Consider the following 144,179-nt stretch of genomic DNA (forward strand, 5'->3'; position numbering starts at 1 on the left):
CAGTATAGTGTAGTGATACTGGTACAATATATATATATATATATATGTATTGTGTACATATATATATGTACTGGTAAAATATATATATATATATATATATATATATATATCCACCATTAGCAGCTATCTGACCTAAACTGGGTTCTAATTGGTTCATTGTATTCTAAACTTAATTGGCAATCAATTGTTGAAGCTATTAAGGTGTGCTGACCCAAAAATCTTTTACAAACCTGGGCCAAGTTTAAACTAGTAACCAGGGATCACAGCTGGCAAAAGGGCATTATTATATTGCCATTATTATGTAATCAAAATGAAAATTATTATTGCTGGTCTTCAATGATAATGTCAAGTTACTTTAATGTATTTGCACCAAAAAATTATAAGGATTTATACTGATATCATCCAAAACCACACTTTGCCAGGGGTGTTTCTGATGTTCATTCATCTTTATTTCATGCTGTAACTAGAAGTAAAGCGGAAGAAATGATAGATTCACGTGTCACTTGAACTGAGGTCATGGATAAGGATTTGTGAATGGCAGTGAAACGACACAACTGGTGCTGTAGGTGACATCATAATGAGAACATGGCGAATGTAGTACATTCGGATTACATTCATCCTACACACATTCATACTATTTAGAACATACTCTTTTAGTGGTTGCAAATTAAGTACTTATTCAAAATAAGTATTTACTCAAGAGAGTATGCGAAGTGATACGCACTCTTCAGAATCTTGCCGGAAGATGGTCATCTGAGTACTTTTCAGGCATACTACTCTTGTCACTAACTGTTTTCTAATACACTTAAGTATGTGATTTTGGACACAGCCACTGTCTTTATGAGTGATTGAGTCGTTGAATCCTTCACTCAAATGATTTGTTAAACAAATTCATTCAAGAACCAAACACTCTTTTTGAGTGATTCATTGAATCATTAATTCAAACAATTCATTCACCAACACAAATTCTTTCAGGAAGTAAACAACATGGTGTGTTGTTCGGAGATGCTTAATCCTGCTGTGGCTTTGTTAACTATTTTTGTTGGCCAAGCAAGCAATATACTGTAGGCGCTACCAAGTAACTGTTATGTAATGGTGAAAGTGCAACCAAAAGAAACAGAAAGCTAGACAAGGTGTGCATTACATGCTCTCATGCCATTTTGAGTTGTGCTGCAGTTCTTCAGAGTCTCGAACTTTTACTTAGAAACAGCAGCAGTGTTTTTTCAATCCATCTAGTGGTGTTTTTTATTTATTTTATTTTACCATTGTGTGGGTTTTAGTGAGGTAGGGATCAGGCCTGTTTCACTGTTTGTGTGAGAGGTGAGACTGTGTGGGAAGAGATTGGTAGAACTAACTGTACTTGAATTGTAATAGCTTATACAGCTCCCACATAATTACATTCTTCATCTATTTAGACCCAAAAGGCTTTATCGTCTTACTGGCTGTGCAGTCATGACCTTTCCATTTCAGTTAATTTAAGCTATTTGTATCTAAAATAGCAACTTGAAAGGTTAATTCAAAGGCAATTTTTAATAATGTATTATAAACAGCCTGCCGTACATCCCTTGATTCGAAAACTAATTAGCAAACACTGTCAATACTTTGAAAGAATAATTTTGCCGGTTCAGGTTCCCCTTTTGAGTGCTATATTATTAACTGAATGATGTACACACTATAATATATATATATATATATATATAATATATATATATATATATACACACTGTATATTTCAATAAATCATTAATTATATTTTCTTAGTATAGATGCTTTCTTAGTATAGAAGATATTTTTTAAATTATTTTTTAAAGACTTCACCTTGTGCTGTTTGTTTTTGTCCCGCAAATAGTGTGACAGCCTAGGGTTGGTTTAGCAGCAATACTGCAACTCTCTCTTCACAAAACTAGTGCATCACTCTGTTCTCAGATATCCACCTTTCTGACCTCCCACACTGGCACGGAGCTGTCGCAGTGTGCTAGAGCTTTACTTCCCTTCCATCTTTAATCTGATCTCCAGGGATTTCATATTTCACACCGTCACATGTGCCAAAAATTCCACGGCATCTCTCTTTTTTACTTATCTGTGTCTTAAACTGATATAGAGGCTAAATAGAAAGCAGAGATGATGGGGTGAAGCAATAAAAGAGACTCGCAGAAGCTGGAAACTTCTCTTGTGTTAATTCATGACCATTAATAATGTAACCTAACCCTGTATAGGAATCAAAGGCATTCCAGAAATAGAAACAGGATTATTGAACTTATTCTTTATTAGTTACAATTTATTTTTTATTTATTTTATTTTATTTTTTGTAAGGTTTTAGCCAGTTAATCTTGCAACCAACAATTGTTGATTCTAATTTATCTTCTGAAAAAAACACCCTCCACCCATATTATATGGCAAAAAAAAAGAAAAAAATTCCAGTTGTGCTGTCAAACGATTAATCGCGATTAACCACGATTAATCACATTCAAAATAAAAGTTTGTGTTTACATAATAGACGTGTGTATACTGTGTATTTTTATTATGTATTGTAACGGTGGCGGCCCATCCAAAATTAATCTTTTAAATTTTTTTGGTTTTAACCAAATAAAGTTCGGGCGCCAGGTATAAAATACCAGTTACATGAAAATAAAAAAAAACTTTACAAACAAGTATGCAGTTCAAGTGAATATATATATATATATATATATATATATATATATATATATATATATATATATATATATATATATATATATTTTTTTTTAGTCAAACAATAAAGAGATTGCAATGCAATTATACCACAGATATCACATTCAACCAAAATAATAACAGCAAGAAAAAAAACAATTCCATATATTCACGTCCTGGGTAGTAGTAACGGCAGTTTCACAGTTTCCGGTGTCCAGTTTTTCTCCACACTATAACTCCAAAATGAGCCACACAAAAAATAAAAAAAACTAAGAAAACTAAGCGAAGCAAATAATGGATTAAATAAACGACAGTTCCCAAGTTCAGAAAAAAAACAATATGCCAACAGGCGATAACGAAAGTAAAGATGTGAATGCGTGACTTTGTATATTATGTGTGTGTGCGTATTGTTGTGGTGAGTGTGTGTGTGCGGGTTGTTCTTTGTGGTGAGGCCTTCGAGAAAGTTTGGAGAGTTTTCAGAGGACGTGCATGGAGATGGAATACCTGGACTCGCTGGTATGGATTTTCCTGCCTTCTGCAGGACAACGGCACAGGTCTGCAGCTACTGTTAGGAGTAAGGCTTTGCTTTGTTTATTCGACTCGTTCGCCACTGCAGATGCGAGTCGCGTCGTCTCAGAAGAGCTGGTACGAATTATTCTGCACTCTTCTGCAGGGAAACGGCACGATCTTGCTCCGTAGCCAGTATTAGCAATAAACCTCTCGGTCTCACTCCAGTTTAGCCATGGCAGATGCTGCGATGCGTGTCACGGAAGAGCTGGAGCTGCTTCACCAGGTAAGTGGTAAGTCCATTCTGTTTCCTCTCTCGAATACTTCACCCCCTGTTTACAAATTGATGTCCTTTTTATAAGTTCTCACTTAATTTTTTTTTCCAAATATGGGCACGGATGCTGGAAGGCTCGTGGACTTCCGCACCGTCACAGTATGTATAAATACACACGTATTTATATATATATATATATATATATATAATAAATATACACATCACACACACATTTATTATGTAAACAAACTTTTATTTTGGATATGATTAATCATGATTAATCATTTGACAGCCCTAATTTCCAGATATACACTGTTCAAAGATTTGGGGTCAATATTTTTCGTGAAAAAAATTATAGAAATAAATAGTTTTATTCAGCAAGTGTACATTAAATTGATCAAAAGTGTTAATGAAGACTTTAAATTGGTACAAAAGGTTTCTGTTTCTAATAAATGCTGTTCTTTTGAACTTTCTATTTATTAAAATTCTATTGAAAATATTAGAATCATTTCTGTAGGATCATGTGACATTATCAAGACAGGATTAATGGTTGCTGAAAGTTTAGCTTTGCCATCACAGCGATAAATTACATTAAAATAGATTTCATTTTATTTAATCTTCAATTTTAGATTAATTTTATTTAATTGTCATAATAATTCACAATATTACTGTTTTTACTGTATTTTGATCAAATAATGCCTTGATTAACATAAGAGATTCCTTTCAAAAACATAAAAAAAAAATCGTGCTGATCCCAGACTTTTGAGCCGTAGTTGCATTAAATTGGCCAAAGAATTTATTTATATTTCATCATATATTTTTGGCAATTTTCTGTTTAGCCCCATATAAGAATAGTTTGTAATATATTTTGGCATTTTAGGGTTTAAATGAAATTAAACAGTATTTTTTTGCATGTATTTCAGGTCACACTTCTCCTGGATAAAGTGGCCCCAAACATTGGTAGGCCTACTGCTTTCTCAGTTCAATCTGAATAGTTCATAAATTCAGTGCACAGTGTTGTTGCAGCTGTGCCCTTTCAGTGCTTACATATGTGACGAATCTAATTGCTATGCAGGAGTCCAGCCTGATGGCCTTTAATTTCTTGGGCACAGTGATGTTTGTTCCAGGATCAGAGGTCTACTTTAAAACAAGAATTACAAGCGAGTCTCAAAATGATTGATCATATATACGTACATGCCGAAGGCTTTTCTACTGTGACTCCTGCCCACTTAGCAACAGGTGCATATTAATTAATAATAATCTCACTAAATACTTGTGACTTCAGGCATATTAATTCACTTAGTTCAGTGGGGCACGTATAATTATTTCCCTTGCTCAAATGCCAGAGCTAAGAACAAGTTAGCCGAAGAGTTTGGGAGAGTAAAGGTCTTTTATTTGTAGCACTGTGTGGAGGCATTGTGTAGGATTTCAACTGAGTATGGAAAACACAAAACAACAGGGTGGCAACAACACCATCCACTATAATCAAACATCTTCTTGAACAAATGCCAGGAGGTGATTCTTGGTGTCGAGTGAAAAAATGTTGAACATTACTCAGTGGCTTTCTGCAGTTCGGCCAGTGTTTATGCACTCAAAGGCACTCACTGCGTCTGTCTTCATTTTGAGCTGCTCCTTGTGTTCTGCGAGTACTCTTGTGGGATTTGCAGCTCAGGAAACTCACACCAACAAATGTCATAAAGCAAACTTCTAGCAGCTTTTAAAACGCGTCATCCTGATCACAGCCACAGATCAACACCGCCTTAAGGCAGTGTCGCTCCAGGAACAACTTTTTGTTGCTTTTGCCGCCTGTTTTGCTGAAGTCTAGCCCTTTTCTGCTGGAGGCCTGACACTACAAGTTGAATGGTAGAAGGGTGACAAATAAATAATTGCCTCAAACAATTGCTCAATAGTCACTGCCCCGGTCAAAATCATTTTAAAAAAATTGGCTAAAATAATGGTTATGTGGTATATCTACACTGCATTCCAAATTATTATGCAGGTGACATATCAGTAAGATTTCAGTACAATGAACATTCAGATTTTAGTTTTTCTAAGAAAATGTTTGTTTGTTTATTTATCCATGTCTTTTTAGATAACTGGTATCAATCTCAGACAAAACAATTTGCCAGGTCTATGGAAACCCTACTTAGAGGTTGTTCCACATTATTAAGCAAGTCACAGTTCTCATGCAATATAGGGAGGAAGAAAGATCTTTCTGAAGATGAAAAGCATGAAATGGTGCAATGATGTGCAAAAGGCATGAAAACAACTAATACTGTGTGAAAACTAAATGGAGATTATTAAATTATCGTAAGATTTGTGAATGATTTAGAGCACAGCAGAACTTAATGAAACTTACAGAGGGCTTATTAATGAAAGTTCCTGTCAAAAAATTAATTATATTAAAAGGGCAGCTATAAAAAAAAAGCCAGTGTTGAGCAGCAAACAGGTATTTGAAGCTGCTGGTGTCTCTGGAGTCTTGAGAAGCTCTCCATGCAGGCTGGCAGTTGTGCGCAAAGATGCATTTTAGACACCACTAACCAAACCTCAATAAGAGAAACATTTACAGTGGGTTTAGAAATACATTTTCAAACAGTTTTATTGCTGTGGTGCTTTTTTGCAGCATGGGATAGTGCATAGTGCATTGTATTTCAGTAGGCACTATCCTCCTTTTTATACCATAACTGAAAATGACCAATTATGAACTCCACATATCATGCAAAAGTCATTTTAATACCCTCAGAGACTCTAAAGGGACCTTCCATCTCACGTCCCAGCCCACGTTCACGTCTTCCATCTCACATTCCAGCCCAAATCATCACCCACCAGCTCCTTGCTGACGTCGCAGTCTTGTTGGAACGTGGTGGCCATTCACCAACCATCCAGAAATCCATCCATTTAGACCATCTATTGTAGTACAGCACTATTCAGTGAATAAAACTATTTAAAAATGAGTCTTCATGTATTTCTAAACCCTCTGTAAATGTTTCTCTTTGTGAGGTTTGGTTTGGAGTGGCTAAAATGCATCTTTAGGCACAACTGCCAGCCTGCATGGAGAGCTTATTGAGACTCCAGAGGCACCAGAAGCTTCAAATACCTGTTTGCTGCTCAACACTGGCTTTTTTATAGCTGCGCTTTTAATGCAATTCATTTTTTTGACAGGAACTTTCCTCAATAAGCCTTTATCTGAGCGAGTTCTGCTGTGCTCTAAATCACTCACAAATCTTACGATAATTTAATAATCTCCATTTAGTTTTCACACAGTATTAGTTGTTTTCATGCCTTTTGCAAACATTGCACCATTTCATGCTTTTCATCTTCAGAAAGATCTTTCTTCCTCCCTATTGGGGCTGGGCGATATATCGAATGCTTTACTGACGAAATGCGCGTGACAAAAGCAGTCTATATATCGCCCAGCCCTACTCCCTATATGGCATGAGAACTGTGACTTGCTTAATAAGAGGAACAACCTCTAAGTAGGGTTTCCATAGACCTGGCAAATTGTTTTGTCTGAGATTGATACCAGTTATCTAAAAAGACATGGATAAATAAACAAACATTTTATTAGAAAAACTGAAATCTGAATGTTTATTGTACTGAAATCTTACTGATATGTCACTTGCATAATAATTTGGAATGCAGTGTAAGTCCACTAAAGGAGGGAGAGCGTTTTTACATTTGGCTCGTAAACTCGATAAATAGCCTTCTCGATAATGTTTGGGATTCAGATAGCCTACACTCTCCCAGTTTAAAACTAGATTAAAGACACATCTCTTTAGCCAGAACCTTGTACTCCAGTTATATCTGATGAAATGCACATGATTATCTTTTTCTTGAAATGTTAGGAACAGTAGTAAATATTTTCCATTTGCTTTTCTATTTCTACAATCTAAAAAATGCTGTGTTAAAAACAACCGAATTTTGGTTATTTGGCATCCCAGCACTGGGTAAATATTGGACAACACACACCGGGTTTTATACATTAACTGGGTTGTTTTTAATCAGTGCTGGGTCATTCAATTAATACTGCAAATTTTTAAATAATAAAGATGCACTCTAAAATCTCTCTATACATATAGGACAGGAACAGTTCATGTTTTTATTCAATGGCAAGTCAGTCTTTCACAGTCATAAAACACTCAAAAACATTTATAGGCATGTTTTAGGCATGACAGGAGCAGCAACAGCAGCCAATGGGAATCTGTGGAAAGAAAAGTGGTATCAGTAGGCTGTTACAGTTCATTAAATGAAAGTCTTTATATAGTTCTATTTGTTTTTGAAAAGTTACATTAAAACAGAAGTACAATGAAAGTATTTAAAGTAATTTCAGGATGTTTCCTATAATTTTAAATGATCAGAATACATCTGTGACAAAGGGTTCTAAAAACAGAGGAGTCCACTGGAGGCGAATGTCGTTGGAACTATTTTGATAATCCAAAATCCAAAAAACAAACATGAACATGAACATGAACATGAACATGAACATGGACAAAGACAAAGACTTGATTTGACAAAAACACTCACCGACAGCAGGTAACATTTACAATACATGACAAAGGAACATGGCGAAGACAGTGGCTATAAATACAAGAACTGATAGAACACATGACTAGGACAACCAATGGGGAAGTGACACAAGGAACAAGAGAACCAATAAGAACATGACACGTTGGCTGCGTCTGAAAACCTAGGTAGCTGTCTTGTTGCCTCGCTATCTTATAAGAGAATGACTTGTACGGCAGCATTTGTGCATGAAAGTACCTCATGAAACTGATTTCGGACAGACTTCTGAGGCAGCGTAACAGTTTAATGATCTACAGCAATATAGCGCAAGCTTTGGTGAGAACTAAACAAATATTTAATTACTACAGTAGTAATTTCTCGATAGAAATGATATCAAAATTGAAACATGTTGATCAAAATCGTACATTTATACACAAACTGAGCAGCAAACGCAACTTTCGGACGCCATCTTTATTTTTCTAGCTCATCACAGAATGGAAAGCACAGGATTGTGGGATATCAAAGGCAGCTAAGGATACATCTATGCTTCCTTCAAAAATCGATCTGAGGAAGGTATCTCATGAGAGAGGAAGTGAAGCTAACATTGGATTCGGACGTGCCTTGATGCCTTACTACCTTGAAATGTGTCCTCGGAAGGCAGCATTTTCCAGTTTTCGGACGCAGCCATGGACTAAGGGAGAACATGAGGAGCAAGGGAAGCATGACAAAAACAAGCGACATGAAACAAGCTACAAAATAAAAGACATGGAACCCAAAACATGAACACAAAACCAAAACACCAGTGACATATGGCTTCTTATAAAAAAAGGTGTTCCTCTGACTCAATTTACCCCAGGTTAGGGGTAAGTTGATCCGCATCAGTAGGTGGGTGTAAACTGAATCTGAATCAAACCCATGTGAAATTTTAAAGATAATGTACCTATTTAAAAAATAATTTAATAATCAAATTTCCTTTTACAAATATTCATATTTCTTTTTTTAAAGCTAACTTAAACAACATAAAACCAACCAAATGAAGTTGAAATTTCAGTATGTTTAATTGTTTGCATTTCTAAAACAATATGTTGAACACCAAAGTTGTAACCTTCCCATAAACAGACTAAACAAAGGGTTTGTTGAGTAAAATTAAATAAAAACTAAATAAGAATGAATAAATGTCACTGAAACTAATAAACATTTTAGTCAAAAGGTTCTTGACATGGTAGTTTTTCTGCAATGTTGACCATATTCGGCCTTTAGAGACTACAGGTGGAAAGATATATATTATTAAACATCCTCTGGTTCGTATCAGAGAAGGATTTGGTGTACTTGTACACTGTTCCTATCAAAAAAACTCAATCAGTTGCTTAATATTACTTTGAAATAACACCAGTTTATACTTCAGATTTAACTTAAATTCAGTGCCTTATGGTGGGGTAATTTAAAATGCTGGCTCAATGCATTTGGCTCACTTTGCCACATAGCTGCCTTTTTAGGAAAAGCTAGCTAGCTAACCAATTTAGAATAATATTTAGCTAAATTGGATGGTTACTTCCCAGCTAACAAAAAGGAGTTGTCAGAACGTTTTGTTAGCATTCTCTTTAAGTTATGAAAACGTTATTTTGTAATATTTTCGGAACATTCAAATTAACTGTGTTTAAGAACATTTTTTCTTGGTTTATGTGAACATTAGAGGAACATTCCATTCTATCATTTTGGAAATGTTATGAAAACATTATTTTCTGAACGTTCCAAACACCCTGCCCCGCTAGAAATTTTACGTTCCCAGAACATTCTCAAAACATCCCCACTGGTGTTAAGGACGTTGTGTAGTTATGTTCCCACAACGTTCAGAGACGGTCACGATGTGGAGTTCTTTTAAGTTTTGGGGAACGTTATTTGGCGGACCTTCACAGAACATTCTGGATGTTCTCTGAACATTTAAAGAACCGTATTTTATTTTTATTTTTTTAGGGAACTCCCCTGCTGCCCTTGTCAAAAAAGTCGATTAATAAAAGTATCTGCTCAAACAAAAACTAATTTCTCATCATACAGTGACCTTATTATCTGATCTCTGAATATTGTGTTTTCTTTCATGTTGTTGTAATCATATGATAATGTTTAAAATACATAATGTATAAAATCCTGTCCTGTTTTGATATTCTGAAAGTTTTCATTACTGTGCAGAAATTATTCAACAGCATCATACAGATTCACACAGACATCAAGATTCTGCATATGATCCTCAACAATGGTGACACAATTTTCAGATAAACAGATTAACTGTGAACATCACAAAACAAGCTACTGAAGTCACAAAAAAGAGTTTTGTTTAGTGTCACCATCATTGAGGATCGTATGCTGAATCATGATGTCTGTGTTAAAGTTAGAAAGAAACTGTCCTCAAAACTTGTCTGTAGAATATAAGAATTAAATATAAAAACTTTACTAAAACTAACATTCAGTACATTCACAGTTTGAGACATCAGTGAATCAGAACATTACATGATGATTGACTCACCAGCACTTAATAACCCAAACAAACTAATCAGAATTTCCCTTGCATTTTTTGTCATAACTAGTGTGTCTTGATATCACAGTTAAAGCATCCAAAAAAAAACAAATGTTATATGTCAAGAATCAAGAGCCCATCTAAAGCAAACGCTCACCTCTATAACGGTGACTTCAAACTTTATTATTTTCTCTAAACACACACGTAGAAGGCGATGTTCTCATGACCTTGTGCAACTTTGCCTAAAAGTTCTCTAAAAGTGACAAAAATTCTGACATTTTACAGAACATTTGTGACATAAACGTCCTCTTTTGGTAATGAAAGTGCTGCAGTTCAAGGTTCCTTATATGACTTTAGGGGGACATTCCAGTTTGGGTCATTTTATGGTCACATAAGAACGTTCAAAACATTGAACTTCAAAAACATTTAGCAAATACTAATAACATCATAAAGACGTTATGGCTACGGCAATGTTGTTCTCACAGCGTTTTCTCTCAATGTTATAAGAATGTTCTTTTAGTAAAAATAACATTGTATGGACGTTCCTTGAACGTTGTTCTCACAATGTTTTCTCTATATAATGAGAACATTCGTTAAGCACAGATTACAATGTAAGGACGCTTTTTATAAACGTACTCAGAACGTATTATGATAACATTATGAAAACATTCAGCAAATAATAATAAAAGCATGTTCTCAGAATGTTATTCTAAGAACGTTTTCACTCAACATTATGCAGGGGTGGGAAGTCCCGGGGTCAGAGAGTAAAAGTCCTGCCATATTTTTATTCCACCCACTGAAGCATTAATGAGATAAATAAGTGTTTAATTGAGTGATGATTGATCATTATTGAAGACACCTGATGATAACAAGCAGAATCACCAAAGGAGAAAATCACTATTTTTAAGTTACCATCATCGAGGTCAGGGTTTGTTTTAGTTGAGCTCTTGACCCTTGACTTTTTAATATAAGTTAAAAGTTGATCAGGTGGTGTTGGTTATGTTTTCACACAATCATTATTTCATCTGAACTCATAGAGCCAATCTCAGTTAGATTTACATTATTGGTTACAGCAGCACTGTGATTCTACAGCAGAAGATCCACTTTATCAATACAATTTTTCTTTTTTTTTTGAAAGTTATCCTTATCACAAAAAAAAAAAAAACTTTTAGTCACACACAGACATCAAGAATCAGCGTATGAATCTCAATGATGGTGACAAGCAACATATTCTGATAAACAGATCAACTCTGAACATTAGAAAACAGCAAAATTTAAATAGTGAGAATAAAGAAAATTACTAAGACAATTCAGCTCATAATTTATTCATGCAGCAATGCATGATGGGAGGCATGGATTAATTTTGATTGGTGGCACCCAGAATGCATTGCAACATGCTTTATTATTCTCACCACTGTTGAGATTCACAGGCTGATTCTTGATGTCTGTGTGTTTAAATGAAAGAGTTTTTTTTTTTTTTTTTTTTTTAAATCCGAACTTTAAATATATTTTTGTATTGGTAAAGTTGATCATCTGCTGTATAATCACAGTGCTGCTGTAATCAACAATGTAAATCTAACTCTAAGATTGGGCTCTAAATGAGTTCAGTGATTCAGATCAAATAACGATTATATGAAAAGATAACCAACAGCACCCGATCATCTTTTAACTTTGTTTGTCTGGTTGGTTTTAATGCAGTTAAAACTGCCCAAACAAAATCTAATGTTAAAAAGTCAAGGGTCAAGAGCTCAACTAAAACAAACCCTGACCTCGATGATGGTAACTTAAAAATAGTGATTTTCTCCTTTGGTGATTCTGCTTGTTATCATCAGGTGTCTTCAATAATGGTCAATCATCACTCAATTAAACACTTATTTATCTCATTAATGCTTCAGTGGGTGGAATAAAAATATGGCAGGACTTTTACTCTCTGACCCCTGGACTTCCCACCTCTGACATTATGAGAACATCAGTCAAGTACAAATAACGTGATAAAGACGTTACAAGAACGTTGTTATGAGAACGTTCTCATTCAACATTATGAGAACATCAGTCAAGTACAAATAACATGGTAAAGACGTTACAAGAACGTTGTTATGAGAACGTTTTCATTCAACATTATGAGAACATCAGTCAAGTACAAATAACATGGTAAAGACGTTACAAGAACGTTCTTATGAGAACGTTTTCATTCAACATTATGAGAACATCAGTCAAGTACAAATAACATGATAAAGACGTTACAAGAACGTTGTTATGAGAACGTTCTCATTCAACATTATGAGAACATCAGTCAAGTACAAATAACATGGTAAGAACGTTCCAGCAATGTTGTTCTAAGAATGTTTCCTCTCAATGTTATGAGAATGTATTTTAACTATGAAAACATTATAAGAATGTTCCTGAAACATTATTTTAGAAATGTTTTTTTTCTCTAACACTTACAAAACTTTTACATAATGTTAGTGAAAGTTATGGAAACGTTCCCTGTTAGCTGGGTTGCATGGTTTTATACGTTGCTAATGCTAAATCACCAAAATGCATCATAAATATTTGTAGACCTGGACAAATTTGCTTTGATGAAACAGCCATTACATCTGTTATGTTAAAATTTTACTTTGACAAGCCAAAAACAGTTTTTAATATAAATAAGCGACTTCCACTCCTCCCATGTGCTTCTCCTTTTCACAGTCTGGCAGAAATGATGGGTGGTTCTAAAATATATGGTCACATGACAGTAAAATGGTACAGTTGCCAAGATACTGGGGGTGGGTCAACTTACCCACTGGCTCATCTTACCCCACTCTCCTATAGTCATTGGAGCACATGACAACTCTGTTACATATGACAGCGATGTCGCGTCATGTTTCAGCTCTGGTCGTGCATTCGTTTGACGGCCATGAAACTTCCATGCTGGCACCGTCACGTCGTTCGCTTCGTGTTTGCTGCGTTTGTAGAAGGCTAGCGTTCCAAGCAGACTTTAGTTGTGGCGTACATGTAAACAAAACAGATGTTTTCCTATTTGTACAGCAATAATTTGATAGGAATACAATGTAATACAAACCTTAATTTCATTCAGGAAATTTCCCCTCAGGACTTTTTCTCTCAGAACAGAAAACAAAATGACCTTTGACAAATGTATCCAGTTTTAACCGATTTGGCACCCAGTTTGGCACTGGTGTGTGAGGGGGTTCATAATTTATATCAACAGTAAAAATGACCCAGCTGAATTACAGAAAAACTAGGGTAAAAATAGTAAAAAATAACCAAATAAAATGACCCAGCAGGCTGAACGCAGCATTTGGGTTAAAAAAACATTTGAAAAAGCAACACGCATCAAACATCTTTCCAGACATGAGAAGCATTCATTAACTTCTTGTCCAACAAAAGACAACATTTAATAACATGTTTTTACTCCAAATTCACTTTATAACGACAGTTGAGCATCCTTTGGTGAGATGGCTTCTTACACAGAATAACAGTCGTGTGTTTATTAGTCGTTTAATCAAAGCGTTTCGATCTTATGTTTATTCAGCTACAGCATAATGCCCACAGGGATTTCAAAGCCACTGGAAGGCAAGCCTGCAACCTTTAGCCAAAAAAGTGTAGCGGCTAATGCTAACGCTTCACCTCTGGCGGTATGCAGGGAAGGAGACCAGAGGCCATTTTTTGAATGGATGTCAATGGATGAGAGGCTTCACTATGCTGAATAAACAGCTTTTGTGGGGAAATAGCCAGGGTGCGAGCTAGGGGTCTCAAAAAATATTCACAATGTGTTATTTTGGTGTGCAATTTCAGTTTTGTGTAATGTGATCATCGTGGATTATTATGTGTAAAATTGCAAAAATATCATTCATTCATGCATGACGGCGATTTAAAACTAATTCCCTTCAATAAAGATAACTATACATGCTATTCTTGTCATGAGCATCAAGGTTTGAGGGAGCTGCGGTGCAAATTTCACTCATGTTTAGTAGATAAGCGTTTGCTTTAGTTGAGCTCTTTACCCATGACTTGTTAATGCATCAGTTTTTTTTTTTCTGGTTACTTAAACTATTCATATATTTGTGGCAGAAACAAATATAGAGAAAAAAATTGTTGAGTGACGATTGTTATGTTGGTGGAGATCTAACCATCACATAATTTATGATTCACTGTATTCATATTGTGTTTTCTCCATTGTTGCATTATTAACATATTAATATTTTACATTATCACCACTGTAAAACTACAGCAAGAGATCCAACAACCAGCTAAAAAGAGTTTATTTTTAAATGCCATGCACTAAAAACAGCTGCAGCGTTATTTAGACACACACAGATATCAAAAATCAGCACATCAATCTCAACAATGGTGGCAGTAAAGCTGCATAATTTATTCATTCTGCAGTGCATGCTGGGTGTTTTGTACTATGCTGGCATCAGAGGTGGGAAGTCCAGGGGTCAGAGAGTAAAAGTCCTGCCATATTTTTATTCCACCCACTGAAGCATTAATGAGATAAATAAGTGTTTAATTGAGTGATGATTGATCGTTATTGAAGACACCTGATGATAACAAGCAGAATCGCCAAAGGAGAAAATCACTATTTTTAAATTACCATCATCGAGGTCAGGGTTTGTTTTAGTTTTAAAATCAACCAGACAAAGTTAAAAGATGATCATGTTGTGTTGGTTATGTTTTCACATAATCATTATTAGATCTGAATCACTGTACTTATTTAGAGCCCAATGTTAGTTAGATTATTGATTACAGCAGGACTGTGATTCTACAGCAGAAGATCAACTTTATCAATACAAAAAATATTTTTAAAGTTCTGATTTAAAAAAAAACAACAACTTTCATTTAAACACACAGACATCAAGAATCAGCCTGTGAATCTCAACAATGGTGAGAGTAATAAAGCATGTTGCAATGCATTCTGGGTGCCACCAATCAAAATTCATCCATGCCTCCCATCATGCATTGCTGCATGAATAAATTATGAGCTGAATTGTCTTAGTAATTTTCTTTATTCTCACTATTTAAATTTGTTGTTTTTTTGTGACTTTTTAGTAGCTTGTTTTCTAATGTTCAGAGTTGATCTGTTTATCAGAATATGTTGCTTGTCACCGTCATTGAGATTCATACGCTGATTCTTGATGTCTGTGTGTGCCTAAAACAAATCTGTTTTTTTTTTATGTGATAAGGACAACATTCAAAAAAAAAAAATAAAAAATAAAAAAAAGTCATAATTGTATTGATAAAGTTTATCTTCTGATGTAGTATCACAGTGCTGCTGTAATCAATCATGTAAATCTAACTAAGAGACTGGGCTCTAAATAAATTCAGATGAAATAATGATTGTGTGAAAACATAACCAACTCCACCTAATCATTTTTTTATTGCAGTTAAAACTGCCCAAACAAAATCTAATGTTAAAAAGTCAAGGGTCAAGAGCTCAACTAAAACAAACCCTGACCTCGATGATGGTAACTTAAAAATAGTGATTTTCTCCTTTGGTGATTCTGCTTGTTATCATCAGGTGTCTTCAATAATGGCCAATCATCACTATTTATTTATTTATTTATTTATTTTTTAATTTATTTATCAAGGACAATGCACAGAAAAAACATTAATCTCAAATAGAGAGAAGATGCTTTGCACCAGATTTAGCTATTAGCACTCAATTAAACAGGACTTTTACTCTCTGACTCCTGGACTTCCCACTTCTGGCTGGCATCCGGCATGCATTGCAACATTAAACTTTTGGATGTCACCATTGTTGAGATTCATATTCTGATTTTTGATGTCTCTGCTGTCCAAGTCATGCAGGAGCTCAAAATGTTTTATGCATTATAAGACTTATATATTCTCCCAAATAACTGATTACTGAAATGTTGCTGGTTCTTATGCTGTTGAATCACAGATATAGTATAATCAATAAAGATAAAATACCAATTAAATCAAAGACTAGACATAGAAAGAGATCAGTGAATTAGACAAGTCTAAAATGATTACAGAATCATCAAAACTTTGTTGGCCTTTTCCTGCCATAACAAAGGTGTTTTACAAACACTTAGTTACAGCATCAAGAGAAAGTTAATGTTAAAGAGTCAAGAGCCCAACTAAAGCAGACACTTGTCACCACGATGGTGACTGCAAACTTCAATACATTTTTATTTTCAATGAAACATCAACATCCATATCTGTTCATTCTCAACAAGAACTTCTGTACATGTATGAAAGAAATAATGTTAAACTGGTTTGACAATGAAGTCAGTTGTAGTTCTTGTGTTTCTGCTCATGTCATTTTTCTGGTCTTGTTTCTCTGTCCTTCAGTGATTCTGCTTATCAGGTGTTCACTCACTTCTTTTCATTCACTCTGTCAAGTGGACTATATTAGTGAACTAATGTAGGGAATAGTGAATGAGGGTATAGGGTGTGATTTAGAACACAGACTCTGAGTGTCGACTCTGAGCATTGTTAACTAACAGTATATTCCTGTAGGCTATTTTCTCGAAGATGACAAATATTACCCAGAATGCAGTGTTTTCTACAGTATATTACTGTTTTAATGGAAAATGGTTTGCTACTGTCAGAATTTGGCCGTTTTTCTACAGCAAGGTCTAACAGTGTAGGGTAAATCCTGTATTGTGATTTATCCTATAGTGCTTGCATTAAGCAAGTAGTATACACAGTCATAGCTGTTATGTATCTTTGTAACTCATTGTAAGTCCTCAAGCGCATGAACAACCCAGTTATATATAAAAAAACAAACAAGTGGGCTCCCCCAAAGTCCACGGTATAGTTCAAACACTGGAAATAGCTAATCATTTAATTAATCGACAGCCTGTTCGCTAATCTTCAGCATGTTTTACACTAAAAAATACTTTCGTTGGGAACTATATGTAGATTTTAGTTTGATAAAAGTGTATTTTTTTAAGAGATGGCAGACTAGGGAATGTTGCAACAGGTAGGACTCATTTACGGCATTACCAACAGCAAATGTACCACATTACTGTTTAACAGATAGAACAATAAGTTAAAAGCCACTGGAAAGCAAGCTTGCAACACTCCGGCACTGGCAGTAGCAGTAAAGGAATTTTGAACGGCGGGCACTGATGTACACGATAGGCTGAGAGGTGCCGCATGTGATAAAGTTAGCCGTTTTCTCCAATGGTAAGAGATACAGACCCTTTCATCTTCCTATAATATACAATAGCTGCGTCCCAAATGACGCACTATACACTATGCACTTATACACTATGTACTTATGCACTATGTACTCATCTGTGTAGTGTGTGAATTTAGGTTAACATGGGTTAACATTGGAGTCTGATCCCCACTCACCCTCTGCAATGTAATTAAAGCTGCAACAGTTGAGTGCACCAACATTCCACACTTCGTTTTTTCTGTTAATTTAGTGCATCATCCGGGTATTTAAAGTGTACTTTTTCTTTTTGGAATTTTCAGTGTGAACGCACTACTGCACTATTTATACTTAAAAACATAATAGAATAATGCATAAGTATTTGTATAAGTGCATATTAGCAGTTTTTGCGCAAGAGCGCCCTCTTGCTTTCAGATGGAGAAGCATTAACTACTAATCACAGAGTCGTACATCTCTGACAAGCTACGCATAAAATGATCGTAGCCTTTGCCAAATTGCATGCGGTTTAATTGGATAAATCGTGCAGCCTTACTTCAGATGACGCCAACTCTTATTCAACATACACAACTGCCACATTTTCTATATATTGTAATCATTAAGATCAGAACTTGTAATAACTGCTTTAATGAGATCATTGTTTCTGCCTAAAATAATACATGATGTTAGCTAACTGCATGATTTGTATTATGTAGTATAATATGTTATATAATGTAGCATTTTCTGTACAGCTGCTTTGATATGTATTGTGAAAAGCGCTATACAAATAAATGTGAATTGAATTGACCATTCGCAAAGATCCACCCCCTTTAGTTACTGTTGCTACGTCTGACAAGCCATGCCGATCTCTCGCCACACATCATGTTCTCACACAGTGAAAAATACATCACGGAGCAAAGAGGACACTGACAATGATCATTTGTTGTCCTTATAATGGGGACCACTTTTTTTTTTTAGAAAGTTTTGTTGGAACATCTGAAAAGAGAAAACAAAGTTTCTGATGTTTTATACTTTGTGCACTTGCTAGGCTGCTGAGTTTAGAAAAGCCTATTAGTTTACCAATAGAAGGGTTTGGCGACTGCTTTCCAAACAGTAAATGATCCACCTAAATAATCATTACTTTTTTGACAACAGTCTATTTTATACCTCAATTATCTTTTCTTATTTATTATTCATTCTAAGATTTTTTAAAAGAGTTTTATTAGGCCACAAGCTTTCGGAAAAAAATAACACAAACAAGTCTTTGATCCATTTCGTAAGCTCGGAGGAAAAACCTAAGAACTTGAAGTTTTGATACATGTGACATGATGTTTTTGCTCTGCTTTATTGGTGAAATCTAACAGAGTGAATACTGTTGATCTTGTGGGGGAACTCTGTCACTCTGTGCAGAAGTTCTTGTGTTGTGTTCTGATCAGAGCGGGCTGAAGTTGTTTTTACTGTGGAAGTGCTGCATTGTAGATTACTGTGGAAACTCGACACATGCCTAGAGAAAACTACCAACTTGTCAAAACTGTGTGAAGGTTGTATTTTATGAGTATGTAAGTGAGAAATGAGGAATGCTGATGGTAATGACAGTTATCTCCAGTGCAGTGCGAAGTGCTACGAGAAATCACAATTATGTGATAGGCTTTCCACAGTACTGTAAATTATTCTGGTGCACCAACAGCTCGCATGAACTGTCGGCTCTCTCACTGCTAGACGATACAGACTGAGCTGTGACTCACTAGACAAAGACTGTGGCTGCGTCCGAAAACTGGAAAATGCTGCCTTCCGAGGACACATTTCAAGGTAGTAAGGCATCAAGGCACGTCCGAATCCAATGTTAGCTTCACTTCCTCTCTCGTGAGATACCTTCCTCAGATCGATTTTTGAAGGAAGCATAGATGTATCCTTAGCTGCCTTTGATATCCCACAATCCTGTGCTTTCCATTCTGTGACAGTTGAGCTAGAAAAATAAAGATGGCGTCCGAAAGTTGCGTTTGCTGCTCAGTTTGTGTATAAATGTACGATTTTGATCAACATATTTCAATTTTGATATCATTTCTATCGAGAAATTACTACTGTAGTAATTAAATATTTGTTTAGTTCTCACCAAAGCTTGCGCTATATTGCTGTAGATCATTAAACTGTTACGCTGCCTCAGAAGTCTGTCCGAAATCAATTTCGTGAGGTACTTTCATGCACAAATGCTGCCGTACAAGTCATTCCCTTATGAGATAGCGAGGCAGCAAGACAGCTACCTAGGTTTTCGGACGCAGCCTGTTAGTCCTGAAACGTACGTTTTGACTATTGCCGTTTAATTTACATCTTAGCCAAGAGCAATCCATTCAGATATACAGGCTCAATCTGAATGATAGTAGTTATTGACCAATCTTCCTTCCTTCCTTCCTTCCTTCCTTCCATTCATCCATCCATCCATCCATCCATCCATCTTTCCTTCCTTCCTTCCATCCATCCATCCATCCATCCATCTTTCCTTCCTTCCTTCCTTCCTTCCTTCCTTCCTTCCATCCATCCATCCATCCAACCTTCCTTCCTTCCATCCAACCTTCCTTCCTTCCTTCCTTCCTTCCTTCCTTCCATCCATCCATCCATCCAACCTTTCTTCCATCCATCCATCCATCCATCCATCCATCCATCCATCCATCCATCCATCCATCCATCCATCCATCCATCGTTCCTTCCTTCCTTCCTTCCTTCCTACCATCCATCCTTCCTTCCTTCCTTCCTTCCTACCTACCTACCTACCTTCCATCCATCCATCTATCCATCCATCCATCCATCCATCCATCCATCCATCCATCCATCCTTCCAATTAGGGCATCAAATATGTACATGTATATCTTTTGATGATTCAAAAACATTCAAATAAAAAATATATATTTTAAAGATTTTGAAAGAAATGTCAAACTTCAGTCACGATCACAATAATTTAAATCCGATTAATCTCAAATTTGATTCATAGTGTCGCATAATTATTATTTCTACTTTCAAATCTAATGCATTCACTCATAATGCATAGTTTTTTTAAGAAAAGAAACTTAATGAATGTCAAATGTGTTAAGTATGTTAAAAATGTTCTTTCAAATGCAAAATTTAATATTTAATATAAAGTATTGTATGATAAAAAAAATTATGATAACATGATATGACATGGTAAGACGGTAAGAAAAAGCATGTCTTCATATTCCCAAACCCTCTTTTTCTTAAAGAGACAGTAATCATTTTATCATTTATATTTAAAATAAATTCTGTTCTTTTGGACCTTCTATTCATCAAAGAATCCCAATAAAAGTTTCCACAAAAATATTAAGCACAATTGTTTTCAGCTTTGGTAATAAGAAAGGTTTCTTGAGCAGCAAATAAGGATATTAGAATGATTTCTGAAGGATCATGTGACACTGAATACTGGAGTAATGATGCTGAAAATATACTAGATATACAGGTGCTGGTCATATAATTATAATATCATCAAAAATATGATTTATTTCACTAATTCCATTCAAAAAGTGAAACTTATATATTATATTCATTCATTACACACAGACTGATATATTTAAAATGTTTATTTCTTTTAATTTTGATGATTATAACTGACAACTAAGGAAAATCCCAAATTCAGTATCTCAGAAAATTATAATATTGTGAAAAAGTTCAATATTGAAGACACCTGGTGCCACACTTTAATCAGCTAATTAACTCAAAACACCTGCAAAGGCCTTTAAATGGTCTCTCAGTCTAGTTCTGTAGGCTACACTATCATGGGGAAGACTGCTGACTTGACAGTTGTCCAAAAGACGACCATTGACACCTTGCACAAGGAGGGCAAGACACAAAAGGTCATTGCAAAATAGGCTGGCTGTTCACAGAGCTCTGTGTCCAAGCACATTAATAGAGAGGCGAAGGGAAGGAAAAGATGTGGTAGAAAAAAGTGTACAAGCAATAGGGATAACCGCATCCTGGAGAGAATTGTGAAACAAAACCCATTCAAAAATGTGGGGGAGATTCACAAAGAGTGGACTGCAGCTGGAGTCAGTGCTTCAAGAACCACTACGCACAGACGTATGCAAGACATGGGTTTCAGCTGTCGCATTCCTTGTGTCAAGCCACTCTTGAACAACAGACAGCGTCAGAAGCGTTTCGCATGGGCTAAAGACAAAAAGGACTGGACTGCTGCTGAGTGGTCCAAAGTTATGTTCTCTGATGAAAGTAAATTTTGCATTTCCTTTGGGAATCAGGGTCCCAGAGTCTGGAGGAAGAGAGGAGAGGCACACAATCCACATTGCTTGAGGTCCAGTGTAAAGTTCCCACAGTCAGTGATGGTTTGGGGTGCCATGTCGTCTGCTGGTGTTGGTCCACTGTTTTTTCTGAGGTCCAAGGTCAACGCAGCCGTATACCAGGAAATTTTAGAGCACTTCATGCTTCCTGCTGCTGACCAACTTTATGGAGATGCAGATTTCATTTTCCAACAGGACTTGGCACCTGCACACAGTGCCAAAGTTACCAGTACCTGGTTTAAGGACCATGGTATCCCTGTTCTTAATTGGCCAGCAAACTCACCTTAATCCTTAATCCCATAGAAAATCTATGGGGTATTGTGAAGAGGAAGATGCGATATGCCAGACCCAACAATGCAGAAGAGCTGAAGGCCGCTATCAGAGCAACCTGGGCTCTCATAACACCTGAGCAGTGCCACAGACTGATCGACTCCATGCCACACCGCATTGCTGCAGTAATTCAGGCAAAAGGAAGTTTTGTGTGCTGTACATGCTCATACTTTTCATGTTCATACTTTTCAGTTGGCCAAGATTTCTAAAAATCCTTTCTTTGTATTGGTCTTATGTAATATTCTAATTTTCTGAGATACTGAATTTGGGATTTTTCTTAGTTGTCAGTTATAATCATCAAAATTAAAAGAAATAAACATTTGATGTATATCAGTCTGTGTGTAATGAATGAATATAATATACAAGTTTCACTTTTAAAATGGAATTAGTGAAATAAATCAACTTTTTAATGATATTCTAATTATATGACCAGCACCTGTATATACTAGAAAAGAGTTATAAATAGCAGTGATATTTCACAATATTACTGTTTGTAGTGTATTTGATTGAATAAATGCAGCCTTGGTGAGCAAGAGACTTTTAAAAACATACATATAACTGACCAATACATACCGATTTTCAGGAACACAGTAGTACTGCCACCTACATTGTTCCTCTTGGATCATGTTTTATCTCCCATGTGTGCTTGTGCCATTCTCATCTCCCAGCAGATCCTGAATCGCATATAACAGCACACGCATGCTGCCTCATCATCTGGATTTGCAATCTGCTTGACTTGATCTACTCGTTTCCATTTGTCTTCCACCCCTGGGATTTTGACAGTAGTGATATGGATTGGTTGCCTACTGCTCATTTGGGTGTCCTTGGTTCTCCTCCTGACACTCTGGATTAGAGGAACCCCCTCATGTCGACTCTGGAGGGAGAGACAGTCTTTGGACATCTTCAGGGACGCTTCATTCTAGGACAGACACACAGACCACCCTGCTCTTGACGCGAGCGTCTCTCCAGGCATGCATGAAGCTCACTAACAAAAGCAGAATTTGTTTTCACACACTGCTGCTCATGTCCTTTATTTCCCTGCATCTGGACGTTTCTTTATCATAAGCTGTCTGTCACCATATGGCATAATTCTAATTTCAGTTGGCCACTTAAAGGGATAGTTCACCCAAAAATGAAAATTCTGTCATTTACTTGCCCTCAAGTTGTTCCAAACCTGTATAAATTTCTTTGTTCTGCTGAGCACAAAGGAAGATATTTGACTACCATAGTATTTTTTTCCTACTATGGCAGTCAATGGAGGGCAAGATCTGCTTGGTTATATATTCTTCCAAATATCTTCCTAATTTTGCTCTGAATGCAAAATTAGAAAGCTAAGGTGAAAGGTTAGACTAATGTTGCACTATTGCCAATCCATACACAATATTTTGAATGCATTGGTACTTTTTTTGGAAACACTTTATTTTAAGGTTTAGTTTATGAATAGTACTCAGTACTTATTTGAGTATGTACAATGTAACTATTTCACCTTAAAATAAAGTGTAACCCTTTTATTTTTGCTATTTTGTATCATTAGGAATTGTTTGTGTTTCATACACAGAGATTTTGGTTATTGGTGCACTTACGGTAACACTTTAGAATACTGTTCCATCATTAAAGGGTTAGTTCTCCCAAAAATGAAAATTCTGTCATTAATTACTCCCTCATGTCGTTCCACACCCGTAACACCTTCGTTCATCTTCGGAACACAAATTAAGATATTTTTGATAAAACTGGATGACTCAGTGCGACCTCCATTGACAGTAAGATAATTAACTTTATTCAACAAAATCTAGTGATGGGTGATTTCAAAACAATGCTTCATGAAGCTTTGAAGCTTTACGAATCTTTTGTTTCGAATCAATGGTTCGGAGCGTGTATCAAACTGCCAAAGTCACGCCCCCCAGCGGTGAACCATTAAAATTTCGAAACACATAACAAAGCCTCATTTACTGAAATCACGTGACTTTGGCAGGTTGATATGCGCTCCAAACCACTGATTTGAAACAAAAAATTCATAAATCTTCACATGCTGTTCCAAATAATTAGTAATTATTTTGGAAGGATGTAACACTTGAGTCATTACTATCCAAAACCTTACAAAAACCTCAAAAGCTTAATGATTTCAGTCATTACTAGAGAGTTATCATGCTTTTCACTCTAGAATACTGATCCAAATAATTACTAATTCCTTCTGAAGGATTTGGTAATACTTGAGTCATTACTAGTGGATTACCATGACCTTCACTTTAGAAATAATTATCCATTATGCATTATTCACATTAAATATAAACCTGTATATAGCAGTTCCTAGTAGTCCTAGTAGTAAGTTTTCTTCTGTGAACATACATGTCACAATATTTAAATAAGCACTTAATATTTAAGTAAAAATTACAGGAGGACGTGTAAGCATAATGACTACTGTAGTTCTAGACGCTGTGTCATGCTTATCAGAGACATACAGAGTATGACAAAGTTTACTTTCAGTTCTCTCTGAGATTTATGTTTTAAGGGCCAACATAAACTTTGACATTGGCTGTTGTCAAGTGTGTATTGCTTTCTGTTGGATGTGCACAATACTAAAGCAACCAAACTATATTGTATAGTTAGTACATTGTATAAAATGTTGCTGTGATACACAGTAGTACATACCATGATGTCCAAAGCCATAAAATTAATAATATGACATCCAGCACACTAGCAAATGCAGTTATTCTCTTTTCTAGTTCCTCATTAAACATTGTATTGGATGTGTGAAAGAAAGACAACATACTGTATTTCAAGGCCAGACACACATGAGAGTTTCCTTCGCTGCTTTTTTGCACATCTTCAAATGAGCCAGTGTCATTAAGGAGTTACTCACTCTCTTTGTCAGCTGCACATTGCCTGGAGCGCAAAAGAAGAAGATCAAGAAAGACTCTTGCAAAAAGGCCTTTTATTTCATTATTTTTGGGAGGGAGTCCTTAGTTCTCGTACTTTCGGCTGGCCATAGGATTACATTAGACAGTTGTCTGGCCTCTAGTAGATCTTGGATAAGTTTTGTTATAAATGTAAGAGGAGGCAAAGACAAGTAGGAGAAACTTAATTATACCAGGACAGCTTATCTCATTAAAGGGAGGGTTCATCCAAAAAATAAGAATTCTGTCTTCATTTTATACTCACCTTCATGCTGTTCCAAACCTGTATGACTTACTTTATTCTGTGAAAAGAAGAGTTTATAAATCTGTTGTTAACAAAAGACTTTACGGTCTCCTTGTGGTTAAAGGGTTAGTTCACTCAAAAATGAAAATTCTGTCATTAATTACTCACCCTCATGTCGTTCCAAACCTGTAAGACCTTCATTCGTCTTCAGAACACAAATTGAGATATTTTTTGATGAAATCCGAAGGTTCCTGAACCACACATATGCAGCAATGTCATTGCACATTTGAGGTCCAGAAAGGGATTAAAGACATTGTTAAAATAGTTAATGTGTGGTTCAACATTCAGTTTTTGTGCACAAAAGCAAAATAATGACTTTTTTCACTACCCTGTTATTCTCCGACGCTGTTGACACAGTGAACGCAGTGCAGCGCTTCCATGTTTACGCCCGAATGCCGACTCAGGATTGGCCGACGCTGTTCATGTGAGCAGCAATACGCATGCATGTGATGCTGACTCAGCCAATAAAGAGTCAGCATTCTAATAATACAGTCATATTGAATGGGAAAACAACAGATTGTCCTTCTTTTTTGTCCTTAGTCGATCATGTGCATTGGAACAACATGAAGGTAAGAAATGATTACAAAATTTTTTGGGGGGTAAACTGTTTCTTTACTGTTTGGTGGTGAACTGTACATGCAAAGACAGATAAAGACAAAATATATTAGAAAAATTTGATATTTTAGTGTTTCAGTCCCAATAAAAGAGATATTCTTCAAAATGACTCATTGCTCTGGACTTTTAGCCTCTGTGTCAGGGTACTTCTTCAAACCTCCCGTTGGCCTGAGTAACAAATCACATCTTTATTCCTCAAGTGGGAAACGGATTTCAGCATTACAACCCACAGAGCGATTTCCTTTGAAAAATAATTACTATTCATTAAAGTGTCCTGTCAGATTCTCTTCTACCCTTCTTCTTTTCTTCTCCCTCACAGGATGTCCTTCAGGACTCCCGGTGGCTGTCATTCTGTCAACCCCCAACTATCTTATCGATTCACACATCTCTGCTGAAGCTGAGGAAGCTGGCGTGCCAATTCCTCCTGTTCCTCTACCAGTGTCGACCTTTTCATTTCTTTAAAACCCCCGTTTTAGAGAGAACAAATAAACTAGGCTGGTGTATCCACCCTCAATGCCCATGGAAACCTGTCTTGTTAACTTTCTTCCTGCTCTCTGTTGTGCTAAACCGGTTTGTGGTGTCTCTTTATCTGCCTTTGAATCCTCAAACGTACACTGGAGGAGAATCAGGAAGAATTTATTTGCTCTGCGGTGTGGTGTGTTGAAGTCAGATTATATTTTGAACTCCCTGACTTGCTTATCTTCCTGCTTCCTCACAGGATTTCTGTTCTAGCAGGGACATATGGAAGGAGTGACAGAAGTCAAAATGGCCTCTCTCATAAAAATACAGCCACAGCAGTTTTGTCCCCCTATATTTAATTTTCAGTTTGTAGTCCTAAAGCCTGTAAGAGAATTATCATAGTTGTTTTTTATTAGTAAAATAGTATTAAACAAATAATGCAATAGGTGATTCTCTACAGAAACATTTTTTTGTTATACTGGTTGAAAGTCTCCTCATATTCTGATAGCAATGCTAAACGGTCTAAATATATTTTAATAAATATATATCATCTGTGGAAGGTGTCGGACCATAAAATGTTCATCCAATTATTACATTCGGTCCGAATAAAATAATATGATGTCCTACCTGCCTGTCAGCTTATGTTTTTACATACCCTTGTGCACCCTGTTCGCACAGACATCATACGTCATCAGCGCATTTTATGCTATGCCGAGTTTATGTATGTTATGTCACGGAGCACCACAAACAAACAGCAGCCACCTTTTACAGTTCCTGCTGAATCAAAACAACGAGCTTATGCTGCATTCACGCCATAACTACCGTAATTAACCCTTAAATGCATGACTGTTTCGGCAATCATTCTTACATATTCGGGTCTTTATTGACCCGGATTTTTATCTTCCACGGAAGGATCTCTGCCTGTCACAATAAAATAAAACTCCTCTGATATTAGAGTAACAGTTGCAGAAGAATAAAATAAATCATATTTTGTTACCTTTTGGAGCTTGAAAGGGCTCAGTTTGAGCAGATGTTTTATGCCATCATCACTGTGCTCGTCAGAGCTCATTTCCCAGTAAATTCAGCAAATAATGGGCTAGTTTTATGTTAGAGGTCATGAATATGAGCCCATTTGCGATCTCAAACGTATTCTCAAAACTATATAATTTTCAACATCTTCAAAATCAATATTTCGATCGCTAACAGCTTCACCAGATCCATCCAGTGACAGTTACAGTCATATTTGATTGCGTTCAGTACTTGCTCTGCAGTAAATCGCTGAGCCATTTCATGTTTTTCTTATTATTCCGTTTTTTGTCTGAATTGTCACTTCATCATTGTATATCAGACATTGCTACCTTGTGGAATAAAGATGAATTGCACTTATTTTGTCATCTAAGATTCAATTATTGTTGTGCAGAAAAAATATACGTACACTCATACACACCTCGGGTCGTTTGCGACCCTATACAATTTTTACAAAGAATGAATACAAAAATAGGCATTCTTTTATAATTTTATGATTTTTTTTTTTTGTTGGTTATATTCTTTATAATAAATTGATTGAGGAATACCAAGAAGGTTGATGTCTAACTTTAAAAAATGAATGAGGAGGAGGGTACTGAATGATGTCCCGGGTCACTAAAGACCCGAGGTATGATTTAAGGGTTACTAGATGGCAACCTGTGACGTTCTAACCGGAGCTGTTTAGTCAGTATCAACAGTGAAATGAATCTGCAGCAGTCAAGTACAAGCTCTCTAAGTTGTTTACTTTTATTATTATTGTAATGTGCTTTGAGACATGATGTAGTTTGATCTCATGTGACGCTTTGCCAAGAGCAGCTGTGTGTGAATGCGTCGTGTGTTTTGGAGGAGGCATGGCTTTGGACTGCAATTTGCAGGAATGGGTGGGATTGTATGCTTTCAATGCTAGCAGGCTAATGTTAGCATTTCCCAGATCACCTACTGCACCTTTAACTGGCAGGGTTGTGCAAAATTCAGAACTGAAGAACTGGCTCCCTTTGAATACATGAGTTTGATGTGACAGAGTGTAATTTGGATTGAATTTGCCATACCACACAGGAAGTGAAGAACTGGGATGCATTTCCCGAACAACAATGTAACTCACTGCTGAACTACCATAGTACGATGCATCTTTGAACAAATCAACTAGCTAGTCACGACTGTTTCCTGAAACCGTATTGTCGCAAACCTGTCGTTCAACCACGTTGGTGAATGACGTCACGCAGGTGGTGGAGCAATAACTTCTTTAAATGAATCCGTTTGAGATCGAATTAATGCTAGAATTTCTGCTATAAATTACAGACATGGCATTAGAGGACTAATTCTCATTTTCCTCAGTTATTTTGCTTTATTTCCAGATTAAATCAAATGCTTGTACTGACGTACCAGAGCACGTACGCACATGCGCACTCTCCAAAAACGGTGCTTTAAATCTCTTGACAAACTAAAATATATAAATGACACTTGTATATATTCAAAATAAAAGATATACATTGTACTTGATGTCAGCTTGCTTATTTTGCTCAAGATAACGATTTATTAAGTCCACATATCATAAAAACAAGAAACTATGCTTCTAACCACAGCTCGAGAGCTGTCGTTCCAACCACACAAGTTTGTGATGCAGTTTGCGAATGTTCGTTTGAACGATGGTTTCGGGAAACACCACATCATTGAACTATGTAAGTAACGACGGAACTTGCGATGACCCTGTAAATTACATTGAATTTACTGAATTACAGTTAGAAGAAATTCAACAAATAATAGCATTCTCAAAAATTAAAATGTCAAAATTCAACCTTTAAGACAAAACTGTTTTCTTAAACATTTAAGAACATTCAAGGCTTATATTGAGAAACTTTATTTTTTCTTGTTAAATCATTCATTTTAGGGGGTTTATTGGAATTTGTGTTAATTACTTTCTTAAATTCAAATTTGAATGACAATTCTGCTTCCTGTTTGCTATTAATATCAACCCAAGTCTGTCGCATTTGAAAATAACTTAACCGTGCAATGCATACACTGATCCCCTCCCTAAACCTAATCGACAGCATTAACAAAAGCAAACATGAGATAAAAATGCATAAGGTACCACGCCATTTTAGTTTGCTTCTATAAGTCTTTGAGCTCTTTTGTGTTTCATGGGATGTAGTGCAATGTAGTACCAGATCAGCTAATGATCAAGTTTATTATGCCAGAAAGGATGTGATGTCGACGCCAACATGAATTAGACTACAAATCATGCGCTATGGTAAAAGTGTTTGAGGTCATGACATTGTAAAAGGAACTGCGAAAATAAATTTAGTAATTTTAGTTAGTCTGAAAAGGAATAAAAGTTGTTGGTGTTTTACTGCCACTAGTAGTCATTTTGGAAGGAATCTGCAGTGAATTGTATGTATGGGTATGTTTTGCAAATGTAATTAAAGGCATGTTTTTCCAGTGAGCCTATATGTTGCATAATAGAGCTACATTCCATTCAAATCCGAACTCAGGAATTGGAGTTTTCAAGACATTCTGGGACTGCTGTTCTAAAAACCTATTAAAAATTGGCCTACAAATTGACGAGGCAAACATATCTATAAAAGTAAATGATTAGTGCCATGGAAAACAATGCACAGTGCAGGCTAAATTTAATCTTTTAATGGTCGTCTGTTGGTGTATAACAGATCAAAGAGTAAGCTCTTCATGGTAGAAAGGAGATGGCACTTACCCAGTAAAGCATTTATTTAGAGACTCCATGTGGGGAAAGGATTGCTTTTTCCTTTTATTAATTCATATAAGAACATTTACATCTTGTTAAAACATTGAGAGAGAGAAAGAGAGAAATGATCTTAAGAGTATAAAGATAATATTATGGCCACACCTGTCCATATCTGACTCTGTACCCAATCATACACCACATACAGAATCCCCTCTGTAATATTTCATACTCGCAACTGAGCTATATTTGTCTCTCATAGAAATGGATGCAGTCAGACTATTTACATTCAGCACTTTGGTTCTGGACATTGATACCTCTCAAAAAGAAAAAAGTGTCCCATATGTCCCACTATGGCAATGCATGGAGGCTGAAGGCAGGACCCTGGGCTGACCCCTCTGAGATCAAATCTTATTTGAACATTATTCATAAAATTGCTGTATGTACAGGCATAATGAATTCGTCACCACTGTGACTGTGTCTGACTCTTGGCAGTGACACATATACAGATATGTGTCTGCAGCACAGAAGCGTATTTTAAGACAGGATGGGGAAAACTGATTGCGACCCAAATCAAGAACAGAGCTGAAATGTCCTGAAATAGCATTGAGATGTATTTAAGTTGACTCAGCGGATACCTCAAACTCCAGGAGCTGGATTCGCTTGACAACATGCCATTTTGTTTCAGAGCATGCTCAGTAAATAACTACAGGCTGAAATTAATTAATGCAATGAATTCACTACAAATAATTGTTTTTTGCCCCTTTCCTGCAGCATTACTGTGCACATTAGAGGAATTTTTTTTTTTTCTTTTTTCAAAGAATGCTAATGGGGACTGCTTTTCAAACGTTTTTCTGAAAAACCTCCCATTTTATTTTCAAGTCACTGAAAAGGCGTGCAGAGAAAGCCTGAAAGTAGGTCACATTTTTACATGTTTCTAGAAAAACATAATCTTGTGTATCTGAAAAGCAGAATCAGAATAACTCCCTTGGTGAATTCCCAAAGAAATCAAAAAACAAGGCTGCTTGTTGTAACTGTTACAGTAAAGATTCTGAGAGCTTGTCTGGCTTGTGTTAAACGTAAATGTACAATGCTTCAAAAGCAAAGTATTGGGTGCATGTTAACATCAAATGTGCTAAAGTTAAACTTAAAAGGATAGTTCACCCAAAAATGATCACCCTCAAGATGTTCCAAACCTGTATAAGTTTTTGTTCTGCTGAACACAAAGGAAGATATTTGGAAGAATGTTTGTAATCTCGCCCCCCATTGACTACCATATTATTTTTTTCCTACTATGGTAGTCAATGGGGGTCGAGATCTGCTTGGTTACAAACATTCTTCTAAATATCTCCCTTTGTTTTTAGCAGAACAAAGAAATGTATACAGGTTCAGAACAACTTGAGGATGAGTAAATTACATTTTTTTTCATTTTTGGGTGAACTATCCCTTTAAATAGTAAAATCTGAAATCACAAAAATGGCTGGATTAGACATTAAACAAGTATGTTCACTTTGAAATTAGAGTGTATTACAATACATACATTCAGTAGATGGTCAGAGCCTTGGTAAATAATTTTCATCTCATGCCTTTGCACAGAAAAATCTGCTTCACTTGATATTTAATATTCAGGTAACACTTTACAATAAGGTTCATTAGTTAATGTATTAACTAACATGAACTAACCATGAGCAGTACATTTGTTTCTGTAGTTAATCTTCGTTAACATTAGTTAATGAAAATACTGTTGTTTGTTCATGTTAGTTCACAGTGCATTAACTAATGTTAACAAGATGAACCTTATTGTAAAGTGTTACCAATATTCATAACTATACGCTACAGTTCAGAAGTTTGGGGTCAGTAACAGCAATTAATACTTTTATTTAGGCAAGGACGCATTCATTTAATAGTGACAGTAAATACATTTATAATGTTACAAAGGATATGCATTTCAAACAAATTATGTTGAATCCTAAGGGGGGAGGGGGGGGGGAATGTTACGGTTTCCACAAAACTATTAAGCAACACAATTTTTTCAAAACACTGACAATAATAAGTAAAGTTTCTTGAGCATCAAATCAGCATATTAGAATGATTTCTGAAGGATCATATGACATTGTAGACTGCTGAAAAATCAGCTTTGCCATCACAGGAATTGAATGACTTTTTTTGAAATACAGTCTTTCAAAAACATTAAAAAAATCTTACCAACCCCACACTTTTGAACAGCAGTGTACAGTATATATGTAAATATTTTGTTTAAGACTTTTGTTTATGAATTCATTTAGGTTATTAAAGTGTTTCTTTAAAAAACACTGTAAATTCAGGCATTTTAGTCATAATAAATCATGAAATACAGAAATATTCAGATAGATTATGCCTTCTTAAGAGGGAGGCTATGCCAGTTTACATAGTGCTGTTGTGATTGATTTCAACGCCCTTCACTGTCTTGACAATTTGTTGAAGGGTGAAAACCGATTCCTGTGTTAGACATTAAGATAAACAGCTCATATTTACAGACTGTGATTTCCATCTTCTGAATTTAGTGAGAATGTTTTTCCCCCTTTGCAGTTGAGTCACATATATATCGTGAAGGTCCTACAGCTCTCCATGACAACAGCATAAATTGCACTTTTTTATTCTGTTTTTTTTTTACCTCGCACTGTAAAAGTTGCTCTTCGTATATTGAGCGATCCATCTTATGCTGACAGAAAACTGATCGTTTTTTTATGTTGATGCATATACGCAATTTTCAAAGACATTTCCACACATTCCAGTTTTATATAAAAAGCAGTAATAAATGCTCTGTGTTGTCAAAGGCTGTAATTCTGTGGCTGTTTGTGTTGACAAATGCTACAACCCAAGCAACTTAATCAAGAACACTTAAGCAGTACATGTACAGTTATTAAATGCTGAGTGGAAATAATTGCCTCTAGATGTAGAGATACTAAAATGAATTCATGTATTACAGTTATGCCTCGTCACATCATCAAGTGTCTAATAGAAAATCAGGGAAATGCTGTGAAAAAAGCAAAGCTATTGAATCAGGTGATGTAAATGTAACTCTGTATTTGCACATAGATGACACAATGCACTCCTCATATAATACTTCAATTAAAAATGGACATTTACAGATTAGAGATCACTGTAACTGAAATCAGAATTAAGTATAGAGGATAAAAAGAAAGAGAAAAAAGTGTTTTCTGCTTTTTTCTTAAAGAGAGAGAGAGACATACAGCCAAGTGTGCTTTGATATCAGAACAGAGACTTCACTTCATAAGGCAGTTGTTTTGTGTTAAAGTGTGTGTTTTTTTTCTTTTCTTTTTGGTCTTTGCACTTTCAAAAAGTACAAATACATGTGTTTATCAGTATATATCCAAGAAGCAATGTGAAGCTTTTCACGTTTCGAATGAGATGAGCAGTATTTACAAAGTGACCAACAAACCTTCTCAAAACAATATAGTAAGCATGTACCGTAACCTTAAGGTTGCCTTCTTAAAAGAGATTTCAATAAACATTAATAAAAAATAAAAAAAACTGTAAAGAAATTTCGGCATTCAGTTTGCTCTCATGTTTACCTTTTGGTTTAGCCATATCTCTGTATACAAGGGAATTCATATCCAACATTCTGGCAATTCAATTCCACATTAAATACAGATATACAGATCTCACAATACAGGATTTGCAAATCCAGATAAAATAGAAAAGCTCGAATTTGAATCTTTGCTGATTGTTATAACTGTTGGACCGCTGACTTCTCATTGTCCATTCTCCATCTCGAACAATGACATCACCAAGGATAACTACAGCACCAGCACATATACGTGCTAAGAAACCGTAGGTATATATTCTGACCTAAAATGTTCTTTTCCGTGGATCGTGTAGGCAGTCCATTGTCTCAAAAGGAACCTTTACTCAAAGACATTAAGTAGATTTGACTGTAGGCTAGATCCAACAAGGTTTTCCCAGCAAGGGAATATTCTGGCAATGTACGGCTTCCACGTGATGTGCTCCAGTATCTGTTACAATCAAAAATTCTGCTTCTTACAATTGCCGCCCAAAGGAAGAGGGTTCAAAGACAATCTCATCCACAAACATTTACACGCACACCGACAATAAATTTCTTTTCCCTTTCTCTCTCATCACATTTACAAATACATTCTCAGAGGCAGGCAAAAATGAGCAACAGAGGCTCATTTGAGCTAGCTGCACAGCTGGCTGAGTTCTGGCTCTGTGGAGTTGGGGAGCTTGGCGTTAAAACTCTGGAGCGCTTCCCGTATGCGCACCACCTCGCTGGACGAAAGCTTGAGCCTGTGCCTCAGCAGGCAGGAGAAGAGGTCCAGCGGCTTGTCTCCCGGCGGAGAGAGCCGGTTGATGCGGTCCCTCATCTCCAGAAGCATCAGGAAGGCCGCATCCTGGGATCCCTGCGTGTACGGGTAGTCCAGCTGCAGGATCAGGTCCTTGATCCCCTCTGGATCAAAGTGCATGCTGTAGCCAAAGACCTTCAGACTGTTGATTTTCATGTAGCCCAGGTTGGCCGAGTGGTCATCCAGGTCCAGCGGCTCGTAAAAAAGCGTCTCGTTGACGGCAGGATCGTCAGTGATGATGCGACTGCGCAGGTAGATGTGCACCGTTTCGAAGAAGGACTTCCATTTGCTGCCAAGAGCGAGGGTCCAGTTGTAGCACTGGAGTGAGGCATCCAATTTAGTTCTTTCCCAGTCTGGGAAGTCCTGCTGGTTGACGGGCATAAACCAGCTCTCCGAGTGGCTGCCCCCGAAGGGGTTGACATAGATAGCAGGCACGGGTTCCAGCGTGCTGTTCTTGGTGGAACAGATCTGGAAAGAGATCCCCATCAGCATATGGATGAGGTTGGACTTGTTCTTGTTGCTCTTGAGGGTGAGCAGCATGCGCTTCCTCCACGCCGGGTTGAACCAGCTGCCTAGGCGCACGTCGTTGCTGATGTAGATGGCGTGGACCTCCATGCGGCTATCGAGCCTTTGGAGGAGGTAACGCATCTCTGCGTCCGGCATGTCAAAGTCAAAGTTGACGTAGTGGTCCAAAGAGTTGGCGATGTTAGGGCGGCAGAAGCCCATATGGAGGATGCTGCCTGGGAGACATGTGCCGCAGCGGGTGATGTTGTCCGGGGCGCAGGATGAGCAGAGGGTCCCCTCACCCACCCTACATGGCACGGTGCCCTGGCAGACAGCGCGTTGCTCTGCGGCGCAGATGCAGCCCTGCAGTTCCTCAGAGAAGGTGCCGTGCACACCATGCTCGCTACAGTACAACAGAGACTGGGCTTTGTTGAGCCAAAAACCCAGAGTCCTGCAAGAGAGAAGGTGATGATTACGGATGAGATTAGTTCCTGAAACAATGACAGGCCTGGCTTTACTAAATTAAGATAAAATCGAAAGATTTCTGTGGTTGTTGTTCAGTTAACATGTTAAAATGGTTTAGTCAAAACTTGACCATCATTGTTTTCTTTGGGGTAAATGAGGCGTTCATTTCCTCTTGCTGATTGATACGAATATTAATCGAGTGCTGATAGCCTGTTCTTTGACAAATGTAAATTGTTCCTAACCAGTAGAGGAAGTGAGTCTTAAAAGCCTTTGGGGATGCGTGTGAGGAGATGGTGCATCATTTTCATTCTCTTTTATCCAATTTAGCAAGAGACAAGTCACTTAAATAAATGCTCCAACTCCATGGGCTCTCCATTATCTTCCTACTCACTTCACAACTGTTGACGCATACTTAATTCCATGCATATATAAATAAAATGTCTTGCATCACATGCCCTTTCTGTTGGCTGCCTCCCTGTGGGATTTCATTTCATCTGGCTTTCCTCTTGTCCTGGACTTTTGCATTTATTAATAATATTATAAATCCACAAATGTAGCATGTTCTTCTTGTTCATGAGAGCATTTGATGTCAAGATGTAATTCAGGTGTTAAATAAACCACTAAGCAGTGCTCATACATGTTGACTTGTATGTGAATCTTCTATTTTGATGAGAAATCTCTCTGAAGTCAGTTGTATGGTAAAAGATTCTTGTTTTTTTTTTTTTCTTTTTCATTCAAATAAACTGAATATATAAATAAAACAAAGAGAAATTCATTTACACATGTCCATTTCAGTTCAGAAGAAATTCTTAAAATTTCTTTCAAAAGAAATTCTTAAACTTTCTTGGGAGAACATAAGACTTTGCCAGCTGTTATGAAATTAACCCTAGAATTCATGCTTTTATATATACAGTCAAACCAAAATTGATTCAGACACCTTGAACATTTCGTTCATTAATACAGTTTATTTACTATAGTTTAAAAAAATGGTAATAAAATATGACAAGATCTCAGAGTTAAACTGAGACAGAAAAAAATAACCCTAATTATGCCAGATAACACTTAATCAAAACATGGTCATGTCAAAGTGTCTGAATAATTTTTGGTTCCAAATTTTTATCAATTTTACTGGAAGTCAACTGTATGAAGAATTTTTGGGTATAATTATGTCACAGTTTACTTTATTTTGCTATCCTTATTTCCATAAATGAATGATAGTGTCCTGCAACCACTAGTAAAAATATATCAAAAATATCAGAAATGACTGAATAGTTGTTGGTATATATATATATATATATATATATATATATATATATATATATATATATATATATATATATATATATATATATATATACACACACACACACACACACACACACACACACACACACACACACACACACACACACACACACACACACACACACACACACACACACAGTATCTCACAAAAGTGAGTACACCCCTCACATTTCAGCAACCATTTTAGTATATCTTCTCAAGGGGCAGTACTATAGAAATGAAACTTGTATATATTTTAGAGTAGTCAATGTGCTGCTTGTATAGCAGTATAGATTTACTGTCCTCTGAAAATAACTTAACATACAGCCATTATTGTCAAAATAGCTTGCAACAAAAGTGGGTCCACCCTAAGTGATAACAGTTGTATGTCAATTAACCATGCAAAGCCACATGTCCTATTCATCATGTTCATGTTATTGTCTGCTTGTCAGGACCATACAAATGTGTGGATCTTGTATTAGAGCAGTTAAAATTTGGTGCTTTGAGTCCAATTCTCTTCTCTCATACTGATCACTGGATGTTCAACATGGCACAGGTGTATTATGGGTAGCGTGTAATGTGAATAAAGATACTGTAACCCAGGATACTGTAACCCATCCATTTACCTGGGGTTTAGAATGACCCATGGTTAACTGTTTCAAGTGTGAAAAGCCCTATGGCTCAGTTTGGGTGAGTTCTAGTGTGTTTTTCCTTGTGCAGGTGAAAGCCGTCTCAGTGGAGTGAAAGTCTTCAAGCTGAAGGATGCTAACTACAACCTGTCACTCGCGTGGAGCTCTTGATTATAGTGTGCACACGCTGACCACTCTTCAGACACACCATTCAGTCACTTTAATATCCTCCAGTCTCATCTCTCTTTGTTCTCCCCACAAATTCAGATATCTGGCAACCTTTTCTTTGCAGAATCAAAAACAAATAATTGTCTATAAGAACAACAGCTGAACCATGCAATAGTGCAGCTTCAATACCTCTAAGCCATAGTCTAAATAAACCACACAATGTTGTATATATTGAGAATGAAACAGCCAACAATCTTATACAGTACGTCTTATATAACAATCTCCCACGTGCATCAATGAGCCTTGGCCGCCCATGACCCTGTCGCCGGTTTACCACTCTTCCTTCCTTGGACCACTTTTGATGGATACTGACCACTGCAGACCGGGAACATCCCACAAGAGCTGCAGTTTTGGAGATGCTCTGACCCAGTCGTCTAGCCATCACAAATTGGCCCTCGTCAAACTCGCTCAAATCCTTACGCTTGCTCATTTTTCCTGCTTCTAACACATCAACTTTGAAGACAAAATGTTGACTTGCTGCCTAACAAATCACACCGACTAACTGGTGCCGTGATGGAGAGATAATCAGTGTTATTCACTTCACCTGTCAGTGTTAGTGTTATGCCTGATCGGTATATATATATATATATATATATAAATAAACAAACGCACATATATTATGTAAACACAAACTCTCATGTTAGATTAGATTAATTAGATTTGAAAGAGTTTTTGGATGAGCTATCCATTTAATTGATGTTTTCTAAATCCCACATTGTACATGCTACTTTACATGCTTTACAAAAACAACAACAAAAGATCATATGTCCTTGTACCTTTCTCTAGGCAGGCTGATCTTTGGCTGTGTAGGACAGCGCTTGCTGAGAGTGAAGAGTTTGCGCACTATCTTGATGGCTTTTCCCAGCACCACTTTAGTGCTCGCCTCCAGCAGACCAAAACGTCTCTGCAGGACCAGATCTGATGTCCAGAACTTTAAGACGGCAGAGGTGTTTAAAAAATGATCTGTTGGCAATTTCTTGAGAAAGGCCTTAAACTCATCTGAAAAACAGAAGGAGAGGGAGAAATGTTATTATGGTTATTATAACCTTGGAGAAGGTGAATATATTGAGCTGTTATGAGCTTTGAATCTAGTGAGATAAGAGAACATGAGATGGCTCATGATATGAATGCATGAGCTATTGAGCGACTCATTGTGGGTGTTGTAGAGACAAAAATGTTGATCATTTGACTCACTACATATCACCAAACTATGTAGCAGCAACATAAAGTGAGGTTTTATTAAAACATTTGACAATAACTGTGCACTGCTGATTGATCACTACTTGAAATAAGGACAAACTAATCTGTCTTCACCACAGAGAGTTTCGTTGAAAAACTCATACTTCTTAACAGAATTCCCCAACACCTTCCATTGCAAAATGTTATACAAGCTGTAAACAGTAAAACATTAGGGGAATTATCAAATTCGAGTTATCAGGCGTTTGGGCCACTTAAAAATACATTAGCATTCCTCAGAAAAGGAGAGAAATGAAGACATTTGTGCAGCTCTGAGGAGACGAACCCCGATCCCCCTGAGTTTTTTCATCATAAAGCCAAGCAGAAAGAGCTCCATTGGTGTCACAGTGCATTACAATGTGCAATGATCCCATGAGCACTGAGCCCAGAGGCTCCCACGCACAAGACTAAATCAGAGATAACATTAGCATTGGCTTAGACACTGTTAAGCTCAGTTTAAGCTCAGATTCCCCTTTTCTTCTTCTCTTCCCCTGTCATTTTGTCTAAGCATGTGTGTCTGTTTGACTCTGACAGCAGAAGAAAAGCCTAAAGTGACCAGTGTCACAACATAATTGTATTAAAATTATCAGGGTGGTCTGGCAGTGCATAATCATGTTGTTTGCTAATGTGACGTTGGTTTTATAAAACTAACAATGATACATGTGTGCCTATTAACCCTCTAGCATGAAAGCATTTTCCTCTGCACCCATTCTTCAAAAACAATATACATACATTTATTAAAACAATATTAATAATGATATTTATCGTTATTTAAAAATGTTTTATTCATTTTTAAAATTATTATTACAGTATTTTGCTTTTTTAGTTATTTACTTTTTTTAATAAGTTATTCAGTTTGGTTATTTGGTTAGAAAAAAGGCTTTGCATTCCTTGACTGAATGAGCTCCATGACATTTCATTTTACAGTTATTGTATTTAGATGATTCTTACATCTGAACAGTTTCTTTATCGCTCCATGAATCTGATCTGCAGCACACTTGCTTTCATTACGTGTTAACAAAAGCAAGCATTTAATATTCACATGTATATTCCAAACATAAGCCTACAGGGGCTGAGATCAGGATTGTGGTATGCTAATGCAACCCAATAAAACCATAGCGGTTCGTTCTGTACCTGATCATATAACTACTGTCCCTTTCCCACATAAAATGTAGCCATATGCAGCATTGCTTTTATGAGATTTTCTCACTCCCTCTCTCTCTTCCCTCTCTCACCACCTTCCTTCTTTTGCCTTCCATTGTTTAATAGTCAAATCTCTCTCTCTCTCTCTCTCTCTCTCTCTCTCTCTCTCTCTCTCTCTCTCTCTCTCTCTCTCTCTCTCTCTCTTTTCCCAATCTCTTTATCTCCTTGCCCATATTCTGCTGGAGATCTCATTATTCACAGCAGCACATTTACAATTCGAACTTTTTTTCCCTTTTCTGCCATATTCTGGCATTTATGGCTTTATGTTCAAATTTACTGACTATTTAGCCCTTCCTAAAAATGTCAGATGAAATGATGAGGTTATTTTCCTCAAAACACATTCTCATTTTGTACATTAGTACTTCAAATTTCTATGAACAAGGAAAAATGGGAACTTGCACTAGCTGTCTATGCACATGTAATGACATAACCGCATTCATGCTCATTATGTTCAAAAAAAGAAACACTGATTCCTCTTGATATAGCACAGGCCTGAATGCTGGTACAGGTGATGATTCTTAAATGTGTCTGTTCAGAATTAGGTCCCTTTAATGGGAAAGTAGCATAGGTGTAACTTGTGGGTGGGACATGTCCCCATCACTTTTTGAAACATCTCGTGGTACAGATGTAATACAAATTAAATGTCTCTAGTTGACTAGCAGAGTATTAGTTTAATTCCATTGTGTTAAGTAAGAGGCGTTCTGGCACACAAATGTGTTCCTGCTCTTGATATACAATCACTGATGAACATCTTTGGTTTTAATAATAATAATAATAATAATAATAATAATAAAACTATACACTCTTAGCCCGGATTTTATATTAACTTAAAAATATAACTACAATATACTTAAAATATTTAAGTTTGGTTGCTTTACTTATAAAATATGAGTATATTCTACTAATTTGTGGGTGTATTTGAATGTGTTAATAAATGTAAGTTAAATGCACTTAAATTATGAAGTTTTTCTCCTGGCCACGCCTCCTACACACTGGTTTGCGGCAGGTAATGACGGCATTTTGTCCTGGTGTGTGTGAATTCAAGGAGCTGTTGATGAACAGTTGGAACATTTGTTTTGGCTGTTCTACAGACATTTTTTCCAAACATTTACCTTTTTATACTGTAGTTTTTCACCAAATGAGAAACTCTCAATTTTTAAGTTACCACCATCGAGATCAGGGTTTGTTTTAGTTGAGCTCTTGACCCTTGACTTTTTAATATTAAATTTTGTTTGGGCAGTTTTAACTGCATTAAACCAGACAAGCAAAGTTATAAGATGATCAGGTGGTATTGGTTATGTTTTCACATAATCATTATTTGATCTGAATCACTAAACTCATTTAGAGCTCAATCTCTGATAAGCAACATATTCTGATAAACAGTTCATCTCTGAACATTAGAAAACAAGCTACTAAAAAGTCACAGAAAAACAGCAAAACTTAAATAGTGAGAATAAAGAAAATTACTAAAACAATTCAGCTCATAATTTATTCATGCAGCAATGCATGATGGGAGGCATGGATGCATTTTGATTGGTGGCAAGTTAACTTGCTTAGTACATTGAACTTAAATATACTATGTATAATAACTACAAAGTAATTAATATTACAAAACATTTTAAGTTAAATGAACTCAAATTATTAAGTTAACATTACTTAAAAAATTTAAGGCAACGAATTACCTCGGTTTTTTTAATTAGATTCTACTTATCCGGGTTTACAGTGTACAAGGGCGGATTAGATTAGAATCCAGAAACTCTGGCACGCTTAAAAAAAGTTCTACCATGTATTTATTTTCTAACATGAAGAATTTCGGGACTAACTATATATATTATAGTAGATATAAGGATGAAACTATCACAATAAACATGAGTTCTATGTCGATAAAATAAACTCAATGTACTATTGAAGATCCCACTTCTCACTCCTGTTTCACCCACTTTTTAAAACAAAGTTACGCCAATGAAAAGGTATTTGTGTGTATATGGTGAGTTCATGGTTACCATGAAACAACAACAGCCCCTTCTTATATAGGATCATGGAGGAGAACACTTTGACATTTACACTTTACCTTACAGTTATTTCTTATATTGCATCCTGTGTTACATCTCCACGTGGTATGGACTTTGAAAACTACAAAGACAGCTGAAGGAAAATGAATCAATACTGTCTGCTGATGTAACTATAGACTGTCAACTACGAAACTATCATAGTGTCAACACTCTGAAACTGGTCTAGATAAGAAAGACTTTGTAGCGTCTGGATCAGACACACAATTATTCATTATATTTAATCAATTATCCAGACACTCACTCTATCAAAGTTCTGTGAACCCATCCCCCTAAAACTGCAACTAGCATCCCAAATGTAGCTAACAGGACACAGGAAAACAGATAAGAACTTTTACGATCAGAAAGAATTTTTCTGATCGTAAAACATTCTTTCTGGGAAGGACAAATAAACCCTCTTAATCCTATATATTCTATATATAACCACTTGAGATATGTATAAACATGTATCCAATTTTCCCATCTCATGACTTTCCTTTTATAGCCTTTATTCTATGTATTAATATTCTCTTTTGAACTATTTTGGTATTAATGTTCCAGATTTGCAAATTTATAGTTAACTGAAATCACATGGGTAGCATGTTTGGGATCTATGTACTCCAACTTTCGTTTCCTATTTGGTAATTTATGTTACATGTTAACTCTGTGACACATTAGTATTATAAGAATATAGAAGGTTCTTGTCTTATTCATCCAATCCACTGTCTTGAGTGTGTTCCTGCCAAAAGCACAAAGACTTGTAAAGTTCCCTGCAAGAGAACAACTCCTTATTGGCTCAGACACCTCAAGAGGGTGTGACATCTTCACCCTTTAAAATTACTGATCACCTTTTTCCTCTTTTTTCCTGTACTGAAAATGCTGATGTGAAGATGATGATAATAAGCTAGAAGCTTCTAAGGAACCCCAAGTTTATTTCAGGCTTCGGCCTAGACCTTTCCCATAACCTGGAAATGAACATTTCTTAGAATTAATAAACAATTAACACTGAGTGTCAATTGGCCAAACAGGTTAATTGATTGTAATATTAATTTTATTACATTAAGTTAATTTTTATTATCTGATCCAAATATTTATAATTAATTATAATTAGTTATGATTAATTATCATATTTATTTTGAACTAATTTGCTACAACTTCCTTTATAAATATGCCAGAGTTGTTATAACAAACAATCAAATGATTAAATAAATGAAGGAATAATTTAATAAAAAAAATCACAAGTCCAATTATTTAATAAATCTCAATATTTGTTGGTCAAAACATTTTGATAGTTTTGCTCGGGCTTGGCGATTTTTTCTATTAATTCGAATTTAATGTTTTGCCTTGATTTTTATTATTTTAAAATCGAGAAATCATGTTTTTGAATAAAAATTAGACATGTTGACAATACAGCAATGATAACCGTTAAGAGAATTTTGACTCTTTAAGAACACATCACTAGAGGCTAGACTTTAGCGGCTGTTCACTCAGAAATGCGTTATTGCTTTAACAAAAAAAAAAAAAAAAAAACGGGACACGGGCAGTGGAATTGGAAAAAAACAGGATTAGTTTTTTTTCAGATTAGACCCAATTTTCACCTTACAAAGAAAGTGTAAAACTCTCGCAGTTCAAAGCGCTTACACGTCATACACCTTCCACATTCAACTTACGAAAAAAGTGACACGACGTCAGATACGCTTTCTTACTAAGTTGAATACGGAAGTTATTTACACACTTCAGGTGTGGAATAGACTTGGAACTTGGAATCACTTGGAATAGAACTTTTTTAACCAGATGGTTAGTAAAGAGAATGTTACTTGAATTATATTGTAGTTACATTTTTAAGTTGACTAGTTAAACATTTAAAAAAAAATCGAAATTGAAACCGTGAATCGTTCTGAAAAAAAAAAAAAAAATTAGATTTTATTTTTTTGCCATATTGCCCAGCCCTAAGTTTTGCATGTTACCTTTTACATTTCTGCTGTTCTTTGCATTGTTTTGTGTTTCATAATTTTTTTACCATTTAAATTGAGCTTTAATCAGCTGTTTAATGGAATATTTCATTGTGACAGTTAGCCCCATTTGGCAAAAGGTGGAATTAACTGTATTTTATAGCAAAAGGCGAAATCAACAGTGGAAATGTACATAATTTTTGTTTTGAAGCCAAGATTTTAAGGTATGTGCCTATATTAAAATTGACCCATCCAGAGAAATATTCACTGGAGTAAAAAACTGTGACAACTAGCCCTGGTCTCCCCTATAGTAATCTCACAGGGAAAATCTAACATGGAATGAAGACAATGGAACTATCAGATGATCCCCAACAAAGTTTTTCTTAGACAGCCGTGATTTATTTGAAATGAAATCTCAACAAAAACCCAGTACAATTATTTGTTCTCCTTTATTTCAGATATTCAGTTTCAAAGTGCCTCTTAGACTTGAGCTAAATGTGATCATTTTGTGCATAAAGCTGCAGTGATATGCCTTTTTTGTGCATTAGACAGCTGTCTAACCGAGCGTCCCTGCAGGTATGGCCTGATTTAGTTTTGTAATTATAAGCAAACCATCAGAGCGGTGCAAACTATTCTCAAGTAGATGCAATGAGGAACTTTCACTTTTGATATCAGGCTGAAAGCAGATGCAGGCAATATTGTTGAAATTACCTATTATAAAACGGCCTTTATATATATATATATATATATATATATATATATATATATATATATATATATATATATATATATATATATATATATATATATATATATATATATATATTTTTATCAGATGCAAATAGGGCTCGCAAATTCATTATAGCTGTAAATGAACTGTTTTGCATCTAAATAGAAAGAAACATAATTATCAGCCCCAAACTCCACAGAAGTTGCATTTAGTACAAAGAAGTTGTTTGGAATTTCTTCTACTAGTTTACAGTCTTTTGACATAACTGTTTAAAAATAAATTAAACTGTTATGTCAGGACAAAGACATATCAAGGATGTACCTTCTGCCCTTCAGCTTAGTATTGCTTGGATTTTTTTTTTTCTTTCTCAACGAGAAACCAGGACACCTGTATAATATATTCAAATGAACGCTTTTTGCTCTTCATGGGAGGAAGCGGTCTTGTTATCTTCATCGGACACCCTGCAGAACACACGGTGCCGCCTGGCCTCTATACGTCTTTTATATCTCCAAGTGGAATATGAATTTAAAGCCGGTGAAAATTTGGTGGCTCCCAGAGGACAGGGCATAATTCACAGATTGATCAAAGCACAAGTAACAGCAGGGTGGCTGAATTACGGCTCGTCTGGAGAAGCTGACTATAGTGACAGGGTCCTGATTAGACATTTCTCGCAGTGTTAGAACGAAATGAAGGATATTCGCTCTGTTAATCAGTCAACCGGGCACATTTTTTCCCCGAACATTAATGCAGAATTGAGTTTTCCTTGTAATTGCAGAAAAAGACATTTGTGACATGAACAAGACACCGTTTCAAGTCTGTGGAAGGAGCCGTGGTATAGTGAAATAACCTGGCAATGAGAGAATGACAGATTTTTATGGACTCACCATTTTAACACATTCCAATGACAACCACATACGTATGTGTTGTTACATTTCTAGGCATCAACTCATGCCTTTGAATCATACTGACAAACAAAAGTTGGCTTTGTGTACATACAAGGTAATATCGTCAGTGAAATTACTGCATTATTTTCCCCCAAACTAGACACATGCAAAAGGATGCGAAGTGAACAATGGAGCTAATTCTTCAACTAATGCTACATTTCATTTACCTCGGATTGGAAGAATGATGTAGGAGCTGGGAATGGCATCACACCCAAGTTGCCATGTTCCAGTACAGAAGTAAAAAAACTAAGCTTTGTAGTGCTTGCTCTTTCAGAATACAAACACAACATTTTTTTGCACAGGTAATGCCTAAGTATCATGTCCACAAACAGAGGTTGGATAGTACTGTGTGTACCACTGAGTTTATTGAGACACAGACAAACTGAAGTGCTAAAAAAACAGTATTTTACTACCATTTCACTGCACTGAGCAGCCATATTGGATTCTTAAGTCAGGGTTGTTGCACTTCTACTAATCATGGGCGGAGGGTGAACCAACTCTAGATGTGATTCCTCCTTAAAAACACATTTAAATAGAATGTCATGAAATAGTTACGTGTTGCCTATCAACAACATCCCAGCATAAACACTCTTGTTAATAAAGTGGTCATGTTCACAAACCACTATAATTTGAACAGGCAAGCATATGTGATTTGGCATGGCAGCCAGTTTGAACAATAATAGCCTATTGCCTTACCCTTACCTAATGCAACATTTTCTTTAAATTCTGAATGGATTATTGCCTAGAAAGCGTGCATAGAAGCTCCCTTTTATAATCACTAAGCTGTCGCTTATCTTAATTCGTCTCAATCTCACAAAATTCTGTTTATCTCTTATGCTGACTGTATGATAAATATCGTATTTAGCCTACATACAGTCTACACTTTTCTAGTTATAATTATAACAAAAGGATTTGAGTGTGTAGATCTTAGCACTGGACAAAAATCAAAAAAAAACATCAGATGTGTTTGTGATTTGCTACATTGCTCAGCACTACCTATTTATATTAGTTTAAACGCTCTCAAGAGCACAGTCACCAAATCTGTTTATGTTTATGATGAGAGTATTTGCGAGAGTGAATAATTCAGTGAGACTTCAGCTCGCACACTGAACAAAACTCTGGTGTGTCAGCGATTACTAATCTTAATGCCTCTGATTGGCCATTACATTCATAAGCTCAACAGATTCGTGAGTGATTGGTTATAGTGCACAACACTGTAAAATGCATGGAATGGTTACGTGTTGCCTATCAACAGCCTACACATCCCAGCATAAACGCTCTTGTTATTAAAGTGGTCATGTTCACAAACCACTATAATTTGAATAGGCAAGCATATGTGATTTGGCATGACAGCCAGTTTGAACAATAATAGCCTATTGCCTTACCCTTACCTAATGCAGCAACAGGAATTTTTGCTACCCTGATTTTAGTCCTCTGATTTGAATTGGCTAACATCTCTGCATATGAAATAGCTAAGTATTACTCTCTCAAAATCTTTTACCACGTTTTTACTATTACAGTTCTCAAGATTAACTAATCGTGAGAAGTGCTGAATTACTAACGAATGCTTTCATTGTTACTCACAGTGCAAACTCGATGTAACTAAGAGATTTGTTGAATAAAACGGGAGTTTTGATGTGTGTCCAGAACTCAGTCACTGATATCTTGTTTGATTGACAGTTCGAGCGATTGTGAAGGGAGCATTCTTTGATCGCTTTCTTTGTATAATTTAATCACCGTTTAATCACCGTTTAAATAACAGATTATTTCAGAAGCTCAGGGTTTCACAAGAGCAGTTCACATGTTGTTTTGGTTTAATTTTGCACTTTTTGTACCAAAATTAGATGTCATTTAGTCAGACTACAATTGACTAAAATGTATGAATATGACATTTACTTTTAAAGATTAAACTTATGACTAAAACTGTGAAAAAAACAACACTACATATGTATAAAGATTTGCCATTGTGGGTGTATTCAACATAAAAACCACAAGGAAAAAACGAGGAATGCAACATCCTTCTTTAAACGCTAAAAAAGAAATGCAAGGCCAGGAATGCTATTATAATGCATAGATGGTAACCTGTTGAAAGAGTCTATATAGCTTTCAGAATAAGAATGAACCGTTGCAGGAGCTTGTCTCTGATAAAATACTGTTTCCTCCACTCCTGCTGTCATCAGAGCTCCAAAGCAGTCACTGAAATATACTCCTTGCTCTCTCACTCTCTCTCTCTTTCTCTCTCACTGTTGCTGAAACACTAAGCCATAAATATAGAGCCTTTAGCCTCTTTGTCTTGGTGCTGTGCACTGCGATCGCTGCTTATGGTACTCTGGTGGGTGCTTTCAGCAAGGCCAAGCTGTGTTGTTGAGGTCTCAGCCTCCAAAATCTCATAAAGGAGATCAATCCTAACTAAAACAGTAATTTTTGCCTATCAAAGTCTGGAGAGGAGCATAAAACACTTGAAATGCTTGCTCATATGCTGTAAAATATTGGCAGCGGTCATAGTGGTGTGACATAACGTAAATTTATAATTATTTCCACAGTTGCAAGTACACTCACAAGAGAGAGAAAGAAGAAAAACATTGTTTACTGTGGGTTCCACAGCAGAGTACTCAATTCCATTAAATATATAAGCAAGTCTTTTTATAGTCAGTTTTAAAAGATTTATCTGCCATGCTATCAAAAGTGATAGATTTTTAAAAGCATACATAACCATACTGCAGCCTGGGTATTCTAGGTTTAAGTAAAATGATCATTTTAATCACCCCATGCTTCTAAGTTAGCAGAAATTATAGTGCTGCTTGTTTTTCTTAATAGGCCATTACCATGTAGCATATCAGGCCATCATGTCATTATGAGTTTGAGGTGCACTGAGGCCTGGTCTGAACTTAAATGGGGCAGGAGGATGAATGAAACCCTTAAAACCTAAAACAGGCATCGGTGGGTGGCTGCAGCATATGCATCAAACCCGAATGGACTGTGCTGTCATACAAGCCACTGCTCGCATCATTAAAGAGAGAGAGAAATTACAATGTGTGACTTCCTCGAGATATAAATGCTTGTGAGTTTGCAAACTAAGTTAAGTGGCATTTTTTTCCTAGGCTGGAGGATAAGTTTGCATGATTCGGTTTAGTTGCAAATTATTGAGGCTCAGCAGGGGTCTGGCTGTACTTGGCATCCTCTACCAATTTAGTATTAAGGAATAGCATTATTTGGATCTCTCCTACAGCACGGCTGGGAGTCAAGTAAATAATCTCATTCCATTTTCTCAATTTTTACACAAACTGTAGTGTTGTCTGCATTCATAAATCTCAACCACTGAATCCAGTTACCCCGCTTAATTGTAAGAAAAAAAATGATCCGACAATTTTCTTCTTTAATAATAAGTTTAAATATAAGTTTATTAAGAACTACGGGCCAACATTTGGCAGCAAACTAGCAAACCCCTACTGATTTAGGGTTTTATAGGTTATTCAGGTCACAAACACAAACAGTATACAAAACAGGATCCAAAATTGGGCCTAAGAAACATATATTTATTTATTTATTTATTTCAACTAATTGTCAGTGAAAGGAGGTGCTTAATAAAATAAAACTGATATCTGATATAAAATATCTGAATCTGTATATCTAATTATATATACAGTCAAACCAAAATTTATTCAGACACCTTGAACATTTCATTCATTAATACAGTTTATTCACTATAGTTTAAAAAATGGCAATAAAATATGACAAGATCTCAGAGTTAAACTGTGTCAGAAAAAAAATCATCTTAATTATGTCAGATAACGCTGAAACATGGTCAGGTCAAAGTGTCTAAATAACTTTTGGTTCCAAATTTATCAATTTTACTGGCAGTCCACTGTATGAAGAATTTTTGGGTATAATGTGTCACAGTTTACTTTATTTTGCTCTCCTCACTTACATAAATGAACACTAGTGTCCTGAACCCACTAGTAAAAATATAATTTTTGGTTTGACTGTGATATATATATATATATATATATATATATATATATATATATATATATAATTTTATGTTTATTTAAGACATTGATAGAACACAAACCATAGTTTTAAACAAGTTTTTAAATATTCATGTCCCAAAGATTGTCAAAATTTAGTTTAGACTATTGTGAAATTGACAATCAACATTTTTTAAAAGTTAAGAACCTCCTTTTACTGCCAATTTTAGGGCTGGGACAATACTAATGATGCATTGTGATTCGTGGATAATTTCTGATATTTTCCAAATGCGTCGCAAAACAATTCTGAGCTTAGTTTTGAACTAGGCTATTTTTAACCGCACGCTCAAATGCTCACGAAGAAGGCCGCCCGTGCATTTGTCTTACACCTCAGAATGCTTTTATGATGCAAGATAAATGTAAACAGCATGCTGCAAACACCCCATAATTCGCTTCAACCTTTTCAAATGATTATTTTATAGAAGGTTAAAGTGGTGTGTGTTTAAGGAATTGGAAGGAAGCAGAATAATGTTGTTTCTAAAGTACGCAGTGCCATCTACTGTTGAAAACAGATTTGAGAGAGAATCTTCATACATACGGAAAATATCAGGATCGATCCAGAATCATTTCTCGATTTGTGATGCATCGATGTATTATCCTATCCCTAGTCGATTTCATAAAAATAAATAAATATGTAAAAATAACAAATAAATTATGACAATTTTTATTCTGGCCCAATTTAGTTCATTATTTGTATGTTATTCCTGTTTGTGGTTTTGTTAAAGAAGAGATTATCAATTAATCAGGCTAAAAAATGAAAAGCAACAACAGCTACAGAAAGTGTCTCATCTCGTCTGCTATATGAGTAAAGCAGGTCTCATTCAGTATTCCATCACTCACAGAAAGTTATAAACTCCCTCTCCCCTCTCAATACGCCTCTGAGTTTCATTATAAAATATTATTCTCAGCTTCCATGCAAGGTCAGTAGGATTAAAAATAACAAAAGCATTAGGTGGTCTGCAACTTATTTGAAGTAACTGTTTGAAGTTTCATGCACGCAGAGAGATGAATTAAAGTGGGAAGAGCAGCTATTTTCAAATAACCTATCACCTGAGGAAAATAATTCAGAGTCAGTGCCATATATTGAACGGGATAACATCACACAAATATACAATTTAACTTTATGAAATATCACCAGTCGTCTCGCCTTCAGATGGGAGGCATATATGGTATGCTGCTACTGTATGTTATTTCTCTACTTTAAGGATGCCTTGAGATTAAGGCTTTAGCCGCTTACAGCTTTTTTTGTTACCTATAGCTATGGAAACATTTCAGTTCTATCATATATTTCTGTCAGACTGCCGCCTTTATCTTTAAAGACATTTTCTGAGGCTCAGGGCTGTATTGAAGTCTGCATGGCACTGGAGCTCAGTCTTCTGCCCACATTAGTGCTCTGACAGCAGGGGTGACATCACATGTTTGAGAGGAAGCAGTTCAGTGACCCCTGATGTTTTCCAGGAACAGAACTCTGATGGATCTACTCAGTCGGCTGGCATCTTTACACAAGAAAATCCTTGCTTTCACTATTTGTCTACAGTTATTCTGACAAATAATTGCAGAGAAGTGAAGTGGAGATCTGCCACACAGGATTTAGGACTGGAAAACAAAACTGTGTGCATGCTGCTTATGATCTAACTATGCAGATTATGTATTTACATACTGTAAGCATGTGTAATTTTTCATACATGATCCACAGTTTTGATTGTAGATGCACACTAATACAAACAAGTCCAGATGGCTCTATGAATTGAACAGGTGTGTGGTTAAATGGTGCTTCCTTTACATAAGCAAAACAATGAACTGAAGCACATAAACAACAGCATCCTAACAGGGTCATTAAATCGTGTTTATATCATTGAGAAATATTCTCCGAAAAGAAGAAAAGGAAAATATTTTATTGCATTCCTATTTTTAGGGCCCCTGAGGTTACGATGTGCTTGCAAGTCTTTGAGTCGAGCATTTGACGTCAAAGACATTACTTATTTGCTCTGCTTTGTTGCACTGCTATTGCAGCTGAATGAATGCTGTCAAACTGTTTTTTCCACTTACTGAAACAATTAAGATCAAAAGAGAAAAGAAGCCTGAAGAAAATTATATATATTATACATATATATAGCCATGTGGATGATCTGCAATTTTTTTGTTTTGTTTTTGTGATGGCTGTTAATGAGTCCCTTATTTGTCCTGAGGAGTTAAACTGCCAAACATTCTTCAGAAAAATCCACCAGGTCCTGGGATTCTTCAGTTTTCAAGGATTTTTTTGCATATTTGAACCCTTTCCAGCAGTGACTGTATGATTTTGAGATCCATCTTTTCACACTGAGGAAAACTGAGGCACTTAAACACAACTATTAGAAAAGGTTCAATCATTCAGTGATGCTCCAGAAGGAAACACGATGCATTAAGAGCCGGTGGGGTGAAAACTTTTTGAATTTGAAGATCAAGGAAAATTGTACTTAATTTGTCTTCCGGGAAACATGCAAGTTTCGTCTGTTGCTTCTGAAGGGCAGTACTAAATGAAAAAAAAAAAAAAGGTATTTCAACAAAATAAGAAAAAATTGGACAACTTCATCCTGTTCAAAAGTTTTTACCCCTGACTCTTAATGCATGTTTCCTTCTGGAGCATCAGTGAATGTTTGAAACTTTTTTTTAATAGTTTGAGTCCCTCAACTGTCCTCAGTGTGAAAAGATTATTAACATTTTGCAAGTGGTTCCCATACTTTTTCTCTTGCAATTAGAATTTTCTAAAACAATTCTAAATCCTAAAATCCCACTGTAGTCCCATTTTCACCAAAATTACATATTTAAAAAAAAAATTCCCTGTGAAAAATTCTTCATGCCTTAACATAGCTTGAATGTAACTCTACAACCTTGCTTCATTTAGTATACACGGATCAATGAATATGCTAATCAGCCCCGCCTCCACTCACTCGCACAAGCTCAGAGATCCACTCGGTCAACTTACTGAGGTAAACGCTGCACAATGGTATCGCTCTTTACAACGTCGGACACATAATGTAATTAATATGATTAGCCCTTTGGTTGACTACAGCTAATAATGTGTTGCTAATGTTACACAAACCATGTTCCCATTCGCCATCTTAAAGTCAGACAGCTTCCTTCTAAAAATCAGTATCCTTAGAAACGCTTTGAGCAACTCAGAACGTCAGTGGAGAAAGGCATATAGTTCATCATAACATCGTAATATACATCATAAACCCACTATATTGCTAAATCTACCCGATTTTCAACAGAAAAATATACCGGGATAACCTGACTTCTCTTGAGACTCCCCTGCTTCAGAGTGATCATAGTTAATGATATGCTAATGCTCATTGGCACACTGATGTGATTGGTTACAAGGTAGTTTGTGACGTCAGAAACACCAGCGATTTCAAACCGCGTTTTTGAAACTGTCTTTAGATCACTGCAGTTTTAAAGACAAAATACTCAGCAATGGTGTTGACTTATGAATTTGCACATGGTTTGTCTTAAAGCATATTAAAAACACCACATAGACATATAAACTACATTAAACACCACAGGGCGACTTTAAGAACTTAAACTAGGTATTTGAAACCAAACCATACAATACAAAACCATACAATGGACTTTTGAAGAGCTCTGTCTGCAAAATATTTAACTATTGCAGTTGCTCTGTCACATTGAATCACATCTCCCTCATTTATAACAGTCAATGATAGCAGTAAATGGACTGGAGTCCTAGAGAAAGTGATGTATGTCTACTTAAACTCATCATCACAGTGCAAATATGACTTCCACTTAGTCTGTCTTGCTTTTCTTCCTTTGTGAGATCTGAGGAAGCAAATGACCTTGATTTCCCAGCTCTGCTAGAGAGATTGCTACATGTGAGAATGCTTATATCAGTGTTTTTTATCAATCCAAGCAAATATTTATTTTAACAGAACTGTATAGGGCAGAGGAATACCTCCTGTGCTCTCTTCTATGCTGATGTACCAGCAATTATATGTAATATCTCAATGCCAGTAAAGAGTTTGTGGCAAACAATAAATCTTAGTTATCATAGCAGGGGGAAGTGAGGATACGATTCAGGCTTTCTTCCTGGAGGAAGCATTTGTAGCCTTCAGCAACTTAAATGGTGTTTGTTGGCCTGTCCTTCTCATTCTTTTCTTTCTTGCTTGCTTTTTTACTCTTTGTAAATCCACTCTTTTCCTTTTTCTTTAAACCCCTTTGTGTGAATCGCAGACTTGTTTAGTGGGCGTTTTGTAGACCGCTTTCTTTCTATGTTCTTTTGTCGCATTCTGCAAGTTTTAGGTCATGTATGGAGCTCTTAGCTTAGTTCAATCTGACATGCAGTAAGCAGTTAAATTCGACTCTAATCTCGCTGTTTCACATGTCATTGTGCCAAGGTGACACCAAACTGTCAAGCTGTGATGTTCACATATCCTATTCTCTACCTTTATTTTTCAGGGCTGACATTTATATTTTGAAACCTCCTCTAAAAAGATAGAAAAAACATCCTTTGTCTGGGAGGTTGTAAGTATTTTCTTTTCAATGAAAACCTGCTTGGCTGTCCACAGATTGCATGCTTTACACAAAGACTACGATCGCATCATAAGTGTGTTGGAAATAGCAGGCAACCACTATTTACTTTCCGCCTGACCAGATTTATTGTATTTCAGAGTAACTCATGATCCCCCTATATCCACTGTTTTGGCATCCATCACAATTGATGGATATTGGAAAGGCCAATACCTGACCCATACAATTACAATTTTATTGGGTTCACAGATATTGCCTAGAGGGCGACAAGCTCTGCTGCAAGATGCATATAGTGATTCACACTAATGGATGCATATAGTGATTCACAATGGCTGATAGTGATACACTTCCTATAACTAATATTATACTGATTTATGATATTATGCATCCCTAGCATACACTGCTTATTATAAATGGTTGTCAAATATGGAGGAAATTGAAAATCAGGCAGACTTTCTGATACTGATTTCTGTTACTCCCCCATTATGGAAAAAGTTAATTTTCTTACAATGGTACAAACATTAACATTACATTGACCAATGCCAGAGTAATGACTTAAATGGACTGTAAATATCTGCAAACATTGATTGTGAAGCTTCTCATCCAAAACAAGAAAGACAGAACAAAAGAAGTGCAGACATGATAAGTAGCCGTTGACTAAGTATCTCTGACATGCAAGAAAAGCTTATACCTCTCACCCACCATTAACCGCTCAATCTTTTCCCATTACTGCTGGAGTGCCTTTTGATTTTGATGAATTTATATAACATGCATCAAGGCCTATTCTCTAGTGATGAATGCAGATATCGATTGTGCCTCTTCGATGACTGCCTCAACCAACTTCATGGCAATTAGAGCAATTAATCTGGACATGGCTGATTCTTACAACACAGCTATACTGTTGTTCACAGTGCAACATTGAAATGCTTTCAAAACAGCTTCACATCCTGTTGAAACATGAAAATGGGACTGAGATTTAATATGTGGAGGTACAATAAGGAATAATTGATGATGGGTCGTTGAATTAATAGAAAATAATGCACACCCGAGGTGGTTACACCTCAGGTGTGCATTATTTTCTAATAATTCAATGGACTGGAGTAAATTATTCTGCTTATACTACGGTTACCACAACTCAAGATACAATTGTTCAGATATTGTATTTCAAATCATTTGTCAGGTTTTTGTTCTTGTATGTAGGACAAATTTTTTACGCATCTTATCCCACGCCTCCAATGCTAATTCCAAAACGTCATTTTACAGCAGGCTTGAGCCATTGTGAGCAGACTAATGCAGTTATTAGAGAAAGACAGATTAAGCGGTGTGAATTACCCGAGTCTGTGCGTCTCTCGACAATGTTCGGCAGCAGCGTCTCTACTAATAGCAAACCTGTAAGTTTATTTGCTTCAAGAACAGCAGCGTTATTACCTCGCTAGTGAGAAATGTCATGTAGCTTTTAAGGTGTTAAACTATTTTACTGATAAAATCCACATTTTCTTGTGAGTGTGTTTCCATACTGTATGTGTTGAGTGAGAGAGAGAGCGGGAGAAAGAGAGTATCTGCTTTCCGTAAAAACATGGAAATAATATCTTGTTTTTATCTTATTGTTTACTATATTTATTTGCTTGGTCAATGTTGTTGTGGGTTTTGGTTCTTTTGCAGTTGTAGGCTGTAAGGACCTTTGAAATAGCTGAAATTATTTTTGCGAAGTGATATGGACATGTAATGCGGTCAAGACCTGCCTACTTTAGATTCAGATTCAAGCACTTAACAGCCCTGTAGTATAAGTACTATTATGATAACATTTAGAGTTGCCACAATATCATAATTTTTACACCAGTGAGGTATCCTTGCTCAAACCGACTATAGTGGAAATACTGGTTGGATGTTAGATGGCGCTATGTTCTGGCATACAGTCTATTTTCGTTGCGCAGTAGCAAATGTTGTATATATACCAAGACAGTTCACTCATATTATTTTGAATGGGAGAAAGTACAAATGGTGGAATAAAAATAACAAAAAACTGCTTTCAAAATAACAAGCGAGCCAATCACAAATTGGAAATGCAAATTAAAAATCACTATATCGTAATGATCATAATCACAGCTCAAAAGCTCCACACCAGTGGTCCTCCTTCACAAAACTTAACATCAAGCACAGTTTTATCATTGGTAAAATATAACAGTTTAATACAAGCATTTCATTCAAATATAATTTGAATTTATAATTTATAATCTGCAGGAAAACCGTAGATTTGGCAACTGTGTGTTTTTGCATCCCAATGTGCTGCTTTCAGTTGTTCTGCTATGTAAACATGCACTAGACGAATGTGTTTTGCAGCTAAAGTTTTGCAGAATATTGAATTTCTTCAAAGATAAGATTAATTTCTGTTCTTCAATTATTTTAGGTTAATTCAATCTAAGAATTGCCCCACAGAACAGTAATGTCTTAGCTGTGTGTGTGTGTGTGTGTGTGTGTGTGTGTGTGTGTGTGTGTGTGTGTGTGTGTGTGTGTGTGTGTGTGTGTGTGTGTGTGTGTGTGTGGTCCCTCCAAATGACATTATTTAGAGGTGCTCAGTGGGTGATCTCAGCGAGAAATGTGACCTGAATTAAAACCCTTCTCACCCTACTCGAATTACCCCATGTGGATTTGATCCTTTTCCCTTTACAAGAGCACATAGATCGAGCCGCATACAAGATGAACTGCCATTGTCTCTCACATTTGTCAGAAGGAGAGCCGGGAAGTGCTTTGGCTACCTACAGGCCTAAGTGGCAGGCAGTCAGAAAGTGACACTTCTAATACCGTCGCTGATGACAATGACAGTATTTTTTTTCCAAGTCGAAAACTCATTTTGCACATGCCGCAGCGCACAAATCTATCCTCATTTTGCCTGGGCCACCTGCCAGATTTAATGACAGCTGCTTATCAAGGCAGAAAATATATGCAGTTGTGCAGAACAAGGTTTCCCAGCAGTCAGTGGGAGTGTCACTAAGTAATAAAGTTTCTTCATAGTAAGTGTAAAGCTACCAACATTTTTTTTTTTTTTTTTTTCATATATGCACAAAGGTCTAATATCTTGACTGTTTAATGTATATGTTAAATTGGATTGTTTCTCTCATTGATACATATTCTTTCTCACTCTATTGTAATCATAGATATGTATACGTAGATGCAACATTCGACCGCTCCAGACATGTTGACGCCATCTTGGAATGGCTTACAAGTAGCGGCTTATAGAAACAGATGCTAATGAGGCATCTATGTTTGTATATCTATGGTTGAAATACTTTGTGTTCATAAATGGCAAAACTAAGTAATATTCTAACAGTCTACATACATTATGATGCTAACATTACAAAGGCATTAAAATAATCATTAAAGCATGAAATCAAAAATTTTCTAAATGGATGCTACTGATCTTATTTAAAACAATTCCTCCAAGCATACGACAAAATGTCAAAATTCAGTATTCCGGCAAAATGACCAGCTTCTCTCTGGTAACATATGTCAGATGTCACATCTCCAATCATTTAGTCAACTTAAACCCTGAGCCTTTCTTACAAGCAACTGCAAACTTGCATTCAGATCTGCCTCGATCCAATCAATCAATCAATCACTCAATCAATCAATTCTGCACTCATCAAGTAATTTTATGGAGTCTTAGGGAAAATGGAGGGAAAGTGAAGACTTCATTGGTTCATTTATAGTATCAGGATATAGAGTAGATGAATTGTTTAAAAAATAAAGAGAGAAAACAGTTCTTTGTGCACATTCAAAAGGTTCTCCTATGGCATTAGGCTGTCAAATGTGTGTGTATGAGTGTGCTTATGCTGTGTAAGTAAGTGTGTGAGTGGGTGTTTAGATGTTGTCAATGTGTTATGGAGCTGTCCTACATGACCAGAAACTGACTGCACACCCACAAAGGCCTTTGGAAACATCTACAACGTCCAAAATTGGACCTTGCTGAAGCTGATGTCCCTAAGCCAGGACCTCTCTGTCAGTCTGGGCACAATGGGAACCACAGTGAGACACAAGGTCAGTAGAGCTCCTGACAGGAGCTTCAAACAATGCATTTCTCTAGAAATCATCTGCCTGCCTGTGCTCTGCTCTGTCCATCCTCTTCCCTTGCCCAACAACAACTTCCTGACAGCAACTTCCTGAAGTTTCTTGAAACCCTTTGCAAAAGTTTCTGGACTTTTCTGAAATGCACAAGAGTGACTTACTGTTCCCTAATGCCACTGGTTGAGTGTATGTTCTATAAGGGAGGACAAGGGAAAGTGTCTGTGTGTGTGACAAATGGTGATACGATACATTTTGTGCAGCCCTGAGCAGTGGAAAGAATCCACAGTGAATGTATAATCACGGGGATTGAAGAATTCCGAGAGGTAATAATGTTACAAGACAAGTAACATGTTATCATACATTCAAAAGATTATTTTTTAACCCAATGAAGAGGAGAAATCAAAACCGTTGCTTGGAAAAATGAGCATCAGAAAATGAGATGTGCATAGTAAACAGAAGATAAATAATAAATATTATTTTTCCAAAATGGCTAGTAGCTATATTTACATGCATTTTGCAAGTCAAATAAAAAAAAATTTAGGTAAAAATCCTGAAACATTGAAAAGACATTTGAATGATAAAAAATAATCAACCTGCTATTCTGCTTAAGAAAACAAATGGCATCTTAGACATCCCATTAGAATCTGAACTGTTAAACATACTTAGTTAATGGCAACAGCAAAACATAAGGGAAAGACATGCTATGCATAATTCATTCTCTAAATCCACAGCAATTATTCCCCCAAGCAACATGCAAATATTAAATAAGAAACTGGCATTATCGGCGTTTGCAAATATGCGATAGGTCGACCTATGCCGAGTTGTTTATTGGCTTCTTTAGTGAAAGTGAAGCACTTGTGGGATTTGTTGGGGAGAAGTATCATGTTTATGACAGTAGTACAGTTTTGTATAATCCCTTCTTAGACTAACCAGCGCTGTTGCTGGGCGAATCCATTCGTTCTGCTAGCTGATTTAACCCAAAGTGAATGGACTCGTTAAATCTTGCACATGCTGGAAAACTCAGGATACACCGTTCTTTAATCCTAAAAACAGCATCCACTACATGTGCCATGCTAATCGACCTCTGATTTACTCAGTTTATGAGGTAATGAGAAGCATGGTGAAGCCATTTACAACCTGCATTAAGTTAATCAAATGCCAAATAGGAAATGTGTTTATTAAGCGTGCTACTGTGTGCTATATTTGACACGTAATACATAATCAAACAGTTTGAATCAAATTTGAGCTCCTTCTTAAGTAAGGACTTCCATTTGCCAAAACTGTCCATTACGAAATGTAGAAAGCCGAAGGGAAATCTTTGTGAGACAGAAAGATATATCAGAATATGTGTGCTGAGTGTAATCCTCTTTATACAACCTCTGGTTGGTAAGTGGGTGCCATTTATTGAACCACAAAAATCAATTCACTGAAAAAAGACCTTCATTTGTTGTTTATTGCTATCTGTCACATTCAAACTGCAAAAGCGCCTTATCTAAGTACAGGCGCTGGGAGCTTTAGCAACTAATTGAGCCCATAAATGGACAAAACCCTAGTGAAAATTTCCATTGGCAGACTCTGATGAGGATAAACATGTTGCCAGGTTGATTGTTGGTGGTACCATGTATCAAATAACACCATGTAACTTTGAGCCAGTTTTTAATTAACATAATGGAACAGTTCAGCTAATCAAGCTGTGAACTAAAGGATGAGGAACACAGTAGTTTTACACTGCCAGACCCCTTGACTTTTAAATACTTAATTTACTGTTGTAAACATGATCAATCATGGAACTTTTAACCATTTTCTCAAACTAAATGCTTTTGTGAACGCTTTGTGAGTAGCTTACTATTGACATAATACTGGTCTTTTTTGAAAGTAGACACTTTAATTAAGAGTTAGAATCAATTTAATTCATTAAGAAAAATGATAAATTTCAGGTTCGAGAAGCCGTTTCACTCAGAAATATACATCACAACAAGAAAGATAACTATTTCATGCCGACTTTAAAGAGATAGTTCACACAAAAATGTAAAGTCTGTCATCATTTACTCACCCTCGAGTTGTTCCAAACCTGTATGAATTTCTTTTTTCTGCTGGACACAAAATATGGAATATGGAATATACAGAATATGGGTATGGATACTATGGAAGTCAATAGGGCCCATCAACTGTTTGGTTACTGACATTCTTCAAAATATCTTCTTTTGTGTTCAGCAGAAGAAAGAAATTCATACAGGTTTGGAACAACTTGAGGGTGAGTAAATGATGACAGACTTTCCATTTTTGGGTGAACTATCCCTTTAAGACCGGCCTCTAGCTGTGCACATGCATCATAAATGAGCATTCCCAGTCTAAATACTCATTTGGGTCAGCATAATTTAATGTAATATCGCAAGAATTATGATTATTACTCTAAAGTATGTGACGTAAACATGACAATCCATCAACATTTATCGAAATATGCATTTAAATATGTATTACAAGCCCTACTGGAATACTTGAGGTGACAGATTAACCGAAGCTCACTTGATTACATGGGTGTGTGCTTCCTTATTACATTTATTAAGTCCCTTTTAGCATGTTTTGATGTATACGCCTGACACAAATGAATATACTGCTGTTTTTATCATTAAACAGTGATGTAATATTGAAGCAAAAGTCTTATATATATATAGTTTTATTTATATTAATGATAGTAGGCCTACAGTTTGCAGATGTAAATAAATGTAAACCAACAGATCCTCTGCCCCAACAGGGCCGGTGCTATAATCATTTTATGGATCAGAAAGCCATCATGTAAGATATATCAGCCGAGAAAAGGTCAAAGCGTGGTACTTTCGAACAAAGTTGAACTAAAGTGCACTGAAGTGCAGATTGTGAGGGAAGATAATTTCACATCCCTGAAGTATCTCTGTTTGTATTTGTGTGTGGGTGGGATTGTGTTTATCTGTACTTTTTTTAAGATGCAGTGTAGGAAGCTATAAGGAGGTTGCTGTTTTTTGCTTTTGTTCTTCAATTAGTTTTTTAGATCCCACGTGGTTTGATGTTTGTTATTGAGTGTAATGCAATTTATACATTTTAAGTATTTAAATACTTTTTTTGAAGCCACTGTACATGCAAACTTGATATCATGATGCCTGACTTAAGTTAACCTGTCATATGCTTTTGTTTTGGTGCAGTTTCCCCCCCAATATTATTTAATATTGTTTATCAGAATCCTGCATGACAAATCAGTTTTCCATTCTAAATCTGAATGAATGTTCTCTCTCTCCTATCTGGCCTCCTGACAATAGGGACAGGTTTCTGTGAGGTTGGATAAATAAAACCCTTACGCTATAGCTATGCTATGGTCAAAGAGCCCTTTTCCCAAGCCTAGCACTTCACCTGCTGAAAGGAGATATGCGTTCTTATGAGTGCAGCTCCACAGTTAAAGGGATTTGAGCTGCTTTCATTAATGCTCCATCACTGAGCAGGAGAAGCTTTTAGAGCCAGCTAGGGTTTATCTCCCTGATTGAATCATTCTTTGAATGTGGAAACACTCAGCTAGGAGAAAAACCTGAGGTGCCATCTTTCCATGCTTCTTTCTTTTCGGCTGTCTTTACTTTGGGTTTGCTCTCCCTTTCTCTCTCACACACTCTATACCACCATTATCTAAAAAAAAAAAAAAAACGAAGATTTTATCAGTCCAGTCTTCTCGCAACCAGAGCAATAAACAGACAAATCCTCCCTCTTGTCGTTTTAGGTTTCTACTCCAAGGTGCAAATGTATCATAGTCAGTGAACTTTAAAGAACACCGAATTAATCCCAAACGTGGGCCCCATTTATCAAAGGAGTCCACTGTTCGTTATTGACTTGTAGGCCCTTGCAGGCCTTTTCAGGGTTTTCAGAAACAAATTGACCAATAACACCCACCAGACATGTGCTGATATAAGGTAATACGATATATCACGATAATGAACGTGCACGATTTTGTTATTGTGGGCACTTCAAAATACCGTCAATAATTATTTATTATGTATTATTCCGATTTTTAGATTGCATTTTAAGAATAGTTTACCCATCAACTGTTTAAAATGCACAAAACCGCTGTATGCTGCATCAAAGAGGCACACACTGATATAAACAAGCCCAACACGCATGAGTAGCGTACGGCCGAAGGAGTGAAGAAGACACACTGAATGAAAATGCATATTCACTCTCTGACAGCAGATGGCGCTGACGGAACAGCAGAAATGCAGCGGTTACCCCGGTAACACCCATAAACAAAGCAGCCGCGCTGCTAACTTTTAGTATTTAAATGTTTCAAACAGCCATTCAGATTGTTGTATTCACAATGGTGTTCATCACAGCACCAAATACATAAAGACTTAATGCTTTTTATTTTCAAATTTAAAAATTTTTATATTTTAATCTGGACTACAACATGTCCTTGGTTTTGTTTGCATGTTCTGATCTGTTCATTCACACTTTACAATAAGGCTTCATTAGTTAACATAAGTTAATTAATTAGTTAACAAAAACTGACACTGAAAAATACTTCTAAAGCATTTATTAATCTTAGTTAATGTTAATTTCAACATTTAATAACACATTATTAAAATCAAAAGTTGTAACTGTATTATTTAATGGAGCTGAGCTAACATGAACAAACAGTTACTAAACCTTTTAACACTTTTTTTTTTTTTTTGCAAATTATTTCAATACTGAGATAATACCATACCGTGATAGAAGTTTCAGCAATTATCACAACATGAAAATGTGATACCATCACATCTATATAAGGGCTTTCCGTGCAAGCTTTCCTTACAGGCTTACGTCACTTTCGTCAGAAATGCCACTGTTTAAAGACGTGCTCACACCTGATCCTCGAGCAATGCCAAGTGTGCCATTCTCACTAGTTCTCACAATAAACAAGGGTTATTCAGAGAAACCTTGCAGCTGAACATAATCACTGTATATGATGAATATTATTTATTGATTTTATTATTTAATTTTATATATGGATTATATAATACAATTAGGCAGCGGCTATTTGCACTAAGTGACAATAGCGATAGATTATATTTAGCCTACACCATGTAAAAGTATCAGTTCTTTGCAATAATTGTAAATAGTAATTGTATGCTATCTATACTTTATATTGGCAGATTCTATTTGCATCTTAGTAATTTTTGTACATTAGCAGGATACAATAAAATCATAGAGTGTAAATGATAATATTTATTAAAATTAGTAAATGTATGCTGCCTTATTGGGAGAATAAAAACCCTCTGCACACCTTCCCCTAACCCTACCCAGTAAACACTTTTAATATCATTAAACACTTGTTTGCAGTTTATTTCCACTCTAAGAACATTATTTTCATTTTATTGAAAATAAATGCAAGCTTGGCAAAAGGTAGATTCAAACCCACGTCAATCACATTTGTGAGCCTTACTCGCTACTGCTGCACCACTGAAGACGTTAAATTCTGTGCGTCTTTTTTAAAACTTGAGTGGCCCAACCAGACATTGGTGGGTGGAGCTGGTGTAAATAGCATTTGCCAACAAGGGATGCTATTTGCTCTTAGTGTAAATAGACACTCTGATACAATTAAAGGGATAGTTCACCCAAAAATGAAAATTTGATGTTTATCTGCTTACCCCCAGGGCATCCAAGATGTAGAGGACTTTTTTTCTTCATTCGAACGCAAATTATGATTTTTAACTGCAACCGCTGCCGTCTGTCAGTCAAATAATAGCAGTGATTGGGAACTTGAACAATAAGAGTCGAAAAAACTTCCATAGACAAATCCAAATTAAACCCTGCGGCTCGTGACGGCACATTGATGTCCTAAGACACGAAACGATTGGTTTGTGTGAGAAACCGAACAGTATTTATATAATTTTTTACCTCTAATACACCACTAGTGAGGTCTGATCGCGCTCTGACAACGGAAGTGATGTCTCGGGCTCATTGAAGTATATGGGAGAGACATCACTTCCGTCATCACAACGCGTTTTTTGACCTCACTAACAGGAAGCTGAACGAAGTTGGACATAGTGGTGTATTAGAGGTAAAAATTATTTCTCGCACAAACCGATCGTTTCGTGTCTTAGGACATTAATGTGTCGTCACGAGCCACAGGGTTTAATTTTGATTTGTCTAAGCAAGTTTTATTTACTGTTATAGTTGAAGTTCCCAATCACTGCTATTATTTGACTGACAGACGGCAGCGGTTGCAGTTAAAAATCATAATTTGCGTTCGACTGAAGAAAAAAAGTCACATACATCTTGGATGCACTGGGGGTAAGCAGATAAACATCAAATTTTCATTTTTGGGTGAACTATCCCTTTAATGTAACATACTTTAATATAATTATAGTCATGTTAGGTTAAAATTTCATATTTATATAACTTCTTAACATGATTATAGGCCTGTACAGAGTAAATGTTTTTTGCGTACGAGTGCTTTCAGCTGTTCCTGTATTTTGTCGGAAATTTAGAATGATTTTTTCTACAAATTTTTGGGTGAATTGTGATTCGTTCCTATGCACATTTCAATCTCAAATATTAAATTGAGTTATTTTAAAGAAATATAACTCAAGGACACCTTTAAAGCCAAAATTCCACACTTATAGAAATAATATGATTAATACTTATCTAATAATGACAATACTAATACTAATAATAGTTAGTGTGGAACACTAAAAAGTTTTGGGTCATTAAGATTTAAAAAAAAAATTTTGAAGGAAATCTTTTATGCTCAGTAAGTATTTTTCAAAAAACAGTTATATGGTGAAATATTATTACAATTTAAAATAACTTTTCTATTTGAATATATTTTTATGCAATTTAATCATGATGGCATGACAGATAGATAGATAGATAGATAGATAGATAGATAGATAGATAGATAGATAGATAGATAGATAGATAGATAGATAGATAGATAGATAGATAGATAGATAGATAGATAGATAGATAGATAGATAGATAGATAGATAGATAGATAGATAGATAGATAGATAGATAGATAGATAGATAGAGATAGAGAGAGAGAGTACTGACCCCAAGTAGTGTACATGTTTAAGTGTCCAAATACTTTTTGGAGCTGCAGTTCTTTATTTTTACATTGAATAACAATGACTTTTTTAATATATTTAGTCTGTAGGGGTTGTTGTTGTTTCTTGAACTTAACATTTAGCAGATGCTTTTCATCCAAAGCGGCATACAGTACACTAATTGCAGAGACAATCCCCTAGGTACACCTTGGGGTTAAGTGCTTTGCCTATGGACACAATGGTAACGGAGCAGGATTGTTTGCTCGTTAACTTTCCCATTTCCTTGGACACATGGGATTGTACCTCCAGCCCTTGTGTTTGAAGCACAGATCCTTAACCATTACGCCACTGCCCATTTCTACTGCATTACCCCATGCATTATCAATGTAAGTGTAATTAAAAGATGCTTTACTGGAGCTGTGGCGCAGCGGTAGACTTAAGTGACTTTTCAGTTCTGATGTCCTTTTTCATGTGCAAAGTGCATGTGTTTGCACTGCAGTGAACTCTGTGAGAAACAGCTGCTGAGGGAATATGACAGTATATCAATCATTTGTCAAGACTGAGATATACCAATGTGATTTACCTGTCATTTTAAACCTGAGAAGTTCCACTCTCCCATTTAATCAAGTGAAGACCTGAATTGTGTGTGGAAAGGTCTAACCCCAGAGATTATACAAGAGATTTTAACACTTCCATGGCCATCAGATTAACCTACCTGACTCCATGAAGTCATTGTTGAGGTTGACCCAGGACTCTTTGCTCTTACGCAGACTCTCCTCCATAGCTTTGATGTCTGCAAAGGGGCAGTTACAATCAGGAAACTTTGCGGAGCAGCGGCACCAGCAGTCATTGTTGCGGCACAGTAGCTCGCCCTCTGAATTACACGCCACGTAACTGAGCGCCGCCTCCACAAAACGATTCCGTAGAAACTCAGGAAGCACATCCTGCAGACCTGTGTGTGGAAAAAGAGAGAAATATCTGTTTACTGTCATTTTAGACTGTGACCTAAACTGAAATTTGATTCCAAGACTAGACAGAGATTTTTTAACACTTTTTCTGCTGCTAAGTTGGTAAACAAATTCAGAATGGTATTTGGATTTGTTATAGTCTTATATGTTTGGTCAACATCTCAAATTACCACTAGGTCTGGCATTCCCGTATAAACACCAAAAAAATAAAAAATAAAAAATCAATCCCTGAGTCATATGACACCACTATGAACCCACCCATCATCTGTCCTCTGGCTATCCTCTCCTCTCTCCTCACACCGTCTGTCTTTCAGAGTAATACGTTTTCTATTTTAAGTCTCCATTTAGAACAATACAATAATGCAGTGGCATGAGGTGGCACTATATATAGGGTAAAATGGGGCTAAAGGCACACCTTAGGAAAAATTTGCTTTTCACAACTCCCATAGTGTATGATTGCAGAAAAAAATATATATATGCTTTTATTGAACATTGATGGAGCAACAGATTTTGTATGAAAATAACTCATAAAAGTGGTTTGTTTGTCTAAAAAAACGTATAAATGTTTGAGGTGGCAAGGTGGGGTTGCCTCTCCAGCAATGGGCAAAAGGCACAATTGATACAAATACTTTAGCTAAAATAATGTTTTTAATAATGTCTAAGTTAATACTTGCTCAAAAAAAATCACTGTACTATTTTTGGTTTATTTTGATAAAATAACTAATTTTTGTTCGATAAATATGATACAAATACAGAAACAACATTATTTAAAAAAGTAAAGATTCTGAAAGCATTGAATGAGATCCCATAATAATTAAGTAGCAACAAATAAATATGATATTTTATTATATGATATGTTTCATATCATATTCTTTAAATATGATGGTTTCATTATAAATATGGTGATTATCTCAAAGGTGGAGGACAGACAACTGAATCTAACCATGTCATGTCAACAAATGGAAAAGTCAGCAAGCTATTTATTATCATGTTAATTATTGTGCCTTTAGCCTCAACAGCAGGGGTGCCTTTTACCCCAAACACCATACTTTTACATATTCTTCCGTTATTGAAAAACTGTTGCTTTAATTACCTTGAACAAAACTGAAAATCATTAACAAGACCTTTGTCTCAAAATATAGTCAATTTTATTGATTCACATTTGCTGGATAAATCTACAACATTTGAAAAAACATTAAATATTAGATCAAATTAGCACAGAATCGTTGGCGGCAAATGCCACGTGGGCACATATAGCGCATTTGCGCTTCAGGAGTCCCCAGTTCAAGTCCCGGCTCATGGGCATTTACCGATCCCGTCCCCCACTCTCTCTCCAACTTTGCTTCCTGTCAACGTACTGTCCTGTCATAATAATTGCAAAAAAAAAAAAAAAAAGAATTAAAAAAATAAAAATTAGCAGCTTCGCGTTGCTGTCTGTGATCTCGTCAGACAAATTTCCATGGGCATCATCAAAAGTGGTTGTGAAATAAAGTGCTAAGCTGATTTATTTTGCGCCTCCTTGTGGTTTAAAAGAGAATGTGCCTTTTACCCTGGTGCACCTTTAGCGTCGTTGTACCCAACTGTATATATAGTGACTTTTTTTTTTTTACTTAAAGCAAACAGCAAAGTACACTAAGTAGTCTCATATTTTTACATTGCTTCAAAAACAGTTTAACAAAGAAATTTTTTTTATGTGTGTGTTGCTTTTATTTGTTAAGGTAAACCATTGGTTTTTTTTTTTTTGGTTTTTTTAATAATAGTAACCTAATTTTTGGACCATTAGTTAACAGATCCACTGCACGTGTAATGAGGGTCACAGGTCCACAGAGGTGCATCTTTAATTTAAGCGATCTGAGTGGTTTCTAATCACAGACTCACTCACAGATCATCATTTCAAAGTTCAAGTTGCAGTGTAATTTCAAGTGCATTTTAATTAAAACTTGACTTTAAGTGGTGAACCAGATGTCTAGACTGTTGTGAACATGATAGGTGGGTATTATCACTTTCGCTTTTTTTTTTTTTTTTTTTTTTTAACAGTCTGATATTTTAAATAATATTTTCAAAACTTACAAATATCACTGCAATGAAGGTTTGTTTCTAATGTTTTACAGCCTTGAATTAGCTCAACAATACAGGACAGGCTGAGTTGGGAAACAGAGCGCATGTAAAGTGGGTCAGAGAGACAGACAGCCTGACTGCTCTAACAGCATCAGTGATGGGAGTCGTATTTGGGACGGAGAGGTCTGCTATGTCAGCGCAGTAATGGGGTAATGGGATGAATAAAGACCAACAATCTCTGTGGCAAGGTCATTCGGCCGTAAACCTCTGTCATGAACGGCAAGCACGCTGCAGACAGGGAATCAATGAGGCTATCACGAAATTCTCCTGCCCGATTAGATATTTTGATAGCAGGCAATGGAAGAATTGACATTTGCCCGGAAAACTAATTATTGATTTTTTGAGTGATTTGGGACAAGCGGTAACAAGATGGTACAATTGTAAACAGGGTCCGAAATTAATTGTTTGCCACACTTGCCAATAGCAGGTGAATTGTGGAAATTTTGCATTTTTCTTTACAAGTCATGAATCTGTGTTTAACATTTGGCTTTTTTCTTTTTCTTCTTTTTTAAAATAATTATATTTATCTTATATAATGTAGTACACTACCATTGAAAAGTTTGTGTGGTAAAAATTTCCAGTGCTTTTGAAAGAAGTCTCTTATGTGCACCACCGCTGCATTTCTTTAATACAAAAATACAGTAAAACAGTAATATTGTGAAATATTATTACAAATTAAAATAACTGTTTTCCATTTTAATATATTTTAATGTCCCCCTGTGGTGAAAATCAAGACAATTAAGACAAACCAAACGCTATTCCGTTATGTGTCCGACGCTGTAAAAAGCAATACCATTGTGCAGCTTTTACCACAGTAAGTTGACCGAGTGGATCTCGTCTGAGCTCGAGCGTGTGATTGGAGGGGGGCTAATTATCATATTCATAGATCCATGTATATTAAATGAGGTACATGAGTACATTCAAGCTATTTTAAGGCATTAAGAATTTTTTCACATTTAAACGTAATTTTGGTGATCAAAGAGGAGTTTTAAGGGTTAAAATTATTGACTACAGGGGGACTTTAAATGTAATTTATTCAAAGATGAATTTTCAGCACCATTACTCCAGTCTACAGTATCATATGATCCTTCAGAAATCATTCTAATATGCTAATTTATTACTCAAAAAAATTTCTTCTTATCATTAATTATGAAACCAATTGTGCCACTTAATATTTTTGTGGAAACCCTGATAGATTTTTTTTCAGGATTATTTTGATAAATAGAAAGTTCAAAAGAACATAATTTATTTGAAATAATAGATTTTTTTGAAGTCTTTACTGTCACTTTTGAACAATTTAATGCTTATTTGCTGAATAAAGGTATTCATTTCTTTCCAAAAAGAAAAAAAGAAAGAAAGAACCAAACCAGTTAGTTAATTTTGGGCCTTGATTGTTAATAACATGTAGAGAAATCAATGCAGAACCCCTCTGTTCATTTTTATAGATTTGATCTCCAAAGGTCTTCGCATCGATACTCACCTATGAATTACTTACGAAAGCATTCAGTGCTGAATACATTAATCCACCAGCTATTCCACCACGTAAGTGAAAGATTCAGATTTCACAGCCCAGCTGTGGGTGCTGAACACCTGCTAATTATATTATGTGAGAAAACGCTCTTCACAGCTTTACCAGGTCTGACAGCCTTCAAGAAAGAATCAATGCGTTTTGCCTTCATATTCAGCCTTTTTAAATTCCCTTCCCAGTGTGAATATTTATGATGTGTTCCTCAGTATTTATCCGTCAGATTGTGGAAAAACAAGAGTCATAATTAGATGCAGTCTTCGTCTTAAGCTTTGGCTTCTGCTGGGTAGAGAGCCAACAGTGTGGGGAGCCTCACAAAAGAGACTGACTTGGATGGCTTTCATACCGGAGACAGCTAAATAGCTGCTCTTGTGCCCCCTCCTCCAGAGTCCTCGGTCTTTTTAAAAAGAACTAGAGGAACGTGAATTTTTCCTGTGGATTATTTCAGTCATCTACGGAATTGACAGCTTGATGTCCTAATTTGAAGGGGTCTAAATTCTGCCCTCTGAAAGGACATGGTGCTTTGATTGCAAAGATGTTTTGGAAGTCCCAAAAAAAGTGAAACAGAAAGTGACACAAATAAAGACCAAACTCTTCTCTCTACAACCGCCCACCCCCCCCCCCCCCCCCCACATTTCCTTTCCCAAGTGCTCAGCAAAAGATAAGCTTTGGTGCCGAACCCTATGGCTAGCTCATTAAAGTAGTTACACGAATCTGGGCAGCAGGGAACTTGCTTCAGGAGATGGCAGTATTAAGTGGGTTGACAATTTAAATGTCAATGTCAAGAAGGCAGTGGAAATTGGCGCAGGCCACGTGTATAATTAGCAACGGCTAGCAGCTTAAAACCTTCCTTTTTGCTCCTTTCAGTCTTGTTACTTTCTCTGTTTCTTTATTTCTGCTCCAACCACCTCTGACTTGTGGTGACACTGCTGTCGTGAGAGTGTGAGTTGAATTAATGCAAGTCTAAATGCCTGTCTTATGATTACCCTTCACTTGCTTTTTGAAAGCATGGAAACTGTATTGTAATACTGTAATGTGTTCCTCGAACACTTTTGACGTGGTCCTCATTATAATGTATTCTGGTCAGGAACGGAACCGGTACATTTAGATGCCAGTCAAACTTCCCATGGGCAGAGTTTGCTTTTTGTGTCATCTAAGGGCGTGGTTATGTGAAACAGATTGTGCGACAGTACTGAACTAGCGTGGAAAAATGAATTCAAAATGTGACAGCTGTTTATGCATGTTGTTAAGATGACAATTTCACCAAATATCTATTAAAAAAAGCTAAATCTTCTGGATTTTCTTGTAGATATGTAGTTTTCACATAAACACATCTTCCTCAAAAGCTCTTACAGATAAAAGAAAGAAAAAGAAAAATATACTATACCGGTCAAAGGTTTGGAAACATTACATTACTATTTTTAATGTTTTTGAAAGAAGTCTCTTATGTTGCCTGTATTTATTTTATCAAAAATACAGAAAATATTATTACAATTTAAAATAATGGTTTGGTATTTTAATATTCTTTAAAATATAATTTATATCTGTGATGAAAAGCTGAATTTTCATAGGCCATTACTCATGATCCTTCAGAAAATATTGTAATATGCTGATTTATTATCAATGTTAATTTTTTTTATAAACTGATACTTTTTCATGATTCTTTAATGAATAAAGTAAAAAAAAATAATGGCATTTATTTAAAATATAAATATTGTGTAACAATATACACTACAGTTCAAAAGTTAGGGGTCAGTAATTTTATTTTTTGAAAGAAATTAATACTTTTATTCAGCAAGAATGTGTTAAATTGAAAAAAAAAAAAGTGATAGTAAAGACTTATTTAAAAGATTTCTATTTTGAATAAATAATGTTCTTTTTAACTTTTTAAAAAGATATCATGGGTTCCAAAAAATATTAGTACAACTGTTTCCAACATTGATAATAGCGGTATAAAACCATCATATTAGAATGATTTCTGAAGGATCATGTGACACTGAAGACTGGAGTAATGACTGATGAAAATTCAGCTTTGCCATCACAGAAATAAATTATATTTTAAAGTGTATTAAAATAAAAAATAAAAAAAAACATTATTTTAAATTGTAATAATATTTCACATATTACAATTTTACATTTTTCAAAATAAATAAACAAATAAATGCAGGCTTTTTGTCTTCCTTCAAAAAAAAAAAAAAAATATATATATATACAGAGTAATGTTTCTAAACTTTTGACCGGTACTGTATATTTACCATTTTTTTAAATTCAGTTAATTCTGAATTAGGCTCCAGGATGAATGAATTTGTATGTTTCTGCAGTAAATATACCCCCCCCCCCTCCCCCACCACCCCAATATAAAAAAAGAACTTCTGGTTGTACATCACCAGTGCAACTGATACAAGTAAGACCAGACATAGATTCAGTGTTGTTCTTCTGAGGTCCAGACTGCTGTCATACCTTTCAGATGGATTTTATTTTCTGGGCTGTGCACTAAGACAGAGCTGACGGAATCCAGGCTGTCGTAGTTACTGCATCCAAGAGGCCCTGTTCTGGTCTCTGTTACCTAGGAAACAAGAAGATATTTTAATGCCTTATTATCGTTGAAATCATGCACCTGTTTGTTCCTCTTCAGAAGCGATAGAGTGCTGAGCATATGCAGTTGTCTAAAACAAACCAACACGCCTGTGCAATAAGCCAAAGTCAATATCTAAATGTCACCAAAGCCCATTTCAGCATGTCACAGCTCTCCAAAAATGCTCACTTTGCAGAGCATCATAGAAATAGTAAATTGACTCTAGTGTTAGGTGCCAATGCATTATTAATTTCAAATCTAGAGAGCAGTGAGCCATGTGCAGTGGCATAATTCTTTTAACGGACCCTAGTGTTATTTATAAGGGACTTTTTTTTATTCTAAAATAAGGTGTCTGACCTGCCATTTCAACTGGGACTTTTTATACTGTGGCATTGCTGTATTTTTCTAATTTTTTTTAAATGGATGTACCTAATGGGAATCCTATGGAAGCTTGTTTCTGCCACTGAATAAAAAATAAAAAAGGTAATTACGACTTTTTATCTCACAAAAAGACTGACTTTTTTATCTCACAAAAAGACTGACTTTTTTCTTAGAATTGCAAGTTTATATCTCGCTATTCTGACTTTATAACTCGCAATTGTGAGTTTATATCTCACAATTCCTACTTTATAACTCGCAACTGCAACTTTTTATCTCACAATTCTGACTTTTTTTCTCGTAATTGCATTAAATAAACTCAATTGTGAGTTATAACATCAGGATTGAGTGATATAAAGTCAGAATTTTGTGTTATAAAGTAAGGAAAAATATTTTTTTTCCCTCAGAATTTGACTTCATAACTTACAATTGCGAGTTTATAAAAAGTCGCAATTATCTTTTATTTCTTTTATTCTGTGGCAGAAACAAACTTCCATAGGATCCTTTCCCAATTAGTGTGTCTTGACAAATCAATAATCTATTAGTTAATGAGATAAAGCGCTTATAAATTATTGGATAAATACATTAAGCACTAGGTAGCTTCAAAAATTAATAAATCAATGACTATCAAAAAAAAAAAAAAAAAGATTAATTCAAAAAACTGTGTGTATGTATATACTGTATGTATACATATTGACTGTTTTGTTTTTTCCCCCACACTGGTGGCACACGACTGCCTGTGATAATTGTTTTAGTAAATGACTCTGAATAGGATAATTTCAACTCCATAATCACTTCAACACCGTCTACAATGCTTTTGTTTCAATTAGTTGAAAAGAGACTGTTCAGAACCTGACAGCTCACAAAAGCAGTAAATGTTGAATATTGTCTCAACATATTTATGGTTTCAAATGATGTGAAAAAAACTGGTTGCTGTTACCTTGTTAAATTACAATTTGATCCTCTTCACAAATTTTAGCAAAGCTAACTAAATTGTGTCCAAAATGAAGTGTGAAACATTGACGCTCATGAAAATGTTTGCGAGCGTGACAGGATATTATATCATAACCTAATCTGTTTAATACTGAAAGTGATCTTTATTATTTTTATATCTACTACAGACACTGTAGACTATGACTAGATATCTTTTGTCAATAAGAAACAAGAATATATGCCAGCTTCACTTGGTAAATGTAGTGCATTCATTTTGTAGCCAGGTTTTCTAATGAATTCTGAATGAATAAAGAATTCAGAATTAATTCTTTTCACAAGGTAACTTGGCTTTGGATTCCATTATAACTATGTTTCCTGAAGACATTATTTATAGCTAATAAATAAAAAAGGCGGTTAAAAATAAAAGCATGTATATCCTGCATTCACAAAATGTTGTCCATGTTTAAAGCCTGTAAAATGCTCTGAAATATCTTGCAAATATTTCACCAGCACAAACAGATTTCTTCTATGAAATTTCTCTTTTGGAAGCTTGGTGCTGCCTCTGCTTTGACAGCAGTTGTCACAAAATTTTGGATTTTACACATCATTGTCAGGTCTTTGTCTCAAAATTAAATTTTGTAGCTAATCCAACAAAATACAGTGGATTTGAGACCATGTCCTCACAACGCCATAATCATTAGTTTGGATAAATTTTATATATGGGTCAGTGACGTGACAGGTCATTTTTTTGTCCAAGGTCCTTAATAACAATAATGATATGTCATCCAAAGTATGTAAGGTAGTACAACTAGATCTCTTTTATTGAATCCAAAAGGTTTTAATTATATTTTGCTACATATAAAGATATTTTAAAGATTTTGGCCAATACAGCCATTTAATTTTTGATTAAAATATCTTAAAATGTAATAAATGTATATATTTATTATAAATAAATATATAAAATTATGTGTATAAGTCGTTGCCATCTTATAAGAAAGAATGTCCAGAAAAATGGATTTCATTGATGTCATTCAGAGTAACCAATATAAAGGGACCATTTTGGATCAAGTCATGCGGTCAATATCATGTGACAGGATATGACATCATTCAGGCACCTGCAAAGGACCACATGGTCATGAAGCAAAGTAACTAACTTTTTTTTTGAAAAAAATGTTTTTTTTTACTTGCTCATACGCATGTCCCGAAACATCTGGGGCCTTATATATAAAATGTTGCGCAGAAACCATCCTAAATTTGATCTTACAATCATTACTCAGATGTGCGTACGTGTGATTTATAGAATGAATGTACACACAGAAAACGAGTGTATGCCTCTTTTTCAAATGTGAAATGTGTGTACGTCTGCGTACGACTTTTTCACATCAAAGACCGCTTTTATAAATATGAGCGTTAGCGTGTATTTAAGTGTAGCAGGTCATTCAAAACAACCGCTATAAAACATATTTTAAAAACTTGAACTGAATATAAAATGTTTGATTGTCCTTTTGCTAGCTAGCTATATATCAGCCTGTTAGCATTGTTGAATAATATCGCAGACTGTCCTATAGGTCGTTTTTTAAGCACCATATTACGACCTACTGTATATTTACATTTTGAAATCATGCGCCCTCTAGTGGGCGTAAAAATAATGAGAGTGTCGTGTTACGTCTGTCGTCATGAAATGACGTATGACTGTCATTACCAATCAAAATGTGTGTTCATTTAAATGCAATGTGTGGACTTTTTACACTATTTATCCTATTTCCATTTACAAAAATTAAATTGTATTAATGACTATACCTACCCCATCCCTAAACCTAACCTTAGTGATTTATAGTGCATTTACACTTTATGAGCACATGTGTTCCCTGGGATTGAACCCACGATCGTATGATCACATGATTGCATATTGTTATTGCAATGCTCTGCCAGCTGAGCTTTGCGAAACCCGAAACCTGATGCAGATAAAAGGGAACAATGCATTAAAATGAAAACAAAAGCTCCTATGGGTCGTATTTCATGAATTAAAATGGAAGTGTCCTGTTGTCGATAGGGGCGCCACTTTAGTAAACGCTTCTATGAGTCGTATTTCAGGGAAGTGACAAACGACCTATATGGTCGTATTGGTTGGAGAACATGTTGAATATCGTCATTTGGTATAACCAAAAGTGTTATTCGGTAAAAACGAAATTTGGACTTTATTGGTGACAAATTTTGTAAAAAATGACAAAAGCAGTGTTAATTGATTATAAAAACCACATAATCTCATTGTTTACACTTAATTAAATTATATTTTATCTCTATTAATAATAATTATATCTCTATTAATAATAATAATAATATCTCCATTATGTTTTTTTTACACTTTTAAAAACCTTATTCATCAATGACCCATATACATCAAATGAGTAACTTGTATTTTTCTTTTCTCTCTCTCTGTTGGATTTAAAATATTCTTCAGTGGATGTTATGATGAATTATTTTTGATCTGACATGTTTCTGAAGTAACTCGCCCCTACACTGTCATTGATTAATGATGCCACGTTTTTTCACATTAACTCTCCTTCTTATGTGTCACTATTTATTAACACATGAATTTAAACAAATTAATATTTAAAAAATCTTTACATACTGTAAACGGGGAGATTACATGGAGTCTGTATGATGATGACAGGTTTAGTGAGAGCATAAACATTTATCATAATATGTGCACATACACAAGCACACTTTATCATTAATTTATGAACTACTGTCTCTTTTCTGAAGTGTCGCACACATGCCCTCCTCCGCACCCTGTCCCACTGCAGTATCTCATTAGATCTCTTGTCATTTATGATTGCTTACTGCAGCTCAATTGCTCTGATCCCAATAGGACTCCAGGCTGTTTACCTCGCGCATAAAACCAGACACTAATCTGTGTAACCGTCTTCACAAAACCTGCATTCTTCTCCTGCAAATGAGGAAATCATTCCAAATTTTTTTTATTATTATTATTTTTCTCAAGTGTGTTCGAGGTCTTATATACTGAGCCTAACATGTACATAAAGAGAGAACTATATATTAGTGCTGATCTAAAATTTATCTAAAATGATCACACATCCCAAGGAAGTCTCTTATGCTCACCAAGGCTGCATTTTTTTTTTTATTATCCAAAATGGAGTAAAAACAGCAATATTGTGAAAAATTATTACAATTTGAAATAACTATTTTCTCCTATTAAATTAACATATCTATCTATCTATACACATATATACATACACACACACACACACACACACACACACACACAACCACACACATCCGTATGAACAAATGATGAATAAACAAATACAGCCAGCTATTCCATGCTAAGCCTAACAAAATCTCTTGTTTACTTGTCACCCTGCTGTTTTTCCTCCCCAAATGTGTATACGTTTTATCAGCTGCACTTAATATTGACATCTTTTTAAGGAATGATATCATACCTGACAAAACAACCGGATAACACTGCAATCCCACATTTTCCACCCTGCTTCCTCGGAGAGTGTCATGTTTTGTTGTTGATCTTATATTTACCGGAGCTGTGTTTCCACAGCTTCCTTCTGCATGCTTTTCTTAAGGGCATAACAAAGGAAATGAATACCTGGGGTACAGTAGTCTCCTCTCCATTTCTCTAAAATCTCACATCATCCACAGGCCCTGAAAACTCCCACAGTCCATTGAATGCAGCCTATTCTTTGTCAATTGAAATGCTGGAGGAATGCATATCAAGTTGACTCATTTGTCAAAAATGCCTCTGCCTCCGCTGTGGAAGGCACAGTTGGCTAAAGACTGCAGATGCGCTCTGAAAGCAGTTTAGGAGTTCATGACATGTGACAGGATTTTAAGTGCAGATTCTGAGCTTCATTGAATTTGACAGCTGATGTTGATTATACAGCACTGTCAGGTCGCTTGACCAGTGCCAACAATCTGGAGGCGGCTCTTGACATAAATGGTGCAGAGTTCTGAGCCCCCTCCTTTAAATACTGGTGCTCATTTACATTCATGCACTCAGACAAAAAAAAAAAAAAAAAACACCTTACAATTCACCCTTACAAAAAAAAAAATACTGTGGCGGTCAGTTCCATGTTATTTATGTCACCATTACATATACCATTGTACTGAATTAGCACCATATGTATGTTCCATAGTATTTAGTATTTAAATGGAACTCCAATGTACTTGTAAATGCAATCCAGTAATTGCAATCTTTATATTATGTTTTGGATACACTAAAAATAAAAGCCTCATAAGAGTCAATTGTTTGCTAGTCGCCAGTACTGTTCATCCTGTGTGTACTTGATTCACTAAAAAGAATAATTGTCTGGATTCACAGACAAGGCTTAAAGGGTTAGTTCACCCAAAAATTGAAAATGATCCCATAATTTACTTGCCCTTAAGTCATCCTAGGTGTTTATGATTTTCTTCTTTCAGTCAAACACAAACAGAGTTAAATTATATTATTCTTGCTCTTCCAAGCTTTATAATGGCAGTGAATGGTATGCTAGATTTTGAAGTCCAAAAAAGTGCATCCATTGATCATAAAAGTAATCCATACAGCTTCAGGTGGTTAATAAAGGCCCTCTGAAGGGAATATACATATTTATAACATTATAAACTATAATCACTGGCTTCCGGTAATGGCCGTACACAAGACGAGTTCCAGCAGAAGAGTGACCTCTGACCCGACGTATGACGTAGGAGTAGTGTAAGCTTAGGTGAGAGAAGACGCCTCTTACATTTCAAACAAATAGGGATGGGCAACAAACTCAAGCTCCTCCAACATTTCCCTTTAAAAATTCATCGTTTTAGACTTCTAATTCGTGACCGGTGTTTTATTTTGCTCTATCCTCTGCGCTTCCACATTCGTCAATATGTCAAGCATCAGGTCAGAGGTCACTCTTCCTCCGGAACTAGACTTATGTACGGCTGTTACCAGAAGCCAGTGATTATAGTTATATGAATCAAACGTAGCGTTAGTCACGTCAGTCAAGCTCGCATTAGGTGACTCACGTCTACCTATCGGAATACACCGCTTATCACAGCATCCATATATAAAGTCCTTCAGTATTATCAGCAGCTATCGCATTTCTCAGGAGCTAATTACCCTCCTCCATCCCTAGCTCCTCCTCCTTGTCCAGTCAGGATTTGGCCTTCTGATTCCCTTTTGAATCAGACCAATGTCTTGAATTATGTTGTACATTAAAAATATAAGACTTGAGTGCTGAACATGCTGATTGGTTGAGTTCACACAGCATTTTGAAAAATAAGACCAATGGACTGACGATGAGGTTCAGGATTTATTAAGCTTATATGCGGAGGACGAAATCCAGCGGGACCTGGAAAGTCGTGCACAGTCCTACGTCACAGAACTTAAGACCGCTATGGAAACACAGCTAGCAATAGGTCTGGGGGGACGAAAGTTCTTGGGACAAATTGTTCTGGGTAATTTTGGTGGAATTAAGACCAACTCCTGGCTTAATCTAAGCCCTTTTTGTGAAACCAGGTCCATAAGAGCTAATGTTTGTTAATATTTTGTTGATTCAGTAAAAATAACTGGTTGAGAAGAGTCATTTGCATGGTAATCATAGTAAACTGCTCATGTTGCATGTAGAACCTGCTCTCAAGAATCGACCTGACAGTTTGGTAATTGTAGTAAACTGGTCATGCTGTATGTTTTTGAGTCACTAAAAAGAACTGGCTAATAAGAATCATTTGTTTGGTAATCCTTGTGCACTGTTCATGCTGTATGTTTTTGATTTGCCAAAAAGAACTGGATCGTAAGAGTCATTTGTTCTGGATTTGGACTAGCACTGTGTTTTTGATGCATTAAAAAGAACCGATGCATAGCCTAATATTCATTTGTTTTTTGTTGTTCAGATAACACTGGTCTCGATGTGTGTTTTGCAGGGCGATGTGTGTAGGGCAGAAAACACTGTCTGTGCATTTTAGAAAGGTGTTCTGTCCGCGTTGGCAGAAGAATGAACATGTAAGAAAGGTTAACAGAACCAAGTGTGATTGTATGTTTTGCATTGATTCTGTGTAATGGAGCAGTGCCTTTCATTTTCACTCCAGTACCCTTTGGACAAGTGAGACGTCCTTACGTGTTTAAAGAAGTGTCACCTTTAATGACATGTACCTAGTCTTTTAACATGGTCTTTACAATTATATGCTTCTCATGTACTCGGCCATAGCTTTGGCGGTAACTCTGAGATCCGTGTCCTACACAGAGGTGACTGTTAATAGTATGTCATTATGACAAATGGTTATATTACAGAGAGGGGCGAGAGTCTAGTTGTAGATCTGGACTGAATGGAAAACTTTATGAAATTACATGTAGATGCACTGATATTGAATCTCTAAAGCGTGTGTAAATTTTACCGTTGATCCGTGAAGACCAGATAATCTCAGGACTGTTTGTTCCTGCAAACCTGCCTTGGGCTCTCAGGCTATTTTTGGTCTTAAGTGGTATCTGATTACACCAAGGCAAAGTGCTGTCCCCCGGAAGCCTCTTCCTGGTGTGCTTTTGCACTTCGTTTCTGAGCGGAGGGTGTAATTGATCATCCTTTATAGCATTATTGATGAGCCCGCTATAACCCACTTCTGCTGTGGTGCCCAATTCATCAGGCTGATTTGCACACAGGGTGCAGGAAGAAAGCAGTGAAAGGTGGGCCCTATAGCCCCGTAACGTCTCATTAGCTCTCCCCAGACAAAAACACCTGGCAGGACAGATTGCTCCCTAAAGTGATGCTAGAAAGGCTCTCTGAAAACACTTCAGAGGTGTACACCAAAACAATTTTACCGACATTTGATGAGGTCTGTCTGTCACAAAGTGCCCTTTACTGTTGCCATGGACACTATTCTCATGCACAAGCATATAATATGTTTACAAAATGGTACATCTATGCTAATTTGAATAACGTGATGCATTTGGCAATCCCGATCCAAAGAGTTTCACATCTAGTACGCATTTGCTGCAAATACATGCAGATGAGTGTGCAGGTCCGTGGTCATATTGAAATGAAATCGTACGTGTTAAATTGAACTTCTCCGCCAATGTTGTGTAGGGAAAGCTCAGCTAATGAAAAGCATGTTGAAGCCCAAAGAGAAAGTCATTATCTTCCCACAGAGCCACCGTTCCTGTTCCTATTTCATCTTGCTTTCATTTCATGCACTTTATTTTTGAGGCTGAAACTCTTCTTCACAGGATTGAATACGCTATGTAGAAAGTTTGTCTTTGACGGTGTCTGACAGAGCATAAAAATGGCATACTTCATTTTGACTAGCCAGCGATACTACGACTAACAAAAGACGATCACAGTATAGTGCATCAGGAATATTGCATGATCAGCTTTTGCGATGTTGGCAAGTGTGCCTTGGATCGATTGCGGTAAAAGTATGTTTATGTAATTAGTAAGTCGAATACTAAGCAAAAACTCATAAACATATTAATAAAAGCTAATTTTGTCATAATTTTTTTCACTGCTTACCCTCTAAAGCAGTTGTATTTAAAAAAGACAATGTATAACGTAATATGATTTTTTAGCAAGTGAGAAATATCCTTTGAGTTTGAGAAAGCATCTCCAACCCCAAAATACATATTTCTTATATAAAACTATAATTATTCTTAATTCTTGTATAAAAACTATAATAATATGCAAGCAGGTGCATATCTTGATTAAAAGTCAAGGATATTTGTCTCATTTAAGCAGCATAATGTCATGCAGAGCTCCTTCTGAAGGAATCATGATGCTGCAGTCACTAGAATTTCTACACCCACTCAGCAGCTGTGAGTAAGACCAAGGGCCACTTGACACATCATGGAAATGGCATCGCTGCAAATGTAAGGACCTTAATTGCTAAAGATTTACCATGGCAACAAACATACATCTCAAACGCCTATACGAACGATATTGATAAACAACAATCAGCACGCATAGAGAAGCAACAGAGAACTGGAAAACTTTTACATTAGATCAATGTAAAATTAAGTTAATTATCACTCTGAAAAGATGATCAGTTAATAAAGACTTCAAATAAAGATCACTTCTTGCGGTTCCTTGCACAATACTATGTTATGACCTCAAAGCACTTTTAATACATCTTGATGTTTGCAGCACATAATCAGCTCCATAGAACTTAGTCAGGGTAGTGCCATGTTTAATTTTTGACAGGAATGAAAACAAGGCTGTGAGGGATAGAAGTACAGCATGTTTAATGGATTGCACTGTTGTAACATACTGACTGTTCAACTGATGAAACATCTTTCTGAAAAAAAAAAAAAAAAAAAAAAACTTTGAGTAGACAAAAACAGTTTGTGAGTTATGAAAATTATATGATCATGTATACAGTGCTTTCCATTGTAATGACTGTAAGTCTATCCCTCACAGCCTCATTTTCATCCATGTTGAATTCAATATGGCGTCTAACCTGACTAAGGTCTATACAGAATGTATGGCTATTTTGACATAGTAAACTTGCTCATTAGCTCACATGGTAAACAAACAAAAATAACGACTTTATTCAACAGTTTCTTCTCTTTCATGTTAGTCTCCTAATGTAGTAAACACAGTGCAGAGCTTCCAGGTTCTACGTCAGAATGCCGGCAAGAAATTGTTGAATAAAGTCATTATTTTTGTTTTGTTTTTTGCGCACAAAGTATTCTCTTCACTTCATAACATTAAGGTTGAACCACTGTAGTCACATGGACTATTTTAACAATGTCTTTACTACCTTTCTGGGCCTTTTGTTGCAGTCTATTGGAGGCCACGGATTTCATCAAAAATATCTAAATTTGTGTTTCGAAAATGAACGAAGGTCTTATGAGTTTGGAGCAACATGAGGGTGAGTAATTAATAGGGGATGCACGACTACTGGTTTCCTCCTAGACGATATCTTATCAAAATAATACTCGAGTTACTCGACTTCTCGTGGTTCATGCTACTGTAAATGAAAAGACATGAAATAGTTCTTATCAATAAATGTTTATTAATTCATAGCCTAATGCAACAATTATAAGTAAACTATCAAAACATTATAATTATGACATTACATATTTTAATTTTCATGTAACAGAGTAAAGCCAAATAAACCCGCAATAACCCGGGTTGCATCGACAGATGATGATCATGTATCGACGATAGCCAGAGATATTGTCAAAAGCATCAAATATTGGCAATATTAAGAGGATTTTACTATTAGATTAGGCTATGTTTATTATTAAATTAGCCTAATATTAATAAATTTGCCCCGCAATAATTTCATAGCACATCACCATATAACTGACGTGCTGTGAGGATAATAAAAGATCAGGTTATTAGCTCATCTTTGAAAATGTTTTTAGGTCTATTATACAATGAATTATAGGCCTCTAATTAAAATTATTAAGTCTATAATATTTCCTAACACTGACTGCAGTCATCAATGAAAATTAAGAGCTACTTCAAGCACAGACTTAAAAAAAATACAACCTAACATGAAATACTATTCTTCTCATTGTTTCACTATATATACGGGCAACAAGAAAAATGATGGAATAAATGAAGACAGTTATATACCGTTATCAGCATATTATGTTGAAATTCATCTCTGAGAGAATATGCTCCGTTAATGCAGCGTCAGACAGCTCCGTCACTTTTCACTTTCACTTTGAATACTGACTGAGGTTAAGCTTTCATAACTCTTGCGCAAAGTTTGCACGTTGCTTCTTGTGAGATATCCATTGGCTCCCCTTTTTGGTTTAAAATGGAAAGATTTACAATATTGTGACGTATCTCTCTTTTAAAAAAAATCATTTATGATTAAGGCACGCTTGAGTAGTCGATTGTTTCCGACAGCGCCAACTAGTGTTTGAAGTAGTCGATCTCTCGACTACTCGACTAGTCTATGCAAGTCCTAGTAATCAATGACAGAATTTTCATTTATGGGTGAACTAACCCTTTAAATGTGATAAAGCATTAACCTTTGAGCACCACTCACTGGAAATTTAATTTACGAACTGCCACAATACGTACAACAACTAACATAACATTTTTACCAATTCGCATTCATCTGTTTTTGAGAAAATTGTACATGCTTTTAGTTCCATCCACTGGATGTTTCACCAAGAAGCAACATAATTTAGCAGAAATGTCCAATGAGTTTGGGTTGGATTAAAAAGGAAGAAGCTGAGTCGTCTGTTACCTTGATGGCAGATGTAGCGATCTGCAGGTGGTGGAGTCTTCGCAGGGTGCTCTCTCTGTCTGTGAAGTATGACGCCGCCAACTGGTGCAAGATTTCTAGGGAGACCACGGAGCTGTTTCCGTTGCCCTCTGACTTTTTGCTCAGCTTCTGTTTGTCCAAGAAGATCGTGAGTGATTCCTCCCCTTAGGAAAGATGCGTGCAGAAACCAAACCATGAGACCAAATATATAAAGTCTTCACTTTCCAAGGACAATGTTCAGCAAAACGACAGTGAGTTCTGCTCTGACTGTCAGAGTGTACTATCATATGTCTTTCATACAGTCGTTTAACATGAACTGTGGATGAGTTTTTCAAGGCTTTGTTAAATATGAATCACAGAATTTAAGGCAGAGAAGAAATAATGATTTTGAAGGAAGGAAAAGGGTGCACACGAAAGGAAGTTTATCCCAAAGGGAGGTTGTTATAACAGTACATTTCTTCTGAAGATCTTAGTTTTTTTTTTTTTTTTTTTTAAATGCTATTTTTGATCTTTGGCTAAGCCTGAAATTCAGAGAAATATTCTTGTCTGGGCTGAGGAGCATCTCCTGAACCTGTATGTGCTGAGCTTGAGTTTCAGTGATTAGTATGCACGCAATAGCACAGTCCCCCATTTCCTTTGCTTTGAGTTGTTAATTACCAACGTTCACTCTAGCTTTACCACTTCATTTGTCTCCCCTGTCGCTGAAGTTCTGCAGCTTCACTGCATACATACACCAATAAGTGACATCATAATTAGTGTCGGTAACTTGCAACATTTTGCTGGAGACACATTGAAAGGTTTGAACTCACAACAGGGACATGCTGCCCTACTTATTATTTGGGTGCCAGAGGGAGAAGAGAAAATTAATGTCTGATAATGGCTAAACTTATGCCAAGGATGTCAGTATCTGTGTATGTAATAGTAAATACATTTATTTGTTTATTTATATAATGCTGGAAACTTTACCTGAAACATATAATTCTTGTAAATTGCTGATATAATACCTTCCTTCACATGGAATATTAAAAAAAAAAAAATCTTTACTACTAATCCGTTGCATAAAAATCAATTTCTCACACCGCAGGACCATTTTCATTGAATTAGCGAAGGCAAAAAGATGATTAAAAAGGTAAAAGACTTAAAAGAAATGATGACTGGATCTATGATAAACTTATTTATAAACTGTAATCTTGACTAAAACTACCCATATATAAGTTGTATAGAATATGTTACCAAAATCCCTTGTTAAAATAACTTGAAAAGGATTTTTAAAATTCACCTTTAGCATAGATCTCATGTGCAATATTGGCTTACCTCCCAATGTGGCTGATACCAAGAAATGAGTGCCATATTTCTTGATCAGATTTTCATGAATCTGCTGAAGGCTCGGCCTTCTCCCCAGAAGCCTGAGGTTGCGTAAAAACTCGGGCGCCAAAGGCAGCGGGGCTTTAAAGAAGTCTCTCTTCTCTGTCACCAAGCTGTTGACTTTCCAGTGACTAAACTCCCTGCAAGAAAAAACAAACATAGTTAAGCACTTTAATGCAAGTAGTGAATTTTAGAACCCATTATTTTCATCAGCCATTGCTAGGAAAGGAATGTCTATGCATGTGTGCAAGGTGCGAGAGCCAGAGAAAATGCTGATTTCGACAGAAAATAAAGCATGCATAAATATTGCATGGTGCTGAATATTGATGCACCTTATTGTAATGCCGGGCAAACATGATTCAGGTCCATAAACACAATAGAAGCTTACATGATGCAACTGACAGCTTTTGTTACTCTGGCATCATTCCTGCACATACATCTTTCAAAACACTCTCTGTATCTACCGTATGTGCATTTTATGAAACCAATAACAATCCCAGTCACTGTTTTTCTAGGGTTATGAACATAGAACAAAGCTTGCACTTTTGTGAGGATGCTACCCAAAGGAATCGTCTTTTGGGCTTAATACGGTTCGTGAAAATCTCTAAGAGTTAATTAACAAAAGCAGTGGCTGTCCGACCATAAGCTAATGATGATAGATTGTCTTAATTAAAGGCCTTTAGCACCAGCTGATAGCACCTGGAACTCTGCTGGGGAGTGGGACACTATCACCCAAAACACTCAACTTTTTAATACTCCCTTACTAGGTGGCCACCGCACCTGGGTATCATTTTAGAGGGTTGCTGTAATTTTACTTATTGCATTCATTGTTTCTACTGTATCTGTCAGACAATTATTAGCGGTAACTTTAGTCTTTTCAGCTGGTTTCTGCCTTAAGCTTTTGTAACCCCTCCCGTTCAAAACACCCGCTCTAAGCTGTACTCAAACCCTTGTTCGCCCTCTAACAAGGAGGCTAAAGACCGCAGTTTCTAGCATTAGTCGCTAGAGCACCTCTTGTGATAAGGGGAGTGAGGTTTACATGGACAGCTCTTATCAGCCTTCGATCGTTACACTTTAAAGTCACCATCACCATGAGATCAAAATGGACAATTCCTGATATTATTTTTATGGAATATTGCACTATTTATTATAAATGATTTATCCACGCACATTTTTTTTTTTAAATTCATGTGCCCTCATAATCTTTAATCAAAATAACCTCCCCTCCCTCTTAAAAGACATCTCTTCTCTGATGACATGTTTACATGTGTGTGGGCGGGACAACCTGTCAATCGCATGAGATCACAGCAGTAGCAAAACACAACCATCCAATTGACAAAGTCCCATTCGGATATATGTCACAATAGGGATGTTCACCTGGATACATCACAATAGGGAGGAAAAAAAAATCATATTTCTATTTAATGTCGACTTTAACTTTCATGCTCCAACTGTACAGCACACACACATATGCCAGAAAGAGAGAACTGCTGATCTGCAACACCTCGCTCTGGTGGATTAAAACTGGGTCTTCTGGCCCGTTTATATGAGCCTGCCAATCAAGCAGAGGATGGCAGGTGCACTTTATGAAAATAGGTCTTCAGCTCTCAAACTTTTCACTCATTAAAACAGACACATGCCTTTATCGGGTGCATATAATGAATGCTCTGTCCTCTGCTCGACGATGGACTGAATAGCAAAGTCATTGTTTCTACTTTATAATTCCTTGTAGATGGTGGCTAGTGCTATGCAGAGTTCGGTGAATGAAGGAGGGCAAGTCTGAATAGCAATTAGAGTCTCTTTCTTTTCCCCTGTGAACCTGTGCTGGCGGTGCATTCTGCAGCCGTGTTTGTGCTCAGCACAATAATAATTCCCTCACAACACTTCTTCGCTAATTTGAGACAGTTAAACATTTCCTCCAAGAGAACCTTAAACCATTTTCTAAAACCATATATATATATTACTTGTCAAGTAGCCATTAGTGTGCTGTTTGTAGTTTTTTTTTTTTTTTTTTTTAATACAACTAGCTGACCAGCCTCCAAGCTGGTTTAAAATGGGTAAATGAAGGTTTCATGAAAAATTGCTTGAGAACGATGAGTTCACATGATCTCATTCCTAAATGACAACGATTCAAGTGTCTATTAAACTTTTGACAAAATCACACCGGAAGATTCGGGTTTATGCAGGTTTCAGTAAGTCAAATTTAAGACCTTTTTAAGACATTTTAAGACCATAAAGACTGAAATTTAAGACCTACACGATGCATTACCAAAAAATATTCAAATCAAAGAAATTCTGAAAAAATCATTTTATTTCAATGAATTCAGTCATTGAAAAAGCATTAATTTAATTTACAGATAAAGCAATCACATTAGTAACCTTCTACACACATCAATGTGCCAAATGCCCAAAACCTTAGGCCCAAAATGAAAATAGGCTAAAACAAACTTGCCCTCAAATAGAATAGATTTCATCTCATTATTTATTTACTTTACAAAACAGCATATTAATAGCCTAATAAAGATTGAATAGGCTACTCCAACCCATGTAACAACCAATTTAGCACACACACCTACACCAGATAATCCATTTTAGATGTGTGTGTGTGTGTGTGTGTGTGTGTGTGTGTGTGTGTGTGTGTGTGTGTGTGTGTGTGTGTGTGTGTCCCGCACTGTCCCATGAACTGTGAGCCCAGGTACCTCGACTAAACTATTTCATTGTTCCAGAACAATGGTCCTGTTGGTCTGATTTTGGCTTTCATTGAACGTTAAGACATACGGCCCGGTAAGAGTACGAATCAATTCCCTCTTTATAAACTCCCCCAATCCAAATCTTGCCATAAGCGATCTTTTTGGGCCCGCAAGAGAACGGCTTCGCGATTACTGAATCAGGGAACATCACTTGGAAGAGATCGCTAATCTCACTGTTGCTATTAAATGAGTGGTGTTTGTTTAGTCACCGTGTGTAGTATACAAAGGCATTGAGGAGGAGGACGGCAGTGGTGAGGCTAATTGGCCGAGCCGGCTGAAGGGATTTTACGGCTAGCTTGTGTTTCTCCGCTCTGGCGTGTGACTCCAGCGCCTTTACACCGCATCACACCCAGACTCTCTAACTGATTTTTTTTTTTTTTCTTTTTCAAAGTTTGCAGTGAGCCTCGTACCTGGAGCTGGGTACCGCTTGTAACCAACAGCAGAAATCGCTGTGATCTAGCCATGTCTCGTTGAAAGTAACGTTACACTTTCCCATTTTCCACACGTAGCCGAACTTTAACAAACTCTGAGGAGACGCAGACGTATTTCGCGGGCAGGTAACGTTATTGCATTTATCACGGGATTTGTAGTTTTATCACCGCGTATACCAACACCAATATACCCCAGAAAGGACTACGACTCGCTACTTTTTTGCTACTTTGTAATAACTTTCAGCAGGTAGCGTTTCTGGAAATGGGTAAAAAAATTTAAGACCTGACTAAATGAAAATTAAGACCTCGGATGAAAATCTGGCCGTTTTTAAGACTTTTTAAGGCCTTAAATTTAAAGTTCAGAATTTTAGACTTTTTAAGACTTTTTAAGACCCCGCGGAAACCCTGATTCAAGTCTTTTCAACCACACAGTATTGTTATTTCTGTATTACAAATATTCATATTATCACAGAAGAACTGGAATAAAAGTGCATAGTTTGGATATAAACACTAATGTCTACGTTAGCGATCAAAAGAGTGAATCACCTTTTGAAAATAACATGGCGCTTCAAATAACAGTTGTATCAATTGCATCGTTACACACGACTAGGTGACGACAAGTGACTTTAAAAATGTATTTGGCATTGAATCATTCATTCAAGAGATTTGTTAAAAAAAAAAAAAAAAAATCCAGTAATGGAAACAGTGAAGTACTTATAAGTGAATCATTGAATCATTCATTTAAAGCATTTAAAAATAATAATAATAATTCATTCAGATTCATTAAGCAATTAACATTTGTTAGAACCTTTAGTAAATGTTGTTTTGTTTAGTAGTCTGTTCAGAATCATGGGAAAATCGTGATCTCTGTTTGAAACCAAAAAAAAAAAAAAAAAAAAAAAATTGTGATTCTAAATTAATCCAGAATCGTGCAGCTTTAATATATATACATATATTAATATGTATCTCCATTGCAGGTTTGGTCTTAAATTTAACTTATCTATATATGTAGACACCCTGAATTCGCTTGAATCTTGATTACTCACCAGGAGTCACAGTGCTAAATACTCTAATTAGATTTTTCTAGTTTGATGCCTTTAGGTCCTCTAATAATACATTTTAATAGAAAATACAAATTCCTGTAACTCCAGCTGTGTGATGACAGTTGTAAAGGTTTGGAAATGGCAGTTTAAGGGAGGCAGTAGGAAATGGAATTGTAGTCCTAACCTGATCTCATAAGAAAACGTAACAAATTTAATTGGTGGCAGATTCGACTGAATTCCTACGACTTGAGTCACGTGTAAACTTCACACCATTGGTGCTGTAATCCCACTGTTAAACCTAAACATCAGTGGTGTAAGTAGATTGTATGAAGATGTACAAATGAGATTAAATGAATAAGATTTCAAAGAACTGATTCGTTCATGAATCAGATTTTTTCTTGAACATGTCACTGAGTGGTAGAGTGAATGACAAGATATTCAGTGAATATTCACATAACTTTCCGGCTGTTTCTTACACAAAGCTATCTAATGATTGCAGTAGACTTGGAATATAGAGCCACACATTTTTATGATAATTTTATGGTGTCTTTGAAATATCTGAGATTCCAGTCTTCATTCATTTTCATTAAATGAAAAGAGTTGCCAAGATATTCAGCTAAAGATCTGTCTTTTTTGCTCTATGAAAGAATGAAAGTCATACTATTTAGAACAATATGGGCGAGTAAACTGTGACAGACTGTATTTCTATGTGAATTTCTACGTGAATTTTTAAAGGTTTTCAAAAGTGTGTTTTTTTGCAGCAAAGCCACAGAAGAATCATTTCGGGTTCTTCCAAGAATCTTTAAGAATGTATCCTTTTAAGAAGAGTGTATTTTATCTGTAGTGGCTGGACATTCCATTCCATGGACATCGTGTTCACTCTAATGACCTCCACACTTTACCTCAGCATGAAATCAGATCAGAACTGACATGAATTAAGAGTGGAGTGACAGACTATCAGGCTCTCAGAGCTTCTGAGAAATATTTGTTCCCAGTGCATCTGGACTTTTGTCTAAAATAAAATAGGAACTTCTTGTCAACTAAAGTACTGTAAGTATGATATATTGCCTCCCTTCTCTCCTGCAGACACTGAGACATTTACTGAATCCTTTACAAAAATGTCCAGTGTTTCATTCTTGTGCACATCCTCCCTAATTGCTTTGCAGATTTACAGTCTTTGTTTTTCCCCCTACACTGCTAAAAAAAAATTTCAGGTAACCTGAAATATGCTACACGTGGTAACGTCTAAATTAACCAGTTTTATTCAAATAAAAATATTATTTAATATGACTAAGTCAACCTAACTACACTAGATTATACAAGCGAAAGCAATTTTAAGGGTTAGGTTAGGTCAGGTAGAAATAGCTCCTTAAGCTAACAACAGCACATTTTCACTTTTTCAGTGTTCTGCAAAATGTGGAACCAATTTGAAGATAATTATAATTATAGCTCATAGACTATAATAAACTGTCTATTTTTGAATAGCATTAAAGCACAGTACGTCCAATGTGCATTTACACTTAGTGGTAAATCACTGAAGTAAAACAAATCAGAAACAGGCTGTACACAAGTATGTCCAAAGCTTGTCCCAATTATTTGTGTTCTGAAAAACCTAAAATGAAAAGATGCCCCGTTTTCAACAGATGGCATTTGAATCACTCTAAACAGTTTGTTCACCTATTCAGCCAAAAGCTTAAAATGTCACAATCTGTCTAAACGTTCCATTCTGTCTTTGCTCTCCTTTTATTTTTCTCTTTAAACCCTCTGTTTAGTGCAAAACTTCAAAGGCTTCTGTTTAGTGAACTAAAACATTGGCACATGCTGCTTTTTTTTTTGAGGGCATCATCTAGAAAATAAGCTTAGGAACCCCTCCCACCAGGGGCTTTATTGTATTGTGAAAGCAGCTTTAACTATAGATTTTTAAAGAAGGATTAGTCGCCAAAGTTAAGCAAATAAGAAATGACAAAATCATGCTTTCAGCAAAAACCAGAACTACACAATGCAAAAACAAAATGAAACTGCTCAGCAAAAACTTTGCACTGGCAGACATCAATATAGAGAGTGAAATTTGACTCAATCTGAGGAAGCTCAGACAATGTTTATCAAATGCTTCTGAAATATTCTTTGGTGAGTGATTGAAGTGGTAAATTGCATCAAGTCAACGGAACACAAAAGCGATTCTTTTCAAGTGCCTGTATAGCCTTTTCCCCATTATAATTCCATGCAAGCATCTCTCAGGTTGCCATCCATTTGGCTTATTAATTCTACTTTGTGGACCAGAGTCACCTGCATGATTCATCTCTTGTATTTCCTACATCAAATTTCATCTCAATTGCTTTTGGCTTACACATGTTTGATTTCGTTTGCAGATACTCGTTGCCTTTGGAAACCAGCTGCTACCAGGTTACTAAATCCCAATGGAGTGGCTCCCTGCTGGTCGTCACTGCCGTCACCTTGTGCAGCACCAATGGTGTGATAGTCTACAGATAATAGCACGAATGGGAGCTAATACATCATCCCAAGGATCCACATGGGATGAGTAGTGCGTCATGGTTCTTCTATAATCATAAATATGTCACTTGTATTAGTATTCCTTGATCCAAATCTTTTAAAAGTGCACTCATCATGTTTTACACAAATGAATAGTGCTGAAAAAATAAAAATATAAGATAATTAGAAATTAAAATAAATTATTTAAAATATAATGTCACATAATTACAATATTACTTGCTTTATCTCATTAATCCCCATATTGCACAGTTTTGCTTGTGGAATAAATTATGTAACATTGAATGACAGGTTCAATTTGTTAACATTCATTAGTGCATTGGGTATGATGAACTTAAAATCATTTATTAATCTGGATTAATGTTTATTTATAAATATAATATTGCTCATTAGCTCGTCTTAAATTATACAACTTATTAAATTTATACAAAAAAGCGTTAATATATGTAGAAATCAACTTCATCCTAGATTAATAAATGCTGTATTGTTCATTGTTTCTTCATGATACATAATGCATGAAATAATGTTAATGAATTGAACATAACTGTCAAATATTACCATAAATTAATCATATTAATGAAAATGAGTAGTAAAGCATTCTACAATGACATCTGTAACTGAAAACCTTTACATTTCTGTGGTGGTAAATTCAAAACATCTACCATATCAGCCAGTGCAACATAAGATCTGTTATTGTGATGCATAACACAAGATATCACAATCTTTTTTGGGATGAGACATTAAGAAAATTCAATGCAGGTTACCTCTTTTAAAGCAGATATTTTGATTTCACTGGTCTACAGCCCAAATGCTTCTGAAATAAATGTAGTCAAACTTTACTAATTCCTAGTCAGAGAGAATGAGAATAATGCTTAAAATTGTTGATTAGCTCCAGTTTTCAGTATATGCTGGGTCAGGTATATACGACCCTTGACTTGGGAATGGCAGAGGATAAGTTCACATTTACCTTGATAACCAATGACAGTAAGGACTTGACGTCATTGAATTTCGTTCGAGTTGTACAACAGTCAATCACTGTTTGCAGATTCCATAGAAATTAATGAAAAGTGCTGTAAACTGAATCATACCTGTCACGCAATTATCTGTGACTTCTCTTATTAAAAAAAAAAGCATTATTTTGGGTGTAAACTAAATATAGATCAATCCAAAATTAATTTTTAAGAGCAAACATGTGGAAGATTAGCCGGAAACAGCCTCTGCTCTCCTTCCCTGCGTACCACAGTGTTAGCAGGCATTACGTTTTTTTTTTTTTTTTTTTTTGCTAACCTTGCAGGCTTGCCTTCAAGTGGTTTTGCCTGAAGGACTTGATGAGCTGGATCAGGTGTGTTTAATTAGGGTTGAAGCTAAACTCGGCACGGCTGTGGTCCTCCAGGAACTGAGTTTTGCACCCGTCATACAGTATTGTGCTCTCTTACAGTATTTGTCAGTGTTTGATTTTGCAAAGGGACACATTTCTGTTTAGCCAAAGTGAGCAGAGATGCCTCGTACTTGTGTAAACAGTGTAATTAACTTCAAATAGAGCCCATCAATGCTTGCAAACTATTGCTGGACAGTGACAAAAGATGGTCCATTTAATGAATACAAGAGATGAGCCAGGAAGCGCCAAGTAGCCGAAATATCAGTAGCCAATCAGTTGTTTTAATTGTCATATTTGAATTCAGCAAACTACATAATAAACAGTAGTGTTGTCAAAAATACCGACCGCGATACTAAGTCGGTACTGAAATTTTACTTTGAGCGGATTCGTAACCATCTCTGATTGGCCTTCGTGTTTTCGCGCTCATCTGATATGTCTGTGATTGACTACAATGATCAACGCACGGGAATGTTTGAAAGCGTTTTGAAAGCGGTAGTGTATCTGTGTAAGCACTCGGTGAAGAGCGTCATTGATGTCTATTTACAACATATTTTTGAAGCGTTGATTATTGTAGCCAATCACAGACATATCTGATGAGCATGTGAACACAATGGCCAATCAGAGATGTTTACGAATCCGCTCAACAGTGCTCAAAGTGTTACATTTTTAAAATTTCAGTACCAACTTGGTATTGCGGTTGGTACTTTTGACAACACTAATAAATGGTACATTTTATCTCTGATGCAGATGACTTCTAAAAAAAAATTGTAAATTATGCCTTCATTTTCATTGAGCTCACAGAGGTTTCCATATTCAATAACTCCTGAATATAAATGTCAACTGCCGCTAAAGCCTCGGAACAAAGAAAACTAATGCAAGCGCACATCTCTTTCCATTCACAACAGAAAAAAATCCCCATCGGAGCTGGCAGTATGACTAAAGACCATAGAATTCACTCTGCCGGGGATCCTTTGGTGCATTGTTAACCCCCAGAGGGGAGCTGTGCCCAAGGAAGCGGTAAAAGGTACAGTGCCTGCTGGTGTTCTCCTCTTGTGATGTGCAACCCAGTTTCTCTTCCTGGAAATTCTGATCTGTTATCATATCAAAGGGCCAATGCATTGACCAGCTGAAGTCCCATCTTTTCAGTCTGAGTTCAGTGATGCTGTTTACACAATGCATCTGAACTGTGAGGCACATACAGAAGACTCGCCTACACCCAGACACCCACACAGACTCTTTGGCTTGCAGGACAGCCTTTCAAACAGCGCTGGCAGAGGCTCGTCTCCCCCTCACTGAGTCCATCACAGTTCCGTGGGCCTTTCACTGCCCAGCTGCTGTAGGCATGCTGGGTTCTGAATTCAGCGAGCGGAGAGAGTTGGACAGAGTCGGCTACGTGCCAATGGGGGGCAGAGGAAGCAGGCAGAAAGGCCAAACTCCCCTGGCAGAGCTCAGGTCAGCCACAGTAATGCACCAAACACACCTTTCCTTGCCACTGTGCATGTGTCTTTGACATACACTGGAATGAATGTGTAGCAATCGATATTTAAAATGCACTGGACTGAATGAATGATGTTAGCGGCATGCTGTGCTCATGTAATCACAATGGTGTTGCAACTGATGTGTTGCACTTTTCAAAATAATGATGCGCATGACGCTACCAATGGCAAGGTCACAGGTTTGCTTCTTAGGAAACATCAAATAAGACCAAATCAGTACAAGGGTTTTCAATCTATGAAAAATGGTGTAATCATGTCAAAATTATAATTAATAATAATAATAAATGAAAATAAATGTATTAATAAAGACAAATAATTTATCAACTGCAATAATTTTCAACAGTTTGGGGACGGTAAGATTAAAAAAAAAAGTTTTTGAAAGAAGTCTCTTCTGCTCAGCAAATCTGTATTTGAGTAAAAACAGTAATACTGTGAAATATTATTAGAATTTTAAATAACCATTTTCTATTTGAATAGGGGTGACCCAGTATTGTTGTACATTATCTGTAACTCACTGAATTTGAGCTATAGGGTGCTTAAAGATGCCCAACAACATGTTTTCAAAAGATGTAATATAAGTCTTAGGTTTCCCCTGAAGGTGTCTGAAGTTTCATCTCAAAATACCTCATAGTTTTTTTTTACAAATTTTTTTAACTGCCTATTTTGGGGCATCATTATAAACGCGCCGATTTATGCAGCGCGGCTGTAACGAGGTTCATAGATGTGGGAAGGAGGCGGGAACCGGCGAACGTTCAAACAAACTTTAATGTAAAATAAACAAAGAACAAAACGAAAGTAATGCCGGCAGACCCTCGCGGACGTCTGCCGGCCACACAAACATAATAAAACATAAAATAAAGTCCAGGCCTGGTCCTTTCTCGTCCTTCACGGTAGTCGCTCCTCCTTTTATGCTCCCGGAGCTCCTCCGTGAGGGACTCAAGGCCGGTGCGCCTCCCAGGTGAAGCTCATTAACACTTGCGCCACCGGCCTCTTGCCGTTCCCTCACGGCTCTCGCCCGCCCTGGTCGCCACAGTGGCCCCTTTAAATCTCGTGCTCTCCACCCACGGAGCTCGTGCTTGCCTTAAACAGCTATAAACAAAGTTCACACAGCTAATATAAAGCTCAAAATGGATCTTTACGAAGTGTTCATCATGCAACATGTCTAATCGCGCAAGTACAGTATTTAATTGGATGTTTACATTTTATTCTGCTTGAGTTTGATTGTGCTCCATGGCTAGCGGGCTAATGCTACACTGTTTGAGAGATTTATAAAGAATGAAGTTGTGTTTATGCATTATACAGACTGCATGTGTTTAAAAAATGAAAATAACGAGGGCTCTTGTGTCCAGGGCTGAAACGATTCATCGAGTTACTCGATTAACTCAATTACAAAAATTCCTTGAGGCAAAAACTCTGCCTCGAAGCCTCGTTAAATTCCTATGATCCTTTACACGCAGGGATCTGATTCACACGGACCGTTGTTCAGTGTTCAGGAAGCACACCATAGTGTGTGACATTTTGAATTTAGTTGGCGCAATCACCGCAATGCAAGTGATGCAAGCCAAATGCACCGTTGTATTGAAAATGATTGTATGTAGGCTATTTCTGCCGTACCAAACTGCAATGAAGCAACTGGTCTGACTGGGGCGTCACTCACACACTCACACACGGCATGTGTTTTTGTTCTCAGGTGGGTAATTTGCAGAAGGTGCAATCCTTTTTTTGTAATGTTGTATTAAGACAACAAAACTAAGGCCAAATGGCCTTTACTATTTAAGTTTGTATTCATAGTTTTACATGTTATACATGTTTTACAGTAAGTTGACTTAACTGTATTGTTATATAATTGTTGGCACTGGCACTTATAAACACTAAATGTAAAAAATGTGGTAAAAAATTGGAAAAAAAAGGCTTAGTTTTGGAGCCAAATGTTGGAGTTGGAACCAGTACCTCTGTTTTTTTTAGAAATAAAAGCCAAATGCTTGGTCATTTTACAGCCACATCATTTTCACTATGCATTATTTGTTTTGGTTGTTTAAAAAAAATATCTGATTAATCGATTAATCGATTGATTAAGTGCTAGATTAATCGATTACAAAAAGAATCGATAGCTGCAGCCCTACTTGTGTCCGTGGATACAGTAATAAACGATGATAACTTTAACCACATTTAACAGTACATTAGCAACATGCTAACGAAACATTTAGAAAGACAATTTACAAATATCACTAAAAATATCATGTAATCATGGATCATGTCAGTTATTATTGCTCCATGTGCCATTTTTCGCTATTGTCCTTGCTTGCTTACCTAGTCTGATGATTCATCTGTGCAGATTCAGATGTTACTGGCTGCCCTTGTCTAATATGCAAATATTGGGGGCGTACACCCCGACTGTTACGTAACAGTCAGTGTTATGTTGAGATTCGCCTGTTCTTCAGAGGTCTTTTGAACAAATGAGATTTATATAAGAAGGAGGAAACAATGGAGTTTGAGACTCACTGTATGTCTTTTCCATGTACTGAACTCTTGTTATTCAACTATGCCGAGGTAAATTCAATTTTTGAATCTAGGGCACCTTTAAACTTTTATACAAAGTTTGTTTACTACAATTTGTTTACACCAATTCAAACTTCTGCAAAAATATCGCAGCCTTTATAAGTTGATGTCGAATACATGGTGTGCATTTGTTCCAATCTACCCCACTGACCACAGCTCAAATCCACTTACTGTTTGACGCAGGAGTGTGTACGTGTGTGTACATTAGTCTACTAGAACAAACTTCCTTAATGGTATTTTTGCTAAACGCACACTATGTAAATTTTCACCGCTAGAGGTCGCTTATTCAAAATAAAGGCATAGCTTGATGATGCCGAGATTGAGCGCGGAATCTTGAGAGGTGTAGTCTTCACCTCACAGCGAGTGGAAAAGAATCGGGACGGGACTCGGGCAGAAATCATGTTCTTGGATGAGATTATTAATGTTACTGTAGTATGAATCAGAGTAGGGCTGAGTGCTGTGCGAGCAGAAACAAGGCCGCTGGTGCGATTGCTAATGAGAGACGAGTGCAACACTCAAGAGCAGTGGAGCTTTTATTATGCTGCAGTCGTCGCTTCCGCTTCATCTGGTCAAGCATATGTGGGGTAAAGCAGCGCTGTTTATCATATTAGATACATTTGTGTGTTGAAAGTTGTTATAGTGCTATCTGCGTTCGCTCGGCGGCTACAAAATACTTGTTGTGCACTGCAGTAAGCTAGATCGATATTAGGCATGGTAAAACATGATACTGTCACTTTGGTGTTTCCATGGTTTCTACAAAATAATAACGGAAACCGAGGGTAACGCGGGTATGATGTCATTGATAGGCCACGCACGGACACAGTCCATGTCCTGGTTAAAATTGCTGGTTAATGCATTTGTGGAAACAATAATACCTTTTTTTTTTTTCAGGATTCTTGGACACTATCAACTGTGTCCTTCTGTTGTGTTGGTTGTTTTAGTAACTGCAAGACAGCGTCAGAAAAGATGAGGTCTTCACTGCATGTGCTATGGCCCTTTTCTATCATGTGACTGCACCTGTCGACTCATCAATGATATCATGGGCTGCATCAGATCGAAGCCTCATCACAACTGAGACGTCAGTATCTTTTTTTTTCCATTTTCTCCTGCTATGATGTTGTCAGGACTTCTCATTGTGCTTTATTTGATCCGTCACAAGCGGCGAAAGGTCGGTTTGTCTGCATGAAATCGATACCCGCACTATTGTGCAGAAAACTCCACTGGTTGCTGTAGAATTCAAACACTTTTCATTCACAAGTTTTCCTAGTTTTATAAAGTTTTCACCTACCACAAAGAGTGCAGTCAACTGCATTTAACATGCTTTACCATAATCAACCTTCATGTGCTGCTGAAAATCAGCTTTTTTTAAAATTACTATGAGTGATTTCACTACTGTACATATTATTTTTCTCTCCCCACATGCAGAGATGAAAGAATAACACTTAGAAAACTGTGTCAAGGAAAGAAATTGTCAGGATTCGGAGTAAGTTTGATTTAATTCAATTAAAAAAAAAAAAAAAAATACAGTAACTACACCAATAGTGGAGCTGAGAAAAATGGAAAATGGCTTTTTGCCATGGGACCCTATTTTGCTCATAAGTCAATTTTGAATACGCAGTATTTTTTTAGCGAATAATATAATCAACACAGCACAAACCTGTAGATTTTATAGCGTGTGGAGAAGCCTTGCTGGAAGCGTTCTTTGAACTCGGTGTATTCTGGACAGCGATGGAAGGGCCCTTTATCAGACAGGAGCCAGTCCAGCTGGCCGCTGCTCCGGCCGGAGATGGAAGAGAATGGTGAGGTCTTCTGGTCCAGACGCTCAGCCAGAGCCAGAAACCAGCTCAGTGGGCCCAGAGGTGCCCAGTGCCACAGGAGCATCAAGAGGAACCATCTAACAACTGCAGCTCTCTGCCAACACAACGCCATCCTGCCCCTGGGCACCTGGCGCCAGCATTCTTCTGCCAATCCCTTTGACCTGAACAGACAGGAAGAGAAGACCAAAGTAACACTTTGATGATCAGCATATATACATAACAATGTTCTTGTGTGTTTCATTTAGGATCCTAAAGCAAGTATGCTTTTCAAATAAGACCAGAGTGAAGTATAGTGAAGACAGTTGTCTGGTATACTCGATTCTGATTGGTCAATCACAGCATTCAGCCGTCAGATATTCAGTATTTCTGTATATTAGTGTAATATTATTGTGTTAATTTGTCTTGTACAACATACAAAACAACTGGCCTAGTAACATTGTGTAGAAACAATTTTTTTACTGAGAAATTGCTAGTAAATAAAAGAAATCGGCAAGTGACATTAAATGAAATGTGAAATACTGAATTACAAAGGCTGAGATAGTATTTTCTTGTAAATTGTACTCCAGTAATCTTTTTAATATTTTTTCTTCATAAATCAGTATTTTATGTCCTCTGCTTTGTGTCAGTCTTCTGATCAACCTTCTAGGGTTTATTCTGTGATAATCTTTGTGTGACTGTACATATGCAATACAATGTACCCAAAAATATTAAATTTTAAACCATTGTCTTTGCACAGTATATATTTTATATATATATATATATATATATAATATATGTGTGTGTGTGTGTGTGTGTGTGTGTGTGTGTAATGCTTCCTTTAGTTTCCTGTTGTAGAGTTGATACCCATTTGGTTTCTGATATTAAACACTCAATTCTTTACATTAGCATTGGGAAAAATGAAAATCTGAAAATAATGTTTGACGTTTGACCAAGGGCCACAAGGGAAGCTTATATTAATGAGTTCGCATAGATTATGTAAAGCGCAGGTAGACATCGGTTTTGAGAGAGGCAATGCCTTCATGCACCAATGCATACAGTATAATATCAAACGATTAGTTCCATACAGGGTTTAGTTTCATTCCCTGACATTCCTTTATAATCCTCCTTCAAATCCATGATGAAAATGAATTTTCTGAAGGACAAAATGGGTTTGGATTCCTAATGATGTATGAACTACTTTGCACACATTCCTAACTGCAGCAAGGGCCTATTGGTAAGACAATTAGAGACGAACAGATATTATGAAACATAAAACAGGTCTCGATACAGGCAATAACCATATACACGGTATCTACAACCTCATAGTTCTGTAATAAGTTCCATTTACCCAGCATAGCCTACTTCAGCACAATTCATTAAACTAGGAACGGCCATCAGGCCACCCAGAGATGATTTCCCCATGTTTTCCCACCCTATCGCTTCCTACAAGAACTTCTTATTTCCTCACTCAGTCGTGTAGTTTTAATATACGAAATGTAATTATCCCTATTCCTTCAGCAAAATATATTTCTTCTACTCTTCACCTTTTTTCTCCTCTCATCTCCTGTGTTTTATAACTCTGCAATCCTCTCATCGCCTCATCTTGATATATCAAATTCTGTGCCATTGCATTTCCTTTTCGTTTGTTTTATATCTTTCATCTTTCATCTTTTTTTTTTTTTTTTTTTTTTTTTTTTCTTGCTATTAATCCCATTGCCTTTTTTTCTGGTTTTATTTTCTTCTTCTTACTTCTGTAATAAAGTGACCAACTCTGGTGCCGTTTCTGTAAGGGAAAATGCATGTAACAGACAGTCTGTTTGTTTGTTTGTTTATTGATTGATTGGTTGATTTGTTGATTGATTGATTGTTATACACAAAAAAATTAAGCCCTTTTTTTTAAATGAATTTCAATATTATAAATTATAATATAATTTATAATATAACAATATACAATTTCATTTTATATTATGAATTAAGAGAATGTTTTAGATGAGTAAAAACTAGAGCTTAATAAAATATTTTGTATAAATCTTAAAGGAACACTCCACGTTTTTTGAAAATAGGCTCATTTTCCAACTCCCCTAGAGTTTAACAGTTGAGTTTTACCATTTTCGAATCCATTCAGCCAATCTCCGGTTCTGGCGGTACCACTTTTAGCATAGCTTAGCATAGTTCATTGAATCTGATTAGACCGTTAGCATCGCGCTTAAAAATGACCAGAGAGTTTTGATATTTAACGGTCTAATCAGATTCAATGAACTATGCTAAGCTATGCTAAAAGTGGTACCGCCAGAACCGGAGATCGGCTGAATGGATTCGAAAACGGTAAAACTCAACTGTTTAACTCTAGGGGAGTTGGAAAATGAGCCTATTTTCAAAAAAAGTGGAGTGTTCCTTTAATGAAACAGGGGAATGGACCATTTAGTTTATGTGATCGTATTCATAATTTTAAACATTTTCATTTAGTTTTTGTTTTTAAATTTATGAATACGAATTACATAGACTAAATGGTACATTCCCTTGTTCCATTAAGGTTTATACAAAATGTTTTATTAAGCTCTATTTTTTGTTTTGTTTTTAAAATTCTCATTTAACTCATTTAAAATTCTTAATTCATAATATTAATAATATGTAACGATTATTCAATTTAATTTGATGGAATTTCTTTTTGAGTTTATATTTAGTATTAATATTAATATTAAAACAACTAAATATTAGCCCAGTCAATCAATTAAAAAAAAATCTAAATTCTAATGGTATGAGTCATTCGATTAATCAATCAAATTGCTCAAATGGTCAGATAATCCCTTATTACTGAAATTCATTTTTATTGTATTATTTTTATAATTATATTAAATTGACAATCCTTTGAATGTACAGTGTATTAGAAGAGAGCAAAAGAGTTAAATCTAATTTGTCACTATGATGCCTACATTTAACTGTAAACGAAAGGAGTTAAAAATGGCAAATGCCAACCCAGGTAGGCAAGAGACAAAATATAATAGATTAAATTAACAGTGCACGCAATACATGATAAACAGCATTTGCACACAGAATGCATTCATCAAGGCTTGCATTTCTACTGCTCCCTGAGAGAGGTAAATGCCATGCTATTTGTCAAATTTAGACTAACAACTACAAAAATATGGTCAAAATATCGCCTTTATTCACAGGATGCTTTGCCCAGTTTTGATCGTAGCTCTTTTTGCACAAATATTGTAGCCTATTACAGCCTTTGCATGTCAAGTCTCTGTTTGGTCCATTCAATAAAGTCAGTTTACTAAAACTCACTCTCTCACTCTTCTTGCCTGACATTATGAAGTTACTATAGTACCATTACATGCTACCATTTCAACAGTTGAAACTGGACAACTTTCATCTAGCCGTATTGCACCAAATACACGCTGTTTACCGCATTAAGGAGCAACAGCAGATGGACACCAGTATTGTCAACCTTTCATTCTAAAATACCTTGACAGACATCACTTTTGAAATTTGCCTTTCAAATAAACCCAGGGTCTGAGTAGTGACACCCCAGACAGCTCTATCAATGCTCGGTCTTATAGCTCTCCATTCCCTCTGGAGCCTCTGCCTAATTATAAAATGCATAAAACATTGAAATGCCGGGGAGACAATGCAGAAATACTGAATTTAGCCCTGACATTTTCATGCGCATCTTGCATAATTTAGGTGTCTTTATATTTACCCTTCCCGCTCAGGAGAGAAGCCATGCACTAGCTGCATGTATCTAGAATTTAGCATAGGGTAATGGGACACAGAGAACACAACACATGTCCACAACACTTTCATACAAGAGTACTCTGCAGAGCACACTTGTGCTGAAATCGGCATTGCAGGGCCTGAGGTTCACCTGAAGGCTTAACAACTCATGATCCAAATAAAGAGGCTTTAGATCTAATTGATCAAATAATGATTATGTAGTGGTTTTAGGAGCTAGCTTGAGGAAATGCTGATACCGCAGCGCTTACTGATTATGTGGGATAAACAAGAGCTGAGAATAATGAATTTCTCAAGGAGGCTGTAATTTTGTTGCACATTTTGTCTCTATCTATCTATCTATCTATCTATCTATCTATCTATCTATCTATCTATCTATCTATCTATCTATCTATCTATCTATCTATCTATCTATCTATCTATCTATCTATCTATCTATCTATCATCTTCATTCTGCTTTAATTTAGCTGCTAGTAAGTTTGCACAGTGCAAACTCCCTCAGAAATGCTGGACGTTTAACCCTGTAAAGCCCACTGCTGCAGAATTACAACATCACTTTCAACATTTTTTAAAAAAGGCTTGCAAATGTTTTTCTCCCAAGACCACATTTACATAGTTAATGGGTTCTATTGTTTGTCCTCACAATGCTATTGGATAGAATAAGTGTTTATAGGTCCAGTCATCTGGCCATGAAGTTACTCTACCTGCAGTTTTCGCGTCAAGCTCATTTCCTTTTTTTACATGAATGGATTTGTCAAGATTCAAGTAAGTAAATTTTTTTTGTGTGTTTATTACAATGTCTAGAACACAGATATATTTAGTTATTTTGGAAAATATTAATCAAATTTGATTTGGAGCTTGTTAAGTCCATGTTGTAATTCTATAGCCTGTGCTCCTACATGTTACATAAGGACACTGCACTTCTCACATGGTCACAAATTGAAATTTAAACTGTTAGATTCATTGTAACTAAGTTCTAAATGTGCTTTTCTGTTAAATTTGTACTTAGTTTAGTTTAGATCATAATTAAACACAGGAATAAACTGTATGTGGGATTTAAAAGTCCATCATCTAGAGCAGTGAAACTCCCTGTATCTTTGTAGTTTATTTGTTTTTTAACTTCCAAATGATCCTGAGATTTTTTATGAGTGTTGCCTTAGTAGCAGTTTATAGCATTAGGAGCTCTGTATGATTTTGGGGGGAAGCCTTTTGCATTCTTCAGGGGCAGGTGTGAATGGTCTTGAACATGAAGTGCTCTGGGGGGATGCATGTGTTTCTTTAGTATGATAAGTAGAGAGCATAATAGGCCAGCCAGACAGTATTGTTTGAATGTAGTAGTGGAATTTTGATTAGCATTTGCATTGAAATTATAATACTTTGATGGATAATATACTTAGATCTCTACCCTCGACACATGGTCTACCACCCTGTATTCTTTCAGTTTATCTACTACAATATAAAACCCATTTGTATTATTCACTCATTAATTTTTTTTACTTTTCCCATTTCAGAATACCTCCCACTGGATGTACGCAAATACATGATTGCACATTTCACAATAAAGACGAAGAGAGAACGCTGCAGATGCTACTATAATTGATACACAAATACACTGTAGCAAGTGCAATGTTTGCCTGTGCTTATCAGATGAAAAGAACTTAGGCACCATCACTGCAAAACACAGACTTCATTCAAATCACATTGAAAGTGATAGAAGAAAAAGTTTTATAAATACATTTTTTTTATATATTTTCATTAATAAATGCTTATTCATAAAAATATGATTGTTGTGTGATTATTACTCATGATATATACTGTAATGGGACTAAGTAATCAATCAACCCTGCAAATGAATGCTTAAATGCTCTGTATATCCGTTTAGACAAAGTGAGTACAAATACAGAAATTCTGCTCCTATCTAGGCCCAACGTTGCAATATTACAACATTTCCCTAAAAACTTACTAAAAAAGTAATAAAAAAAAATAAAAAAATTAAAAAAAAATAAATCGAAAAATCTTTAATTTCTGAGGCCTCCTAAAACAATACTTGAAAGGTCAAAAAAAAATTTGCTTTTTTTTCTATATTTCGGTTTTACAGGGTTAAAGAACATAACCATAAATATGCAGATGGATCTTTAACTTTTTCAGTGTCCCACTTTTTTAGGGTGTCCCATGCATTTCAAAATAGCCAGCCTAAAATGTCTTAAGATGCCTGTATTCTGTTCTAGACCAATCCACTTCGCTAGAATGCAACGATCTGTATTATGTCAATGCCCCCTAAAAATGCTTGATCAGGGTTATGTGAATGTGAAACCAGCTTAATTATACAGCACTTTCTTCAGACAGATTGGCAGACACGTCTTTTAGTCAAGTTGATTTTAAAAACATCCCTACTTTAGAATTGTCTTAATAAGGAACTTTTATTTCTGTTTGGCAGGTGGAGATTCCAGCTGTATGGTATGAGTATATTATTTGTTCATTAGATATCTGCATAGAAACAACACAACAAAGCTCCAGGAAATTTGACATAGCTGTTCTTGAGAATCCTAATTGCTGTCATTTTAGCTCAGAATTTTTCAATATTCTTAACAATGTTTATAAAAGAGCCTATGACTCATGCTGTGCACCTGCTAGTATTTTGGTAACCTGCTAAGCTTGCTCATCACACTTCATTATTTTCGAAGAATAACGCACCTGCAGCTTCTGTTTTAATGTACTGTACTTTATGAAGCATCTCAGAAGCTCAGCTGAGGCTCTTTCTTTGTTGTGTATGATATCCTGTGTGTAAAATGTGTTTAAATTAAGTGGTTATATATTATATATATATATATATATATATTATATATATATATATATATATATATATATATATATATATATATATATATATATATTTATTTATTGTTCATTCTGTGTGTTACAGAGCATGTTTTAGCTTCCACAAGAACCAATGAGGTTCATTCTCGTGTTACGCAGCACGTTTGAGCTTCCTCAAGGTTTGTTCTCATGCGCCAATCAGGTTCGGTCATATAAAGTGATCGAGTCTCTTCAGAAAAGTTTGATTAAACCTCTCAATTCATATGGATTCGTTTTTTACGATCTCTTTATGAACATTTTGTCAAAGTGTCAAAGTTTCAGTTGCGTAGCTGTCTATGGAGGGACAGAAAGCTCTCAGATTTCATCAAAAATATCTTCATTTGTGTTCCGAACATGAACAAATTAATGACAGAATTTTCATTTTTGGGTGAACTAACTCTTTAAAGGACACAATGGCAATCTATAGCTTGCACTTTGGATGGATTGAACTAGCAACCTTCTTGTTTCCACCCCTGAGCTTGTAACCACTACACCAGGCTTTTGTTAGTATAAGGTAGTACAATTAAAATGAATGGAAATTCATATAACTGTTTAGCTAATAAAAAAGTTTAAATGTTGACTTGACAAAGCCTCATTTGATTAGGCCTTACAGACAGAAAGAACAATAAAATTATGTTGATTATATATTATATAGGTGTTTCCCAGACTGCATTATATGTTTGATTTCTTAAAATTGTAATTCAGTAAATTTTTCATCATTCCGATTCGGAGTTCAATTCTACAGTCTGTCCTGTGAGATATGGCCAATTAAATTTCTCATGTTTGCATCACATAGTGTGTGTATCTTCTAAAACATCTAATCCGAACCATTCACACTCTTTCTGGATGTGTATGACCATGAGGACATGATTCATGTTGAGAACTTAATTTCACTTATCCCAGAGATGCTGCATTGCCCTCTGAGCCATCAAAGGCAGTTATCCAAAAGTGCCTCAACAGTCAGTTTTCAGAATCCAGTAGCTGGTTGAAATTATTCAGTTGCGAACTTCTGTACTCTTTTCTGCTAAGCAGGCCCAGATGAAATCATTCACATAGCCGCACTAATCTGCCCTCTACATGGCAGAGCTCTCAAATACCCAATATTGTCAAGTTTCGAGAATGTCTGAGCACAAGGAAGACCTGTTGAGGATTTAGGTTGGTTCTCCAGTATGTGTTCTCATCTATTATTCAAAGTGAAGCAAGAAATGTTGTGCAGCTGTGGACTTTTACGAAGCCTGAGTGTGCAGAGGAAGCAGGTGCACTCCCATAACCATAAGGCCGTCTGTCCTATTGAACTCGGGTGCACCTACTCATCATTCTCTAAACTCAGCAATCCCCACCACCTGCCTTACTCCTACCATCATGTGTGCCTGGAGCCCACAAAACAGAAATCCCAATGTAAGCGAAAACGTACCATGAATTTCCTTCTACTGCTGCTGCAAATCATTTTCTTCTTATGTGACAGTTAAATATTAATTATACAACCTTTCAAAAGCTTCAGGGTTGGTAAGATTTTATAAATGGTCTCTTATGCTCACCATGGCTGCATTTATTTGATTAAAAATACGGTTAAAAACTCAGATTGTGAAATATTGTAGCTGATTTCTATCTGAATCTATTTTAACAAACATAGATGTCACTAGGGCATTACAAAATACAAAACAAATACTCATTAAGCCATATGATTTGTGCGGGATAAGTTACTTGCTAATATTTTGTCTTTTGAAGTAGTAGTTTTATGAGGATTAGTTATATGGATGCTTTTCTTTGCAACCACCACTAATTACCTATCATGCACCTGTGCTCATTACAGTTGTCTGATCTCACTTGCTTATTTTTTGTTTGGAGTTTTACTCTGGTAACCTTAAGGACAGCAGTTTCCACAACAGTGGCCATCTGACCCATACTGCGTTTCTTGCTCATTCAAGAGAAATAACCAAAGAGTGAGACCTTAGAGTGTTTTTTGTTGTTGTTTTTTTTTTTCCTTTTTTTCCCCATGAAGAGAGCCAACCTTTGAAACAAGAGCGTTTTTTTATCTTGCAATTCTTGCATCACGGTTATTGCATCTGTCTTGTTTACTGCATTGGATCTGCCAGAATGTGAGTGTCACAGACAGTGAGCAACAAACAAAAGAAAATGCAAGAAACTTTTAATAAGGTCGCGCTCAACAAACCTCCACGTGTGAATGTTTATGAGCAATTTCATCCTGTGAAAATAATTAAAGCGCATTTAATTCCACCAAAAAATATGCCCCAGGTGACCATTTTGTAAGATGGGAGATAAATAAATGAAAGGGCATAAATCCTGAAAATGTGTTTAATTAAAACATGCAAGCATGGCAAGTTAATCAGTGAAACAATTATGCCGGCGTGAAAGAGCATTAATGTAAAAGCAATTTCAACAATACCTTGTTGCAGAAGGTTTTAAATGTCTCTCTATCCCCTGGTTTCACAGACAAGGCTTAAAGGGATAGTTCCCCCAAAAACGAAAATTCTGTCATCAGTTACTCACCCTCAAGTTGTGCGTTTATGAGTTTATGTACGAGTTTATTTTTTTCTGTTGAACGCAAACGAAGATATTTTGAAGAATGTTGGTAACCAGACAGCTCACGGTAGCCATTGACTTCCATAGTATTTCCTACTATGGAAGTCAGCCAATATTCTTCAAAATATCTTCTTTAAAGTGATAGTTCACCCAAAAATAAAAATTATCCCATGACTCACCATCAAGCCAAAGGTGTATACCTGTATGACTTCTTCTCTCAGACGAACACAATCAAAGTTACATTAAAAAATATCCTTGCTTTTCCAAGTTTTATAATGGTAGTGAGTGGTGCTCCTGATTTTGATTTGAAGTCCAAAAAAAGTGCATCCATCCATCATAAAAAGTAATCCATACAATTCCAGGGGGTTAATAAAGGCCTTCTGAAGTGAAGCGATGGGTTTTTATAACTAGCTTCCGGCAGATGGCCTACACAAAATGACTTGAGTAAAAAGAGTAACTTCTGATGCGATGTGTGACGTAGGATGTATAGGAAAGTATCGTAAGCTTAGAAGCCTGTCGTGGTTCAAAAAGATAGTGCTGGTCAACAAACTCAAGCCTTTCTCTTTAAAAATTCTCATTTTAGACTTCTAATTCGTGACCAGTGTTTTGTTTTGCTCTATCCTCTGAGCTTGCGCGTTCATCAATGCGTCAGGTCAAAGATTACTCTTTTGGCGTAAGCTGATTTGTGTTGGCTGTCTGCCGGAAGCCAGTTATTTTAGTTTATAAAGATTTAAATATAGATATTTTTCTTACCATTGCTTTGCTTCAGAAGGCCTTTATTACCCCCCTGGAGCTGTGTGGATATCTTTTATGTGGATGGATGCACTTTATTTCGGTTTTAAAATCATGAGCGCCATTCACTACCATTATAAAGCTTGGAAGAGCCACACTGTAAAAAATTACCGTGATTTTAACAGTAAAAGACTGTAAAAATGCTGCGGTGAAAAACTGTTAATTGGTTTACAGAAAGTTTCCGTACTATATACGGTGAATAACTGTAATAGATCTAACGGTACATTTAATGTAATTTTACGGTAAAATACCGTTAAATTCACAGTTTTTGAAAGTGAAAAACATCAATTCATTGTAAAATTTACAGTGAAAAACCGTAAATTGACATTCCCACGATTCCCTGCGTGACACTTCACATTTGATATATTTTTGTTGAAATAACTCTGTTTCTTCTTAGTTTTTCTAATTTTTTTCTAATCAGTTATGTACATTAGGGTTTTATGTTTCATCTACTGTTGTTAAATTAATGTTTATTGCATTTTTAAAATTTCATGCATGATGGTGTTTAGTGTGTGTGTGAATGACACTGTGTGCTCCTTCTATATATTAGTATTGTCCTCAGCTTGTGGAAAAGCTGCTTGTGATGAACTTTGATTCATCATGTGACTCTTATCACCACTGTGTTTGGTGACTGTCAGTGTATTATAAAGGTACAAAACAGATATTAGTACTTCATTAGGTTGGTAAATTAACATTATATCAGTTAATGAAATATGTTATTTTACCGTAAATTTTACTGGGATTTTTTTTTTTACAGTGTACTGAAATCCAATGTTAAATATACATATTTAAAATGTAAAATTCACAAATTGTAAAATTCACAACTCCGTAAGTATGTTTACGGTTTGATCATTTTTACAGTATTGTTCTCGTAACCACAGCTGCCGGTATTTTTCCATAGAAACAACGGGATTTTTTTTACAGTGCAGGATATTTTATAATATAACTCAGATTGTGTTCGTCTATAAGAAGATAGTCATATACACCTAGAATGGTTTGAGGGTGAGTAAATTATGGGATGATTTTTATTCTTGGGTGAACTATCCCTTTTTGCCCAGTCCCAGACTAAAATGCATGTTTGATCAGTTGTAACTATAAGCAACGTACACTGACATATCTTAAAATATGTCAGTGCCATTGTTTTGTCTCAAGATGCACACCAGTAATGCTTTTTTTTTCAAAGGCTCATTTATAAAAGCTTCTCTAATGTCCTATTTTAACTACTGTAAGACCTAATCCTAGCTTAATCTAGGCCCTGCCTGTGAAATCAGACCAAAGTGAATCTGTGAGTCATGGTCTAGCAAAGCAAACTCATGCGCTACTATGTATATAACATGCATGTCTGTGATTTTCAAATTCTTTTACAGCAGGTGTTACAACATTATGGCAAATTAATAAGTTGTACTGTCTGCAAAATAATAAGCAGATGTTCTCCAAAGGCAATAGAGGGAAAACATTCACATGAAGAGTCAAAGCAAACAGCCACAATCACTGGCGTTTATTTCAGAATTAGGCACAATAACATATGGATAATTAAGACTCCTCAATGCCTTATTTAGTATACCTGTGTTAGATAATTAAAAACAGTCATTTTTCTGTCAAAACCAGGCTCGAGTTCCACATCACAACAGTTTCATACTGTGCAAGCATGAAGATCTGGGTATGCGGGGATCGGCGATCTCTTAATGCCTAACTGTCCAGCTGTTGTATCACCATAAACACATTTCAGCCTTCCATTGGGTGTAATCGCTTATACATCACACTTTAAAAAACACCATTTACACACACACACACACACACACCTACTCGCACTCAGGATAATTACCCTGGCTGCTTATTAGATTAACACCGCTCCATAAAAACACATCTGCATATTACTCTGATACTATTAGCTCTGTGGTTCATCCTTAAATACATCCTGGCACACTATCTGCCGGGTCCTCGCAGAGTTTTCAGGAGTTTGTTGCCAGAGCCTGTGCAAACTCATTTGGTAATTGAGGGGAAAGCGTGGTCCCAGTGCAAACAGACCTCCCACACACACCTATAAAAGATTCTCAGCGCTAATGAGAGGATGAGCTTTAGAAAAATTGAACACACGGAGGACAATTCATCCTTCTGTACACACAGGACACATTCCAGCATTGTTGCCATGGTCACCTCATATGGGCAACCAATTACCACAAGTGCACGAATCATGACACGCCACAGGTCCTCAAGCGTTTTTTGAGTGACCGCATTAGGAAAAACATGTGATCTAAATCTTTTATCTCTGCCTTATTAATAGTTGCACCCATGGTGAACGTTTCCTGAAAAATAGTGATAATAAACATCTTCCTTGAGGAGAAAAATTTTTGTTAATTGAAAAACAGGCTTGTTGTGGGGTAAAGAAAGGCATGCAATTTCACTATGGTTTGGACAGCAAAACTCATCTAATTTGAACATGGAACCATGGCAACTGTGTCAATTAAAGGGAAACGCATGAAAAATATGACAAGCTCCAAATCATTTTGAATAATATACAGACAAAAGTCTGAGAAAACATTGTAAATCTGAGATTCAAGATTTCCAGGTTTTAATCAGATTTTGTTGGAATAAATTATATTGATTCCAACAAAATACATTTTTATGGGTTACATCAGGCAGAAATACTTCTTTAAAGACTTAGTTCACCCAAAAATGAAAATTCTACACACAAATAAACACAAATATTGTTTGAGAATACTTTTTTTGTGTGCCAAAAAGAACATCTTTATTCAGCAATATCTAGTGATGGGCGATTTCAAAACACTGCTTCAGGAAGCTTCAAAGCTTTGTCAATGTCAATGTCAATTTTATTTATATAGCACCATTAAACACAACCTGGGTTGACCAATGTGCTGCACAATAGAATTCACACACTTAAAATAATAGAGAAAACAATAAAATTATAAAAAAAAAAAAAAAAAAAAAAAAAACAATCAATGCAAAAAACCTTCATCATTGATCATATGACAAATCAAAAAGATACATTTTTAACTTGGATTTAAAAGCAGATAACGATGATGCCGATCTAATACAAAAAGGCAAAGCATTTCACAGTCTGGGGGCAGCTACTGAAAATGCACGACGGAAAATGTGCTTTACGAATCTTTTTTTTTCGAATCAGTGTTTTGGAGCGCTTATCAAACTGCCAGAGTCACGCCCCCCAGTGGTGAACCATTGAAATTTCAAAACACTTATTACATTATTATTATTATTAAAGCTTTGTTCACGGCAAAATCACGTGACTTTAGCAGTTTGATACATGCTCCAAACCACTGATTCGAAACAAGAGATTCGTAAAGCTTTGAAGCTTCATGAATACAGTGTTTCAAAATCGCCCATCACTAGATATTGTTGAATGAAGTCGTTATTTTGTTTTTTTGGAGTACAGAAAGTATTCTTGTCGCTTTATAACATTAAGATTGAACCACTGTAGTCACATGAACTGTTTTAAATACATATTTAGTAGCTTTCTGGGCATTCTTGCTGGGCTGGCAATGCAGGCCATCGGATTTTATCAAAAATATCTTAATTTGTGTTCTGAAGATGAATGAAGGTCTTACAGGTGTGTAACGAAATGAGGGTGAGTAATTAATGACAGAATTTTCATTTTTGGGTGAACTAACCCTTTAAACTAACAATTGCAGTTTTTCACTTTTTAGTGTAGAACTAAATTTGAATAAAGGAACATTTTGACAAAAATCAATTAAAAAAAAATCTGATTCTAAACTATTTGTAGAATTCAAAACAAATTTCTTCTCTGTACAGAAGATTACATTGAAGCACAACATGCTCAGTTCTTCATGTTTTTGTTTTTCCCCAGTCACTTTTCACTCAGATTTGCATTTCATTAATTTAAAAAAAAAAAAAAAAAAAAAAGCCAAATAAAACATTTTCACTAGTGGTCTTAGTCTTTTGAACACAATGCATTGTATTTGTATGAAAAATATTTACATCTTTTTCAAAGTTCAGTGCTTTTTCTGGAAGATGTGTTCTCGTACTCTTAATTTAAGCAATATTTATTTCCACATACTCTAATCATAAATTCACAGCGGTGCCTCTGTGATGGAGGAATACTAAATTGTGTCCAGCCAACCATATAATTGTAGCTGTTTATTAATTGTAACAAATGTAATTAGTATCTTAACACTCTCCAAATGATTCCTCTTTTTTTCTGTTATGGGAACATGCAGGTTGGTTTATCACACCCAGATAACACAACCATAATTTAATCTAATGTGTTAGAAAGCTTTACACATTTAAATAACCGCTGCTAAAAGGGAGTCATGTCTTTGGGTAGAGACAATCGTAACATCAGTGTACTTGTTCTCTCAGTTCAAGCATTATGATTTTACTTTCAATGTACTGTTATGTACTTGAATAGCTGAAAACAGTGCTTCTCTATTATGTAGAATACTGCTTTTTCTTTGAGTGGTCTCCATAGCATTTGAACTCTTGATAGGGGAGGTGGAGAGAGGAAAGGATGCGAGGAAAGAGAATGGATCGATGTGAAACGTAATACAAACACACCTTCTGACCTTCTGCTATTCTGTTGACAGACACACAATGATATACACTACGCTTAAGTGTGTGAACACACTTTTTGTACAGCATATCCCTTAAATATGTCATTGTTCATGTGTGTGCATGTAAATTGTCTGTTATCTCGCTTGTGATTGAGCCGGACCACTTGGCTTGTGGGTAATGGACTCTGGCAGACACAGGGTGATTGCAAAGCTCCATATGCATGTGTGATAATGAGTGAAGACAGATGTAGTGTGCAGAGACTGATCAGGGGCATCGGGGTCCTCAGATAGTCAATAAATCTACCACAAAGCAGTAAGAGGTCCATTACCCTCCAGCAGCAGATAAAACCTCCCCTGAAGATTGTTCTGGAAGGAATTTGACCCGTGACCCTGTTTATTGGGCTTTCACTGATTGAATCAGAATCACCAAGGACTAAAAGCTCAAAGTGACTAACTATCGCTATCGTAAATGTATAGATGCGGCATGCTTATTCTCAAAATAGCAAAACCAGTAGCGGCTCCTGGATATAAATTTAGCTAGGGCGGATTCTGGGTCTTAGCGCTAATTTACGATAAATGTTTTGTACGCTTTACATCCTTATCGCTGAACACATCAGATACACTTTTGGCAAAATTCAAATGTCCTTGCGTTATTCAGCCTGAGGGTGGCGCTCTAATGATGACTGATAGAATGCCATTAGAATTGCCTTAAAGGGTTATTTCACCCAAAAATTTAAATAATGTAATTTATTACTCACCCTCATGCCATTCCACATCTGTAAAACCTTTGTTAATCTTCGGAGCGCAAAGTAATTTTTGTTGAAATCCGATGGCTCCGTGAGGCCTCCATAGCCAGCAATGACATTTCCTTTCTTAAGATCCATTAATGTACTAAAAACATATTTAATAAATCAGTTCAGGTGAGTACAGTGGTTCAATATTAATATTATAAAGCGACGAGAATATTTTTGGTGCACCAAAAAACCTAACTAACGACTTATATAGTGATGGCCGATTTCAAAACACTGCTTCAGGAAGCTTCAGAGAGTTATGAATCGGCGGTTCCGAGCGCCAAAGTCACGTGATTTCAGCAGTTTGGCGGTTTAACACACGATACGAATCACTGAGCCATCGGATTTCAACAAAAAAATATCTTAATTTGTGTTCCGAAGATGAACGAAGGTCTTACAGGTGTGGAACGGCATGAGGGTGAGTAATAAATGACCTTATTTTAATTTTTGGGTGAACTAACCCTTAATGTATTTATCGCGTCCGATTGTTGTTTTAGAATATTACAAGTTAGGAATTTCAGTGAGGGAAAAAATGCCATGTCTATTCTCAGAACAAACATAAACCCAACAGAACTAACTTACTGTAGCCTAAAAAAAGCTAAACCAAAGAGTTTCTCTCATTAATTCGATACGCTACTCCACATAAGAAGAACAGACATGCCAACTAAGTTAGTTACTGACCTGATGCAGACATCTGAAGAGGACTGGTATCATAATGATGTCTTGATCTGGTGTTGTAAACGCGAAAATGAGCGGGGGAGAGTGTGCTGCAGTTCCATTTTTGACCACATATTTACATTGGAAATTTGTGGGGCGCTGTAGAACTAAGAGACCGGTTCCCCCGCTTTAGTATCATGAATATATGCCTGCCGAATCCATACGCTTCATTTTAATATCCTGCTCACTTTACGACTTAAATAGTCTAGAAAATCCGAAAAATATTTGTTGCAGCAGAATTCTGAACACATTTATAATTTATTATTAATTCAGTGTAGAGGTCTATTTTTGGATGGATATTTTGGTGAGGCTCTGCCCCACCTGTCCATACGAGCCGCGGCTGATTATTTAAAGGTACATATGTAACTATTTTTGTTCAAAATTAACAAAATGTAATTACATAACTAATCCTTCTTCCAAAACGGGTTTTTGTCTTACTCTGATTCATGGTAAGCCTATTATAAGTGTTTATATTTTAGACCTGACAGGATGGTTTTCGCGGGAAAATAAGTACCTACGTCACTCGCCCGTGCGTGTCTCGATATATTCATAAATAAAGAATTGAGCGAGAAAGTTGACATTGAGCAGGCAAAATGTCGAACCTCCGGGGAATGTTTTCAAAAACACTGACGGGGGAGAATCTGCTGGCAAAAGAGAACAGAGCTCATAATCAAGCAAGAATCAACACTGGCTTGGCTGAGATGGTGAGAACTGAAGAATTTGAAATGTTGTAAAAGTGATGTGGAGATGGGCCTTTTATTACTCAACAGGTGAATAAGGTATTTTATTGAACAGATAAATTGCCATACATAGCTCTCTAACAGAGTTCATTGTAAAGCATAGGCCTATATAATGTGAAGGGTCATTTCATTATGGTTGTTGTAGTGCTGTGCTGGAATTTATTTTCAAGGAAGTACCATGGGTATATCTAGAGTAAAGTCTTAAAAAAAAAAAAAAATCTGTCCTAAATTACTGAAATCATGTGATTTTGGCGCTCTGAACCACTGATTCGAAACAAATGATTCATAAAGATTTGAAGCTTCATGAAGCAGTGTTTTAAAATCACCCTTCACTGGATATTGTTGAATAAAGTCGCTATTTTGTTATTTTTGGTGCACAAAAAGCTTTCTCGTCGCTTTATAATATTAAGGTTGAACCACTGTAGTCACATGTACTGATTTAAATATGTTTTCAGTAGCTTTCTGGGCATTGAAAAAGGGAGTGTCATCGCTGGTGATGCAGGCCTTACTGAGCCAACAGATTTGATAAAAAATATCTTAATTTGTGTTCCGAAGATAAACAAAGGTGTGGAACAGAGAGAGGGTAATAAATGACATAATTTTCATTTTTGGGTGAACTAACACTTTAATCTGGTCAGCTTGATATCCTTTCCATCTAAACTGGTTATATCCAGTAGTGAATGTTTTATGAGTGTTACGGTTGCTGGTATACAACGCACACAACGAGGAGATAGAGTGAATATAAGTCTTTACTTGAGGAGAAACAGGAATCCAAGGGAACATACACCAACATAATATAAACGATACCGGACAACACAAGACTAGAGACACAGGGTATATATACAAGGGACTAACAAAGGAACTAAACAAGGTGATTGGATGATTAACAAGACACAGGTGAATCAAATGAACTAATTAACAGAACGGGGAAACTAGGTCACAGGGGCAGACAGAAACATGAGGCTCTGTAACAATGAGCAGTAGGATAATGTTTTTTTCTTTTCTTTTTTTACCGCTAGAGGGCAAAAAGTTACATAGTGTACCTTTACACTATACATGCAGCATTGTATTGAACATATTTTTGAAATTATTTGAAAATGCCTTAGAAAATTGGTATCCATTGTTTGTTCAGCAAGGCTACTTGGACACACATTCTGCTTGCCATACAGTTGGCTCTTAATTTGATTATACCTTATATATTATGTTGTTTAACAATCCATGGAGTATTTAAGAAGGACTAGTGGGTTTGAATTATGTCTCATCCTAACTCCACACTGAGTGTTGCTTTAGCTGTAAAACAAATTTACAAGATGCTCATAATTTAAAATAGTTAAGTAAAGCTTCTCTTTCAAAAAAGCAGTTTGCTACACTACAAGCTACAACCAAATATGAGATAGCTACATTTTAAGGGGGTAGTATATTAAGTATTACTGTTCAAATATTTGGTGCCAGCAATATTTTTTTAAAAGAAATTAATACTTTTATTTGGCAAGAATGTATTAAGCTGATCAAAACAGTAAAGGCATTTATAATGTTACAGAAATTTTTATTTCAAATAAACACAAATAAATTAAACACTGGTGATAATCAAAAATGTTTCTTGAGCAGCAAATCATCATATTAGAATGATTTCTGAAGAATCACGTGACACTGAAGGCTGGAGTCATGATGCTGAACATTAAGCTTTGCCATCACAGGAATCAATTACATTTTGAAGTATAGAAAATAGGGCGAAAAACATTTTAAATGGTAATATTTTAGAATAATACTGTATTTACTATTATATAAATGCAGCCTTGGTGAGTGTTAGAAACTTCTAATATATTATATGTATGATACATTTTTTAATTCATTGATAAATGGACTCTTTTAATTAACTGAATATATCATGCTTCCCAAAGAGTCTTTCCAAAAACCTTTTATGATAGTGAGCTTAGGTCTTTGCTCAGCTTACTTGGCTGTGTATGTAATACAATGTATCAAAAAAAAAAGGAAAAGAAAAAGAAAGGAATAACTGGAAGTACTGTCACACTACACTACTTTGTTACTGCATTTACTTCCCAACACTGCCTACATTGCACTGTATTGGAAAAGTGGAATGTGATTGCATTTATGTAAATACTTTTTAGAAACATAATTCAATTAAACATAAATTCACTGTGGCATTCTGATTTTTGGCAGTGATGCATTTGCTCAGGCCAGTGGGGTTTGATTCCAGCATTTGCATTGAAACTTGTGCGCAATCAATCATGTATATTTGCATTTATTCATTTAGCAGACACTTTTATCCAAAGCGACTTGCAAATGAGGAATACAACAACAATTCATCCTAAGGAGACAGTAACATTAGAAGTGCTGAAATACAAAGTTCTAACATTGCTCAGAGATGAAAGTGAGAAACAAGTGATGAATCAATCATACAGAGGAAACAACAGACCATACTCCCCTGTCTGTTCTACATATCAAGTCTTATTGTCTAAACTTTCCCTGTGCATCTTATAATGAATTAAGATAACATCTGGGCAAGTATAAAATAACTTTTTGAAAATCTATTTTCTTTGGTCATACCTTTGGTCATATTTTATTATCCTGCATCTGAGCCTAATTTAAATGTTGGAAGTGCACACTCTTTTATTTTTGATATTCAGATGAAGGCTATATGCTATTACATTTAATTAATTTATGAATGAAACATCTTTCCTGCCGTTAAAGCATCTGATCAATTTGCCAAGTCATCTCTTGATGTATGTGTTCTGAAGTTTGTGTCATCCTTTTAGATTTTACTTGGTTGTGTTATGATCCTTCAGGATATTTCTCATGTCAAATGTGAGTTTAACTTTGGAGCTTTAATTAGACCTGATGTTATTATCCTAGCTTGAGTCTATGAGTCTTTTCCATTGGCCTGAGGTAGTTGAAGTGTCACACAGTCAAGTTAGTCAGTTAGTGTTAGTCAGTTAGAAGTCAGTTAGTGTCACGCAGTCAAACTTTTATTGGCATAATGCGGGTCCAGATTGCATTTTATTCTAGCTAACAATCTCCCACTTTGAACCTAAGCCTAAGACCTTTGTTCATCTTCGGAACACAAATTAAGACATTTTTGATGAAATCTGCAAGATTTTTTTTTATCCCCCATAGACAGCAATTTAACCACCACTTTCAAGGAGATGGTCCTCACTGCAGTACAGGTGAGATCCAGGGGGCCGGGAGATCTAGATCCAACTCCTCCCACTTTACATATACCTAAACCTACCTGTCTCCGCCCCTAGATCTAAACCTAACCATCTCCACCCCCTGGATCAAGATCCAACTCCTCCCACCTTACATATCCCTTAACCTACCCGTCTCCACCCACTGGATCTGCAGTGAGGGGCTACTGCTTTCAAGGTACAGAAAGGTAATAAAGACATAGTTAAAATAGTCAACGAGTCCTCTCTTCTGTGTCATTCTCCAAAGTTGTTTACATCCAGTGGTTCCAGGTTCTACATCAGGACGGCGACTCATTATTGGCCGGCTCCTGCGTCAGCATTACACACATGCATCGTTCTGCTCACATGAACAGTGTCGGCCAATACTGAGTCAGAGTTTTGACTTAGAACCTGGAAGTGCTGAGCATAAACAGCGTAGGAGCATGACACAGAAGAGAAGATATTGAATAAAGTTTTTTTTTTTTTTTTTTTTTTTTTTTGCGTGCAAAAAATATTCTTGTCACTTCATAACATTGAGGTTGAACCTTTGCAGTCACGCTGACTATTTTAAAGATGTCTTTAGTACCTTTCTGGACCTTGAAATGGTGGTTAAATTGCTGTCTATGGGGATTAAAAAAATCTATCGGATTTCATCAAAAATATCTTAATTTGTGTTCTGAAGATGAACGAAGGTCTTATGGGTGTGGATAGACATGAGGGTAAATAATTAATGTCAGAATGTTCATTTTTGGGTGAATAACCCATTAAGTGTTTTTCATTTATTCACTCAGACTGTAGCCAACGCTTCTCATTTCTGTGTCAATATGCATCAGAAGGTCAGTGTCTGGACTGTGGGTGTTCGTCTGAGACCAAGGAGTCAGTTTGCCAAGGTGCAGCTCAGAGTAAATCACCGAATGTAATTCTGAGATCATTTGTTGGCACAGCTGCTGCAGGGTGAAATACTTCTATCGAGTAAACTATCATTGGCAATGCTGTGGGAATATGAAATTTGGCAGAGTTTCACACCGTCCGTATTACGTATTAAGTAAGTCGCCCTGAACTCTTTTCTGTGTCAGTTCTGCGGTACGTTTCCATCGAAAGCAGCCTAAAGCCACTGTCATCATAAGTTCTATCACCACAGATCTCATTTCTCACGCAAACCAAGCACGGGCGCACTGTAGGCACACTGCGTAAGTCAAAAGTATGAAAGTCAGAGTAGATGATTGACAGGCTTAGATGGATCAGATAGATTAAACGGGTCAGTTTTGATCACTCTAAGCACAACATCCACTCTCCACTTATCCTTTCCAGTGAAATACCGATACACCCATAGGGAAAAACTGGCAGCAGAAAGTTAATTCCTCTGGAGTTTGTGGCTACTGATATTTATGAGTGCTATGTGATGGTGTATTTCCATCTCCCTCGCAGGCATGCTGGGGTTAATGGTGACCGAGAGGTTTATCAACAGTACTTTGCACCTCAGATATCATCAGTTAATGTGTAGAGTGCATTAGGTTGTTATAGCATGGGTGAATACATTTGCAAGCCTGGAAGGGCAGATTTACTCTACATTTGTTTTGTTTTTTTCTAGTAGACCATGTGAATGCATTTGGCTAGCCATCCTGAAACATAAAATAACAATTGTGCTGGCATTGAAAAATCGTTACGGTGACCAGTGGAATAAAGTGGTTATTTGGCTTCTCGCTCTGTAATGAGTGGAGGGTGTAGCACTTTTGGCTTTCAGAGGGTTTATGGATAAATGCTTTTTCTGTTGCATGGGGGCCGTTCCATCAGGGTCAATGAACATTAATGACCAAAGAAGCTGTAAAGCATGCATCATGGAAATGCACTTTAGCTGCTAACACAGATTTCAATACGTGACAGATATTGGTGGCTGTAGATCAGAAAAGGGGAATGCACTGTAGATCAACAGAAATCCATTAATGTGGATATGTAGGCATGGTATGTCAAGGGTAACTATTTAGGGCTTCAGGTTTCTCTCTTTTGGTTGCTGAGCATTAAACAATATTCAAGGTTCAATACAAGTTAATGTTAGTCAACACTATTTGTGACATAATGTTCATAATGTTAGGGTTTAAAGGGTACCTATAATGCGCTTTTACAAGATGAAATATAAGTCTCTGGTGTCCCCAGAATGTGTCTGTGAAGTTTCTGCTCAAAACACCCCATATCTCTGTATTTAAAAAATGTATTTAGATACCACTTATATTACATTTGAACACATAGTGTACTACAAGTGGTAGCTAAATATATTTTTTAAATACAGAGATAGTATATTAAAAGCACATTTTAGTTGTCATGCTGTCTCAAAATATCACAGTTGAGTACACTTAGATGTTCTTAAGATGATCTTAAGAAGTACTAAAGAAGATTTTTTTAGTATATTAATCACAAAATTATTGCATGAAAATAGAGCACTTTAAGTATATTATAGAAATGTACTTTTTTTCACCTGGGATAGCCTGTCAAATTTGCCCCTATTTGGGTGTGAGCAAAAATATGCTGTTTGTGTGTGTCCCTTTAAATGCAAATGAGCTGCTGCTCCCGTTCCCCTTTCCAAAAGAGGGCGGGGCTTTAACAGCTCGTGCTTCGGTTGCTCAACAACAACAAAGCTGGAGAATCTCACGCAGCCAAAAGGACGCTTGTCAAGGTGTTCAGCCTTACATTGTTCAAAGTTGGACACTGATGGAGAGACTCAGGAAGAAGTTACAACTTTTAGGATGTTTCTGAATGGTTAGTGTATAAATTTATATAGTTGTTGCTGAGTTGATTCAACTCATCATGTTAATCTTTTGTGCAAATCCTCTTTTGTGAAGCAGTCCAGCGTAAAATGGTGGCATGGCAATAACACACTACTACAACAGCTCTTTGTGTGTTCTCGGGGGCGGGGTTTATGTAAATTTTAGGGTTAGTGATGTCCCTAACCCGGGAAGAAGCTTGTTGTAGTCCCTACCAGCCATTTATTATATTTATATGAGATTTCTGTAAAAGAAAATATCTCCCTTTCCATTGAACTTTAAGTGCTGAAACTTTGCAGATGTTGTTTATACTCAAACAGCAACATTAAACACTAACTAAAGTTAAAATAGTGAAATCATAATCAACCACCCCTTTGAGGCATTATGTTTTTATTGCAACAAAGTTGTAAAATTGGATATAACTTTACACAGAAATTGTTAGTAAGAGATTTTACCAAACTGAAATCAGGTTAACATGCATAATGTTTTCGCCTTGTGTCTGTGCTATCAAAACAGTGAGTATTGGATCTGCTCCATTCACTTCCATTGAAAGTGCCTCAGTGTAACCCAGATTTGGAAAAGTAAGGAAAAATGAAAATAAGGAAAATTAGTTTTTGTGGTAATCGGCATCTTGCCACAAGTGCTGCAGATTGAGCTTAGCTTGTCTTGAACCTGGAATATTCTTTTAAACAACTGAATATGACTATTCATAGAAAGTACTGGGCTTTATGCACAACCTGTGTAGTACTGGGCGTGTGCATGCAGTGTGTATGGTCGCTTGGGGTTTGCACCTTTTCTGAATCCATTCATGTGTCCAGAATGCCTTCTAACTGATAATTCACAGGCTTGGAAGCCTTTTAACTGCAATATTACGATGTTGGATCAATACATGCGCGTTGTTATAGTGCATCGGTCCAGAGGGACTGCAGCCAGTGTGCTGCTTAGTCCACAGGAGCCACAGACAGCTCCTCATGCCAAGACCATGTTCCATTGTGTCTGAAACCCTCAAAAGCTTTCATCAGTCCAAAACGGCTTTGAAGAGGTAGTTCACCTAAAAAGATAATCATTTATTAATCTTTATGTCATTAAAAAGCCTTAAGCTGTTGTTTTGTTTTTCTTAAAGTGCCCTATTAAAGGGATAGTTCACCAAAAAATTACCCCATAATTTACTCAGCCTCAAGCCATCCTAGGTGTATATGACTTTCTTCTTTCAGCCAAACACAATCGGAGTTAAATTAAAAAATATCCTGGCTCGTCCAAGCTAATTGGAGTGAATATAGGATTTTTTAAAGTGCAAATAAGTGCATCCATCGATCATAAAATGTACTCCACATGGCTCCGGGGGCTTAATAAAGGCCTTCTGAAGTGAATCGATGTGCTTGTGTAAGACAAATATACTTATTTAAAACTTTATACAGTAAAATAGCAAGATTTTGGCATGAAAGCCATATGCAATCGACTTGCGTCCAAAAAGCGTTAACTTCCGCAAAGTACACAATGCCATGGCATTCTACGCTATGCCATGACGTCCTACATTATAACACGTAGTATGTCATGTCATTGTGCACTACATCACATAAGTTAATGCTTTGTGGATGTTTGTCGAATGTATATGGCCGTTTTTGAACTTCAAAAACCAGTCACTTCCATTATAAAGCTTGTAAGAGCCAGGATATTTTTAATATAACTCTGATTGTGTTTGGCTGAAAGAAGAAAAAAATAAACACTTAGGATGGCTTGAGGGTGAGTAAATTATGAGGTAATTTCCTTTTTTGGTTGAAATAACCCTTTAAGCCATTTTAAAAGTTCCTATAATTTTCTTTTGGAGGTCTCCTACAAAATAGGTTTACATGCATTCAAGGTCAAAAATACTTTAATTTTCTCACACTATACACTGCAACGTCAACTGATTTCACAGTGTCTGAAATTGTTTAATAAAGGATTCAGTCTTTCTAAACCCCTCCTGTTCAAGAGCCTTTTCTGCCCTGATTGGTCACATGGCTCAGTATGATTGGTCTACTGCTTACACGGTGTGTGTTGGAAACTTAAAATTCATTAGAATATCTGAATTTTAGCTCCATAGGCTTTCTCAGCGTTGTAAACACAGTGATACGAACAGTAATGATGCAGTAATTTTTTTTTTTTTTTTACTGTATCAATTCGAGCCTGAGTCCTCATTATTTGGAAGACACGACAAAGTGGATTTGCTTTTGCAGCGCAGAAAACCGCGTTTTCCCAACATGTTGACAGTATGAACCAAAATCTTCCAGGCTTCAGCTGCAACTACACCGTTTGAGGGCGGGTCAAATTAGATGTTGTTCGTGGGCAGCCAATGAAAAGCATAGGCTGCCATTATGCAGCCTTTGTTACAAACCTATGCTGAAAGTAAGACTGGAATTATTGATGACTTCAGAATCAGGCAGTTCAGAATCTGTTCTTTCTTTTGGGAGACAATAACTTTGAATTGTGTACTTTGAACTTTGAAGAGCTTTTACATTCACAAACAGCTGTATTACATACTACCCCAGGTGAAAAAAAAAAAAAAGTACATTTCTATAATATACTTAGGGTGCTTTCAGATTAGCACTTTTGGTGCGCACCCGGGTTCGATTGACATCAGAGTTCGGTACGTTTGGATGATGTGAACACGGTCTTCTGAACTCGGGTGCCCACCCGTGAACCGTACCCGAGTCCGCTTAAAAAGGGTGGTCTGGGGTGCGGTTCAAGTGAACTCCGGTACGGTTCGCTTCTGATATGAATGCAAACGTACCAAATTGCGGAAGTGAACCGCTATTAATGCCGTATTATTTGATAAAAATGTGTGTTTGTGTGTGTGTTTCACTCACTTTCCCAACGAGAGTGACTGACGTGCTGCAAGCAGAGAGCTGTAGTGTAGCCTTTCTTATTTCTACTCAACTTCCGTACTACAGTCGCGGCAGATAGAGGCAAGTGTCGTTATGAACAAAACCAACGGTTCAAAAACAAAAATATGAAAGTGAGGAGAGCAACGTTATGCATTTTGCCGCCTTCTCCTGCGCCGTCGTTACTAAGCAACGGAGTAAACAGCTGCTGGTTTGATGACGCAAACGAACCGCGGGTCGGACCCAAATAATATAATGTGAACACAGTCCAGTGGGGGCAGGGGGAGGGGGGAGCGGAGCAATCGAACTCGGGTTCGGTCCAGGCAATCGAACCAAGTGTGAAAGCACCCTTAAGTGCTCTATTTTTGTGCACTAATTTTGTACTTAATATACTAAAAATTCTTCTTCAAGAACATCTAAGTGTACTCAACTGTGCAATTTTGAGACAGCATGAAATATGAACTTAAATGTGCTTTTAATATACTATCTCTGTATTTAAAAAATACATTTAGCTACCACTTGTAGTACACTATGGGTTCAAATGTACTATAAGTGGTATCTAAATACATTTTTTAAATACATGAATGGTAATAGGGACACTTTAAAATATGAAATGCAGTGGATTTCCATACATTAGTTTATAGTGACCATGTCAAGTTCCAAAAAGAAAAAGACAGAAAAAAAGCACAACAGCACCATTAAAGTAATGCATACTACTTGTGTGCTATATTCCAAGTATTCTGAATTCATTATTGTTTGTGTGATGAACAGACTGAAATCTCTATTACTGAATCACAAGAGTCATATGGGACTACTACTTTTTTGTTCTTTTTGGAGCTTGACAGATGTGAACACTGTTGTTGTAAGGGGAAAAAACCTGAGTTAATATTCTCTTTTTGTGTTCCACAGAACAAAAATAACAGCATACGGGTTTGGAACAGCATGTGGGTGAAAGCAATAAGGGCTGTCAAACTAAAAAATAAAGTTTATCCAAAATAAGTTTCTTGTTTTTATTTTACACAGTACATACACGTATATTATGTAAAGACAAACTTTTATTTTGGATGCGATTAATCGCGATTTATCATTTGACAGCACTAAATAACAGAATTAAAAAATTTGAGTAAACTATTCCAAATGTACTATAAATGTGTCTTCGTGTTTGGAGTGTTGTATCTATCTTTTAGTTTTTCTCCTCCAGTTTGCTGATCAGCTAATACTCAGTTACACCCACCAATTGGTGGGTGTTATTTTCCATGCATCATCCCCGATGTTTAGTTCTCCAGACAGGCGCTAGACTCATCAGAGCTTTGTTTCTATACTCTCTGTTTGCTTGGCGTGCCAAAACAGTGAAGAGGTCCCTGCATGCAAAGGCGAAACCGGCATGCAATGATGTTTGAGGGGGTGGAAGAGCACTCGGCTGAATGATGGACCATTTCCCAGCTCGTACTGGCAGTTCTCACATCACTAGTCCTCAAAAGATAATGACATCCAGCCCATTTTGCATATTGGCTGGTAGCTTTCATGCCTCCATACATCATAAGCCATTTTACCCTCTGCCCCCATGGGCAACCATTGATAACAGCTTTAAAAGTTAAAACTTAAAAAAGAGAAATGGTTTTAGACTTTATTTTGGTTATGTGACACAGAACGATATGGAGGTGGATGCTTTATGGATCATAGGTGGGTTAATGGAATTAGATGGTTTTGTGAAAGATTAATACTTTTTTCATTCATATTTCAAAGCAGGAGAAATAAGGAAGAAAACAGTGTTGTGGTGTTCACTTGTCACTGAATTTGTGAAAATATAATACTATTCTCTTCGGAATTTCAAGACTGAATGCTTCACAAAGCTAATATGGATGACATGTCAAGTTGCTAAGGGAAACAATCAAACTAGACATTCTGTTGAGAAAGGAAGAAAACATTGGAAAGACTTTCCATCTGGAACAATCCAGCGCGATGCGGTGCCAAGGGCCCATGGTAGTTGATTTTGGCACATATTTGAGGTGGGCATTTACCCTAATATAGGCAAACCATTAGAGACCAATTTCAACCCTGCTGACACAGCCTAACTGCCTGAAATAGTTCCTGACTTGCAGTATGAAGTAGTGCTACCATTACTGTATAATGCATTATGCCTGTAATGGTCTTGTTGTAAGAATATAATGTGAGCTCTGCTATTCTGGTTTGTGGAGCCAAGGTTTTTAAATGATTTGGGAATTCAGATTTCGATCGTAAATGTGATAATTCTTATAAAACTTAAACCAAGCATTAGTTCTGAATGCATTTTTTGTTTGAACACCTGAGCTCTAAATGCCATCACCCTATACTTGAAATCTTAGCAAGCAGGGGGAAATGAGTTTATTTCATGCTGTTGTTAAAAAGCAGGCACTTTTATTTTAAAATGTATTTATTTATTTGCATAAACCTGATCTTGTTTGTTTTGAGAAAACACTCATAAACTCAACTGACACCCTGATTAGTTCATTTCAGTTCACACTTGGTGGACCGACTGCCTCTCAGACACACATTTCATCGTCTCTGCCCAGTGTGCCATAGGGGCCTTGTATAGTTCTGACAGACGGCATGCCAAAGTGTGAGCTAAGCCAAGGCTAGCAGATGCTAACTGGATGAGCACAACTGAACACAACTGACATCCAGACCCCCTGCATGAGTGTCTCTCTTTGTGTCTGTCTAATTATCCAAGTTTATAAAAAATGACTGTGGGCGTACCATTGCACAATAATGGTATCAGATAGTATGCTACATACCATGTAATTCTGGTTATTATTATTATAATGATAATAATTAAAATAATACATTAATAATTGTTGTTTATTATTATTAAATATTGAATTTTAATATATTATTTCTTGATCAGTGCCCAGTTATGATTTATTTATTTATTTGTGTTATTTTGTTTTGGAAAGGAAAAGAAAGGTTTTGAAAGGAATGGTTTGGTTTGGTTTGGTTTGGTTTGGAAAGGAAAGGAAAGGAAAGGAAAGGAAAGGAAAGGAAAGGAAAGGAAAGGAAAGGAAAGGAAAGGAAAGGAAAGGAAAGGAAAGGAAAGGAATGTTATGGAAAGGTTTGGTTTGGAAAGGGAAAGGGAAAGGAAAGGAAAGGTTTGGATTGGTTTGGAAAAGAATGATTTGGTTTGGTTTGGAAAGGAAAGGAAAGGAAAGGAAAGGTTTGGATTGGTTTGGAAAAGAATGGTTTGGAAAGGAAAGGAAAGGAAAGGAAAGGAAAGGAAAGGAAAGGAAAGGAAAGGAAAGGAAAGGAAAGGAAAGGAATGTTATGGAAAGGTTTGGTTTGGTTTGGAAAGGAAAGGAAAGGAAAGGAAAGGAAAAGAAAAAGGAAAGGAAAGGAAAGGAAAGGAAAGGAAAGGAAAGGAAAGGAAAGGAAAGGAAAGGAAAGGAAAGGAAAGCCAACTTATTTAGGTTTGGATTGGATTGGATTGGTTTGGAAAAGAATGGTTTGGTTTGGTTTGGTTTGGTTTGGTTTGGTTTGGAAAGGAAAGGAAAGGAAAGGAAAGGAAAGGAAAGGAAAGGAAAGGTTTGGATTGGTTTGGATTGGTTTGGAAAAGAATGGTTTGGTTTGGTTTGGTTTGGTTTGGTTTGGAAAGGAAAGGAATAGTTTGGTTTGGCAAGGCAAGGCAAGGCAAAGCAAGGAAATGAAATGAAAGGAAAGGAAACCTGACATCTAGACAAGAAATTAAAATCATGCACAGAAATTAAATGATGGTCAATAGGACAAGGATGCTAATAGCTACACAGCCTTGTTTAGCAAATTGCTGCAGAATACTTTGTGGTCAGTGAGTAAATTTATACCTGGTAAATGGTGGATTGAAGTTAGGGTCTTTTATGTGTGGTGGAAGAGCATGTTCAGCAGTTGGGGTGAGGGAATCGACTGAAGTGCACAAGGGGAAGGGGAAGGGGAAGAATAATGCTGCTGACAGTGTGCCCTGGAGCAATGGAGAAGTCCATACCTCAATACTGGCCCTCTGCATCATTCCGCCCCACCTCAGTCTGTATTCAACCCACTGACAGCTAATACACAATTGGCAATTGGGCTTATGGGACAACGCAGCTATACCGTAGCCTACGAAGAGTGATCAGGCTATTTTTATACACCATAAAGCAGGTTATAATAGGGAATATTGCTTTAATCTCAGTGGAGACTGCAAAATGTTTGTTCTACTACACTGTGAAGAAAGGAAGAGGAAAAAATTATAGTTTCACTCAAATGTCAAATAGAAAATAAAGATAACCTGCTAAGCAATTTCTGCAATATATTTGATGCAGCGACTGGTTTATTTTTTTTTTACAAAATGATTTCCATTTCAGTCAGAATTGAGTACTAGAGGGCTTGCCCTGCTTGCCGCTCATGAACCTGCATCTCACAGGAAACACAGCTGATGGAGTGTCCATTTGCATGAGAGAGAGAGGTTACAGCGATGAGAGCGGGTTTATAGGGATTGAATATTGTTTGTTCAGAGTTGGTAGGTTCAGTGTGGTACAGTCTTCCCAGTTCTATAATCTTTGTCTCAACATCACAGTCATATGTAACGTTCCTCCTGGTAATTTTTATCTCAAAATGCATGTGTTATACTAAACCCTTCACCGCCGATATGTCTGAGAGCACATTTGCCTTGACCCACTTGAAATCTCCTCTCCTCTCATTAGCATATTTTTTCACAGCAATCACTGTTTTGGCTCTCTTTTTACACTCACACAAAGATTTTTTTTAAAAAAGCAATGTCAAAAGTATTCTCTCTATGATCTGAAGGAAAATGTAGACTCTCTCTGACCTTTCTCAATGCTTATCTCACATAATGCCATGACCTTTCCAAAGACTGTCTTTAAAATTTCATTCTGCGTTGTCATTCAACTCCACTGCATGCAGATATACAGAGTACATCTTTTGTGTTCTGAGCAGTTTTTGGAATAAATGCACTATTAGTCTAAGTACGGAGATACAGTCTAAGATTTCATTTTCCTGAAAATGAATCCTAAAAAAAAGGAGCTTATTCTCAAAATATACTACAGTACATTTCTATTTAAACTTGGAGCTACAACATTTTATTTAACTAGTTTTTGCAATTATATTTGAAAATCCATTATAAACGAAAACAGTGTCCAACATTTGTTCAGCATGGCCACTTTAAAACACTTTAACTTCTGACCATACAATTGTCATACAACTATATACAGCTGTTGTCAATATTGATAATATTAAGACGTTTTTTGAGCAGCAAATCATCATATTGATACTGAAGACTCAAGTAATAGTTGCTGAAAATTCAGCTTTAAAAAAAATCTTAGTGACCACAAACAGTAAATAATGTATGTACACTATAGATTGAAGGAAAATTCAATTATTTATTGTCACGGTGCACACAAAAAACAAGAAGATAGGATCCAGTTGCAGCGGTTGTTTATTGGGTAATCCAAGGTCGTAATCCAAAAGCAGGCAAGGGTCAAAATCCAGTAAAGCAGTCCATACAAAACAGGCAGAAGAAAAAACAAGAAAACCAGAGAAACAGAAGTACACGCAACATTAACAACGAACCACAACCAAAGACAGAAACAGCTCACTATAAATAGACAGACACTAATGACAAGATACAAAACAGGTGAGTGCAATGACGTGAGATGATAGTCCGGGAAGTGTGTATTGGGATATGTAGTCCATGTAACAGGTGGAAATGAGAGTCCGGGATGGAGTGCCCTCTAGTGGCTGAAAGGGCACTCTCACTGGTGATCATGACATTTATAGGTTAAATGAATGATTCATAACAAATTAACGAATATAAAAGATTTATCTAAATCTCTGTATGATTTATTTTAAACAATTCAAAGCTAGCTTATATTTTATCTGCTTCTCACTTCCTGCTCACTTTGCCATCCAACTTGTATTTGCCATACAAAAATGTCATTATTTTAATTAATAAATGCTAGATTTGTAAATACATTCTTAAGGCAGAACCCTATTTGTCTACAAATCTAATGTGCTAATATCACGCAAAACTCAACTGTTCCAAACTTTTGTCTCTTCATGTGTATATATAGTGTAAATCTTTACGTGCTGTTCTGAGCTTTCCACCATACCACATCCATAAGAGTCGGCCAGCAGCCTTTTGCAAAACTCCTGGACCGTGAAAGCAGAGCCAAGTCTGGACCATGCAGAGAGCCATGTGAATTCCAATAAGATGTATGGGAAGACAGTTGCAAGAGCCATTTAATCTTGCTCACATTCAGCTTAATCCTACTGAGGCTGATTTACGCCTGTAGGCATTGTGGGAGAGGAACTGTGAGTCATTTGCCCGAGCGCTGCACTGGCAGAATGGTGGAGACATAAAGACAGCGCACATTCTTTTGAACCACACAGATGAAATAAAACATGATGAAAAAAATTCAGACTTCTGCAAGATGAGTCAATTCTCACATAGACTGCTACTCTGTGACTGTCTGCATGAGATATGGGACATAAAGACATGAGTCTTATATGTTAAAAATCAAATTGCTTAGACACTCTACAATCTTTTTTCTGTCTGTGAGGTCTATTTTTCTCATCTCTGATCCTTGTTATAATTGGCAGTCTAAGACATGCACACGGTAGGGATAAATCCAACACAAAAGCACACTTTGTTTTTAAAAGAAGTCTCTTATGGCCATCACAGCTGCATTTTTTTTTTTTTTCAAAAATACAGTAAAAACTGTAATATTGTGAAATATTATTACCATTTAAAATAACTGTCTTCTATTTAATAAAATATAATTTATTCCTTCGATGGCAAAGTTGAATTTCCAGCATTATTACCCCGGTCTTCAGTCACATGATCCTTCAGAAATTATTAATTATTCTAATATGCTGATTTGGTGCTCACAAAACACCTATTATTATCAATGTTGAACACAGATGTGCTGCTTATTATTTTTGTGGAAAGCTTGATTTTTTTTTTTATTTTTTTTTTCTTATAGGAGGTTCAAAAGAACAGCAAAGACCCGCCCCCTTTAGTTACTCTTGCACCACACATCATGTTCTCACGCAGTGAAAAATACATAGGAGCAAAGAGGACACTGACAACGTGTCGACAGACAAGACAGAGCAGGTTACTTTTGAATGTGGAAACAAAGTCTCAAATTTCGTAATTTTTAAAGACATTTAAACAATTAATACCATTTTGTGGTTCTTTAATGTGGTGTGACAGATCACTGTTGCACCTCAGTTCAAGAGGCTCGTGAACCGACCAGCTCTTCCAACTAGTTAATTTATAGCATCAAATAAACACGAATGAACATCAGAAGAAATGGTGTTTCAAATGCGAAAAGACGTCAGTACACACCATTTTTCAAGTTCAAATCCACCGACATTAATCTACTAACTCCCCTGACTGCTTTGTCAAACAAAATGGTGGATTCGGCGTTATGATTGGGTGAGATCGCCTGTCAATTTACACTCTCGGTGAAGGTTCAGTTTAAATATACAATTTTAAATATAGGCAATTTTTTGTAACAATGTAGAAGTCTTTATTGTTGTTGAATGTACCGTATTTTGTCAGTATACGATTCTATTATGACAAAAGACTCTTTTAGAAGAAAATGGTGCTTATCATTGAAAAATTCACTCATACACAGGAAGAGCTGGAAGTAGGGAATTGGATTGTGTTCAGATAAGGATCTTCAAATCGTTGGGCCCTCATTTCAAATGTGGCCAAGTTGAGGCTGAGGTGTCAACAACAGTTACTGAATTTAATGGAAGGAGGGATGGCAGATGATGTCAGGACTAAAGAATATTTAATCAGTAGAGAATTTCCATACCTGCCTGCTGCTAATCTCAGTAGTTAGATGATAAGTGCTGAGGGAAATTCTGAGGACCATCTCAAAAGCACAAAGTGAACTCCGACGTTTGCAGCAAGAAAAATTGAGGGCCAGAGACAGGCATGAAGTAAAGGAAGAAAATGGAAAGCAATTCTAATGTTAGAAACAAATATGTTGTCTCTCATATTTTCTCTCAACACAGTCGCAAGAAACATCTTGGTCTCATTAAGTCCTTCAAAAAGGTCATTATAAAGGTGCACAGCAGTGCTAAACTCAATTCGATGTCAATAAGGATTACCTTCATTGATTACAGCACAGCATGTAGTGTCAGATTAAATGAAATATGCATAGAAGGATATGGGTTCAACGAGAGCATTTTTTATATTTTCTAATAACTCCTTTAAACTTTTGTGAGAAAAAGGTCGAAAGGTAAGAAAGGTAATTTTAAGCAAAATGAGGATAAGTCGATAATGACAGAATTTTCAGTGTGAAGGCGTGACTAAATTAAATTGACCCAAATATAGATATAGATGGGTAATTTCACTTTTAGCGTGACTAAAATGCTGCAGCAGAAATGTGCTATTTTATTTTATTTGGCTTTGCTTAAAAATCACTAGAATTACCCAAAAATATTGTTGCTTTAAGATCTTAATACCGGTGAGAAATAAAACCTGATATATATATATATATATATATATATATATATATATATATATATATATATATATATATATATATATATATATATATATATATATATAATTTCTTTTTCTTTTCTTTTTATTTTTTTCCTTTGCAATCATGTTCCTACACATATTAATTAAAATATAATTAATCAACGTTTTTAAAGAAACCACTTGAGACAACTATGAATATAAATGAGTTAAAGTAAAATGTGTTGTACCAAATATGCATAACGTGACATTTCATCTTCTCCCCTTTGTTATTTAACAAAAATTGAATACAATAGACTATAATGTAGCTGTCATGTCTACCCTTTTCAAATATAAAATCACAAAACAAAATGGGAAACTTAGGCTACGCGTCCAATCAGCAACAAGGTAGCTAGTCTGTGTTCAGTGTACAAGAGATAAAAAAGACAAAGGGGGGCAGAGGACAAAGCTAAATGAGTTTTTCTGTTCTTCTGAAAAATTTGTGAAATGGTGCAGTGAACAACTCAAAGTAAAGCCAGTAATGAACTGTGTGTCGGTCACTAATGAGTCTTTCACCACTGTGCGAATTACAAATTGTCTATCTGAGGTGATCAATCTCTACAAAGTCTACTAATCTCTAAGCATCAATCTCCACTAACCGTTATATTTCAAAGCACATATATTTACCTAGCTCCAAGAATTTGTCGTAACCAAGGTTGGCCATGAATCTATCATTGAACCCCATATTGCAGATTTGAGTGAACATAAATAGCACACTGGTACAATACTTGTCTTCGGAGAAACAGTGGTCAGGAGTTGATCGATAGGTTATGTGCATCACATTGCTGCAAGGAAAGGTCAGGGGGCCCAGAATGAAATGCCAGGAGAGTTGGCCATAACCGTAACCATCCATCTTGCCTCCTAGAGACCAGGGGATTGGGGTATAGACAATGACAGGCTTGTGGTGTGTAATTCAATGGTTCTTCTGTTTCTTCTGCTCTGTCTTCCACTTGAAGAGTTAAGTCAGACAGGTTCTCTGGCTTCCATGCTCAGCAGTAATGAATGGTTGTGAGGTTGAAGTGCTGCTGATGTTGTACCTTCAAATGAATCGGTCATATTTGTTGGTAAGGCAGGTGTGTGTCCAGGTGCCACCCAGTAATTCTAAACTATGATTGGCCACAGGGCTTAACATTACATTTTTTGCTCACCAGCCACTGGAGCTAGTGGTTTTCCAAAATTACTAGCCGCTCAGCATTTTCACTGGCCACAATTTTAACATCAGTACCATGGGGGAAAACCATATAGATATTTTTAATATTATTTCATATTTGGCAGCAGGTATATTAGGCTGCTATCACTTTAAGACCTGACACACTGATCCATTATACTGTTTCACATGTGTTTTCTTTCTCAAGTGTTCACTTAAAACATGACTGACTGTTTACATGAATACTCGTCAAGACTGCCATTTTGACATTATTTTGTGTGTATTTGACTGTTTAAGTGCAATATGCACTGAAAAAAAACTTAATTTAGTACTGAAGCAGCTTTATGTGCGCACAAATCTGGGGGAATCAGTAAAATGAAGCGCAATACGTGCAATCCCATGCCAAAATTCAAGCCCTGTAACACCAACAATATTGAATTAATCGTTTTAGTTTTAGTTTTATCTCGTAGTGTGTCATAGACTTTATATATAGAAAGACAGTGCACTCTTATTATTATGAATGGGAGAAAGTGGAACACGCAATATGGTGGAATAAGTCCCGCCTTCTAAATAAGAGCCAATCGCCAATTGGTAAAGTTATCGCGTCAGCTGCCGTTAGAAGCTCCAGTTCCTATAGAAACAGTCAGACGCGTGCTTTCTATAGAGATGTGCACTTAGGACTGCGCACGCACATTAGCTTGATCCAGCCTGAAAAATTCAGTCTTCTGTCATGATTCGAGTGTTTAGAAACAAAATTTATGAGACAGTTGTTGTCAGATTTCATTGGTGATTTCAAATATGAAATTTAATTGAAAGCTTGGTGAACAGCTTTGGAGAATTCCCCATTCAAAGAGAAAGAAGCTGCACTTGCATGCCCGAGAGGCATTTCAAAGAGGGCCGTCGAGTGAAATGACTTGTCTTAAAGGACTTTGATGGCAACCAACGCCGCATCTGCAATGCTTCGCGGCATCCTGAGAGACAGACTAGCATGTTTAATTTTTTTTTTCTTTGACGTTGACCAACGTACACAGCTTCCAAACATGGCAAAATGAAAGAGAGACGATGGTATTGCCACTGCTAGGGGGAATTGTGCAATGAAGGAGAGGTTTGGAGCTATGACAACAATACTCCTGCCTTTATAATGTTTTTTTGAGGGTCTACCGTGACAGAGTGAAAAAGATGAACAATAGCGAAGGCACTTCAGCAACACAGTGAGTACTGAAATTAGCATTGGGCTAGTAGCCTATAACCATTGTTTATTTACACTTGATTCTGGAAGTCAGTCATTAGTTCCGCCTTTTCGATGACATCATGCTTGTTGGAAAGCGATGATTGGTCACGAAGCAACGTGTAGATTGACATGTGTCTTGTCAGTGACACGACAACAATTCAATAGTCAAAATCACACAATCTGACACAGTGACTAGTAACAGACAAAAAAATATCATGAAGTCTGAACCAGGCATTAAATATAACCAGGTACAACCTCCTTGGTTTTCCTATAGCAGTAACCTTCATATTTTATATTCATGCATTTAGTTTTAAGAAAGCAAATGATAGCAAATGCAGTATAATTGTACTGTATCAAATACCAGACACAATACAGCAATTAAAGATGCTTTTCCACCCTCGGGCCAAACCGTTCTCTTTGCTTAACCATTTCATTCTGTGCCGATCTGGGCCAACCAGTATGGATATGATTTAATTTTCCACTGTGGGGCTGATAACGGAGCTCTTTGGAATGCAATACAGATGCGTCAGTCTTTGCCTTGGTAATGCAAGAAGATATAACGATATAAGATGTAAATAGCAACCAAGTTATGATCGGATATTTCTTTTAATTTTAATATTAATTTGTGTTAACGTTGCTCAAACTACAGCTACAGAGAAACTGGTAGCCAGACAACAGATAAGAGTTTCTTTGCAGGGAGAATAGCAAAGGCAGTGCGACAACTGACCCTGCTACCACATGTAATGTCGTCCAGCTTGACGCCTGTGAAGGCTGGCCGGTACACAGCAACCAATTAAAACTTAGAGAAGTGGTCCTGCTGCTAGGGCTGATTGGTGGAGACTCCTTCTGTGATCATCTGCAGTAGGAGATTGGTGCTTCCCGGTTAGTCATTGCCTTTGATCTTTAAATCTTTGTCAAATAAATCATTTTCCCCTTGGCCCCTTGACCAGCTGGCAGGGAGTATTCCCATTTTGATGCCTCATGTCATGGTGAAATTCACCATTAACTTGGGAATGTGGCTGTGCATACCACACAACCGGATATGCTGTGGATGTCTTAATAGGTAGTGAAATCGCTACAGATCCAAACAGGAAGAAATCTTAGCACTCAAATGTTCACGAGTTTGGTAATGCAAACCTGTTATGATGATTTAAATGATAAAGTCCTATTTTTTAGTGCACTGCACACAACTGTGAGTTATCCATGTAAATGAGGTGAATCAGAATCCATATTATCAAAGCAGCCCAGCTTCTTATCTATAAATATATGCTATTTTATCATAGTGCCTTAGTTTGGTCTGGGCAGGGGAATTACCCAATTCATTTAAATTAAATGTCCCTTCCATTAAAGGAGAAGACCTGGGATCCCCTTTGAAATTAAATTCGAAAACTACTGAAGCTTATCTAATGAGTAACTTAATATACCATATGATAACTAACATGAAAGACCAATTTACTCATCCTGAACACTAATGAGACTATACTAAAGGCCTGAAGCAGACTTTTAGCTATGGTGAACACAGTATAAAAAGTATAGACAACACTTCATGTACATATATGTCTGTCTGCTTCATCTTTTAGAAGAATATTATAATTTATATTTAATTATTTATGCATTTTTATGGTTTTCTCATATCCTCTCATCTTGCTTTTTGGCTGTATGATAGATATTATCATTTTTATATCATGAATTTTTATCCCATTACAATTTATTCACTTGAGTTTTGCATGAAAATGAGCTCGGTATCATCCACCCCACAGTTCTGCACTCTGAACTTCGATTGACATTCGCAATTTCTGCATGACACACGCAAGCAAGTTCAAAGGAGTTCAGGCTGTAGAAGTTATTAGGGTGTTTCTTGGTTATTTAGAATTTTGCATGTAATTATGCATGCTAATGAGCCAAGCAAATTACGCTTTCGGAGTTCATGGCAACAGAAGAGATAAACAATATGACCAAACATCGGAATTCATTTTCATTATGCACTTGTATGAATTTTACATTTTTTAAAGCCAGAATATTTCCCAAATGATTATCTTCTAATTGCCATACAGCTCACAGAAATCTTTAGTGTTTTCTATTTTGCCCATCACTCGTGTGTGTGTGTGTGTGTGTAGTCAACCTTTAGCTTTCTGTAGTATAGCAGTTGGATAAAATGAGTTGCTTGCACAAAAAATTGTATTTGATAAAAGCACAGGGGGTGTATTATAAAGCTGCCACATACTGAAAAATATCAAGTGGCTTCACAGATAAACTGTGAGATTTCATTTCAGTCTGCTGCAAACCTTATATAATAAAATGTACTTTATATATACAATGTACCTTTCCATCCAGCTCGCACTTTGTGAAGTGTCTTTTCTTAGAGAGATAGCTTCAGACTACTTTTTATATTTCCATTTCAGTGAACATATACACAGTATATTTTGAATCTACTTTACATTAGTTTATCCTCTGAGATGGTGAATATTGCTTGGGCAGATCGATATTTCTTTTATAACTTCACAGAGCAAATGACAGCCCACATAGACACACACACACACATATCCGCGTCCCCTCCGGGACTGGAAATAGAGTTTTGTGTTCTTCTTCCATTTTAAAACTTCAAAAACCTCAGAGGGCTTCTTGTTAAGCAGGAGAGGATGTTCACTGGGGAAACATCATGGAGTTGCATCACAATAACTTTGGCCTGCACGTCGCAGATGCAGAAACATTCAGCATATTCTGCTCACCTTACATAGATGAAACCTCCCTTGACATTATCAGTGGAAATCGATCATATTTGGATGTCAGATTGAATGGATAGACCTCTCAAATATCAAATCCATATTGTAAACTGATAACCGAGTGGTCATCTCTTCCTTTTGCAATGGTTTTTGGCCGTTCTGAATCTGATTCTGTTGGTGTGAGGTAGTAGGGTGCATGCTAAGAGAACTGCTCCCTCTGTAGGCAAAGTTAAGAATCAAAAGTGTTGCATAAGTGCTGTCAGCCTATATGCTGGTCTCCAAAGAGTTTATTTTCTCTTGAATGGAGGTGGACCATTGTTGTCTGATTGCTTGTTGTGACGAAATAGTCAATGGCTGACTATCGGGTAGGTGTAAGCCCACAATACAAATTCACGATTGCTGGCACTGCTAAACAATGTGGATTAAAATGCTATTCTTCCCACAGAAAGATGGCCTGGTGGGTTTGTTGTATAGACATGGCAAAACCACACCAGGAATCGGCTTTTCCATAATGATTTGTATTGAAACCAACTGTTAAGACAGTGAGAAAGCGAGGGAGAGTGGAAGATTGAGGGGAAGAGAGAGAGAGAGAGAGAGAGAGAGAGAGAGAGAGAGTCCACGTACAGCTTAAATATTTCTGCACTAGATTAAAAAGCAAGCTGCTTTGTATTTTGACAGAAAGGGGCATTAAATATTCTTGTACAAAATTGGAAATGTCAGCGTGCATTTGGTCTGCCACTGTCAGAGTGAGAAAAGAGGATTTATGTACATATGTAAGACAATGCAGTCCGTCTTTTACCCCTCAGACTAGTGCAAAAGACATGACCCACATGCCTAAGAAATAAAGGAATTCGCTCCTTTTCCGGGTTCCTTGCGGTGTCCAGGCAGACATCCAAGCCAAACTGTGAGGAAGCCATCCCGTGAGTCACCGTAGCTGTGGGGCGGTTTTGTTTTAGCTCTCCACTGCTGTTCGTGTTTTTTCTGTATTATGTTCAAAAGCTTCGAAGTGAGGAGAAAGTTTGGAAAGGGAGTTAAGGACTTCTTGCATGTTTTGAGAGCGCCCCTCTGGGTTATTGTCGCTGTGCAAAGAGCTGGAAACTCTTGGGGTGAGCTCTAGATTTAGTTTGAGAAAGCATTGTGGGATGAAATCAAATCCAGTTTAATGAGATGAAGGCAAATGCCCTGTAGAAGGCTGCCACACCATTGTTGCATAAACTCATTATCACTTATACAGTTAGACACAGTGTTCCGAAATACTCTGAATTAATAAATATGTAATTAAAACCAAATGAAGTCAGACACAATCAAATAGAACCACTGTTTACATCTCAATTAGAACAACCATCCATATCCTTTTTTGGGATCCAAAATGAAGTTTCCTGCAGCTTACGTTAATTTGACGTAGGTGACGGACACTGCAGCTATCCATAATAGGATGTGCACAGATACCCAACAGATATAAGTAAATACCCACAATTGCTGTAACATTTAAGTCAGCAGATGATTCCAACACTACAAGATGAGCTCAGTGGTTTAAACCAATATAGATTGAGTGTCCAGTGAACTGTGACAGAGTACTCACCCAGACCGTGAAGGGTGGTTCCACTCCTGTCCCTACAGCGTTTGTATCCGATCGGCTTGTAGCGGCAGTCAGGATTTTGGATTCCAGTGGAGGAATGCAGCTCCCACCCGCTCGGCCCCCCGCCGCACCTCCTCCGCGGTGATTTCACACGGGTTCACTAGGCAGTCAAAAGGGTAATCCAGGTATTGTATTGGCGCTCCGAAGTGAGTGAGCTACCTAAGTGCACTCTTTATGAGTACAATTAAAATGTTTGATAGCCATTAGTTGTTTTTCTTTCGTTTTTCTTGATTAAAGATTAAAAACAAGATGCACAAACTTTAACATCAGTTCTTTCCGAATGCAAAGTCCCAGCAAATCGATTTTTTTTTTTTTCAAGCAGGATGGGTGCAATTCAGATCCTGTTGTACAATGTGTGATCTTCCGAAACAAGTAGGATCACATCACATTACAATCAGACAGATAAATCCATATGAAGCTGATCTCTTCTTTTAACTCATTAGCATTATCCTGCTTCTTCCAAGTCGAAAAACTGCACTTGCCACGGTTGATTTTTGACATCCACTGTCTCTCTCTCTCTCTCTCTCTCTCTCTCTCTCTCTCTCTTTCTGTGCTTTTCAGTGTGTGTGCCAGAATGCTAAAGCTAGACTTGAGTTGCCCGTGCTATAGTCATCACTCACTGCCAAGCCCCAAAACGGTGAGCTTCGCGCAGAGGAGAGCTACTCCAAGTCTTTCAGGAAAGCATCTCTTTCTTTTCAACAAGCTCTGTCCAACAGAGACCAGAGGCTCCGCCCATTTTGCTCTGATTGGCCGAGCTGGCAGCATGCATCGATGTGACGAGGAAGAAGAGAGAGAGCGAGAGAGAGAGGGTGTTGGGGGGAGGGAGGATAGACCGGGCTCTGTGAGCCCTGGAGGGACAGGGTGGCTAATGAAAGCGAAAATGCTTTTCTCCCGATGCTTTAGCCAAATTTGTCTGCTACAAATTTGTTGTGACTCCTGGCAAACTGAATTCATTCTGACAAAGTCTCCGGTTTCTTAAGGGAGATGTATCTTGTTCTTCATACAATAAAGCCAAAAGTCATTTCTTGTCAGCCTAGCGCCCTGTTAGTGCCAGATATCTTGGGAATATTGAAGGAAATGCTAAAACTCGTACATCTCGCATTGGCGTGGAGGCAGTTTGAAGTCAGTGCAATTTAAAATAATGGGAGGACATATTCAAAGCCACTTGAATGCAAGCCTGCAACCTTAGCCAAAAAAAGCATAACGCCTGCTAATGCTGTGGTACGCAGGAAAGGAGACAAGAGGCTGTTTTTTTAATTGATGTCAATGGAGGAGAGGCTTCACTACACTGAATAAACCATTTTTGTGAGGAAATAGCTTATCGTGTCAGTTGTGTGACAGGTATGATTCTGTTTAAAGCACTTCTCATTCATTTCTATGGGATCCTTAAACAGTGATTGACTGTGGAACAACTCTGAACGAAATAAAATGACATCAAGGCTGTAATGTGATTGCCTCTCAAAGCACACGTAATCAAAGTTAGCCGTTACACTTTCTCCAATGGTAGAACCAAAGATCCTCATATCTCCCAATAATAATACCATCTCTGACATATTACTGCATTTCATAAAAGATCCTCAAATTTGCAATGGGAAACAGTAATTTATCTTGCACAGTAACTGCTGAGGGTTTTTTCCAAAACTAGATTTAAATCTTGGGAGATGTAGAAATAAATATTGTTCTCTAAAAATCGATAGATTTGTGGTGTTTAATGGACATGACGTAAGGGAGAAACTAAATGCTATGCATTTCAAAAGAAGCCTATTTCTGCCCCAGAGAAAGAAGGAAAGTCATTGTGAGATTGTGAAATATAAGGTCATATAAGGAGATATAAAGTCACAATGATAAGAAGTAAAGGGTTACTCACCCAAAAATGAAAATGATCCCATAATTTACTCACCCTCAAGCCATCCTATATGACTTTCTTCTTTTAGCCAAACGCAATCAGAGTTATATTAAAAAATATTCCGGCTCTTTCAAGCTTTAATGGGAGTGAATGGTACCCCCCAAAAGCACATCCATCCATCATAAAAGTAATCCATACGGCTCCAGGGGGTTAATAAATGCCTTTCTGATGTGAAACAATGCATTTTTGTAAGAAAATTGTCCATATTTATAAACTAAAATAACTGGCTTCCGGTGATGGCCATACATGAGTTCTGAAAGAGGAGTGACCTCTGACCTGACGCATTACGCAATGCCGAACACGGAAGCGCAGAGGATAGAGCAAAACAAAACACCGGTCACGAATTAGAAGTCTAAAATGAATTTTTTTTAAGAGAAATGTCGGAGGAGCTTGAGTTTGTAGCTCTATTTGTTTGATCTGCGAGAGGTGTCTACTGTCACCTAAGCTTACACTACTACTACATCCTATGTCAGAGGTCATTCTTTTGCCAGTACTCGACTTGCATATGGCCGTTACTGTGATTATAGTTGATAAAGTTATAAATATGGATATTTTTTCTTACAAAAACTCATCGCATTGCTTCAGAAGGCCTTTATTAACCCCCTGGAGCCGTATTACTTTTATGATGGATGGATGTACTTTTTTGGGCTTCAAAATCTAGGGTACCATTCACTCCCATTATAAAGCTTGAAAGAGCCGGAATATTTTTAATATAACTCTGATTGTGTTTGGCTGAAAGAAGAAAGTCATATACACCTAGGATGGCTTGAGGGTGAGTAAATAATGGGATCATTTTGGGGTGAACTAACACTTTAAGTTTACTTTGTGTCACATATTCATTTACATTGAGACATATAATTTTAAATTATGATACATTAAGTTTCACTTGTGAAAAATAAGGTCATTATAACCGTTTTACCCATTTACAGTCACATTAAATGATATTTCGGTGCTTGGCTCATTTATGCATCACACTGTACATAATTACCAGTCCAGTTTATTTTGATCAGTGCTTACATGTAAGGTTGACAACTGTTCTTATCCATCCCAACTGAGTGAGCTTTTCCCTGCTTCCAACTGGAGCATTTTCTGCATATCATTTGTCTCCTCTCTGCCTGGGCTTGATAAAAATAAGCTAGGTCTCTGTTTGTGCCGGAAGCATTGCATTTCTATTTGCTTTATAAATCTTGCCACTCTTGTGCATCTGCACAAGCTCTCAGTCTAAAGAAAAGACAGCAAAGTAAAACAAAAGTGTTGAGGTAAGCTAAGGTAGTGTATTAAGAATAAGACAGAGTAAGATGGGTTAAGGCCCCGGGGTAAGATGTCTGTCAACTTTTAATTTTCCTCTTGACCATAGGTCATTTTCAGCATATTTGGCTATGCTAATCAACATCAACATTTGTAGATTAGATTTATTCCACTGGAAGAGTTGAGGTTCATCTAATTTTTGATACTAGATATAATTGTTAGAAAGTTCCTTTTAAAACCGCCACAAGATAAGTCAATAGAAGATATAAAAAGCTAGCTTCAAGTGTCACTTTCAGACACCAGCATCTGACAGTCTGAACACAGCTCTAATTAAGAGATCGTTAACGTGACCGGGCCTTCAAAACAACAGTCGCAATAATATTCTACGATGTTAACTCCCGTCTATTTGAAGCGCAATGGTCCGTCTCAGCCTACAGGGTTATATTACCACATTAATGGCACTGGCTTTTCATCAAATGTAATACCTGGAATAGCATTGGTCTGGTTTTCACCGCTTCAATGTCACAGCAGTGAGGCAAAGACAATTAAGGTGTATAAATATGTAAATATGGGAGGACACCTCACCAGGAGTCATGGTAATGACATTTTCAGCCCTGGTTTGGTTTATTCCCCAGTCGTCCCAAATTAGAAACCTTAATGACGACCAATAGGCCACAGATGGTCAAACTCTAGGGTACACGAGTCTCCTGATCTCCTTCTG

General features: G+C 36.5%; 2 protein-coding genes across 2 annotated transcripts in view; one reads left to right on the forward strand and one right to left on the reverse strand.

The window, feature by feature from the left end:
- Positions 1-34,412: 34,412 nt before the first annotated feature.
- brinp2 (bone morphogenetic protein/retinoic acid inducible neural-specific 2) lies at positions 34,413-99,631 on the reverse strand. The gene is made up of 7 exons (XM_067363293.1): positions 99,360-99,631; positions 85,487-85,677; positions 84,155-84,336; positions 72,529-72,634; positions 66,173-66,409; positions 38,464-38,686; positions 34,413-35,532 (listed from the first exon to the last, which is right to left on the reverse strand). The coding sequence occupies exons 1-7, from the start codon at positions 99,629-99,631 to the stop codon at positions 34,413-34,415; spliced, it is 2,331 nt and encodes a 776-aa protein (XP_067219394.1).
- A 28,352-nt stretch (positions 99,632-127,983) lies between these two features.
- Positions 127,984-144,179, forward strand: part of astn1 (astrotactin 1) — a 282,848-nt gene continuing 266,652 nt past the window's right edge. Inside the window, exon 1 of the mRNA XM_067364076.1 lies at positions 127,984-128,583. Coding sequence (XP_067220177.1) covers positions 127,984-128,583 — 600 coding nt within the window. The remainder of the gene's footprint in view (positions 128,584-144,179) is intronic.

The sequence above is a fragment of the Chanodichthys erythropterus genome, chromosome 16, assembly GCF_024489055.1.
Source record: "Chanodichthys erythropterus isolate Z2021 chromosome 16, ASM2448905v1, whole genome shotgun sequence".
Taxonomy (NCBI): Eukaryota; Metazoa; Chordata; class Actinopteri; order Cypriniformes; family Xenocyprididae; genus Chanodichthys; species Chanodichthys erythropterus.

What these genes read in the sequence shown, in the direction of transcription:
- brinp2 (XM_067363293.1), bottom strand. Translation starts at nt 99,631, where the DNA reads ATGGCGTTGTGTTGGCAGAGAGCTGCAGTTGTTAGATGGTTCCTCTTG. An exon ending in ACACGCTATAAAATCTACAG is followed by an intron (nt 85,678 to 99,359) that starts GTTTGTGCTGTG and finishes TTTTTCTTGCAG; the next exon opens with GGAGTTTAGTCACTGGAAAG. An exon ending in ATCAGCCTGCCTAGAGAAAG is followed by an intron (nt 35,533 to 38,463) that starts GTACAAGGACAT and finishes TCTCTCTTGCAG; the next exon opens with GACTCTGGGTTTTTGGCTCA.